The 137,455-nt window shown below is 42.0% G+C and overlaps 1 protein-coding gene and 1 long non-coding RNA gene across 2 annotated transcripts; both read right to left on the bottom strand.

The window, feature by feature from the left end:
• Positions 1-26,456: 26,456 nt before the first annotated feature.
• On the bottom strand, positions 26,457-32,209 carry LOC134393789 (uncharacterized). The gene is made up of 3 exons (XR_010025101.1): positions 32,098-32,209; positions 27,890-27,955; positions 26,457-27,281 (listed from the first exon to the last, which is right to left on the bottom strand). It is a non-coding gene; the product is annotated as an uncharacterized LOC134393789 (long non-coding RNA).
• Positions 32,210-54,753: 22,544 nt separating this feature from the next.
• Positions 54,754-135,303, bottom strand: AQR (aquarius intron-binding spliceosomal factor). The gene is made up of 35 exons (XM_063117758.1): positions 135,184-135,303; positions 132,125-132,181; positions 130,674-130,714; positions 128,593-128,628; positions 126,562-126,682; positions 125,172-125,312; positions 123,390-123,458; positions 122,072-122,172; positions 121,384-121,460; positions 118,393-118,457; positions 112,431-112,547; positions 111,588-111,701; positions 109,709-109,812; positions 108,314-108,416; positions 105,509-105,629; positions 102,525-102,666; positions 101,893-102,071; positions 100,553-100,720; positions 98,222-98,391; positions 88,496-88,737; positions 86,970-87,110; positions 86,019-86,088; positions 84,870-84,980; positions 84,498-84,607; positions 82,656-82,791; positions 79,873-80,082; positions 76,671-76,808; positions 75,711-75,782; positions 73,803-73,990; positions 70,450-70,621; positions 69,547-69,717; positions 67,506-67,591; positions 61,902-62,076; positions 61,593-61,706; positions 54,754-55,243 (listed from the first exon to the last, which is right to left on the bottom strand). Exons 1-35 carry the CDS (start codon positions 135,286-135,288, stop codon positions 54,980-54,982), a joined length of 4,431 nt encoding a protein of 1,476 aa, XP_062973828.1. The 5' UTR covers positions 135,289-135,303; the 3' UTR covers positions 54,754-54,979.
• Between the last annotated feature and the right edge of the window lie 2,152 nt (positions 135,304-137,455).

Raw genomic sequence — 137,455 nt, 5'->3', positions numbered from 1 at the left:
GTCACATGTGATTAATTAAGTGCATGGATTAAGGCATGAATGGATGAAGACAGTGGTGGCTGGTGTGCCAATGTCAGTAGGGCAGTGAATCTGCTCCAGGTTTCAGTCAGAACCAGTCAAAACTCTAAAGGAGCCATTTCCTTTAGAGTTCTAACTGGTTCTGACTGAAACCTGGAGCAGATTCACCGCCCTACTAACATGGGAACTACCAGCCTCCACTGGATGAAAATCATGGGAAATGTTGTCTTGTTATAGCTGAGTTCCATGTAAGAGATTTTGCCATGTGAGAAGGAGGCCTTCAAATCAGGCAGTTAATAAACAAAAGTAATATTCCCCATTGAGACCTTTTCTGCATGTACAATGAATGCATGGAGAAGGGAGAGCAGGACTGTCCCTGCCCCCAGCCTCAGCCCCAAAATTTGTACATAGAGTTAAAGTCCGAAAAGCGATGTGCGCATAGCTGCCCCCTTCCAGACTTTCATATCTATGTGTGAAGGTTGGGGTTGAGCCAATGCGACATGTGAGATTGAGGTGGGGCAAATAGCATAATCCCACTTTCCCTTTTTCCTGTGTTCATTATACATATGGAGAAGATCTGGAGGGGACTATATTTCTAGGCCACCAGCCCCTTAGGAACAAAAGTTTTAGCATTTGGATTTACTCTGAGCCAATGGGATAGAGCCTTCCCCAACCTGATGCCCTTCACCTGTGTTGGACTACAACTCCCAGCATGCCCCAGGCAGTGGAGCATGCTGGGAGTTGAATTCCAACACATCTGGAGTGCACCAACTCAGGGAATACTGATACAGAGTGTTATATACATCTAATAAATGAAGCATTGTATTGCTAAAATTCAGAAATCTGCATATACAGCAGTAGCGCCAATGTCATTTCACAGATCATTGCTTTTTTTAAAAATGAGTATAAATGAATTCATCCCTTCCTTCCCTCCTTCTTTCCTTCCTTCCTCTTTCTTTCCTAGCCAAGCCCTTATTCGGTAACAGCAGGTGAGCAGGTTGATTACTGAGGCTGTCATGAAAAGGAACTTAACTAAGAGAGAAAGCAGCATATGTTTCTGAAGCAGTGCACACTTGAAGTCTCTTTAAACTTTGATGAACATGGCAAGAAAAATGGTTCCCTCCTGCATTTTTGGCAGATAGGCAGGGACAGGGGATAAATTTGTTGGATAACATTAACACATGTCTATTTAAGCATCTAGTTTGTGAACTTTTTACTGCACATTCAGTCAGTAATGCATAGTAGTGCATAGAGGAAAGATGGAACAGCTTGGACCCAAAACAACAACAAAAAGAAAACTTGAGCTCTGCTATTAATGAAATCTGGCAGTTGTTTTCCTGCTCAGTTATTGAAGCATCTACATTCATAATTTGCTCCAGCGGTGGAATCTCCAAGATACATCCCAACAATTCGAGCATTTTCGTTATTCTTTAGTTAAAAATAGAAAGCCAGGAGAGGCAGTTGTTGAGTGGGTTTGGCTTGGTATGCAGTGGCCCAGATTGTCAATGCGTATCCTAGAGGAACTTCATTATATGGCAGAGTACAGTGTCCTTTGGGAATTCAGCTTGTAAGTTATCCAGACATGTGCATGTCTATGCAAGACATTAGAAAAACAAGCTTTGGAAGGAGGGTTGGGTTGGAGGGCTCTGTTAGCTACGTCAAATTAAAGGTGCATGCCACAAGCCAGCAAAACATTTGTTGTGTTTGCTATTTTATCGGCATGTTAGACACAAATAATCTTGTTTATGAATTCAACATACTAGAAGTTGCGAAGTGTTGCATGCTGGCAGATTCCTCCATAACAGGAGATTTTACATTGAACTTATGTTCTTTTGTGCAAATGGTCAATGAGAAAGCGACATCAGGGTGACATCCTGTCTTTGTACTATGCTTAGTAATAACATACACAGTGGTGTAGCAGAGCCAGGGCTCACAGGGTCAAGGCACCAGGATGCTTTTATTAGCAGGGACAATGATGTCACCTTCAAGCTTTCCTGTTCTCTCTGAGCTTAGCTGTAATCCTCAGAATAGTTAGGCGATTATGGGTTTTCCCAGCAGCAATATATTGTTATGAACTATCCATATTGCAATGCAAAGTATTTTAGAGGGGCTTGCTCTTGGAGAAGCAATTAAAACCCATTTGCTTTGCAGAAGACCTGGCCCCTGTCTTTATGGAGCCACTTTGGCACCTTGCACCCACACTTGCCTTCCTTCCCGGCATCTGTACGGGAAGAAAGGCAAATGCGATTTTTCCTGCCCAGAGCCTCTTGAAAAGTTGAAAGAAAGAAATGGGGCTGGGGAGGAGCTGCCTCCGCTGCCAAAAAGGTCAGGGTAAATGCCTGACTTTTTTCGAGAGGAGTTTCCAGGGTTTGCCCCGGATGGCTTCGCATTTGCGGCTACATTATGTGTGCTAAAACACGAAACTGCGCATTTATGGCGGTATAAACAAGCGTATAGACATGCTCCTGCTCCTGGTAGAAATGAAAACTGCTACAAATGGTTCATTGCTATGGATTGACACAACTGTTGCCTGCATATCTGGATTCTCCTTGGCGGGCATGGCTATGAGGACTGTCATGAAGAGCGCCAGCATGTCAAAACGTAGCACAGAACATACACAGTATTAGAGAACGTTGCAACAAAAATCCATGCACATTGAGAAGCTCAGCCATTATAACTTCCGGCCTGTTCACATAGATTTTGTTGCTGTTACCCTAGTGTCTTGTCTAATATGCCTTTTGTTCTGGAAAGGCTGCATGGGCAAGGGACTCATAGCAGCTAGGAACAAAAGGGTCCTGATGGAAAGATACAAGATACTAGCACCTGGTGTATTTAAAATTCATGTCATCTACAATAATGCAGTTAATAGGTGTTGCCCTCATGCAAGTATGCAAACAGTAAGAACTCCAGATACATGCAGAGACTTTCATGACTTCCAGATCACCATTCTAGTCAAGTAACTCATGAGAGCAGTCTCCTGAGCCCTCGGCCTCTGGAATTGCACACTTTCTGGAGGCAGCAGAAAGCACACGTTGCTGTTCCCTCTTCCTGTGCCAACCGGAGTCTTAAAGGCCTTTCTTACGCTAGGCTACCTTGCATTAAGAGGACCTTTAAGGCCCTGATTGGCCGGGTGTGGGTAGCAAAGTATGCTTTCCAGGGTCTCCTGAAAGCATGCAATTCCCCCCTCCAGCCACGCTAATTGTACACTCCCCCCTCCCTTGCCAATCAGAGCCTTAAAGGCCCTCTTAGGCAAGGCTACCCAGGAAGCTGATTGGTGGAAGATTTAGGACAGAAAAAAGGAAGTACTTCTTCACACAGTTAAACTATACAATTCACCACCACAAGATGTAGTGATGGCCACAAATTTAGATGGCTTTAAAAGTGAGTTAGATAAATTTCTGAAGGAGAAAGCAATCAACAGCTTCTAGTCCTGATGCCTTTGTGCTAACTCCAGTATCAGAGGCAGTAAGCCTATGTACACCAGTTGCTGGGGAACACAGGGAGGAGAGTGCTGTTGCACCTGTGTCCTGCTTGTGAGTTCCTGGTCAGCCACTGTGTGAACAGAGTGCTGGACTAGATGGACCCTTGGTCTGATCTAGCATGGCTCTTCTTATGTTCTTATGAGAGCAGAGGACCTTTTTATTTTAGTTCCTCTAATGATGTTTCCATTAATTCCTTTTGTATTTCTGACATATGTAACACCAAGTTTACTTTACTTTACTTTACTTAAAGGATGGCAAAAAATCAAAGCCATACATGTATTATATTCAAACCTTTGGAAGTCTTCCCTTGTTGAAACATGCATAGTAAAGGGTCAAATGAATAGGATGCTGTGTAACATATGTAAATAGAGAATGCCATCTGCCCCCTTAAAGCCATTCCAAATGGACCCATTCCTTTCCTATGCCCCCAAACCCTACTGTTTCCTGCCATAAAGTGACATTACAGATGCTAGCGAATAGAAAAATGACAAAACCCTCACTTGAAGGTTATATAATATGTTGCAGTCAAGATGATAGCGGAGAGGTCAGTGACTTAGAGTGAGGCTTTTTCTTCACAAACATACTTGATTAGCTCTTGTCAAGTCAATACAGCAGGCCGGAGATAACCTGTTAATAAGCAGATGAATCATTAGAGATCAGAGTTGTCTGCAACATCTCCAAAAAAGAGTTGGTAGAGATTTGAGGCTAAACTGTATAGTAAATGTACAGCTTCAGTTCTTCTTATGAGTTCTAAAGTGACAGATATCCACAAAGACAGCTTATTTTATTTATGGAGCCATAGGGCCTCAGGTGCTACTAGAAGCAAATCTTCAGTTCCACGGCAAGCCCCGGAAAGTTGATGACATACATATTCAAACCAAGTCCTTTGACATGTCTGTACTCAAGAATACAAGAAATGGGCATGAGATTTTCTCTCTAAGGAACACTTGTGTGCATTTGCACTTGGATGTAGATACAGGACGGGAGTACAAAATGAATGCTGTGCCATCTAGTAGAAAGGACGCAGTCTTTTTCAGTGTTGTACATTTGAAATCATGCAACTGGGCACTGGTTTGGAATGAGGTTTTGCCTGAATGTAATTTGCAGAGGAACACACACACACACCGGGGAGTGGGGGAGGAGAGAAGTCCATACTAGGTGTGACAAGGAAAGTTCTTATCAACCGCAGCAGTTTTTTGTTTTGCTTTTTAAAAAAGAATCACAGGCATAGAGAGCCCCAGTTTTGATCAGGACCGCAGTGCATAGAGATGAAAGGTTTAACATGATCCTCCCCTGTTGCAATTTGCCTGTTATTAGCTCCAGTAGGAATCTCCGAATGGCACTGTGTAAGTTCTCCATGCAGTTGGGAATTTGAAAGTCACCCAATGAGCTTCGAGTCTGAAGATTTCCAATTGTGTAAATAGAAGCTCAATCCCAAGAAAACAAAGCTGCTGTTGGTTGGTGGTCCTAATTGCCATCCTTGCTCTCAGGAGCATTATTTCAGATTTGAGGGGCAAGGTGAAGATTCGTAGCATGATTTTAAAAAGACCTCCCCTTTCGGTACAATTAAAGACATAATCTTGGCCAGTGTTATAAGACACCCACCTAGGCATGGGCCCCATTTTTATTTTATTTTTTGAGCTGCGCTCCAATATGCTCCAATATGCCATAATCTGGCTTAATGCAAATCTGTTTATTCCCTCTGAACTCCGTAGCCATGTAGTTACTGGGAGACATTAGGACTCACTCTCTTTGCAGACGAATAGGGAGCGTAGCATGAAGGCACCAACCTTTTAAAATAGAAGGGAGATATAGCCGTCTTTCCTTCCGCAGCCTGATCCTTATATTCATTAAGTTCAGAGTCCAAAATTGCTTAACAGAACCGTTTCCACCTGGCTTTCTCAGACTGTGCCTGACTCTGCAGAGACCTGAAGCCTAAGAGCATCGATTAAAGAGCTTCATCACACCGGTGTTATACTGTGCAATCACTGCGAATTACGTGCAAAGGACTCAGAAGTTTTCCATTTTATAATCTGCTTTGACTGTGAAGCACTCCCATGCATCCTGCTTTAATTGTGCTTCTTCGCCAAAAGAACCGTCCTATTTTATTACCCCTTTAAGAGTGAATCTTTTGTTGTTCTCTGAGCAGCCACTGGGGGCGCAGGAGGAGGATCTGATATGTTTAAATTAAAAATTAAACAAATGCTTACATCTGAGTAAGTTTTAAAGATAATGACATCAAAATTGGCACAGTAATAGATATTAAGGAGGGCTTTGAGCATACCAAATTTGAGTAGGATTGGGTAATCCGTTAATTTTTTAATGATTTTTTACATTTCTCCCCCTTAAACCCTTTTCCTGGTATGCAAAGGATCTTAGGAGCGCCTAGGGTGTGATCTAGCTAACAACAACAACAGCTTTACGCTATGGAGATAATTCAAGGGAAATGGGTACGTGGGATGAAGCTCATAGTCTACAATACATTCCCACACTTTTCCATGCCAGTGTGCCATGTTCAGCTTGCAATTAATTAGCTTGCCTTCTATAACATTTAAAGTATAATTATTTCTAATTATTTACATATATTTGCATATGTAAATAGCATATGCAAATTTGAGCTTCCCCCCCCCTCCAGTCTTGAGTCCTTGATCTTTTAGATATGTAGCACTGCCCCAGATATAGTTGAAATGATGGAGGTATTTTAAGAGTTGATTACTATTTTTTATACCCCATAATGACTATCAATACATATCTTGCAGAAAAATCACATATTATCTGTAACACAGGGAACCCCTCCCCACAAATGGTGCCCCTGGAAAACATTCCAAAATCTGGAAAACGATATAACTCTCAATCCAAAATTTAATCCCATAATAGGGAACTCCCAAGAATGATGTCTTTGATATTTACTCTCAGTTTGATATTTGACTTTTGTAACAACTTGTAAGGTTGTCATACAGAGGTGGGCCAGGATCTCTTCTTCATCATCCCAGAGTGCAGGACACAGAATAATGGGCTCAAGTTACAGGAAGCCAGATTCCGGCTGGACATCAGGAAAAGCCTCCTGACTGTTAGAACAGTACAACAATGGAATCAGTTACCTGTGGAGGTTGGGGGCTCTCCCACACTAGAGGCCTTAAAGATGCAGCTGGACAGCCAACTTTCAGGTATGCTGCAATATGGATTCTTTTAATGCAGATCAGGGGGGTTATTCATATTTATTTATATTTATTTATTTTAGCATTTTTATCCCCCTCTACTAGTCTATGATTCTATGACTCTAAAGTTAAATTTTCAGAATTTGAGCCAAAGCTTGCTTTTCTCCCTAAATTATTGAAAGGCAAATTGTTTAATTACAATACCAACAGCCTGTAAACCTATCAAACCTTTTGGATGATGCCGATGCTTGTAAAAATTGTTCAGGGGGCACCTAGGCCTTAAATTGCAGTAATTTATTTATACATTCATGGATTAAAACAGCTTTTTCTATCTTCATGCTTTCTAGATGTTCCCATCAAATCCCATCAGCCCCTGCCAGCATGGCCAATGGTCAGGGATGCTGGGGAAGGCTGGATTAAAGACTAAAATGTAATATAAGGAAACTACTTTTATATTGAAATGAGTACATTTTAATGTAAATGGTTCAAAGAAGAGATACAGATGAGCACTAGTGATATACACATGTATAGGTAGGAGACCTGTAGAGGAACAGAATGATAAATGCCATGAGATCTTTCCTTCAAATCATGGGCCTGCCAGCTCTGACGTTCCGAGCACATTCTCTTCCAATATTCACTGCTTGCAGCATAGAATCACTGATATCATCAAGTCCTATCAGGGAAACCATGGGCGACACAAATCCATAAAGGGCCGCCATAGCTACACTCAAGGGCCAAGCAAAAGCAACCAGCACAGCCAACCAGATGACACTCCACAGAAGACAGCAGGAACTCACTGAACCTGGTGAGCTGACATAATGGAGAAACAAAAAGGGTTGAAGTTAGAAGCATTTTAAGATACATTTCTACTGTGAATTTACAGAGTGATAAATAAATAAAAATCCAGAAAAGAATATGCAAACATGATATTTTACAATTAATCTGTTTTTCAAGTAGAAATTATTTGAAGATTGGATCCCTCCATAGTCCACAATAATTTGATTTATAGGAGCAACAAGGTATCTTTGACAAGATACGAGAATTTGACTTATGCAGATGTCTTCTCATTTTTTACTATATATACAGAGATAGAGAGAGATCCATGCATATAGTCTACCCTTCCTCCAGGTGGCTCAAGGGGCTGAATATGGTTCTTCCTGCTGCCCATTTTATCATCTCAATAATCCTGTGAAATAGGTTAGGTTAAGAGGTAGTGGTAACCCCAGTAGTAGCTAGATATGTGACTCTAGAACAGACTGGCTTAGGAGGAGGCAGACTCTCCTTCACAGGAGGTATTTAAGCAGAGGTTGTACAGCCATCTGACAGAGCTGCAAAATCCTTATACTGAACTGAGCAGGGGGATGGTCTAGATAACCTCCAGCATCCCTTCCAATACTAAAATTGCCTAATGGTTTCACATGACATGTTGAAAGAAGCATGGAGGACTTTGCATGGCTGTGCAGGCTAGCCCCGCCTCTGCACTGCCCCACAGCTCTCTGTCAGTTCACATTCAATGTACTTTGGAATGCGCATACCAATAGATCTTCCATGCAAAGGGGGACCCCAGGGTCGCTTACCCCATTGGTATGTGCATAGAACTCCTTCCAATGCAAATCTAAAATGAAGTTGAGGCAGTGTGGTGTCGGCCCATGGCAGAAGGGGGTGGGCCTGGCCCATGGAGCCAGGTAGCTCCCTCCACATGTTGTTTCTACCTGAGAACAGGCTCGTGTGAACCCCTCACATGATTCTATGACCTTGAGGAATAATCACATGCGGTCTGAAATACACATGAAAAACTTCTCCCATTCCTAAATGATGGCCCCTGGAAAACATAGGAGCTGGCATAACTCATAAAATACCTTTGAGACCATAATAAGTAACTCTCCACTTCAGCAACTTCTAAGAATGATTTCAAGTTGAATTTTTCAAGACTTCAACCAAGGCTGGCCTCTCTCCCTACATCACTAAAAGGGCCCCAAGAAGTATAGCTTTCAATGACCATGTCTTCAATGACCATTTGCCCTTGCAGCCAAGTCCTATCCTGTGAATCACGCCATAAGGAAGGATCCCACCTATGAAAATCCATAGAATGCAGTTTTCCTTCATCTTATGAATTTTGGTGGAGGTGGAGGTGTACTCATGTCAGCAGGAAGCACATTTCAAAGCTCTTTCTAAAGAGAGTATTCTTATCAAGCTTTTATGCCTGTCTGATTTATACATAAGCAAAGCCTGCTAACATTTCATGGCAAACAAATCGGGAAAAGCGCCCTTTTGAATTAGTATCTCTAACAGAACTTGGTCCTATTAAAAAAAAAATCCCCTGAACCCCACTTTCTGCAATCAGTAAATATTTCCACTCTGAAACAGAAGAACATTGTTTATAGTACAGCGACAGAAAATGAGAATATATTGTAATTCACTACACCTTGCTTCATAGCACTGAAGTACACTATAAAACTGGTTAATTGCAAGATCAACAACCAATAAATAAGTCACCGCTCTCTGCTGATTGTGTGTACTTGTGAATTTTTTTCAGTCTTAAGTTGCACTGGCTAGTTTATTTATACACTCAGGTAAAAATATAATGAAACCACTTTTATATTGAAATAAGTACTTTTTAATGTAAATCGTGAAAAGAAGAGCTACAGATGAGCATCGGTGATAAACACATGTAAAAGGACAGAACGCTAAATGCTGTGAAGTCATGCCTTCAAATCATGGGCCTGCCAGTTCTGACGTTCTGAGCACACTGTCTTCCCAGATTTACTGCTTGCAGCATAGAATCACTGAAATCATCAAGTCCTATCAGGGAAACCAAAGGCGACACAAATCCATAAAGAGCTGCCATAGCCACACTCAAGGGCCACGCAAAAGCAACCAGCACAGTCAGCCAGATGAGACTCCACAGAGGACAGCAGCAGTTCAACGAGGTCGATGCGCTACTGACATGATAAAGAAGAAGAAGAAGATTTAAATTAGAAGCATTTTTAAGGGCATTTCTGCTGTGAACTTATGTAGCAATATATGTGTTCCAGCAAATAATACAGGGTTGCACAGCTGAACTGTTTTTTCAAATAGAAATGGTTCAAATTAGTGCTGTGCTAAAAAGTTCTCCTATGAAAGTTTTGACCGTTCTCATTCAGTTTGACAGAAAAGAAATTGCTTTCAAAAATAAATTCAAAGGAGAAGAAATTTCAGAGAAATTCTCATGGGTTTGGGTACAGGCTTCTTGTGCTTACCTTACTTATGAGATGACTGAGGAGTGTGTGTGTGACTGTCCTGTCTTTCATGTACAATCATCTCTCTGACAGCCTGTAGCCTCCTTGGCTTCCTGCACTTCCAACCTGGGGGAAGACGTCATGAATTTTATTCCTCCCACAGGGCCTTTTCAGATCAGGAAGCACAGGCAGCCAGGGAGAGTGCAGAGCAATGGTGGGATGTGTAATAGAAAGGAAAACATAGGCCTCCTCACAGTGATTAATTAAGGTCAAAAACACCACCAACACACATTCAAAATAAATTATGAACTACCCTGAGAATGAGGGGAGGAATGGAAGTCGCTTTCATGGGGAAAGAAAACTTTCAGAAAATTGCTGAGATTTTTCTTTTCTTCTGGAAATAAAAGGACACCTTTCAGAATTTTCTCCACATTTTCTTCATCATTACTTGTTTTGCAATGGTTGCATCCCCCTCAATGCCCTGGAGTGATGCTACGTATATGGGGCATTGTGGAGGATGCAAAACGGAGGGCAGGCTGCTAACACAGTTAATGCTCTTCCCTAGGGTGACCATATGAAAAGGAGGACAGGGCTCCTGTATCTTTAACAGTTGTATTGAAAAAGAAATTTCAGCAGGTGTCATTTGTATATATGGGGAACCTGGTGAAATTCCCTCTTCATCACAACAGTTAAAACTGCAGGTGCCCTGCCTCCTTTTAAATATGGTCACTCTAGTATAGCTCCTGCAGCTTTAACTGTTGTGATGAAGAGGGAATTTCACCAGGTTCCCCATATATACAAATGACACCTGCTGAAATTCCCTTTTCAATACAACTGGTAAAGATACAGGAGCCCTGTCCGCCTTTTCATATGGTCACCCTACTCTTGCCACGTGCAGTGGCAGTGCAAACACAAACACACACAAAACAAAACCTAAAAACCCGTAGGAAAAAGAAGAAGCTGTTACAACCCTTGTCAAAGGTGATGCCTACCTGTGAGAAATTGTTGGAGAATTTCTCCTCCCTCTGGAGGAATTCGATGAAATTGCCCCCCCAAAATTTCTCTACCTGCAAATAGGGTTGAGAATTTTAAGAGGCCACTGGTGCATAGCTCTAGTTCAAATGGATTATCAGTTCATAATAATAAGCTGATTTATAGGAACAGTGTTTTGACCGATAAGAATTTTATTCCACAGATTGTCTTGTTTATCTGCCCCCGAGCCCTCTCACATTTTATTTTAATTACATTTTATCCTATTCTTCCTCCTGCTACCCATTTTATTCTCACAATTGTTCTGTGAGACATGTTAGGCTGGGAGGGAATGGCCCAAGGCCAAAATGTATTTAGGTAATGATACAATATTTATTTATCTATTACATTTATTATTATTATTATTATTATTATTTATTTATTTATTTATTTATATAGCACCATCAATGTACATTTATATACCGCCACACAGCCGAAGCTCTCTGGGCAGTTCACCAAAGTTAAAGCAGTAAACATTAAAAAGTATACAAAATTTAAAACCATCAGAAACATAAAAACAACGGTATAAAAACAAGAGTATCCATTTAAAAAGCAACAGTTCTGAGGTCCCTTAAAAAAACAAACTTAGCATTGTTAAATGCCTGGGAGAAGAGAAAAGTCTTGACCTGGCGCCTGAAAGATAACAACGTTGGCGCCAGGCGAGCCTCATCAGGGAGATCATTCCACAGTTGAGGGGCCATAACTGAAAAGGCCCTCTTCTCCCTTGTTGCCATCCTCCGAGCTTCCCTCGGAGTAGGCACTCATAGGAGGATCTTAGTTGTTGAGCGCAGTGTACGGGGAGGTTCATGTGGGAGTAGCATTCCATCAGGTATTGCGGTCCCAAGCCTTGTAGGGCTTTATAGGTTAAAACCAGCACCTTGAATTGGGCTTGGAAACGTATAGGCAGCCAATGCAAGCAGGCCAGAATCAGTGTTTTACTTTCAGAAATGCTTCATATTCTAATGATTTTTTCTTATTAGTTAGAACTGGTCTTGATATAGAGCTTTCCTACTCGAGGCTGTTAATCGTGGTATCTACTTTTGGTTTTGGTGCAGAATTGGGAGCTTTTCTTTCCTGCTACATAACCTCTAGAATGGAGCTGTGCTAGATGGAGCTGTGCTTTAAATAACTCTTTGTAAACTGCCCCGAGAGCTTTGGCTATGGGGCTGTATATAAATGTAATAAATAATAATAATAGCAAAATAGTGGAAATGCATATGTAGAAACTGTGCTTTCAGAAATAATACCCCATTTTCCTCATTCTTTAAATAAAATGGGAGAACTAGAAAAACTAGAGAATCGAGACTTTGTCTAAAGAACCTGTAAACAACTGTGAGTAAGGAATCACAAGTGCACAATAAATGCCTTAGGTGGATCTTCCATACAATTGGGATCTTATGGTGGATCTTCCATTCAATTGGGAGCCCCTGATCACATGGAGGCATAGTCCTGTTTCCTTCCACAAGTTAGCTCTCCATGTTGATATCGAACATATGGAGGTGGTGTTACATGGTGTTACATTCTGAAAACATTTTTAGACAAAAAGAATTCTTCCCAGATGTCTCAGTTGTTAGCTGCATGTTATACATACTGAACACCCAAAGTATCAAAAAACTTTATCATAATCTAAAGCGGTAAGGTAACTAATATAGGGTAGAGGTATAGCTCAACTACCCAGCCGTATCACAATCTTTATTTCTTCACTCCAGTTGGGTTGAGAAGCTCCTGCAGAGCGGGGACTGCACAAATGTCTTCCTCCCAAAATTTGGGACTGTCACCAGTCTCACCCACCATTCCTTAAATCCTTAAAAATCTCCTTTAGGTTTAAAAAAAACTGTGAAAAAGGCAACCTTTTCCATTTGGTAAGTAGTACCTTCCTGGCAAGTCTATGCTGATTAGATAGAAAATACCAGAGTTACAAGCAGTGAGTGCTGTGTCTCCCATTGAAATCAATGGGAATGACAAAATGTGCAAAATTTCTGATGAAACTAATCCTATCATGATGAATAAAAAATGAAGCCTAATAGAAGAGCATTCCATCAGATTATCTGCTGCAACTTCAGGCTCAGCTTAATGGGAGATGGGGGTAGAGTGGTTACAGTCCATAAGGATTTGTTCTCAATTCAACAGTTAACCAGTTCTGAGTGTCTGTACCTGGTGTTAGGGACCAAAGACAGTCTGCCTTGTTTGCGCTGTCTTGAGGTAGTTTTGATGGTAGTGTTGAAGATCCCAAGGCTTTTGGTCTTGGGGAACTTTAACATCCCTACTGAGGAGCAGTTTGGGATTTCATGACTGCTATGACAACCATGAGCCAGTCTCAAATAATATCTGGCCCAATGCATGTGGCAGGATACACATTGGATCTGGTCTTCTGTTCTTGTTTAGAGGACAATGATCCGATCCATGGATGGGAGAGCTAGACATTGTGTCCTTGTCTTTCATGGATCATTATTTGATCAAATTTGACATTTTGGCTACTTTAGCCCATGGAATGTTGTTGGATCAATTGTTATAGTCCACTCCCTTAGAGACTGATGATTTCAATTTTAGTTTTCAAGTTTGGTAATCTCATTATCCAAGTCTTCTGCCTGGCTTGGTGTTCTGTAGCAGACTACCATAGTGATATCACTATTATTTTCTTCTTTTTTTTATTTTTACCCAAATGCTCTCATCTGACCTTCCATGTTCAGATTTACGGGTTTCCTCACATTTGTATACATATAATGCTGCTTCTCTCCCTCCTTTTCTCTCTATTCCTTTTGAATAAATTATATCCTTCAATCCCTACATTCAAATAATGAGTCCCATTCCACCAGGTTTAGGGCTTGCTGTCTCTGCTACTACCTTCAGTATCAGAGGCAGCAAGTCTATATACACCAGTTGCTGGGGAACATGGGTGGGAGGTTCCTGTTGCACCATGTCCTGCTTGTGGGTTCCTGGTCAACACTGTGTGAACAGAATGCTGGACTAGATGGACTCTTGGTCTGATCCAGCATGGGTCTTCTTATGTTCTTATGTCTTTTAAATCACATTTGCCTTCCTGTATTAAGTTTTCAAGTCTGTCTATTTCCCCCATTCTGTGTATTAGTACAGAGCAGCTTTCTCCAGCTTGGGAAAACATTTCCTAGATGTTTTAGACTCCTGTCATTCCTGGCCATTGGCGAGGCTGCTTCAGGCTGTTAGTTGCTCTAGTCCAGAACATCTGGAGGGACCCAATTTAGAGAAGGATAGTATAGACCAGAGATGGGCAACCTTTTTTCTGCATTCCCTGACGAGTAATCTGTTGGGGGTCTGCATTTTGGCACTGTGAATTGGCCAAAGCCTGAAGTGAGGAGGGCTAGAACCAAAAGTGAGTCTGTTTCTCTTTCTTTCATCTTTTATCTCTCTCTCTCTCCATTGTTCTTCCCATCCACTGGGCTGTCAGAAAAAGGACTGATTGCTCTTGACAGGGCTCTGAACTGATCACAAACAGAGGGCTTTTGAAATTAGGTTGAAGGCCACACGAATTTAGGTTGAGGGTTGCATATGGCCCTGGAACCACAGTTGCCCACCCCAAGTATAAAGTCATCAGAAGCCATGGAATGTATTATTTATTTATTTATTTATTTATTTATTTATTTATTTATTTATTTATTTATATAGCACCATCAATGTACATGGTGCTGTACAGAGTAAAACAGTAAATAGCAAGACCCTGCCGCATAGGCTTACATTCTAATAAAATCATAATAAAACAATAAGGAGGGGAAGAGAATGCACCAAACAGGCACAGGGTAGGGTAAAACTAGCAGTATAAAGTCAGAACAAAATCAAGTTTTAAAAGCTTTAGGAAAAATAAAAGTTTTTAGCTGAGGTTTAAAAGCTGCGATTGAACTTGTAGTTCTCAAATGTTCTGGAAGAGCGTTCCAGGCGTAAGGGGCAACAGACGAAAATGGACGAAGCCGAGCAAGGGAAGTAGAGACCCTTGGGCAGGCGAGAAACATGGCATCAGAGGAGCGAAGAGCACGAGCGGGGCAATAGTGTGAGATGAGAGAGGAGAGATAGGAAGGAGCTAGACAGTGAAAAGCTTTGTAGGTCAACAGGAGAAGTTTATATTGGATTCTGAAGTGAATTGGAAGCCAATGAAGAGATTTCAGAAGTGGAGTAACATGGTTAGAGCGGCGAGCCAAGAAGATGTTCTTAGCAGCAGAGTGGTGAACAGAAACCAACGGACTGATGTGAGAAGAAGGAAGGCCAGTGAGAAGAAGGTTGCAGTAGTCCAACCGAGAAATAACCAATGCATGAACAAGAGTCTTGGCAGAAGAGACAGATAAAAATGATGTACACCCCAACAATTCCCTTACTGTATTTTCTTCTGTAGCAGGTACCCACACAATTGTCCTAGTTTCACTTAAGCTCCTGTCTCCTCGGCATCATGCTGTCTATTGGGATTCCATCACCCTCCCCAGCAAACCTCCTGATCAGGTTTGTAAGACTACTTCCAAATAGATTATTTCTGGGGCTCATGAGGTGCAACCCATCTCCTAACAGATGTCCTTCATCATGGAAGCATAGACCATGGTCCAAGAATCCAAAACTTTCCCAGTGACACCATCTGTGTAACCAGTCATTCACTTCTAGCATTCTTCTCTCTCTTCCCAGACCACAATCTTCAACAGGAAGTAGAGATGAAAACCTGTGCCTCAAGATCCATCAGCTTCCTTCCAAGAGCCTCATAGTCACTTGCAGTACGTTCAACGCTATGTCTGGCACTATCATTTCTTCCCAGATGGATCAGCAGGAAAGGATGATGGTCATCAGTGGGCTTGATGAGTCTTGGCTAGCTTTCTATCACATCCTGAATACATACACCAGGGAGACAGCACACCTCCTTCTCCAAATTGACAGGCTGGCACACTGCTGCTTCCATCCCTCCCAGGAGAGAGTCACCAACTACCATCCATGTCTTTTCCTTCTTCTCAGGTACAGGATTCCTTCTATCCACAGAGGCTTCTAGGGCTTCCTTCATGCTCTGTGGAACCTGGATCATCTGCTCTTGTTCCGGTGATAGTTCCATTTTTAGTTGTGGCAAATTATGGTTTGCACAAATCAGTTTTTTTTCACAAACCAATATTGGAAACCATCCATCTTCCCATCTTCCCCCCCCCCCATTTCTAAATGTAATGCGGCAAGTTATATTTGGGCCCAGGCATATTCCTGATTATTCCACCTGCCACATTACCATAACATTAGGGGGAAAGCAGCTGCATTCAGTAGTGGCAGCTCCTACAGTGGGTCAATTTCCCACTACTGCATTCCTGATGACAGGGAGCCTGCCTTCATGGCACCACTTTGTCCCTGCTCTGCCACTAAACCCCATGATTTTGCTGCTGCAGGGTGGTGGCGCACACTGTTGGAGGGAGCACATGGGATTCCAGCAGACATCCAGATAATGGAGCCCACCCACGCTGCCCTCTTTGGCTTCTGGCAACCAATCCGCTCTCACCATCCACCCAGCTCGACGTTGGAGGGAGGTCACACAGTGGAAAGACCACGCTGACTTCACTCTGAAGAAAAAAGTCGGGGTAAGTTCCCAACTTTTCTAAAGCAAAGCATCATCTCTTTGCCCTACAGTGGCTGTGAATCTGCAGCTGCGTCATATAACCAATTTTCAGCCACCATGGGTCAAAGACAACACCTAGACAGCTCCCTGGTCTCCTTTCCAATTGGGGCAGCTGTTCCATTAGGCAAATCAGCAATGAGCTTAGTGCATTTCTGCAAGGTCAGGCCCTGGACAGCATTACATCTGGATGCTGTGTGTATCCTAAGTTCTTAGAATGTCTAGTTATAAAAGACTCTTCTAGTGAGGACTCTAAGAAATCTCAGAGCTTATACATCAGCATCTGGGGGTTGTACAGACGATTGTTCTAAAGAGAGATCAAGAGTGGGCCTAACCTGTTCCTCTACCCATTTTAAAGAGAGCTCAGTCCACCAACATCAGGGGAGTTCCTGTCAGTCAAATAATCCTGGGATCTCCCAATTCATTTATTTCCTATTCCCTGAAGTGAGGGGAATTTGGAAGGAAAATAGGAGAGGGAGTGTTTGAGTTTGAGGTTGGGATGGGAGAGCCAGCTATTTTTGAGCTCGCCTAAATTCTTTTAAAATTACTTCAAAGCTGTAGTGGAATCGCAGAAGACTGCATCACAATGGTGCTCCTTCACAACTGGGTTTCTCTTTGCTCACATCCATGCCTGGATTTCTTATACAGGCCTATTAGACCTTCTTCATTACACCTCTTCAAGTGTACACATTATCCCAGCTTCTAGCTTCAGATGCCTGGGAAACAGTTAGGGCCTGTTCAGACAACATGCTAAGCCATGGTTAGGTCACTAACCCTTTTGCAGCAAATGGTTAGCGAGCGTGTTTAAACCGTAGTTATGTAGCCACCATGGTTAGGAATGGTTCACACGGCACACTAAGTCATGGTTCACATGTCACACTACGCCATAATGTTTAGTTCAAAATGCTTAACCACCGTAGCTTAGGGTGTTGTCTGAACAGGGTCTTAAGTGTTTATTTTTAGTGAAGAAGCCCAAGATGAAAGTGTCAACTGGTTTGGCTGCCCACCAATGGTTGAGGCTAGTTCTTTCTCCTATGGGGGGCAGGGGGAGAAAGAGCTCCCTCTCTGGGAGAGACGTGAGAGGCAGAACCTCGCCATAAGACAAGTCAGAGAGCTCCTACAGGCCACTGCGGTCCACTTCTTACTATTCTTAACTGATTTGCTGATCTTAAGGTAAGAGAAAAGGTTTTCCAGTTTCTGAAGGAACATATGCTTTATGCTTAACGTGCCTCATATTAGTCTTGCTGCAATTATAATATTTTGCTTACTTTTTCTTCAGTTATTTCTATTTTTTTTCCGTTTAATTTATTACCGTCACAGATCAACTTCAGTTATTTCTGTCATCCTCCTTTCTGTTAATAAACTCTCTTCCTTTCATCTACAAGTGTATTTATTGCCTCTGAATATATATATATATATATATATATATATATATATATATTAAAAGAGCCACTGCCTATTGAAACAAAAATGGTAAAACAGAAGCTCATATCGGCTCATTCTCATTTTTGTTTAAGACCCGTTCTGGGGCTTGTTCAAAAGGGAAAAGTGCACCTTTTTTTTCAATTTTCTGTGTATATTTTTCAAAATTTCACACTGTCCCCATTGATAGAAGTATGAAAATGTGTGGGTTTTTTTTAAAAAAAACTTGATTTCAAAGTACACAATTTAAACACACACGCACACGTTTTTCACTACAATCACAAATTTGGCAATTTGCAAACATTTTTTTTAAAAAAGCACACCTGTTTATATGATTTGCAAACAGCAATGAAATTCTCATATGTCACTAACCTACGGCTCAGTTACAATCTCTCTGAGGATTATACTGTGGGACAGTAACTTCTGAACAGGGACAATGTTAAGAATCCTGAAATTTGACTTCCTTTTGCAAGCATTAGTAGTGTTCTATAACCCATTCGTTTTCTGTGTTCCAAGAATAGAATCCAAATGTGCAAACAATTGAGAGTAATATAGAGCCAGTGTGGTGTAGTGGCTAGAAGTGTTGATCTGGGAGTTGGGAGATCCGGGTCCTAGTCCCCACTCGGCCATGGAAGCCCACTGGGTGACTTTGGGCCAGTCACAGACTCTCAGTCCAACCTACCTCACAGGGTTGTTGTTGTGAGGATAAAATAGAGAGGAAGAGGAGGATTATGTACGCTGCCTTGGGTTCTTGGAGTAAAAAAGGCTGGATATAAATCTAAATAATAATAATGATGATGATGATGATGATGATGATGATGATGATGATGATGACGATGAAAAGGCTAGTTTATGGGCTATCCATTCTTTGATAACAGGACGTTTTTAAAAAACAACAACACCCATACATCCTGATTTCCTTGTATTTTATCAATATTACACAAACGTACATTTTTTCTACCATTTCACAAAGATGTAACAAAAAACCAGATGAGAGTAAATGGTTGTACTATTCTATTCTATTCTATCATTCTATTGTACTACTCTATTGCCTTGGCCATCCTCCAAGTTATGTCTTTTTCAGAACTTTGATGACCGAATTCTCAGCCTACAAGCATCATGTATAATGTTCCAGCTGTAATCTTTTGCATCCGTTTAACACGGAGCAAAGTCCATTGATCCATAAGGCATACCTTAGGGGGGACCCTTTACAGGGAGGGCTGTCACTCAGTGGTAGACCACATGCTTTGCATGCAGAAGGTCCCAGGTTCAATCCCCGCCATCTACAGGAAGGGCTAGAAAAACTCCTGGGATTGCTCCAGGATTTTGTCCCATCTTGCTATGGCCTAAGTCTGGCTCCAACCCACTTTGTTCTGCCTTTTTCTTTAAGGGTGCAATCCTATGCATGTTGAGACAGAAACATTTACGTCTCACCATGCACAGGATTGAGCCCCCAGTTGCTTTTAGTAATTGCACTGGTATCTTAAATATATTGTTGGATTAACAGCCATACATCTTCCCATACACGAATTAAAATCTACAAAACATAGAAATTCTGTACAAAGAAGAAAAACCCATACGGTTTAGCAGGTTCAGAAGGCGGAGGCAGCAGTGTCTCAGCGGTGGATTTTTTTTCAGATGCCTCATCAACATCCTCATATCCTCCTCCTCCTTCATCATCTTCATCACCATAAGCAGACATTGCTTATCAAACACGTTCCTCTGAAATACACTATTTGTGACACCAAAATAAAAATGACTATTGCCAGACATTGGCTTTAAAATGTGCAAATAAGACTTTAGACCATTTTAAAGCATATTATTAATGATAAATAATAATTCCATTGTTTTAAAATAATTCATTATTTATACTTGGTTATACATTGCCCTGAATTCCAAATTGCATGGGGAAAAACCAGTAAAAATGTTTTGAAAATGAAATGAGGCTGTGAATGGACTTTTATCTTATCAATGTTCATACAGTGATGTTTTATACAGGCATGGAAACTATGTTGACCCTGTTCAGATGTCACGCCAAGCCACCGTGGTTAAGCATTTTGAGCTTGGCGTGTTATGTGAACCATGACTTAGCACGTCTTGTAAACCACTTTTAATCATGGTGGCTACATAACCACGGTTTAAACACGCTCACTATCCATTTGCTGCAAAAGGGTTAGTGGCCTAACCATGGCTTAGCATGTTGTCTGAACGGGCCCATTGTTTGCGTCCTTACTGTCCCATTTTCCTACTTAGATTATCTTATGGACAATTGGATATTATTCCTTTTGACTAAATACCCCATATTGAAAATTTAGATTATTGTAGGAGTTCTTCAGTTAAGATGTACAGGGGAATGAAAAGCATGCAGAGAGGAATATGAATGTCAGTAATAGTTCATACTGACAGTGAATTCTCGGAGATGGCAATGCGTTTGGACTTCTGCAATATGTTGTACATGGGCTGCCCTTGAGGATGGTTCAGAAACTTCAGTTCAGAATGTAGCTATTAGGGTACTAAACTGGGGATGCTTTCAAAGGATAGCACCTAGAGCTACCAAAAGACCTTGTGCAGCTATTGTGCAGTCCTTTCCTCCTTAATGATTTTTCGTGCGGAAAGAAATAAGATGGAAAAGCAGTGGGAAAATCATGGAAAGGTTACAAATTGAAGACATTGTCATCTAGATCCCTTGTTAAATTCCATGAATGAGGCAGGGTGATCGCGCAATAACAGTCTTGTCTGGAACCACCCTGGGACCTCTCATTTGGAACACATTTTGCTAATGTTAATTTGTACGTCTGGGGTGGAGTTGTTATGAAGGAGCTCTACATATGCAGGCTCACGTGTATCTATTATACATTGCTCTGACACCTTGGCTCTGGAATCCATTTTGTTCCAGAAGGCAAGGCCTGGAATTTCCCTATCCACCATCACTCCAAAACATGCAAGGAAGTGGATAACTGCGGGGGGGGGGGGGGAGGAAGAAACAGCCACTCTTTTGGACCCACAGTTGCAGGCCTTGGGCCTTGGGCATATATTGCAAAGGCTAACACCAAGCCCTGAAGACAGAAACAAACTTCAAAGTGATCTTGATAGACAACAGAATGAAATTTAATAGGGATAAAGGCCAAGTTCTACATTTAGGAAATAGAAACCAAATGCACAGTTACAAGATGGGGGATACTTGGCTCAGCAATACTACAAACGAGAAGGATCTTGGAATTGTTGTAGATCGCAAGCTGAATATGAGCCAACAGTGCGATATGGCTGCAAGAAAGGCAAATGCTATTTTGGGCTGCATTAATAGAAGTATAGCTTCCAAATCACGTGAGGTACTGGTTCCTCTCTATTCGGCCCTGGTTAGGCCTCATCTAGAGTATTGTGTCCAGTTCTGGGCTCCACAATTCAAAAAGGATGCAGACAAGCTGGAGCGTGTTCAGAAGAGGGCAACCAGGATGATCAGGGGTCTGGAAACAAAGCCCTATGAAGAGAGACTGAAAGAACTGAGCATGTTTAGCCTGGAGAAGAGAAGATTGAGGGGAGACATGATAGCACTCTTCAAATACTTAAAAGGTTGTCACACAGAGGAGGGCCAGGATCTCTTCTCGATCCTCCCAGAGTGCAGGACATGGAATAACGGGCTCAAGTTAAAGGAAGCCAGATTCCAGCTGGACATCAGGAAAAACTTCCTGTTAGAGCAGTTCGACAATGGAACCAGTTACCTAGGGAGGTTGTGGGCTCTCCCACACTAGAGGCCTTCAAGAGGTAGCTGGACAAGCATCTGTCAGGGATGCTTTAGGGTGGATTCCTGCATTGAGAAGGGGGTTGAACTTGATGGCCTTGTAGGCCCCTTCCAACTCTGCTATTCTATGATTCTATGAACTTGTGAGATTTGCTACAAGCGTGGGAATGGACCCTATAAGGGCCTGAGCTGAGTTATTCTGGGGGACATAAAAACATAAGAACAACCATGCTGGATCACACCAAAGGTCCATCTAGTCTTGCATCCTGGTCACACAGTGGCCAACCAGCCAGCTGCCTGTGGGAAGGCCACAAGTAGAGCATGAGTATAAGAGCACCCTCCTGCTTATGTTCCCCAGCAACTGATATACATAGGCATACAGCCTCTGATACTGGAGGTAGCATATAGCCATCAGGACTAGTAACCTTATCCTCCATAAATTTGTCCAATCCCCTTTTAAAGCCATCCAAATTTATTTCCATCACATGTTGTGGTAGTGAATTCCATAATTTTACTCTGCGCTGTTTGAAGAAGTACATCCTTTCATCTGTTCTGAATCTCCCACCGATCGTCTTCAGTTCTAGTACTATGAGAAGGAAAATGTCTCCCTATGCATAATTTCCCACACTGTGCATAATTTTGTACACCTCTATCATGTCTCCCCCATTCGCTGTTTTTGAGGCTGTCTGAGATGTTGTAACCTTTCTGCATAAGAGATTTGTTCTAGCCCCTTTGAGCATTTTGGTTGCTCTTTTCTACATCTTTTCCACCGCTACAATATCCTTTTTTAGGTGCAGTGACCAGAACTGAACACAGAATTCCAAATGTGGTCTCACCATAGATTTGTATAATTTATTTATTGCATTTCTATACCGCCCAACAGCCTCCTTATCTGGTATGAAGGGCTCAGTGGACATGCAAAGTTCTCTGCCACTATCCTTTCTTTTTCTAACTCACCCCTTTAACTCAAGTACGTTTCCCATTCTGAAAGGACAGATACTTAGTGATTCATAAGGAAATGGATTACCTTGTATAGATTCTTGCAATTCTTTTTTTAAATGGCTAATTTAATTTTCAAGTGTTCACAGTAATCTGAAGACATCAGCAGGTGTTTGAAGAGGACTTAGCAAAAAATCCATGTGTATCCTCATAGAAATGGCTTGATGCTTACAGACTACTCAATGCATCATTGTTTCCAAGTAACCAGTATGATGTCATACATAGGGAAATCTAAAAGACTAGATGGAGTACCATTGCTCATGCTTACTGGGGCATCTGTTCATACAAAACAAGGATAATTATATTCCAGAGTCTAAAGCTACTATTATATCAGAGGTATAATATATTGGTCCACTATCGGGGGTGGGGGAGGAATTAAACAGTGTCTAAATGAGGTACGATGTGTGTATAATTGTGTTAACTAAACCTCTTTCTGCCTGAAAGATGTTTGGAAGGACTTGGGATAGTGAGGACTCTGATGAAATCCACAACTTCTCCTGTCCCCTCCCCTTACATTTAGCCAAATTCTGCCCCAGTACATGCCATACACAGTAGCTAAGGAAGACTGCAATACAAGGTGAGACAGGTGAGGCCCCGCTGGCCATCCTTTATTTGAAGCAATGATTTTGGCATTATTTTCTTCGCTTAAATTGGGATACTACGATCATGGCTAGACGAGGGGAGCTGAGGGGGATGATCTCGCAATTTTAGGACTGCGAAATTGTCCCCTTCGTCTATAAGCGGTGCGCTACGTCCAAGTAGGAAGAGGATGTCGCGGCTGCCATTTTGTTTTTGTTTTTAATCGGAGAGGAGCGCAGGAGCTCCTGTGCAAACTAAGTTTTTTTTTAAAAAAAACCTCATGCTACCCTCACCTCACCCCCGATGGGCACGCCCCCGATGGGCACAGAGCACATTTACTCACAAGGAGCTGGGACAAAACCATGATGGTGGGCCACACGTCCCACCATCCTGAGACCACGGGGAAAATCGAAATTGAAGGGTAGGGCAATATCCCAGGGAAAGGGAATCATCCCTCCCTGCTCCCAGGATGCCCTGAGCATCATGTGGACTCACAGGGACGATCCCCAGGATATCACCCTGTCTAGACATGCCCTATGACAGCATCTGAGAACCCCAGGTACACTGGTGAGCTTCACACGAGCAAAATGAGGCTGAGGTTTGCAGGTCCTTTTGAAGACAATGCCAACCTCCTGTATATCTTCCCTGACTTCCCCCAGTAATCCTGTTCTAAAAAATCCCTGAAGATCCTTCTTATTTCTGAATATAAGTACTCAAAGAGTACTTATCAATGGAACCTTCTCAAACTGGGGAGAGGCAACGAGTGGGGTGCCGCAGGGCTCAGTTCTGGGCCCAGTGCTCTTCAACATTTTTATTAATGATTTGAACGAGGAGGTGCAGGGCACGCTGATCAAATTTGCAGATGACACAAAATTGGGTGGGATAGCTAATACCCTGGAAGACAGAAATAAACTTCAAAGTGATCTTGATAGGCTGGAGTGCTGGGCTGAAAACAACAGAATTAAATTTAATAAGGATAAATGCCAAGTTCTACATTTAGGGAATAGAAACCAAATGCACAGTTACAAGATGGGGGATACTTGGCTCAGCAATACTACAAACGAGAAGGATCTTGGAATTGTTGTAGATCACAAGCTGAATATGAGCCAACACTGCGATATGGCTGCAAGAAAGGCAAATGCAATTTGGGCTGCATTAATAGAAGTATAGCTTCCAAATCACGTGAGGTACTGGTTCCTCTCTATTCAGCCCTGGTTAGGCCTCATCTAGAGTACTGCATCCAGTTCTGGGATCCACAATTCAAGAAGGATGCAGACAAGCTGGAGCGTGTTCAGAGGAGGGCAACCAGGATGATCAGGGATCTGGAAACAAAGCCCTATGAAGAGAGACTGAAAGAACTGGGCATGTTTAGCCTGGAGAAGAAAAGATTGAGGGGAGACATGATAGCACTCTTCAAATACTTAAAAGGTTGTCACACAGGGCCAGGAAATCTTCTCGATCCTCCCAGAGTGCAAGACACGGAATAGCGGGCTCAAGTTAAAGGAAGCCAGATTCCAGCTGGACATCAGGAAAAACTTCCTGTTAGAGCAGTACGACAATGGAATCAGTTGCCTGGTGAGGTTGTGGGCTCTCCCACACTAGAGGCCTTCAAGAGGCAGCTGGACAACCATCTGTCAGGGATGCTTTAGGGTGGATTCCTGCATTGAGCAGGGGGTTGGACTTGATGGCCTTGTAGGCCCCTTCCAACTCTGCTATTCTATGATTCTATGATCCTGAATCTTCTGAAATATAGCAGTGTTTCCTACCATGTGCAGTCGAAGTTGTGCTACAAAGCACCCACTAGAGGGCACTGTTCCATTCAATGCTATGAAGTGGGGAATTTTTTAATTATAGATCACACGGTCACCCCTCTCCGCTTGTGTAATGCAACCCATTACAATTGCGCAAGAGAAGCCCCAGTAAGGATATACAATTTCCACTTAATCTAAAGAACCATAGCAGCCAAAATAAAAATCCGTTTTCAGATTTACCTCAAGCCAGAATACGTGTTTCCTTTTCCTCAGAAATGAGACAGAGTAATAATATACAAACAGAATAATAATCTACAAACTACAAACAGAATCAATGTGATTTGCACATTTAGAAAGGTTGTAATTTTCCAGGTAAGTTGCTGTGATTCTGAAGAAATGCTATTGAATGTTTATTAGTTTTGTCATATTTTTCCACTCCCTTGAATGTTTAATTGTACACCACTACCACTTTTCCCTACACTATTTTTCTGTACTTTCAGACACTGCAAAATTGAAAGTGTGATGGAAGCCATGTCCTTCGTCTACCTTCTACCCATTTTTGTAATATCTGAATATCTAATTTTCTTGTCACCCTCTTTCATTTGTTCCTACCTGCATTGCATGCACCTTGAAAAAGATCAGCTGAATTGATCCCTTTATTCTATGCTACCCTTGAGTTTTTGCATTGGACTCTGTGTCTTTTTCACAGGCACATTGTTGATCTGTAATGGAAATTCATGTCTTTTGACTTCTGTGTGCATTAGATTTATACCACCCATTTGTAACAAGAGGCAATTCTGCTTTCTAGTTATTAATTAATAATGATGTGTCTATGCACTTATTTTATAAATGTATTTGATGTTTTTCAGCCACATTTTTCATTTCTTTTGAGTGACTTTGATGGTGACTTTGATTCTGAAGTAGGGTCTTGGAGGCTTTGGTGAAATGGACTATGGTTAACAATCAGGGCAGGATCCTTGCACAAGGACTATTCGGTGGGGGGGGGGATCACCCAGTTTTTAATATACGGGCACAGTCTGTTTCTACGTGCTTTTGGGGAGGGGGTTAATATCCTGTGGATTTATTTTTGATGTGACGTGCTTCTGCAAACCTTTTGAATACCCTTGAACCTGCTGATGTGTCAGAGTTGTACTATTTGGCTACCTAAGCATTGTGACTCAGAGAGTTGAAATCACGATTAGTACATTGGATAAAAGACAATATGAAAACTTTACCCATGATCTGAAGTAGATGATCGCCCCGTACCAGTCATCTTATGTTTAAATGTGTTCTTCTGAGATAAATAGCAGCAGAATTTAGGCATTTCATTTATTTAGGATGGAAATACATAATAACAACAACAACAACAACAACAACGATTTAAAAGGCCTTGAGAGGATTCTACCATAAAGGTGGCCTAAAAATAATTTTAAATAAAAATAAATAGCAAGTTGAAGTAGTTTTATTAGGGGTTTATTATAACTAATGTATTATAGCATACTTGAACAATTATAATATACGAGAACCAACACAACAGTGATGACTTCTAAAGAATATTCACAGCAAAGTTAAATATAATATACAATGAAGTTATTAATACATATAAATTTATATATTAGTAACAGCATATAGCAATGAAACATTAGCTTCAATGAGCAGCTCAGCACTGAATTATAAATAATGCATGAGACAAAGCAAAAGCCAGAAAACCAACTTTTCCCATCAGAAGGATGCAACATATCCAAGTTCTTGGATCTTTAGGAATTGAGAATCTGGCATTCTATTCTAACATCAATCTGACAGAAATCTGAGGTTTTGGTTTAGAATTCAACAGTTCCAGTACATTAACTTGCAGATAAAAGTAATACAAATAGGATTGGAAGCTTCCAATAAAACATGTCGACATTCAGTTATTTACAGAATGCCAATTGTAAATCATATATTCTCTAAACCATGAATAGTTTGTGTATGTTTTGACAGAAATAGGAACATTTTCAATATAACTAAACAGTTGTGAAACCCACTACTGAACACAGAAAAATTCTTGCTGGCTGAGTTTCACTGTTAACAGAGAGGCTTCCCATTGTGGACATTCTTAGCACACTGCCGCCCCAGATTTACCCCCCTCAACAAAATTTCACTGACGTCATCAAGACCTATCAAAGTCGTTAAAGGAGAGAAGAATCCATACAGTCCTCCTAAGAATATGCTTATGGGCCATCCAAGAAAGAAGAGTATGATCAGCCAAATCAGACCCCACATGACACAGGTGCAATCCATCTTGAACCTAGTAATATAATTAAACGAGTTAATTCAGAAATCTCTGATAAAAGCCATTTTATTTTTTTGAATCCTATTAATATTTAGGCATGTCAGATTAATTTTTCTTGTATTACTTTAGTATTTCAACAAAATACATAGAACTACAGAGGAATGCTACATAAATAAAAAATCCAATATTAGAATTTGTAACTTGAATGTGCAAAGATATAGCTTCTGATACATGGAAAGAACTGGCAAGGAAGGATTAGCATCGGAAAAAATATATATTCAGAAATATTATGTATAATAAAATGCTGTGTGTGTGTGCGCGTACACACACACGTGTGTATGGGTTTCCTAAGAGAATAGCATTAATTGTCACAACTTGAGGAGGCCCTATATGATAACTCCTAGGAGTTACAACAATATCTTGACAAGTGATGTGTGTGGGCATGTATAAATAGATGTGCAATTCCATATCCTGGGTTGTGACTTTGTGTGTTCAGTATGAGAATTCTTTGGTATTGTGATACATCTTATTTTTCGTGGCATAGCTGTGATTATAACAGAACCTTAAAAAATCACATACATAGGAAGGCTCAAAAGGCAGTGAGAAAGTAAATAGAACTATACCTTTTCGTAGTTCACTGTAATTGCCTTTTTCTAGAACTAAATCAACGCTTGATGCAGCTCTGATATCTAGTAAGAGAATCAAGGCACTGTTATTTCAGCCAGGGAACAAATTACACTTGAGTAGCTTTGGAATACAGTACACAATCCTGGACAATCGACTGGTAGAAAATTTAACCAAGAGAACACTAAACAGCAGCAATAAAACAATTTAGGTAGTGCAAGCACCCCCAGACAGCATCTGGGAAGGCATAGGATAGTTCAGTTTCCTGGCTCCAAGGATGGAACCGGGAAACCATGCTCCCTGCCCCCGCCCCCATAGCTGGTGCAGAGAGAACTGCATCAGCCTTGTCTCTGCATTCGGAAAACAGAGTGTGGAGATGGGGAAGCTGCGATATCCTATGACCACTCCAGCTTCCTTCTCTCCCCCTCCGAGGTGCCACCCATCAAGCAGAAATGCAAAGTCGCCCATGTAGCAGAAATGCAAGATCACGTCAGCTCTCCTCCCACCCTGCATTGCATACTCTGCAGCCTCTGAATTCGGAGGCTGCCAGGAGTCCACATATAGCTTCATCCCACGTACCTGCTTCCCTCAGATTATCCCCATAGCGCTAAGCTTTTGAGGTTGTTGTTTTTGCTACCGGGCGACAGCGATCCTTTGCATACCAGGAAGTGAGTTTAAGGGGGGAAATGTAAAAAAACCGTAAAAAATCAACGGATGACCCAATTCAATTCAAATTTGGTATGCTTAAAGCTCTCCCTAATATCTATTACTGTGCCAATTTTGGTGTCTTTATCTTTAAAGCCTACGCAGATGTAAGCATTTCTTTAAAATCCTGTTCTTGCGCCCCAGCGGCAGCTCGGAAGATATGCTCAAAATGTAAGGCCTAATATGGCTAATCTTTTTGCTTTATTGCACAATTAAGGCAGGATGCATGGGAGTACTTCACAATCAGAGCAGATTATAAGGTGGAAAACTTCTGAGTCCTCTGCATGCAATTTGCAATGATTGCACAGTATAATGCTGGTGTGATAAAGCTCATAGCATTGTGCCATAAATGACTGTGCTGTAAAACAGTTGGTCATAGAACTGACCAAAGGAAACTCTTTAGAGATTAAGCATTGACCACACCTCTTGCAAGAAAACTTCAACCAGGCCACAACAATTCTTCATAAAAACAGGCATTTTGTGTTTTGCACCTCTCCCCTACCTCTTCTATGTTATGGGCAAGCTCTCCTTGTCTCCTCCTTCCTATAACTTAATTTGTGCCAAGACTGTATCAGAATTCAGTCAAGGATTTTGTTTTCAATACTAGTGTTAAGTTATGGAGAAACAACTTCTGAGCATGGGCTACGTGCCTTTCCCTCACCCCAGAAACTAGAATCCATGCAAAAAAGGCAAAACACAAATGTCAAAACATGCATAGCATAGGGTGAAGGGATAGCCAAGTCAGTAGAGTGGAATCAGATGGGCAGTTTATTAAGCTTGTAATGCCATGCTCACAACAGGACTTATTTCTGAGTAAAAATGTAGAAGATCAGGTTACAAATCTCCGTACAAAAAGCAACTTGGGCTGCAATCCAATGCACAATGGGACTAATATCTGAGAAATCATACACAGGATTGTATAAGTAAGCATAATGAATTTATTTAAACTTATCATTCCACCGATGGATAATGGCAGCTGACAAACAAAATAGGCACAGATTCCTTCCTCTGCAACTCTGGGTGCTTCCAGATGAAGAACTCCTAGTGCTAGCAAGTAAAAGGCATTGCGTGGCTATTCCATTTCTTTCAACTTAATGGATTTTCTGTATTACGCAAACAGATGGAAGAAAAGGTAAGAAAACATGTGAGGGTCATGAATAGAAAATGACGAGGTCTGGACCCCCTATAAACTTTCATGAATGATGCAGAGCAATGGCACCATAAAAGCCTTAGCTGGAAATAGCCCATGTGAACCCACTTTTCCAAAATACTGTGGTGAGGAGAAAAACAAATCCTCTGATTGCATAAAGTCAAATACTGTTCAGAATGTCACTCGCCCACCACCTTCCCTTCTTGAGAATTCCCCAACCTTTTTCTGGGTGAAATAAAGAGGAGAAAGAAAAAACAGGATAGAGGAAGGAAGAAGAGGAAAAGTAGAATGGGTACTGAAAATGGAGGTGGGCGAGAGATAATTTCTCCAAGCCAGGTGACTCCTTTCCAGTTTGGGGAAGTCAAATGAGAAGCTGTGTGAAATACCAGTATGTCACAGGAAGCTCTTCATGCCCTTCTGTTCCTCCTCCTCCTTCAAATGTTCACTGCAAGCAAGTGGGCATGTAACAGTAGAAAGGCAGGGAGAGAGAGAAACAACAAGCAGACTATTGAAAGAATTGTGGCAATGTCTCCTAAATGTAGAAGGCTGTTTCTTTTAAGCTATACCCTCTAGTGGTCTTCTAAGAGGGTGAGTACTAAGGTTTCCTTCTCAATGGAAGGCTACCGAGGCCAGAGGGAAGTGTCATGTCTAGCCCTGCTCCACCTTGGTTGGAAGAAGGCATTTCAAGTGATCAATCAGAATCATAGAGGAGCTGGTGCCAGAAACAGGCCAGCTCGTAACAGTGGGGGTGAAAGCTCTCACAGGCTCTTCACCAGCTTGGAGTGAACTCTCTCCAGAGCTCATCTCGTCAAAAGCAAATAATACAGTCAGTGAGAAGCCAACATACTTCCGAGGGGGGGAGCACAGAGAGGTTAGCCGATCCTAGAGTACGCCACAGACTAAAACAGGTGGAGCTAAAGGATGGCGACAGAAAGTCAGCCCGCCTGGCATGCTGTCAGAAGCTGCATCAGAACTAGTCTGATCTTGGGAAAGGGCTTTCCACTCTTCTTGAAAGGACAATTGTCTCACTTAGTTTGCATAGTTTTGCCTAAGGGAAAGTTCCTAGAGATTAGACTCTCTTCGGGTGAGAAGAGATGTTTATTGCTTGAATAAAGATTTGTGGGTTACTTAGCAAGCCTCGTTATTGTCTCCCAAAAAGGCAGGAGGTTTGAGAAACACAACAGGAAGATGCAGGTCTTAGGTAGACCTAAGGTTTATCCCGGGATCGTCCCTGCCTGCTCCCGGGATATCCTGTGTGTCATTTAGATAAACAGGGATGACCCCGGGACAATCCTGGGATAAAACTTAGGTCTAGCTATGGCTGCAGACTTTTATTAAGGCAGATTATGTCACTGGGGCACCTCAGAAGATTCAGGGCATAACTCAGGAGATTTGGGGCACATGCCTTGGTGTGCCTATGTTTAACAACACCCATGGATGTCCATCAGCTGAGGTGTGGTGGAAGGAATGCAGCAGAGGCCCTTTTTGGTAATGACATTCAGGATATGGAATTCACTGTCCTGGGAACAGCTCCCTCTTTTCTGGGAGTACATTTGTCTCTTGTCTCTTGAAGTGTCTTTATCTGCTCTGGTACTCGATAGTCTTTGTTTGTTATTATTATTATTAGTTTACTTGGAGGATGCAGTTGAGATGGAAAGGGCAGGTATAAATATTAGTATCCATAAAATAAAAATAGTAATTTATAAGCAACTTGCGTAACAAATATTATTAGAAATTTTAAAAAGCAATCCACAGATATATTCATGTGAATGGATCTCTGCAATTAAATATACATCCTGGAAAGTCTCAGTAATTAACTTGCAAAAGCATGGTTGGTCCAAAAGAAAAAATCCAAAGTAGAGTGATATTTTTATTAGGTCCACTAAAATGTCACAATATAGTGAGCAAACTTTCAAGCTTTTCAGAAAGTAGAGATGGGAGGAAGAGCAAAAAAACGAAGTTGAAGCTATGGAGTCTGCATTTATTCAGTCTTAAGATGGAATGTGAGAGGGGGTAGCATACAATAATAGATGAGGCTGTGCTAGGTGCTATGTAAGTTTCAAGTTGCATCTAGGACTGCTGGGTCAAGAAAAGATACAGTGGTTCACCCCCATTTTTCAAAATATAAAATCCAGCCTGTTTTCAGGATCCATCTCAATCCTTAGGCGAAACCCATAGTATAAAATGGGTGTTTTCAGATGTTACGTCCTCCTGACAATGTTTAATTTTTGGTTATATACTGAATATGGGTATATTTCAATGGCTGAATGGCACAATTAAATGGCCTAATAATAAAAGAAAATATCCTGCCTAGCTGTTAATTGCAAGAAAACAGATCAACAACAACCTTACCTTGTGATGTTTGTGGTGGTTGAACAGTCTTTTGAAGGTCTGGCTTATTTTTTCCAGGCACTTACCAAGATGTAAGTAAAGACGCAAGCTTATACAACACCCACAAGCGAAATACCACCACAAGTATCTTACAAACATGTCTTTGTTTCTCCTCATGCAAGTCAGCTGATAATCAACATTTACCAGAAAGGCAGCCACATGCTCAGTAAAATGAGGTCATATACCCAGACAACGGAAAGAAAGACTGGATTCATTAAACACAACAGTTTTTAGTAAAGCACATCTAGTTGTACAAACCACTATGAAAAAATGCTTGTGACTAAGAAAAAATAGATGCACTTAACTAAAACATGGTTTTGTTCTTATTTGAGTTTCTGTCCTGTTTTCATGTGGAAATATTCATTTCTTTTCTCTGTTCCTGCAACATTTGGTGGGCTTCTCTAGTTTTTTTGTTAGTTTGTGCTGTTTGCTTAGATTCATGTATACATGGGTTTTTTTTGCAGACAACTCTCTCCTAGGGCTCTTATTCTGTGTTGTTTTCTTCCTCATCATTAATATTCCTCCTCAAACCCTATTTCCGTAGACAGCTTCTCCTTAATTCTTTCTTCCTGCCCCTAATTCTAAAGTGTAACTGAGAGTTTTCTCATATGTCAAAAGCACCCACTTTCTTTACCTATCCAAGGCTCTTATAAGGTGGACATATCTTAACAAAACAAAAAAGCAATCTGTCTTACTTTCATACTTTTTTAAAAAAAACCCAATTGAACATACAAAACAGTTGATGCAGATACCTTCCCACAGTCCCAAAGCAAATCCCAGCACCCCATTTAACCACTGTCTTGCTTACAAAATGGCTAAATATCAGTGTGGCTGTATGTATGGAAGCAAATGGTGTTAATCTTCTGGATTAATCTATTACAAGTGTGTGACTCAGCATGCACAGGGCTGGAGAGACACTGGAGTAGAATCCCGAGTAATGCCTATTAAACCAAGAAGAGCAACCATTACTACCAGCAGAGGCCTCCACTAATTCAGACAGGGGGAGGAAGCAGAATGGGGGGGGATCTACACTATTGCTTTAAAGCGCTTTAAAGCACTTTGAAAACGTTTTGAAACCTGTATATGCAGTGTGTCCTGGGCCCCAACAGTTGTCAAAACTGTTATAAAGCGCTTTAAAGCAGTATTGTAGATCCCCCCCCCCAGAACTGCAATTGTAATGGATTTAAAACATTTTATACTGCTTACTGTTTAAAAACATCTCAAATAAGTTCACAACATTAAAACATACACTGAAACCATATCCAGAAACACAAATATCAAAAAGAAAAAAATAGGATCCATGGAGTCCATACTAATACAGGCCATAAGTCGGAGTCAAAGCAAGGTTGCTGAACTTACCTTGAAGGAACAACTAGCTGAATGGCGCCGCCTTCTCTTTTCAAAGAGGATAGTATGGAACAGCCCACAAGCCCTGCTTTTCATACTGATCTGAGGGGGTCTACTGGCCTCAGCCAAACTTTCAGCCATTTTAAAGTTCTAGCAGCTTCTCTCTCTCTTTCTCTTCCTAATTACACTGTAAAGCTGTGGAGTTAAGCACACTAATTTAGAAGGAAACCCCATTGAAACTAATGGTGCCTATATCCTGGTAAGTAAGTGTTTCACAGTTTATATAATGTTGGAAGAATTCTCATTTTATTTTAAGAAGCATCTCACTCAGGGATTCCTAGCGTTTCTATGCAACTACAAGAAAATGTATTTTTCAAACAGATGGTCTTGTCACAAAGAACTGAGAGAAGGGGAAATAAATACAAACACAAATAAAGTGATAGTTAAAATAATAACACTTCAAGAAGGAGGGATAAAGCCATGAAGAACCCCCATCTTTCAGACAATTTCTATTTGATGGATGTCCTACTTTAAAGAAAACTGTCCTCTACTGGAATGGCTGTCAAAGGACAGTCCTCTACTTGAAGAGTTGTCCAGTCCAGGTCTAGCTTAAATATTAAGAACCAAAAGAGAGACCAGGGGCCTTGAAGTTGCACAGCAGTAGTTGGCACCTGGACAGCAGACTGAGCAATACACTCAGAGGTCACATAGGCCTCATCTACACCAAGCAGGATATTGCACTACGAAAGTGGTATATAAAAGGCAGGAGCCACACCAAGCAGGATATAGTGGTATGAAAGCAGTCTATGGTATGTGTCAATGGGACCCAACAGTTGTCAGGGCACTTCAGTACAGCTATTGTATAAAGCAGGGGGTCCTGCCTCTTATATACCGCTTTCATACCACTTTCATAGTGCAATATCCTGCTTGGTGTAGATGAGGCCCTAGTTACACTCTGCCCCATTATGTTGAGATGTAGTGTTTTTTTCTTTAAATTATAGCAATTGTTTTGAAATGGGTATCACTGTGCATAAATTAGCATGTGCAATTTTATGCAAATCTGTGGCCTCTATTGTCCTCTTTTTTCATGATGCATTTCGTCTGTTTTGGTGAAATGTAGGTAGCCATCCTAAAACTTGGCAGAGAGTACAAAAGATCATTTAACATCTAGTTTTCCCCCCTTTGGCCAACTCTCAGCAGCTGAACGCTAAAAACAGCATTACTGTGTGCTTACTTGCAGTATCTTCGTAGGAAGTTGTTGAACAGCCAGAGGTCACCTACACTGGGAAAAGAGTCAAGAGACTGTACAGCCACACCAACAATAGATTTGCAAGATGAAGGAGCAAGTTGAAACTTACAGCACCGGTATCCTTCCATTACAGAACAGATAAACGAGGTTTTAGAACTGTGAATTTGGGTCACAATATGCACTGAAGGTGGAATGAAAATGCACTGTAGGATGATATTCTAGCGTTTGCTTGCATGCTTGCTTGCTAGCTTGCTTTCTTACTTACTTTCTTTTTTAAAAAGATCCTAGAATGCTGTTCCTATTTGTCAGCATGGCTGAGTTCCAGGAAGGTTTTACTGCAATGTCATTGACAAAGTCTTGACTCTAGAAGTTCTTCATAAAGGCATGCAAGTGAAAGATGGGGAAATATTTTGCAAAGCACCTCTCTAAAAGCCTTGTGGATGCAGTAAGCAGGGTTGCCATATTTCAGCCCTACAGTTTGGCAGGAAAATTAATTTTGCAAGAATTGGGGACAATGTAACTTATAAATACAATATGCAAATTAAACAAGCTAAATTAGCATGCATTTTATGTTTTTTCTAATAGGGATTTTATCGTTGCACTAGCCCTCACAAGAACATAAGATGCTCCTTATACCAAAAATGTAAGAGGCTGCTTTATACCAAATAATCTAGCTCAGTATTATCTACATCAGGGGTGTCAGTGCACCCCAACACCTTCCTTGGCAGCCACCAAAGTGCCTTACCCCTTCTACTTCTTTTTTTAAAGTAGCACATTTTCTTACTGGCAGTAGGGATTGATGTGAAATAGGTTTCTGTTGGTGCTGAAACCCATGGTTCAAAGGAGCTGTTTAGTGTGCTGGAGCTCAGACCCCCACCTCTGCCTCATACTCAATCTTTTAGGAAGCTTGCTAATCCCTTGCCTTGCCTCCCATTGCAGCCATTTTGTTGTGGTGCCCAGGAAGGTTTTTCAAATTGCCAAATCTGTCTGCGGCCCAAAAGAGATTGTCTATTCGAGGTCTACACTGACTAGTGGTACCTCTACAAAGAAGAGCCTGTTCCCAACCATACATGGAGATACCAGGTATTGAACTCAGACTATGAACAACCACCCTTCTTCAGAGATGTAAGAGAAAGGGCAATGGAGTTGCTTCTCAAAAGTTGTATGAAACTGATGGCCCTCTGCTGACTTTAGAAATTTTGGTCCAGTGGAGGCTTCATCAGTGGAAAGGAGGAGGGGAGCTAATTTTTTTTAGTGATTCCTTCTGCCTTGCGGTTCCCCCTGTCATCACACTCCTCCACTACAAAGGGCCTTCCAAGTCTCCAAGATTTGGGGAGGGGTATCCCAGGAAATCACCTCACCCCACACTCCACTGAAGAGCACCCCCCACTTCCACCAGCCTTCCATCTATGATGGACACCAATTGGATGCAACTCTATCTGTCCGAAAGCAGGGGGAGATCCCATGGGTCTATGTTTATTTATGTTTATTTCAAAATGAAACCAAAACGAACATGATGTGTTTCAAGTTTTCCACAAAAACTATGAAATAAAAATTCCATAGGTTCTCTTCCATTATCCATAGTATTCCCTGATATGATTAATACAGCAATGGCAAAATACAATAATTATTTACTTAACAATTGCTTCCAAAAGCAGAGAACAGTGTAACAAGAAGTTCTTATTAATCCCACTATACAGTTAATTTTTACCATTAGATCATTATCACTGAAACACTTTAACATATGCTTACTTGAATGTGATCAATTACAATGTAGAAAAACGCACACTGAATAAAAACATACATTATTAGAGCTATTAATAGGATTATGCCTATAATGCTGAACCCAATTAGGCTGCTGCTTAAAAATCACACTAGCTGCAACCTGAGGGATCATATTCTTCCTATCAAAAATACATATAGCAACTTTTGTGAAAATGCAACTTTTGTGCAAAAGTTTTAATTTGCTTGGAAACTCCAACACAAAGAGGGTGGGGAAATCATCTACCTTATTCTCACAAGGAAACAAGCAGAAAAAGACAAAAACAAACAACAAACGAAGGAAAACACCATTGCCACACAGAGGACCATGAAATCAAGGTATCTTCAACTACATTAATTGTGTGAAAGCTACATCCTCATATGGCTGATCCAGTGTGTATTCACAGCTGACAAGCAAAGCATGTAACCAATTAACTGAATGACTACTTTGAGAGACCTAGCAAAGGTACCTGAGATTTGCAGGAAAATATCACATTAGAAAATAATCTACCAAGAAACAGAAGAGAATGGAAATTTCTGTTTCTAATTGCCACTTGGAAAACCTAAATTTGGTGGTGTGCACACACAGCATTTTTTGTTACGCTGCCCATAAACCCTTTGGTTAATTTTGCACATCATACTGTAATGGAATAAGAAGCATCATATAATGGAAAATTTGCACACTAAACAGCAAATAGATATCTGAGAACCATACATTCAAAGGAGAAAAATGTCTGGCCAAATTACCACTGACGTCATGTATCAGCACAATAAAAACACCCCAACTCATATAGCCTATTGCATGAACACCTCATTAACACCTTGTGAACCTTAGTGTAAAATTTCAATCTGGCAACATTAGCATAATCCTTCCCTTGTAGGTGCTCACTTTTGTAAAGGGTTACATTCACCTGGTTGTACATCATGAGGGGTGAAATCCCAAGTCACTAGATCTCTTCTCTGTCCTATTGCCCTCATTTCTTCAACAAATTTATACTCTTTCTACCACAAACAGTAGCAAAACAAATTAGGAAATGCTTGAACACTTCTGCTCATTTCACCTCATCCTTATGTTACCCGCATACTATTTTTTTTCCAGATTTTGCTATGGGCTAAAGATGCAGCTCCTGGAATTCCTTTGCACTGAAACAAATACAACAAAGAAAGGTTTTCTCATTCCCCCAGCCTTACTCCTTACAGGCTGAATTTTTCTTTTAAAAGTAGAAACCTTTGCTGAGTACATTCTGCATTAAAAAGTAAATGATGCTTTATAAAAAGATTACTATTTCACAAACTGGGCAACGAGTAAAATAAAACATGAAAAAACACTTATCTCTTTCTCTTCTTTACATCAGAGGTAAGCAACTTCAGGAGGTTCAGGGGTTACTTTCACCCCCAAGATGCCCCCACGGGCTGCACTTCTGCTGCCACTGGCAGTGCCCCATGGAATGCGTCAGCAGCAAAAATAATAATAATTAACAACCTGCTATGGAATGCTACAATGGCCAAATTTAGCTTGTTTTGAACATTGTGTAGTGGATTGCTCCTGAAAATTGCGGTCAGTTAGGTGATGGACTACGTTTTGCCTACCGCTGCTTCACATGGTTCCTACATGTGAAAATCAGAGTAGGCCACTTTGCCTTGGGTTGGAGATAATTTCCTTCTTTAGGTCATATTTGCAGTTTGGATTTTTAGCCATGTAGTGACACAGGACCAGTCCTTATCATTAGGCAAGGTGAGGTACCTGCCTCAGGCAGCAGATGAAGGTTTCTGTAGATAAGTGTGCGTGAGGGTGGAGGTGTCTGTGCCATCTTGTTCTTTGCCTCTAGCAACAAAATCTCTTGGGCTAGCCCTGGTTAGCCATCAGCATGTCTCTGTCCATATGTCCTGAAGGTGACTCATGAAGGACATCTTTCTGCTATTTAACTTTGATTCCACTTATTTTTCACTAGAATTTTTTTCACGGAGAAGGAAATTCCTTATCAAAAATTTAAAAACTAGGGTCCACCATATGTCCTCTGCCAGGTACATATTTGGGAATGACAAAGGCATGTCTTGTCCTGTATGTGTTCCTGGCTGAAATGATGAAACCTAAATTAAAATTTGAAGGTTGGTGTTTGGTATTGTGTAAACCTGAGGGAATAAGCAGAATGTAAAATAAATTGCCAGTCAATGATAAGAAATTTCCACAGCCTCTAGAATTTCCATATGCTCCTAATTCTAGTACGCACATCATAAACTCATGGAACATTGGAAGTGTTCCTTATTCCAAAAGATCTAAATTCCACAGCACTTTATTCATACAACTTTGATCTGGCAATCTGTCTTGTCTTCTTAGTTCCATGTTTTAAGAAACTGCTTTAAAAGGTGGATAGGTGGGTACACACCTTTTCTATGTTTCTCGTGAAGGCATATACAAGTTGAGACAGAAGATTCAACAGATCCCTCTAGGCTCTTAAAAGAAGCAACCAGCTAAATTTCTTTTCCAACAAATTGTGAAGGATCATTTAATGCTGATTTGCTGTTTTCCAATAAACGTTACTACTCTTTTGGCTAAACACTGGTAAATTAGCAGACTAGCGGCCAAACTACACATTGACTGGGTTCAGATGACACACCGCTGCTCATCGTTGGTTACTTAACCCACGATGAGCTGCGGTGCCCATGGACTCCAGGTTGCATACACAACCCTGTTCAGGGGTTGTCCTGTCAGGTGAACCCTCACATAAGCCATATTCATCGGGTTCCTACAAAAACAACAACCCCAGAGAAGGAGTTGCACATTCAAAATGGCTGCCGCATGCACCACAACCTCACTGTGGGTTAACTAACCCATGGTGAGGCTGTGGTGTTTGTGGCAGCTATTTTGAATATGTAACCTCTGGGTTAAATAACCCACGGTGGGCTGTGATGTTGTGTAAGCAGCCCCATTATGTTAACTGTGTAGTTCGGTGATGTTAAATAGGAAGCATGGGAGAGGCAATCCGGATTGGGAGGGTTTCTTTAATCATTCCTCCCCCTACTCTATGGTCCCAATGAAAACTGCTTTCCTGAAACTGCTACCTAGCATGGGAGAGAAGCTGCCATTTATACCAATGCCAAATGCTTCCTTCCCATGCCAAATGGCATATTCAAGAGGGAAGTCTTTGCCAGGACCATGTCATAGGAAGAAAGCTTTTTTTTAAAAAAAAGCCTGGAAGCCCTTGTCCCAAATCCTATAGCGCTGAGTAAAGGAGATGACTATTCAGTGGTAATGGTTGGGAGGGATCTTTACCAAAGCATTATGGTCCAAACCTGACCCACCCAAAGTTCTCAGATGACCTGGTGCCTTTCCCATAACCACCAATTGTTGAATGGTTTCCCAGTTTTGTGCATCTACCCACCCCATTTTAACAGTTTGAAATGCCTCTCATGAAGTTTAGTTACTGGCAGTAATAGCTTTAAGCTACAATATAGTGGGATATCATCATCATCATCATCATTATTCCCACTGATTTTGCCTTTGGCCCTGCCCAGCATGAGAATGCGACTCCCAAGAGCATCTCCAAAATTGAATTTGGGTCTCAGGCTGAAAGGTTCCTCACCTCTGAGGTAGAATACCAAGCAGAACTGTTTACTTTTTCTATACAAGTATTACAAAAATAACTCTACTTGTGAATGCAGATTAGCTAATCAACTAAACCTGTATACAGCAACTTAAAGCTCAGATAAAGCAATCATTTGGATATTTGTAGAAACTGAGAATGTCGACAGATTGTCAACCTGAGTGAAGTGCCCTCCATGACCAATGGAATCTGTACCTATAAAGTGGAAAGTATGTGTGTCACGTATGTCCCTCTATGTTTACCCACTTTCACATATGGTCTTTGTGTACATGGATCAGAAAACATCTAAAAACATTATTTTTAGGGTTTAAAATATTTTAAAATAATTTAATAAAAACTTAAGTTTACGCCTACAACTCCCAGCATGCCTTGTGCAGAACTTCCAGTATGCCTTGGGTAGTGTTTCAAAGATAAGTTTGTTGCAAATGAGGAATGCAGTATTATATAAAAATAAAACTTTTATTGCCTCAAACAAACATAGCTTTTAACTGACTTCTCTCCAGCCCTGACTGACTCCTGAGAGTGCTGAGTCACTGACTGCTGTGTCACCTCCTGATTGGGCGAGTATTCCTTCAATCAAAGTCTGTGTCCCTGACTTCCTCTTCCATCTAACTTCCTGTGTGTCTCACTTAGTTCTACCTATTGATACATCTTTCCTTTTTTTATTTTAACCAACAATACATTACAACTCCCATTTACCCCCCAAAAAAGTTAAACATAGTCTTGTAGATGGTGTGGCTTCTGTACCAGGCGACCTGCTCGAGTTCTTACTTGTTTTGCTATAGGAGATGTAGTTTCTCTGGGGTGATAAGCGGTATCATGGGTATCCCTAGGATGTGAGGACATTTCAACTATCTCCCCAGTCTCTCTGGCAGGGGATTCCGAATGACCTCTTGCCTGGAGGCCAGACTGTGAAGTGGGTGCTCTCTCCTCCTGGAATTGCTGTTCTTGGTTGTGGTTCTGCACACCTGCATTTGATACTAGTTGGCTGCTCCTCCGCAGATGTCTACGGTTTCTTCTGAAGACTTGACCCTCTGGTGTCACCACCTCAAATGACCGTGTGTTCACTTGCCTTTGTACTTCTGCCTTTCGCCATTCCTTGTTCTCTTGCCCTGCTGGCTGAATCCAGACTTGCTCACCACTGTGTAGATCAGGTAGATCTTTGGCCGACTTATTATAATAATGGGCCTGTCTAGATTTTTGTTCTGCTATAGAGTCAGCTCGTCTGTTATGGATTTCTGGCTGCAGCAAATTTCCTCGCATTGGAAGTAAGGTCTTAGTTCTTCGACCCATGAGACTCTGAGCTGGACTCGCATCCAAGCCTTGTGATGGGGTGTTCCTGTGGTCTAAGACAACTAGATATGGATCTGTCCCAGCTTTCTTGGCTTTGACCAAAATACGCTTTGCTGTCTTGACAGCTGACTCAGCTTTCCCATTGCTCTGGGGATAGGCCGGTGACGATGTCTGATGATCAAATTCCCACTGTGCTCTGAAGGCCCTAAATTCTTCAGACACAAACTGAGGGCCATTGTCTGAAAATAAAACATTGGGTATTCCATAACGGGCAAAGTGTCCTTTAAGCGTTCTGATAATTGTTCGAGATCGGGTATCTAGCAAGGAGTCTATCTCCCAGAAATTGGAATAATAGTCCACCGTTATGAGGTAGTCTTTGTCTTGCAACTTGAATAAGTCTACTCCTACCTTTTCCCAAGGCCTCCTTGGAATCTCATGTGGGTGGAGTGTTTCTTTTTGCTGTCTGTCACCTAGAGAATTGCAGATCTCACATTGTGCCATGTAAGTTTTCAGCTGATCATTCATGCCAGGCCAATATACGCATTCTCTCGCTCTCCTCAGACAGCTCTCAATTCCCATATGTGAGGAGTGTATCCTTTTCATTATGTCCAAGCGCATTGCCTCTGGGATGATAGCTCTGTTTGCCCTAAAGAGAATTCCATCTTGCACACTGAGCTCCTCTCTCATTGAGAAATAGGGTGTAGCTTCCACTGGTAGCTGATGTTTGGTCTCTGGCCAACCATCCAGGACAATGCGTTTAACTATCTGTAAGTTGGTATCCTGCTCTGTGCCTTCCTGTATTGCTTGTAGGCGTGGCCGTGAAATGGGTAGATATTGCAGCATATTTATTGACTCTATGTCCTTTTCAACTGAACCATCTTCACTGGGCTCTGAGAGATATGCTCTGCTTAATGTGTCTGCCATTACCAGGTGCTTGCCTGGATGATATTGGATCTGTACATCATACTTTTGCAATCTCATCAACATCCTTTGAAGCCTCTTTGGGGCACTCAATAATGGTTTCCGCACAATGGTTTCCAGTGGCTTGTGGTCAGATTGGACATGTACTGTCTGTCCAAAAGTGAGCTGGTGGAAGCGTTCCATCCCAAAAAGGACAGCTAACAGTTCTTTTTCAATTTGTGCATAACCTCTCTCTGTTTCTGACAGTGCTCTACTGGCAAAAGCAATTGGTTGTTGTTTTTGTAAAAGGGCCGCTCCAAGCCCCTTTTGTGAGGCATCACATTATAGGACTAGCTGTTCTCCTGGGCTGTAGTACTTCAGTACAGGGGTCTTGGATATAGTATCCTTAATTTTATGAAATGCTTGCTGATGACTCTCTGACCATTCCCATTCTACTTCTTTGTGTGTCAACTGTCTGAGTGGCTCACAGTCAGCTGCTAACCCTTTACAAAACTTCACCAGGTAATTTACCATGCCTAAGAATCGTTGCACACCTTTCACATCCTCGGGTCGTGGCATCTCTCGGATTGCCTTAACTTTTCCAGGGTCCACCTTCAACCCATCTGCAGTCGGCAGGTGGCCAATGTAAGGTACTTCTTTCAGTCTTAATCTGGCCTTATCCTGATTCAATTTGATGTTCCTCTCTCTGCACCTCTCCAGAAAATGGCACAACTTTTTGTCATGATCCCTTGTTGCTTCTATTATCGTATCTCCTTCTCCCACAATTAGGATATCATCTGCGATTATCTTCAGGCCTGGGATGTTCTCTAGCTCTTGATTCAACCTGCGTTGAAACACTTCTGGGGCAGGGCTGATGCCCATTGGCATTCGTAAGCAGCGGTATCTGCCAAAAGGGGTTGCAAATGTGGTCAGGTAGCTAGATTCCTTATCCAGTTTTATGTGCCAAAATCCATTTTTCACATCAAACACTGAAAAAAACTTGGCTCGTGATAGGTCACATAGAACATCGTCAATGGTTGGCAGGGGATAATGACTGTGTTTTAATGCCTTATTTAAAGGTTTAGGGTCAATACAAATACGGAGTTTTCCAGAGGGTTTCCGTACAATGACCAAGCTGCTGATCCATTCTGTGCTAGTCTCTACTGGAGCAATTATGCCTTTGCTTTGAAGGCTTGCTAGTTCCTTCTTCAGTGGTTCTGCCAGTGCCATAGGAACTCTCCTTTTAGGGATCTTTACTGGTTCTACTGAAGGATCTACCTCAAGTTTCAATTCCCCTGCCAAATGTCCTTCTCCTTCAAAAACATTCCCAAAATCTTTCAGTATTTTCTCCATAGTCCAAATCCTGGACTGGTTCTGCTCACTGGCTTGTACAGCATTCAGGATGTTCTTATGTTGCACGTGAATCAATTGCATAGCTTGGACTGCTTTGCTTCCTAGCAGTGGTCTGTGGGCATTCCCTTCCACAATGACGAACTCTAAGCGATAGAGTCTATTATTCTTTGGATTGTGAATCTTTAGCCTGCACTTCCCCACAGGTTTCAGGGTACTGCTATTGTACATAATGAGCAATTGGCCACATGGTTCCAGATCTGTTTTCTTGTCTATTAGAGCTAATGGCAGCACATTGCAGGTGGCTCCACAATCCAGTTGGAAACGAACTGGGTGTTTGTTCAACAACATAGTGGCAAACAATGCGGTGGGGTAGGTTACCTTCTTCCCTGTATTCCCCACTATGTGGACATCATGATTCACTGGACCCAAAGTGAGGCTTAAAACATCCTCACAGTTTTCAGACTCATCGCTTTCATTCTGTATTGTTCTCACAGCCAGCCTATTAGGTTTCTTCTCATTCTTGCACTGACTTTGGAAATGGTTGGGTTTGCCACAACCTTTACACTTCTGTCCATATGCTGGGCACCTTTCTTTTCTCTTTTCGTGTTGTTTCCCACAGAACATACACTGTATTTTAGGCAGTCGTCTCTGAGGCTGCCAGCCCTGCTCATTATACGGACTTGACTGGTGTTGGACTGCATGCACCTGCACCTCATGGGTGCCTTCTAATGTCCTAAGCCTCTCTTTAGTAGCTTCAGCTGCCCTAGCAATCTCCAAACGAGTCAGTGTTAAATCTGGCTCCCGCAACAGCCTCTCACGGAGATGTTGGTCTGTGGTCCCACAGACAATTCTGTCTCTGATGAGGGAGTCTGTGATAGCCCCAAAATTACAGGTTGTTGCCAAAGTCCTTAGTGCAGTAACATAAGCATCCAGTCTCTCTTCAGACCCCTGCTGCCTCATAAAGAATTGATATCGTTCCATTGTTTCATTTTGTTTAGGTATGCAGTAATCATCCAGCCCTTTTACTAGCTGTTGCAGAGTAGAAGTTGTACTAAACCCAAGAGTTTTGCATATCTCTCGCCCCTTTTCTCCAATCAGATAATATAATAACTTTACCTTTTGCTTTTCTTCCTCTTTTGTGAAGGCAAGATCCAGGTACAATTCAAACTCCTCTTTCCAGTTCTGCCAAGCTTGAGCCAGATTAGGCCCAGTGAAATCCAGTGATGGGGGGGCTTTCAAACCTCGCTCCATAATCCAAAATCTCAAGCTGTTTTTTCTTGTTGTTGTAAATGGGTCCTGTTAGACTTCTGACACCATGTTTCAAAGATAGGTTTGTTGCAAATGAGGAATGCAGTATTATATAAAAATAAAACTTTTATTGCCTCAAACAAACATAGCTTCTAACGTCTCTCCAGCCCTGACTGACTCCTGAGAGTGCTGAGTCACTGACTGCTGTGTCACCTCCTGATTGGGCGAGTATTCCTTCAATCAAAGTCTGTGTCCCTGACTTCTTCTTCCATCTGACTTCCTGTGTGTTTCACTTTGTTCTATCTATTGATACAGGTAGGAGGCCAGACTTACTGGCCTTTGGCGGCCATTGTGATTCCTAAAGTTATATTGTAAGCCTGTGGACAGGGACTGTCCTAAGAAATATTTTTGTAAGCCGCCTTGAGAGCCTTTTTGGCTAAAGGGCAGGATCAAAGTGCTAAATAAATAAAGTCAGCCAACCCAGTTCCACATAAAAGGAAACAACCCACAAAAATGTGCTGCATCCATTTGTGGTGCCTCCTCCCACTTGCCATGTGTGGTTTTAAAATCATAACCAGATACAATAGTGTGTCTTTGAGAGGCCGAACTCTGGACATGCTCAAAGGCACCCTGTCCTGATATTGCTGTTTTCTCAGAAATTGAGGGAAGCATATGCTCAGCTTTAAGAGGGAGGGTTGAAAGGAAAGCACTCTGCCCATGGCCAGAAAAAAGCTTGACAAAGGGGGCAAGTGCCCAGCCCAGTCCCGGCTCTTCAGCCTTGGGTGGAACTCCCATGAATCTTCTCTTGACACCAAACTATGACTCATGGTCGTGACCAGTACAAATTGCTATTATTCCTTCAGGACATTCCATAAATAAAGTTTCTGCAGCAGGAGATATTGAAAATTATGTTATAAATGCTATTCACGGACCCAAGCAACTCCGGGCATATCAGCTAGTTTAGTATAAAAGATATGCACAACAGTGTCATGAATTTCTAATCCTATCTTTCCCTCAGCAGTACATAAATAAAGTAGCCTATTTTGCTGTTTGAACAATACAGAGATGTTGAAGCACTAGCAGAGCATATTCCATATTGTGCGTGTGAGAGACTTCAGTATCAACTGTAGTAAAAGTATTGGCGTCTTTAAAGTAAGTGGGTGTGTGCACAGTTTAAAAAAATGTCAACACATTTGCATGCTCGTGAGAAGCTACCTCCAGTTTCTTAAGTTTTCTTGTTAATAATTATGCATTAGTAAATGTACTTGCTTCATCTAAAAATTATAGTAACATTCTTTATAGTAAGACTAGGAAAGGAGATGAGTCAGAAGGAGCAGCTGTCCTTAACGCCTCCTTTTATTGCATAGTTTAGGCTGACAGGATGCTAGTGGGTGAATGTTGTATGAGTAGGGAGTAATTTAGGACAAATGGCTCACCAATGAAATCTGACCTGAGTTTATAATTGAGAAGAGATTAAGGCATAGTATACACAGTACTAAAAATAAAAAGGTAAGCTGGAGATAAAACAGGGAACATAAAATCTAAAAAAATTAATCTGTTTAGTTCTATTACTACTCAACTGAATGCCAAGAGTTCAAGAATAATGCAAGTGATTAGATATCAAAGATGAGTATTATAGTTGAAGTCCTAGTAAAAAATTAAAAAAGCAACGGCAGATGTTATTGTCAACCTGGCTGTACTTTTTCAGGTTATAATGCATCATGGCAGCATTTAAAAGGTCAAGTTCTCCCACTGTGACAAATTGACTTCTTTGAAAGGGTTAGGAGGAGAGTGAACGGTGATTAAACCATTTTTTTCAAGCCCTTCTTTTTTTATCCAACTGTAAGTTACACAGGTTTTACCAGAATCATAAATGTAAGACAGCTGATCTGGCTGAAGGTATGGCAGAAGTCCCTTAAGCGGTCTGTCATTATATTGGATGTGAACTATGAGTTCAAATAAGCACCTTAGATATCTATTGTAATTGACAGGAATGAATTCAGCCAAAATATGGCTAACAGGAGGTACGTTTATCATCTATCTAAAGTGTACACAACTTTGATCAAACAAGTGCGATACTATATATTACATTGTTTTAAGACAGGTGTGCAGAACCTTAAGTCTGAGGGCCAAATCTTAGGGCCAAAATGCCTAAATAAAGTTATTACACTATCTGGATTTTAGAATTTTTATGATGGCCAGCACACAGCTGCTTTTGTGTGGGTTTATTGTTTGTATAAAAAAGTCATGTTTATTCCCAACTGCTAATTATATGCCCAAATAAAGTGCTTGTGATACTGAGCCATGAAGGACATTCCAGGAATACCTATTAAGAATGGACATATGAAAATGATATACAGTATATTACACACTGACTATGAATTGAGGTCCACTGGTGTTGTGAAGCTTTCTTGCTCTCCACTGCAGCCCTTTTGCCTCTTCAAAAGCTGTTCTTGAAGGTACTCCCCCCCTCCCAGCTCCCCAGAATGGTGTATGATGCAGCATGGGGTGGGATGAACTGGAAGAAATCAGAGTCCACTTACAAAAATGGAAATATCTGAGTGGGGGAAAAAATGGAAATATCTTCCACTCATAGTAGAAGCTGTTTTGATACAAGCTTTTGAAGGCTTTGCAAGTCAAATCAGCACTTTGAATTGTACCCAGAATTATACTCCCTACAAGACTAGAATGAAGCAGAATCCCCAAGAGTCCCTGCCAGGCCCTGATGCCAAAGTATCAAAGGCCACTGAAAGATCTAGAAGGATCAGCAGGACACATTCTTCCTAATAGTCTTTGACTAAAGCCACACAGCGATTAACTTTTGTAAACCGCCCAGAGAGCTTTGGCTATGGGGCGGTATATAAATGTAAATAATAATAATAATAATAATAATAATAATAATAATAATAATAATAATATATGCTGTCCTTCCCACAGAGGACATGAAGAATTTTACAAAACTACTGCCATGGATCGCCGATCATAGATCACTACGTTATACTTGGTAGTTATCCACTTAAGTAAATAGCTAGACAAGCTACTAGATTTGAAAAAAAATCTTCTAAGTAATGAGTGTTAAATCTAAATATTAGAGCCATATGAGTGTGGCTCCATTGTGTTGATTGATCATATTTATATTAAAATAGGTATGCGATATTAAACATGTTTAGAACTTGGCCAATGGTCAAGAAGCCAAGTACTCATATCAGCGTTATTGACTAGTAAAATGCTCATCATTATGTTGAGCATCAAGGAAATGTGGAGAAGCCAGTGTGGTGAAGTGGTTAGAATGTTGGACAGGGACTCAGAAGACCCAGGTACTAGTCCTCACTCAGCCAGAAAGCTCACTGGGTGACTTTGGTCCAGTCACTGACTCTCAGCCTAAAGTACCTCACAAAGTTGTTGTGAGGATAAAACGGAGAGGAGGAGGAGGATCATGTACACCGCCTTGGGCTCCTTGGAAGAAAGACAGGATATAAAGACAACAAACAAGTAATCCTTGCAAGGGACCCAATCAGAAGGTACAGTATGCATCCCAACCAAGGTCAGGCTGCCCAACCTCAGTGAAACATGTTTCTGCAGCTATTCACTCATGAGGGGAGAAGGTAAAGAAGTGCATTTGGGGACACTGCTGGGGTTGTGTTAAAATTTCTTTCCTACCCAGTAAGAATCAGTGGTGCACTTATCTCTGTAAACCCTGAATCCGTTTCCTGTTTACAATAGTGTTTTGGACAGTTGGGATCTTTTTAACTGGGAGGAGACGTATATCAGACATATATCATTTTAATATATAATTTAGCAATTCTTAACATCTCATACTAACATAGCAATTTCAGTAAGGTTATTAGTTGCTGGACATGAAACCCTTAGAAGTCACACTCCTCCCTATGACCCATTCCTTTCCCGTTACAGTAATTAATAAACATTCCATGCCTCCAGACTATCAACCTAAAAATAGTTCTCCTGACAACAGAGAGATGTCAAATTTAAGCAGGATGTTGAAGCGCCTTGCGATGCATAACAGGACTACTCTAACGCTGCAGCCTGGTAATTCAGGAATTCATCGCTGATAAATGGGCAGGCCCTGTCACATTTATCTTCAGTAAGGATTGAAGTGCCAAGCCTTTTATTATTAGAGAGGTTTGCACCTGGATGTTGTATAGTTCTCCACAATATAAATACCATGGTGAGAGAACATCTAGTCCAGTTGTTTTCAATTTTAGGATCCATCTTTAGGGTCCTATGAGGAAAGGTTACAACAGCTGGGATTGTTAAGCTTGGAAAAAGAAGGCTAAGGAGAGACATGATAGAGGTGTACAAAATTATGAATGGTGGGGGTGTAGATAGAGAGACATTTTTCTCCTTGTCTCATAGTGCTAGAACACAGGGACATCCCATGAAACTGACTGGTGGGAGATTCAGGACAAATAAAAGAAAGTACTTCTTCATACAAGCACATAGTTAAACTATCACAAAATGTAGTGATGGCTGCCAATGTGGATGATTTTAAAAGGGGGGTTAGACAAATTCCTGGAGAAGGCTCTCAGTGGCTACTAGTCCTGATGGCTATGTGCTACCTCCAGTATCAGAGGCAGTGTGTGCTTATGTGCACCAGGTGCTGGGCCAGGAGGGGGCTGTTGCACTTGTGTCCTGCTTGTGGGTTCCCAGTCAACAATTGGTTGGCCTCTGTGTGAACAGAATGCTGGACTAGATGGACCCTTGGTCTGATCTAGCTGGGCTCTTTGTATGTTGTTCCCCGCCTTGATCAAAATGGAGAAGCGGGTAAAAAATAAATGTATTATTATTATTATTATTTATCATCATCATCATCATCATCTTCTTCTTCTTCTTCTTTTAGTAACTTAAGAGCCATGTTGGATCAAACCTAAGGCCTTTCTGCTCCAGCACCCTGTTCCCACAGTCGCCAACGCTGATGTTAATGCCCATTTCCCCAATTTAGAGAGATCCTTTTAGAGCTCTTCATTGTCCCTTTTTGTTTTAACTGTCCCATTTTGTTTTGCTTTAGTGACTTGGTGTCATCTACAACATTGCTCATGTCACTGTTCACCTCTAACTCCAGACCATTTATAGACGTTAAAAAGCATCTGCCCCAGTACAGATTCTCGCGGGACACTGATTACATCCCTCCATTGTGAGAACTGTCCATTTATTCCTACTCTGTGCCTCCTGTTCTTTATCCATTTACCAATCCAAGAAGAGTACCTATCTTCATATCACTTGATTTCTAAGTTTGCTCAGGATTTTTTGTTGAGGGACTTTGTCGAAAGTCCGAGTAAGCAATGTCTACCAGATCACCCTGATCCACATGCTTGATGGTACTCTTGAAGAACTCTAAAAGGTTAATGAGACAAAACTTACCTTAGCAGATGCCATGTTTCTTCCATATATACTGAGTCATTTTTTCTTTAATAACACTTTCTACCAGTTTATCCAGAACAGATGGTAAGGTAATGAACTTGTAATGTCTTGGATCCCACCTGGATCCTTTTAAAAAAAGTTTTACTTTTGTTACAGAGGCCGAGCTTTGGGGAAATATTTCATATTTTTCTTTTAAAACTCTTGGATGAATATCATCTAGAGCTGGTGATTTGTTTTCAGTTTGTAAGGCCTATAATTTCTATCTCTTGTCACCAATTTGCCTTGGGCAGGATCTACACTACTGCTTTAAAGCGCTTTATAACAGTTTTGACCACTGTTGGGGCCCAGGACACACTCCATATACAGTTGTCAAAACTGTTATAAAGCGCTTTAAAGCAGTAGTGTAGATCCAGCCTTGGTTTCTCAGATTTCCTGAAAGTGTCAGTTCAGGCTTGGGTATCTGACCTACTGCAGTGAAGAGAGATGCAAAAATTTCATCTGTGAGGAAATTCGATCTCCCAACAATGTCTGTTCTACAGTGTCTGTTCTACACTATTGGATTCAGTCCATTGTTACTAGTAGTATGTTCCTCAAAATCCTTGTTTGTATTCTTTATTCTCTGCTTGCATTTCTTTTGTGCAGTTCCATTTTGTTCTCATTTTTTTTTTTTACTAATAGCTGCTCATTAACTGGAATAGTGACCCTCTTAGACTTAGTGGTAGCTTTTTTAACCTTCAGTAGATATTCTAGCTTTCTATTTTTGTGTTTTTGAGTAAAGCCAACTTGGAGAGAGTTGGCCCTACTAACTTTTCCTTTCAACTTCTTGTTTGCCAATGCCCTCACTTTAGAGAAATTTCCTATTTTGAAGTCAAATATGATGGTGAACTTTTATTGGCAATTTTCTATTTACATATAAATTAAATTTGATAGCTGAGGCCACTACTTCCAAATTCTATGATCAGCTGATTTGCAACACAGTCATTTAGGGTACAATTCTATGTGGATTGGCAAAAGCCCTCAAACTTGGAGGCTGCCGAAAATCCAATGCAGGGGGGGGGGGGGGAGGACAGTGGAAGCAATCTTCGCCTCTGTGCTCTAGCCGCCATTTCTGGTGGAATACCAAATTCATCCATGTAGCGGCGACACCTCGGAGGGGGAATGAAGGAAGCTGGGGTGGGCATAGTATACGTTGTATCACAACCTGCCCAGTCTCCTCTCCTCCAGGAATGCTCGCTTTCCCCATCTCTGCACTCCAAAGGGATCAGAAAACTGAATTATCCTACGCCCCTCCCCCAGATGCTGTCTGTGCAGGGGGTGGGAGGCACATTGGATCGCTCCCTCCAAATTATCTAGAAATTTTACCTCTTTGTTGTGGCCAGAACATGCATTTATCCCGTCTATGTAATAGTAATTGAAGTCACCCTAGCTACACTTTATCTTTTGGATGTCTCCCAGATTTCATTCTCCATCTCAACATCACGCTGAGCATTTTCATCAGGGGCATGACAGCATACACCCATTGCTAAATTACGTTTGGTTCTGTTTACCGCAGATGATGCACGTAAACATGCCTAAATATATAAAAGACTTAAATTCTCTTGTTTCCAAACCGTACCTAAGGGCACCTGTTTTATATTCCCCACAACTTGTGCCTAGTCTGCCAGCTTGTTAAATGCTAGTACAGATGCTGATTGGCTCAACACTTCCACTCCACTCAATTTAGTGCCCTCAGACTCATTGCTGAACATGTCCAACAACAGAGCTGGACTTTCTAAGAGACACTAAATGGAAAGATATTGTGTAAACTCTCACCAGTTGCTTCTTACACTCATTTGGGCAATGTACTCTTGTTTCTGAGACTTCTATACTGTCTCCATTGTAGAGGTATATGAGCAAAAATATCTCAAGTTGCTTCATTAAATACATTAAATACCAGCAGCTGTTCCTGCCAGTGTTTGGATCTATTAAAAACAAAACAAACAGCAGAAGTAAGTTGTTAGATACTGGAATATTTTTAGAAAATAGGTTAGAAAGCAGACGATCCTTAGCTGAGCTGGTCATATGCTGCCTGAAGGCCTTGTACCATTCATCCCTGATTAAGCATCATGAATGTTAATTTATGAAACTATCACCCAATCTCTAAGCTCTGCACAATTTGACCTCTCTCAGTGACACGTTAAAAAGCTGTAATTCATTTTCTTTCATGATGGAACTTATGGAACCACCTATTTCCAGAACAATACTCTTTTCATTTTGGCACGGCAATTAAAAAATGTACATTCACAGATGGCTAAATTACCAAGTCAGTATACTATGTAATTGACAGAATGAGACAGGCAGAGAATGAGCTCATTCTCATTAACAGAAATCATCTTTATCCTACATTTGAGGCTACAAGGAAAATGTATTTTTCTTCATATTTTTGTATGCCTGTAACATTGTACATAAGAACAGCCATGTTGGATCAGACCAAGGCTCCATCCAGTCCAGCATTCTGTTCACACAGGGGCTTACCAGATGCCCACGGGAAACCCACAAGCAAGAAATGAATGCAATAGCATCTTTCTGCCTATGTTCCCCAGCAACTGGGATACACAGCCAAACTGCCACTGATATAGGAGATAGCATATAGGCATCAGGATTAGTATCCATCCTTCCAAATTGGTGGCCATTTTTATCTCTTGAGGAAGTGAATTCCATAGTTTAACTACGCACTGTATGAAAAAGTATGTCCTTTGTCCTGAATCTCCCATCAGTCTGCTTTATGGAATGACCCCATGTTCTAGTATTATGACAGAGTGAAAAAAAAAATTTCCTATCCACTTTCTCCACATCATGCATAATTTTGTCTCCCTTTACTTGTCTTCTTTCTAAACCAAACAATTCCAGCTGTTGTAACCTTTCCTCAGAGGGGAGTTGCTCCAGCCCCTTCAGCATTTTAGTTACGCATTTTTTCTTCTTCTTCACTTTTTCCAACTCTACAATGTCAGTTTAGGTGCAATGACCAGACAACTGAACATAGTATTCTACACGTAGTCCACCATATTATTATCATTATTTATTACATTTATATCCCACCTTTTTTCCTTCAAGGAACCTAAGGCAGTGTACATAGACCTCCTCCTCTCCATGTTATCCTCACAACAACCCTATGAGGTAGGTTGGGCTGAGAGTCTGTGACTGGCCCAAAGTCACCCAGTGGGCTTCCAGGGCTGAGTGGGGACTAGAACCCGGATCTCCCGACTCCCAGTCTAACACCTTAGCCACTACACCATAAATTTGTACAAGGGCAGTGTGATATTGGCAATTTTATTTTCAATTCTGTTCCTAATTATGTCTAACATGAAGTTTGCCTTTTTTTTTTTTTTACAGAAGGCAAACATTTTCATCTTTCTTGATCAGTCACTGCTAGCTCAGATCCTATTAGCTTATTCTTGAAGTTGGTATTCTTTGCCACAACTTTACACTTGCTTACATCACTGTAGTTTGCTACACAATCACAGGCAAAACTAAGGAAACATAAATAATATAGCTTGAAGACTTAATGTTCTTTTAATGATCTATATTTTGTGCAGAGCAATCCTGTTGTCATCTTTACCAGCAAATCTTGGCAGCAAATATGAAGCTCGGTTGATTGTGGATTTATTGCCATAAAATTATCTGCCAAATTGACTTTTATCAAATGTAAATCTGGTCATTTATAAAAGGTACATTTGAAAGTTAATCTAGAACACCTACTCTCATAATATATCACTGATCTACTTACAATTTTTTAAAAAATTGTAGGCTTATTTGATTGTAGCTTCTGAATCCCCTGAGATCTGAACTAAATGAAAATTTATTTTTTCACATTTATACTAGCTATTCCTAATGGCTACAAGCCAAAGCTTTGTAGAGACCTTATACTCACCAGAGCCCTGAATCACCAGATAGTAGCCTGTTTCGGACATAAGAATAAGTCACGTTTAAGGGGAACTCAGGTTTATCCTCTATGAGCAGCGTGCTCAGGCATGCAAGCTGCCTCATTCACAATATACCAGAATTCTGGCTTATTCTTATGTATGAATGTTGAATTAAGGCAAATGCACTTGATTGTGAGATTTGGGTGTGTGTGTGTTTTTTTAATGTCTTTGGGTATTACATGGCTATCACTTCCTACATAGAAAGGCCAGTATCAAAATGCAAACAGTGCTTTTTTTTAGTTCTGAGTCAGCAAAGCAGTTAACCATGAGCTTTTTTTCCTACAAAAGCTAATGACTCAATTCATATGCCTTCAGTTACAAACAGCAGATCATGTGATAAAACTCTTCCTCGAGTGCACTCCTCCACATCACAGGTGCAGGATAATAGGACTGAATATTTTTCAAAATAAGGAAGAATCCCTGGTTGGTAGAAAAGTAGACATTAGGAACAAATGTTCTAGCCTAGTTTTCTTCCTGATTTGCCAATCTGGAGTGTATATAATATAAAAGAGCACTCAAATACTTTTAAAAAACTTTACTAAATACAGCATATACAAGTAAAAACAGGAAATGTAATTCTGCTAGCAGTCCTTCAGTTACAACCATGACAATGGGTCACTTGCAATGCTTATGCTAGAGAGATATGATACTTCAAGTAATTTGGCCCACTAGAATAGTTAGGGGATGCACACAGCCCTGGTCATATTTCCATAGCTTCTTAACATAGGTTGGCTTTTCAGGCTTGTTCATTTCTCAGCACCTTCCTCAGTTTCACTGTCTTCACTATCGCTATCTCTTCCAGGATGTTCAGGCATCTTGCGATGTTCCTCTTCTTCCTCTACTGCCTTTTGTTTCTCATCCAAAACATTGTCTTCCATAGTTTCCACTGGTGTGCTTTTGACTGCAGTTTCTGTTTCCATTTCATCTTCCTTGCTCTGACCGATTTCACTTTCCTGAGACTGAAGTGTTTCACTTTCTTCAACAAGTGCTGGAGGAGGCAATAAATCTTGCTATTAAAGAAAATGAAATAATTTATTATGAACATGCCTGGTTTTTGTTTATGAATAGACTCACATTTAAAACACATGTCTGGTCGACCTAGGCATACTTAATCAGAAGACTTCAACACAACTCAATACAAAGCATTTGGGATGAAACAGTGTGAATTATCACGTGTTAATTTGGGGGGAATTCATTTATTTACCACAGCACTTTTGAGAATAGAAAGTAGGGCTCTGCATGGACCCCCCGATCTGCTCCAGATCCCAATCTGCAACTTCTGGATCAGGTCCGCTTCGCGTCGATCTGCCTATGGTCTGCTCCGCTCCGCTGTGGAGCTCCGGATCCAGATCGGAGCTCTGTTTTCCCCCCATAGACTTGCATTGAAATTCAAAAGCCTATAACTTTTTTTCTGTTAACGTTAGAAACCTCAAAATCGGCACCATGGGACAATATCCATGTATCCACCTTCATGCCCAGTTTGAAGAAAATCCGAGCCTCCACTGATTTTTGGGGAATTTTTGAAAATCCTACACCCCATTTTCAGAAATGGGATTTACTCCGACATTTTTACAGATACAAACTTGCAAATGGGCACCCTCACAGATGCCACATAGATCCATATTCATGGCAAGTTTCAAGCAAATCCAAGCATGCCCTGATTTTTGGCGATTTTTTGTTTGTTTTAAGCATCACCCCCAACCCCCATTCACACTCCTTTCGAGAACTCCATCAGTTTTCATGTCAGAAGCCTCAAAATCGCCAACCTGAGAGCTTATCCATGTATCCACATTCTTGCCCAGTTTGAAGCAAATCCGAGCCTCCAGTGAGGGGGAAATTTTGAAAATCCCCCACCCCGTTTTCAGAAATGCATTAGAAAGCAAAGGACAGTACTTGCCCATAGGGAAAACAAACTTGCCCATAGGGATCCATTGCAAAGCGCTTGCCCATTGCAATCTATAGGACAATATTTCCGTCATTTTTCTACATACAGATGTATTTATTATTTGGGGAAATGGAAAAAGTGTGTATTGTGCTTTGGCCATACTTTATTTGAATGCTCAAACTTTATTTGCTTTTTGCACTTAACAAGCTGTGCACAGCAAACCCAGTCACAGCCCCAACAAACACTCTCACACACACACACGCACACACAGAGTGAGAGAGAGAAAAAGAGGATAGATTGGGAAGGAAAGGGGTTGTGGGTGGGAAACAACAAACAAACTCTCCAAATGAAGAATTATAAATTTATATTAAGCAATAAGTCAAAACAGAACAAAGGAGAGTTAAGCAAAAAGTCAGAAACAAACACACACACACACCCCAAGCAAACACAGCTATAACTAACCCTCCAGAGAAAGGAAACTGTCTCTGGCTCCCTCTGGCTTAGTCCCACCCCCCTCCAGCATTGGGATTGGAGGGTGCTTCACATTATCATCATGATAGGGACTTGAATTTGTCAATCAAGGGAGAAAACAAGAGCTTCCCTTCTCCCACTTTTAGCCATTCTAAAGAAATTAAAAGCAAGTAAACTCCACAATGAAAAATTCTGAAAATCGACACAAATGACCCCAAATCATCACTCTCTAAGCACAGTAAGTTGTTTTTTAAGTAGCTTAAAAACTAAAGAAGTTATAGGTGTGGTTTTGCCCAATACAATCCTATGGGAAAAAATCCAAGATGGCGGACGGAGCTCCAAAAAGACACGGAGCTCCGTGTAACAGTCAATCTGCTATGTGATGCTCCGCTGCCCCCCTGATCCACCTCCGACTTAAACGGAGGCGAAGCACCCCGATCTGCTACCACTTCTCCGACCCGAAATGGAGCGGAGCAAAGCCCTAATAGAAAGTATGGACTGGGGATTAACCCTACTGAGAATGCTTACTTACTCAATGGGAAGTCAATGGGAATTACTTCCAGTAAGTGCACATAAATTGCAGCCTGAATGATGCTTTCCCTATGGTAAGACCACCAGTGTAAGCCTCTTGATGATATTACTCACAAAAATTGTATAAGCTAAGACTGACATGTCCTGTTCCGTTCCCTGCATTGCATGGAGGAGGAAACATCTGAACCGGGACATTTCACGTAGGTCTCCTACTTTGGATTTATTTATTACATTTATATCCTGCCTTTCCTCTAAGGACCCAAGGTGGCGTTCATGAACTTCCGCCTCTGTATTTTACCCTCACAACAACGTTGTGAGGTAGGTTAGGCTGAGAGACAGTCACTGGCCCAAGTCACTCAGTGAGCTTCATAGCCGAGGGAGGACTAGAATTTGGGTCTCCCAAGTCCCAGTCCAACAACTACACTGGCTCACAATGGTTGTTCCCTCCTATGTCAGACTTCCCCAACTTGGCGCCTTCCTGATTAATTTGGACGACAAACTCCCAACATTCCTGAGCATCTGCCATGGAGGCTGGAGCTGATGGGAGTTGGAAGTCCAACTGGAGGGGCACCAAGTTAGAGAAGGGTTTTCTATGCTAGGAGCAAGGAAAAGGTGGGATTGAAAGCACAGGGACTAATCTCTGATCTCAGGAGAATGTAACATTCAAACATGCCCTTTCGGTACCTGGAAGACGCGACTAGCCATCCCATTAAAAGTTTATTTCGTTTATTGGCATATGCTGAAAACAGGCTAATCCAGTAAACTATTATGATATGCCCTCCTCTGCCCATAATCTTCCTCTTTCCCTTACACTGGAAAAGAGTTGGTCGCACCACTCTTGATATAGGGAAGAAGGCACAGTAATAATCACCACTCTCCCCCAATTCTCCCGCACTATTCTATTAACGGAGCTCTCTTATACCTTAGAATTTAAGTATTTGATTAAACTGAAATGCTTTCTATTAACTGAAGCTGTGGAGAGATTTGATGTTACACTGACCATTGAGAGAAAGACACTGAAACCTTGAAATTACTATATCTGGATCTCACAATATGTGACCAAAAATGATATTTTTGGAAGACTAATTATAGGCATTCAGAAAATCTGAATCTCTCAAATTAGGGATTCCTTTGTTCTTGGCAAAATATATATTTCATGCTGCCGGATACAAACTGGGGCTCCTTCTGTGATGCAGCTGGTGCAATTTTAACCATGCAAGATTACTGTCATTCAAGTCTTTTTGTAAGAATGGACTAATATGATGTTAAAAATAACAACTTAGCAGTACTGTGGAGATCACACACCAGAGTGCTTGCACCATGTTTGTGGGAATTCGCATGAATTACAGCCTCACAAGGCTAGCCAGTCACTGCATTACTGGTAGTCAGTGTTTGAGTATAAAATGCGCTTGCAGTCTGCTTGCATTCACTGGAGTTCCCATTCCTATCAACAACCCTGTTCTAGAAGAGCACTGGAGCCAATTTTCAAGGGGGAAAGAGAAACATTTAAACCAAAAGGAACTACCCAGGTTTTTAAAATTAGCCCCTAATTTTAACTTAATGTTTTGTCTGTTTGGCAGGGTACATGGATGTTGATGGATACCCCTGCACACCATTATTCATGCATACCTTGCCTGTGAGCATGTGCATAAGGTGGTACTTGCCACACAATGACTGTGTTCATTCCCTTATTCCAAACTATGGTTTCCTAAGACGTGAATGAACCTAGCTTAACCCTGGGTGCCTCTGCTCTGCCTCTCTTCTACTCCTCCAATGTGGTCAGGAGAAGTTAGGAATTTTTCGCTTCTACTTTTGATTAGCCGCACCTTGCCAGGATGTCCAAAACCTGGCAAACTGTGGTTAATCTTAACTATGGTTAGTTTCAAACGAGCAAACTTCAACCCATGGTTTACAAAGCTGGCTTCTTTGAAACAAACCATGGTTAAGATTAACAGTTCACCAAGTTTGGACTGGAAGCTGATGCTAATCAAAAGTAGAAGCAAAAGCTTCTGAACTCCTCCTAGCCATGAGGGAGGGGAGGCAAAGCGAGGTTGCCAGCCTGCAGACAGGACAGGCTTATTCACATCTTTTAAAACTATAGTTTAGCATGATGTCCTAACAGTCAATATGCTCCACTCACTCTTATTTCCATATTAAGAACACATGGATGGTTTTATTCACCCAGGCTTTTTAGCCATCAGTTTGTACTTTTTTATGGTCTGCGGTTTGGGAATATTTTAGCTGCTATTTTAACGTTTCCTCTGAGTTTTAACACCTTGCTGTTTAATTATTTTTTCTGTTTATTTGTTTCATTTGATGTTTTAAAGGTATTTATCCATTTATTTAATTCAAAACAATTAAATAAAAACAAACTATTAGCCTCACATGGTGCTTTTGGGATTTCCCATAGGCATCTAGTTTTCCACTGTGGGAGACAGGGCACTGGACTAGATGAGCCTTTTGTGAGTAGGGCTTTTCATTCTTCAACAAGAGCTCCAGAGTATAAGAACACACATTTATTTAGTCCACTGTGGCCAACCAGATGTCTTTAAGAAATCTAGAAGCAGGGTAGGTATGAAGGCAAGTCTTCCAGAACTATCCTACATGAATTTGTCTAATTGTCTTTTAAAAGCCATCTAAGCTGATGACCATTACCACAATTTGTGGCAGTGAATTCCATAATGTATTAATGTACAATATTTATATACTGCTCCCCATTCAAGAATTTTGGGTTGGTGGACAAATAGAATAATAGAATGAAACAGAATAAAAACTCATCAAAATACCTTTTTAAAAGAAAAAAGTGCAAATAAAACTACTGGTGGTCATGAAGGGAAGGCTTCCTGGAACAACAATGTTTTCAGGAGGTGCTGGAAGGAATATAAAGCTGGCGCCTGCCTGACCTCCAGAGGCAGGGCACTGCACAGGAAAGGGGCCACCACACTGAAGGCTCTTCTCCCGGTGGATTCCAATTGGACTATAGGTCCATGTGGAGCCATCAGGAACATGCCCTCAGATGACCTTAGTGACTGGGCAGGTTGATAGGGGAGAAGGCACTCTCTCAGGTATCCTTGTCCCAAGTTGTTTAGGGCTTTATACACTAGTACTAAAGCCTTAAACCTCATCCGGTAGCACAGAATCATAGAATAGCAGAGTTGGAAGGGGCCTACAAGGCCATCAAGTCCAACCCCCTGCTCAATGCAGGAATCCACCCTAAAGCATCCCTGACAGATGGTTGTCCAGCTGCCTCTTGAATGTGTATAGGCAGCCAGTGCAGTTCCCTCAGCAAAGGAGTTGCATGCTGGAAAAATTACACGCTGTGTGAATAAATACTTCCCTTTTACTGTCCTCATTCTACTGACTGGTCACAAAAGAGGGAAAAAAGTTCTCAAGATGCAAAATAAATTTATTGATAAGAAGCCCAGCACATTTTGGCCTGTCCTATATTTTAAGGGGTCGAATTTCTGCAGAATTTCTTCCAGCAAAAAGATTGTCTCCTGTATTAATCTATTTGCATCCTAAGAACTTGTTTCTCTCCTTTGTGACCTGCTTTGGATGCTCTTCTCCCTTTGGTTTCACCTTATTCTACTGACTGCCAATCAATTTCATTGGGACTTAGAGACCCTCCGGAGCAGATCTGGGAAGCACTGGGGGCTACAGGAGGGAGGAGAGGACGGGGAAGTCCCGTCACATGAGTAGTGGCAAAGGTATTGCAGGAGTAGCCAGATAATTGGCTTGTCCTATGTGATTTACTACATACAGATAATACTGAATGGGCCTGGGGTGGAACTATGAGGAAACAGCAGCCACACTGCTCAAGCCATGTAAGAGGCCTAACGAACACTAATTTCTTTTTATGTTACTAGTTGCAAGCATTTTAAAAAAATGTATTTTGAACACATATTTAGGCTATTATTATTTTTTGCCTACAGGGTGGATTTACTGAACTTCACAATCTTTACCAGCTAGAAGACACATATATGTTTTGCTAATAAAAGTGAAAAAGGTAATCAATGGTGACATTATAATCAGTGTAATGTTCAACCATGCTGTCTGAAGTTTCTATTGTTACATTAATTGATTTCAATTGTTTTGTGAATTCACTCTATTTGACAGCTGCTTCAATGCTTTTATACCCCCATCTCCTCTTTATCATAATCCAGTTTTATAAAAATAGGTTTGAAATTATGCTGACATTCGTATGTTATTGCTAAAGGTAGTGAATCAATTATATGATAAACTTCAGAAATATTTCTGTATCTAAGCAAGTTACTAATAGACCAGAAGCTGAGATCAGAAATTTGCTAACTTAAAAGAAAAAGAAATCAACCAAACCCTACCAGCTAGCCACCAAATTTCCTCAACTCTGCATAAATTCATCTATTCCACATAAATTCATTAAGAGTGCTTTAACTCATGGCATTTAAATAAAACAAATGATGTATGTTTTCTCAAATTCCAGTATTCTTTACCTGTCTGTGTTGGCGTGTACTTTGTATCATATGCATGTACATATTGTACACAAAGTTGGCCATTTGAGGCATATTCTTTATAATATGTATTTGATGAGAAGGATGCTGTCCATTCTAGGGAAAGAGAAAACAGGTTACTATTTAGAGAGGTCTGGAACAAAAACCAACATGGCAGCACTTTTGTAGTCAGATATAAAAATCAAATTCCTAATGAAAGTTATGCCCTTAAAGAGGTAAAAGGGGAAAGACTATTTCAGTTCTTACACTACGAACAGCACTATATCTGTAATTCAAGACAGACAGTCATACCTGTCGGACTGTTGGAAAATACTCTGTGGGGATTATATGCAGTTGAAGAGGGCGAGCGGTGAGCTGGCTGAAAGCTGGAGTCAGCTCAAAGCAGTTCTGGAATAGTGATACTCTTGCAAATATATAGAGCCCAAGCCTGGCTCTTGACATAGCAACCACCAAACGCCGAACATCCCTTCAAGAAAATGAAATTAGGATACTGTTAAAATCAATTATAAAGTCATCTGCCACTACAACAATCTTCTGATCACTCGCAATTAAAAAAACTATTTCAACAGTTAAGATATGCAAAGAAATGCATTTCTTCCCTCTGAATGCAAGAATTAGTATTACTCATTAATTAAAAAAAATAAAGGAAACAAACAAAGAAAAAAACATAGGAGGCTGCCTTGTGCTGGCACTGTTTGTATGATGCAACAGCCCACTGTGAGGCATTTATTTATTTATTTATTTTATTACATTTATATACCGCCCCATAGCCGAAGCTCTCTGGGCAGTTTACAAAGGTTAAAAACAGTGAACATTAAAAAGAAATATACAAAATTTTAAAACCATCAAAAGCATAAAAACAACATTTATTTATTTATTTATTACATTTAAAATGGCAGCTGCATGCACAACAGTCTCACATGAGTTATTTAACCCACTATGAGGCTGTGGTATGTGCGGACGCCATTTTGAATATGCAACTCCATCTCAGGGGTTGTCTTGTCATGTGAACTCAGTGAGTTTTGGTTATGTGAGGATTAAGCAATCCTCATATAACCCACACTTCCTGGAATTGCATGACATGACAACTCCTGAGAGGGGGTTGGATGTGCAACCAGGTGCCCATGGGCACCACAACTCATCATGGACTAAATAACTGTTTCATCCGGACCCCGTCACCGAGTTAGAACACTGATCCATTTTGCTCAGTACTATATGTACTAACTGGCAGTGGCTCTCTGGGTTTCAGTCAGGAATCTTTCCCAGGGCTAGCTGGAGGTGTCAGGAATTTAATCTGGCACCTTCTGTATGAAAAGCATATGCTCTATTATTATTAGTATTATTATTATTATTATTATTATTATTATTATTATTATTATTTTATTTATTTATTTATATAGCACCATCAATGTACATGGTGCTGTACAGAGTAAAACAGTAAATAGCAAGACCCTGCCGCATAGGCTTACATTCTAATAAAATCATAATAAAACAATAAGGAGGGGAAGAGAATGCAAACAGGCACAGGGTAGGGTAAACAGGCACTGGATAGGGTAAAACTAACAGTATAAAGTCAGAACAAAATCAAGTTTTAAAAGCTTTAGGAAAAAGAAAAGTTTTTAGCTGAGCTTTAAAAGCTGCGGTTGAACTTAAGGAGGGGACAGGAGCAGGCAGAAGTAACATCGGGGCCTGCTCCTGCTGGACTCTTCCCCCCCCACAGGGCAAACTGCCATCTTGGCCCTGTGGGGAAGAAGAAGGACCGAGGGGACAGGAGCAGGCAGAAGTAACATCGGGGCCTGCTCCTGCTGGACTCTTCCCCCCCCCACAGGGCAAACTGCCATCTTGGCCCTGTGGGGAAGAAGGACCGAGGGGACAGGAGCAGGCAGAAGTAACATCGGGGCCTGCTCCTGCTGGACTCTTCCCCCCCCCCCACAGGGCAAACTGCCATCTTGGCCCTGTGGGGAAGAAGAAGGACTGAGAGGACAGGAGCAGGCAGAAGTAATATCGGGGCCTGCTCCTGCTGGACTCTTCCCCCCCGCCCACAGGGCAAACTGCCATCTTGGCCCTGTGGGGAAGAAGAAGGACCGAGGGGACAGGAGCAGGCAGAAGTAACATCGGGGCCTGCTCCTATTGGACTCTCTCTCTCTCTCTCTCTCTCTTTCTTTCTCTCTCCTCCCTCCCTCCCTCCTTGACTCCTTTTCCTTGTGTGTCATGTCTTTATTAGATTGTAAGCCTGAGGGCAGGGACTGTCTTTTTTGCTAAGTGTAAGCCGCTCTGAGAGCCTTTTTTGGCTGAGGAGCGGGGTATAAGTATGATAAATAAATAAAATAAATAAAAACTTGTAGTTCTCAAATGTTCTGGAAGAGCGTTCCAGGCATAAGGGGCAGCAGAAGAAAATGGACGAAGCCGAGCAAGGGAAGTAGAGACCCTTGGGCAGGTGAGAAACATGGCATCAGAGGAGCGAAGAGCACGAGCGGGGCAATAGTGTGAGATGAGAGAGGAGAGATAGGAAGGAGCTAGACAGTGAAAAGCTTTGTAGGTCAACAGGAGAAGTTTATATTGGATTCTGAAGTGAATTGGAAGCCAATGAAGAGATTTCAGCAGTGGAGTAACATGGTCAGAGCGGCGAGCCAAGAAGATGATCTTAGCAGCAGAGTGGTGAACAGAAACCAACGGACTGATGTGAGAAGATGGAAGGCCAGTGAGAAGAAGGTTGCAGTAGTCCAACCGAGAAATAACCAATACCTGCTCTTCCCAAAGGAGTACTAAGTCACAGGGATAGATTTTAAGCACCGTTAAGAAATTCTAGGACAGCAGATTGCTCTGATGCAAGAAAAACTTTGAAACATTTCCCTTGTGTTGCCTTCAGCTCTTAAAGTTATATAAACCTCTGCCTTCCACCCCACCATTATTTTTGCCAATGAAAGTATATATATATACATTAATTACAATCTCAACGTTTAGATGCCAGAGGCCCAACATTTCATGTTCAAATACTATGGGAATGATAACACTCAGACATAGTAGTAAGTTATCAACATATTTGCCAGGACTAAGGTTCTTTTAAATTTTGTTCCACAATTCAAGGGCCGAGGCCATAAAATATTTATTTCTTTGAAAGAGAGAGCCCTTTAAGTATATTTCCCTGTATAAACCCAGTGGTTATAATTATTCAACAATTTAACACAGCTTTGCAGATTGGTTATTCATTCCATTTACCAGTGGTTTGTGTTTTTTTAACCAAGTCACCAGATCATCAGCATCATTTTGATATCTCATTCTACCTTTTTCATACGACTTTTGAATAGTACCTATGGCCACTGTTTTTTTCTCTAACCACAGAAAATCTCTTAACATCTTTTTGCCAATTTCAGATGTTTACATAGGAATAGAAATTGTTATATTTTTTCAACATATTTAAAAACCTGGGGATATATTAATGTCCAGATTTGAGGCTCTACCAATCCATGTAATTGGTAACATTTCCCAAGTTTTTATATCTTCTTTTTTATCTTCACAATTATTGGAAGAACAAAATACTGCTACTTTGTAACTACCTTGGTGTGTGCTCATTTGTGCACTTCTAGGGGGAAAAACACCCAAGGTATGGCATCACAATTTTTGGTACTTGCTGTGTTCCAATGTTCTGTGAACACTGGAAGCTGCCTTATACCAAGTCCATCTAGCCCAGCCTTCTTAACCTGGGGTGCTCCAGATGTGTTGGACTACAACTCCCAGAATGCCCCAGCCAGCTGGCTGGGGCATTCTGGGAGATGCAGTCCAACACATCTGGAGTGCCCCAGGTTGAGGAAGGCTGGGCTAGCCCAATCTTGTCTACACTGACCAGCAGAGGCCCTCCAAGGTTTCAGGCAGGATTCTTTCCTCGCCCTACCTCGAAATGCCAGGTATTGAACCTGGGACCTTCTGAGCTACAGTCCTCCCCCACTACGGTCCTTGTGCTAATGGACATCACCGCTTTCCAACAGATAATCAGTGAAGGGAGGGAAAGGTGTGCTTGGCTACACCTCTGATAGGATTCTGGTATGGGCCCCCTTCCTCGAGTGTAGCCACCATCAAAAACATGGTTTGATATAAGAGTCTGGACATTCAGTGGCTAACTTGCCTCTGGCTGCTATTAGGCAGCAATGGAAGTGAACAGGCTTGACTTTTGCTCCCACTCATTGATTTTAGCCTGCAAATCCTCCCACCAGTTGCTCTTTCGCCAGCTGAACTCTGTGTAGACACTCCAGCTCAGGGCTGCTATATCTGCAAGTCAACGTTCAGTTTTGATAGCCTTGTATTATGCATTGGAATAGCTCTTTCTCACTGCATTCTTCTTGAGAAGTAGCCAGGCCTAGTCATTAGGTTAGCTACCAAGACACATCTTCTTTCAGATAGGCCATATATCAGAACAAATAAATCCAGGATTTAGTACAAGATGTCATGACATTTATACTATCTCAAAAAACAGATTGAATTCAATTCAATTATACTATGACCTTGGGTAAGTCTCAGTAGGGCTTTCACAAAACAGGAGATTGCCCTTTCACTCACAACTTAAAGGAGAATTTACCATCTATGCAAAAGGCATGAAAAGCTATTCCGTAGCATCAATGCATTTTTAAAAAACAATTGATATATGCAGGTGTTCTGCTTAGCTTTATGCCATAACAGTTTTCATCACGATCAGAGACAGCAGATTAGAAATCTGAAAGTTCCTCCCAACTGAGAATGGGTGGAAGCACTCTAACCCTTATATACTCAGAGATGTGTTTGCACAGCAGTAGTGCACATCATATACAAAATAAAAAGTCCAGTTAGGTGGGAAAGTGTCTTTAAGGACCATTTAAATATTTTGACAATTTCTGAAACTAAGTGATAATATAACACAGCTGGGGACTGCTGTTTAATTGTAAGGATATGGTGGCTACAAAAGATATTACTGAGAAATCCATAGATGGAACCAAGCTTTCAATTTCTTTTAATAAATTTGTTATACATCTTATTTATTTGTAAGAACGTTTTTATCCCACCTTTCTGGTGCTTGTGCATCACTCAAGACAGCTTAACTCACTTAAAATAACAAGCTCACAATAAAACCACAGCATCAATAGAATACAGGAGAAGTAGGTATGAAAAATAAAAAACAGCAACAAACTTTAAATCAAAACATTACCTACCCAGCAAGGCAGAAGACTGCCAGAATATACAAGTGTTCATTAGCTAGTGGAAAGTAGCAAGAGACTGAACCTCATGAAGGAAGGTGTTCCACAATGTGGAAGCTGGTGCGGAGAAGCCCCTCTCTAGGTGAGGCACAGAGAAGGGCCGCTCCAGCAGATTTTAAGCAGCAGGCAGGCTGGTATGGGTGGAAGTGGTCCTTTAGGGGTGGGCAACTGGTACATCTCCAGATCTTTTGGCCTTCAACTCTCAGAAGCCCCTGCTAGTATGGCCAGTGGTCAGGAATGCTGGGAGTTGAAATCCAAAACATCTGGCGATCTATTTTCTGTCTGTCTCTGATTTAAGTATCCTGGACCAAACCATTTAGGGCTTTAAAGGTAATCACCGTCACGTTGAATAGGTGAGGCTTAGAACTGCAGAACATAAGTGCAAAAGGAAAAAGAAGTCATACAATATATTTTAAAGTCTCTGAGCACAATGCAGATCCACTGCATGCAGCACCCATGCATGGACAATTCCCGTAGGCCTGAATAGAGCCCTGGCTCTATTATCAGCAGTGGATGGAAAGGGAAGGCTGGATGGGATATGGTAGACACATGGCCCAATGCTCACAATGGCTCATTGAGGGGTAAACAAGGTTCTATCGAGCTCTGCATGAATCATAAACGCTCTACTTATGGTAGGACTGGATTGTGCCCTGTATACGTTATGACATACCTCAAGTGTCCAACAGCTTTAGTTCGCACAAGTGAAAGGATTATATAATCATTTTGTTGACCTTGAAATCTGTCTACAGTTGTCACCTAGTGGAAAAATGGAGAGTGTTAACTCACCGGCATCTTAATGAGATTTCAAAAGGGCATTTTGGTAAAAGCAAACTGGCCTTTTCGAGCGAAAGGTTTCATCCTGAAATGCTGCTAAACATTTACCCAATTAGGAACAGGAACAGGCAACAGTGAAAATACCATTTTTAGTAACAAAAATCATGCACATACATTCTGTCCACTTAGCTTCAGAACTTGGGGTGTTCAGAAAGGTAATTCTCTTAGATATGCTCTTAAGCCTAATTCATTTCCATGAGACATGCCAGACTAGCTTTTTCTGGCTTTATATCAGAACTGCTTCTCTAAATTAACCTAAACTCATGTGCATCTCTTAACCAGCTACCATTAGAGAAGGAAGAGTTAGAAAGTTCTGCAACAATATTTATGTCTTAACACATGGACCGAGCAACTTCAAAGAGCTGGTGGTGGTGTAGATGCATAGCAGAGGGACCATTCCTTCCTAAGCCCTGGTGGTTTGCCCCGACCAGGACAGAGAGGGGGTGGCCATTTCCCCTCCTTCTGTTCCCCTGGAATTTATTACCCCAGCTTGAGCCTTGATGTAATTTCTTGTTCTATTGGGGTGGGGGGTCAGTTGAATGAGATGGGTCCTCAGCTGTCCCCAGCTTGCCTCTAAACAGCCAATGCAGCAGAACGCCCTGACACTTTCCAAAGGGGATGTCTGTGGGACGACCTCCCTCTACACTTGCTGAAGGTGGGGTCCATGGTATTCTACAGGCCTGGGACACACTCCCACCGACTACATAATGGTACCCTAACTGGCTCACTATTATTAGAACCAACATATCAAAAGCCATGCTTGGATATTATGGTTAAATTATGGAACTCACTACCACAAGATGTAGTGATGGCCACCAATCTGGATGGCTTCAAAAGGGGGTTGGATAAATCCCTGGAGACAAAGGCTATCAATGGCTACTAGCCCTGATGGTTGTGTGCTATCTCCAGTATTCGAGGCAGTAAACCTGTGTGCACCAGTTGCTGGGGAACATGGGTAGGAGGGTGCTATTGCACCACTTCCTGCTTGTTGGTCCCTGGCTGATGGCTGGTTGGCCACTGTGTGAACAGAGTGCTGGGCAAGAAGGAACCTCGGTCTGATCCAGCATCAGGGCACTTCTTATGTTCTTTTGATAACTGGGGTTTTAAGAAGGTAGCAATAGCAGTACCTGAGATATATATTGCGTTGGTGTGCATATGCATCAAATTCTTAAATATGTAAATATTTATACAACAAAATGATGAAATATGCAGCAAGAATAGGAATGTGCTGTCTTAAGGACATGGTCTTCAAAGTATAAAGAAAATGCATAATTAATTTGTTTATTTCAAATTTAATGTCTTCACTAAAAAAAAAAAAAAAATCCGTGCAAAATTTAGGAGGTGCTATAATATCATATTCATCTTCTTAGCTGTATAGTAATTAGATTCCTGAAATGCAACTGCTAATTGTTACAGTTTTTCTAATCTTAATTGATGCTGCTTCTAAATAACTGCTCTGGGGCAAACAGAGGAAGAAACCAGCTAGAAAGCCTAAACAACATAATTAGCCATTATAACTTCTCATGCTCTACTTGAGAGCTTATTTTTTCTTTCGAACAGGTTTTGACAACTTAAAATATTTTCCTTCAATATGCAAAACAATGTATTTTGAGAACGGATGATTCCAAAAGATATTTGCATATATAATTCAACGTACTATCTCCTACAGTTCACCAGCTAGGCTTTCCAAGCCTAATTTAATTTTTAGGCACATTATTCGACAGGGAAAACAATAGATGACTTCCATGGTTCAAAGTATCCAATCCACATCTGACACTCAATACAACCAACAGAGAAACTTAGAATAAGTTATTAGTCATTCAGTGTTTTTGTTGAAATGAAAGAAAAATGCAACTGATTCATATCTGGAACGTTACCTTGTTTGGTCTTCCAATCATTGGGTTATTCCCACAACGTTGATTAATAATATCCCGAATCAGGTGTTTCTGCCCATTATATGTTGTCAAGATACTTATCTTCTCCGCAGGATACCCTAGCAGGCACATGTACATAAACAGCGCGACAACATATTCCGCCTCACCAAGATTCTGCGAATTTATAAAACATGTGTGAATTTGTTTTATTCATCTGATCACAAAGTATTCATATAACTCTACAGGAGCAAAACCAGAACAGCCTGTGAAAGTGAACAGCCAGACGCCGGCCTGTCCAACAATTCCCCGCCCTGATATGACTTCATAAGGCCTTTTACTGCTCCAAAAAAAGAGGACAACTGAAATACCATTGACACCTGTGCAGTCCCATTCAGTTCAACGCACTACACCAGTATAGCTGGTGTCCTCATTTTATATAGATGCACAATTCTTAGCAGTAGTTTGTTGCTTAAACTCTTCAGGAGATGATCAATCATTTTGCAAAAAACCCCAACCGCATAGGTCCTAATTCAGATATTTATCTAAAACTGCCCTAAAGCAATTACATCTCTCTTTCAAGGGCGGAGAAAGCGATTAGGTATTTTATTGGCAAAGCGGGCCTCAGAATTACATCTGTCTCTGGCAGAACGACTGCCAGAAAGGAACATTTCCTTTTCCAGCCAAGTGGCACTAACTGCAAATACTCTCCACCACCTCCAATCTAGAAAATATTTTTTTTCCTATGCACTGGTGTCTGTGTAAGGAAGAACTTCGGCTGCTTACTACTTGTGATTAAATTTAATGCCACAAAATCATAAATTGCTTGGCAAGCTATTTTCACATTTAATGTCCTGAAAAGACTGCCTCAATGTGAATCTAGAAATAAAGATGAATGACTTCTCTTACCTGATAGAAATAAGGATTAGGTTCAGATTCTCCTACGCCATGGAAATCTTCTACATTTATAAGCTGGAAGTCATATAAGAAACCAGCATTTGCGGTTCTGAATTCAGGCAAAAGTTGTACATGTGGCAAGTTACCCAGGTTCTTGTAACGCCAGTTGTAAAGATTACATAAGCTATGTGAGAAATATAATGGGAGGTAGTTATTGATGAGTTAAACTGTATTCCTCTACTATTTCAACATGTCATTTTAAATTAATTTTAAAATATGCCACCAACCTCTAGTAACTCAGATGCTTGAAAAGCAAAAACATTATTACGAAAAAAGCAGTTTGGACCACTGTGAGGTGAACCACTGAAAAACTAAGTATGCACCCTATCTGGATAGTCACCAGCCTGCAAAATCAGAGGTTGCCTGCCATCCTATAAAGGGCAGCTGAAACACGGAGGAGATCCTCTCCTCGATACTCCTGCTGCCCTGAATTTTTGTATAGATGGTCGATTTCCTCCTCTAGGCGTGGCTTTGGAAAGGGGGAGGGAAGGGGCCTGGAGACCCAATAGTAAGCTGTCCTCCCATCCCCACTCCTGGGCCCACCCCTTTTTTGCCCTGTCTGTGTTTTGTTTTCAAGCATGGAGATGTAGCCAGAGTGACAAGAACTATGCCATCTATGAGGGGCTGGGGGCAGGGTGGGTGAGGAGGCTGTTTCTGGGCTCCAAGGTTGGATCCCTGGTTCCAACCTCAGTTCCCAGAAATCAAAGAATCCTATGGCCCTCCAGACAGTGTCTAGTGGCCCTAGGATTGATCCCTAAAAGAGAGGGGAGGGGGAAATCACAAAAAAGCAGCATACAATTGAGAAAAAAACAGAGGTAACAAAATTAACCTTCCTTATCACTGGCCTGTAGGGCTTTGAAACATTTAGACCTCCAAAGATGGTAACAAGCATTTTATATTGTACTGAGAAGCAGACTGAGAGGCAATGCAGATTTCAAAGCACTGGTGTAAATGGGCAGCAACCCACTCATCTTAAGGAACTAGTTCTACGTTCTGCCTCAGCTAAATCGGTAAATTCGTCTCGCAAGCAATTACACACAGTGGACAAAGTAGACTGTTTCTGGGATTACAAAGACACAACTGACAGTTGATCTGAACAAGTCTGAACAAAGATGAAATGGAGACAACTTCCTTACCAGCTAAAACTGGTAAAAGGCACTCCTAACCACTGCCACAACTTGGAGATCCAGGCACAGCTGAGGACATAGTAGAACCCTTAAACTGACCAGGGCAGGCTGAATCCCATCAATGACATAAAACTGCTGATAGTACAGCAGTGGAATATAGTTTTCAAGAGGGTCGTGACCGTCTGTTACTCTCATTAGGATGCTGGTTCAGTGCATCCAACACTAGGATGCCACACAGGGCACATACTGAAGAAACGGGATGCAACAAATGTAGGAGGTGTCAGAGCCAGTGAGGCAATTAGGTGCACGTGAGTATGGAAAGCAGAGGGAGGGAGGGACAAGGAGACTGCATGAACCTTCAAAGACAAGGAAGATAAGAGCAAGTGCTTTGAATGGCAGGTGGCAGTGGTTAGGAGCGGAAGAATGGGACAGAAGCGAAGAGTGGAATTTGCAGGGGCAGTTCTTGACACACGGTGGAATGTGCAAAATGTGAGCAACTCGGAGTTTGAGTGGGCTAGTACAAAATTCCTTGCAATGTTCTGGGGTGCTTTAAAGATTAGAATTTCTTCGACACATGAGCTGAAAAGGCGTATTTGCCTTCTTAAATTACATCCACATCCTCAACATTATGAACTTTCTTAGTGAGCCATCCTAGGGGAGGGCATTCCAGAGACCATAGGATGGTGCAAATTTCTTTCCCGAAAGCTGTAGGCACAGCTATGGCCTCGGAGAGCATGGGTTTCCCCACCCTCACCCACCACTGCTGCCACAGAAAGCTCTGCAGCAGCAACCTCAGAAGAGAGGGGTTTTTTTTGGGGGGGGGGTGTTACTGTGGATCTGCTATAACCCTGAATGTCTCTATTCCTCTCCCCACCCGTGGAGAACTAAGCTAAAAATATTTAAAAGTTCCTCCTGCCCTGCCTGCCAGACCTTAGGAGAGACAGAGGGCTCTGATCTCGGAGCCTTCTCTCTACAGAGCAGCAATCCCTTAGATTTGATCTCTTGCTGAATGAAAAGACTCCTGTAATCTACCACAGTATGCAGCCAATGTAAAGAAGGCAAACTCCATGTTGGGCATTATAAGAAAAGGAACTGAGAATAAAACGGCCAGTATCATACTGCCTTTATACAAATCTATGGTGCGACCACACTTAGAATACTGTGTACAGTTCTGGTCACCACACCTAAAAAAAAGATATTATAGAGTTGGAAAAAGTGCAGAAAAGGGCAACTAAAATGATTAAGGGGCTGGAGCATCTCCCCTATGAGGGAAGGTTACATCAACTGGGATTGTTTAAATTGGGGAAAAAAGGAGGCTACGGGGAGACATGACAGAGGTGTACAAAATTATACATGGTTTGGAGAATGTGGATAGCGAGACGTTTTTCTCCCTCTCTCAAAATACTAGAACCCGGGGTCATCCTATGAAGCTGATTGGTGGGAGATTCAGGACAAATAAAAGGAATTACTTCTTCACACAGTACATAGTTAAATTATGGAATTCACTACTAGAAGATGTAGTGATGGCCACCAGTTTGGATGGCTTTAAAAGAGGGTTGGATAAATTCCTGAAGAAGAAGGCTATCAATGGCTGCTAGCCCTGACAGTTGTGTGCTATTTCCAGTATTCAAGGCAGTAAGCCTGTGTGCACCAGTTGCTGGGGAACATAGGTGAGAGGGTGCTGTTGCAACATGTCCTGCTTTGTTGGTCCCTGGTCGACGGCTGGTTGACCACTGTGTGAACAGAGTGCTGGACTAGATGGACCCTCGGTCCAATCCAGCATGGCATTTCTTATGTTCTTAGTCTGAAAAGCTTCTTACTGTGAATGAATGAATTTTCTACTTTTTAAAATCTTAAAAAGTATTTCAAGTGTTTCCCAATCTGACCATGGTAGCCCTATAAAACAGGAAGGGCAGATTGCAAAATATCAAGAAACGGACAATACAGAGTTTAAGACCATTTCAGGGCTAGGGAAAAACTCAATCTAGTAATCTATAGACCTATTGCATATACGGTATAAAGCAGATTTCAATATTGGTGGGATCTGTGCAGTCGTGATCCATGTTTTCTCCACCCAAGACCTTCTCTCTATTTATTTGGTACTTTTATCACATTTTTATACCGTCCAATAGCTCTCTGGGCATTTCTTTATCATTTAGAGTTATCTTTTTGCCTTACCTTGCTCTTGCTCTTCCTTGAGCATCCAAGTCAACGGTTGGCACTCCCACACGAACAAACCGTGTAAAAAGAGACTGCTCCATGTTGGAATATTTTTGAAAAGCCATGTTTTTAATGACTGGCGGTAACTGATGGTGGTCCCCAATCATAATCCATCGTTTCAGTCGGCTGAACCCATCCTGTGGATTCTATTGAATGGAAACAAGGTTCGAGGATTACAGTGATATAACTACCATTGATCAAAAAATATCCTTGTGCTGTAAATGACTGAACTGATCTATTGCTTTACTTTTTGAGTACTACATTTTAGCTACAGGAAATACATTCTGAAGTCTCAGCTAGAAAAAAGTGACATTCTCTATTATAACATTCTAAATAGTAGTCTTTTCTTCTACAGAATTTGTCTGTCTAGAAACTGGAAACGTTTTTTCTTTTCCTTTGGAAATGACTTATACATAAAGCAGATTCTTGTCAAAAAATCTTACTTTAAACTCAGGTATTTATATCAGATGTACTTCAAGATATACTATTTATTAATATTTATATAACGCCTTAGCTACGAAAAAGTCAACAAGGAAGCACATAACAATTTAAAACAATAAAACCCTGCAACAATTAAAAACAAGGTAATTAAAAACTGCTTGCCCAGGTTGTTCCAAGGAGCCGGGTCTGGTGAGCACTCGAGAGGCTGAGTGAGCTTCCCACACTTTCCAGAGGCACTGAAAAGCGCACTTTGCCTCCCCGCACCCCCCGCGCACCAATCGGGGTCATAAAGGCCCTCTAAATGCAGGGTTAAGAGGGCCCTGATTGGTGTTCAGTGGGGAAAAAGCGATTTCCCCAAGGTTGGGGAAATCGCATATTTTCCCCCTCCACTTGAAAGGCGGTCGTCACCATTAGGGTGGAGGGGGGAAATACATGATTGCCCCAGCCTTGGGTTTCTCTCCTCCCCACCCCCACTTAAAGGCCCTGTTAATAGAGCCTTTAAGGTCCCCATTGGCACAGGGTGAGAGGGGAGAGAGCAATGTAATTTCCCCAAGGCTGGGCAAATTGCGTATTTTCTCCCTCCACACTTGCATTAGAGTAGAGGGAGAAAATACGCTATTTCCCCTAGCCGTGGTGATATTGTGTATTTTCTCATTGCGTTACTAGCATCTGCAATGAAAGGGCGCAAAAAGGGCGCAGGAAAAGGGAGAAAAGGTGTGAAATCCACCCCTGCGTTTGCTGCCCTCTCAAGCCCAGGAAGAATTTTGCCCCAGCACTACTAAAAACAGTAAAAGCTACACACTTTCAAAAGGCTAAATTGAAAACAAGAAAGATTGGCCAAGTGAGTGGAAGGGCGGGAGGGGAAGCAATCATAATCTTTTGAGGGCACACGTTCCATAGTCTGGGGCCAGCGCAGGAAAAAGCCCTTTCACACTTGCCCGACAATTGGGTTTCTGTAAGTAGCGGTGCCCTCAAAAGGGCCTCTCCTGCAGATTTTAGTACTAGTATGAAACAGGCAGGCCCTTAGATAGTGAGGTCCTAAGCCATTTAGGGCTTCAAAAGCTGAAGGCCAACTCCTTGAATCGAGGCCAGAAAGCGCCTGGCAACCAGTGCAAGTCTCTCAGAACAGGTGTAACCTGGTCTCAAATACCATGCACCAGTTAGCAGCCTAGCTGCCGCATTTGTACCAACTGAAGTTTCTGAACACTCTACAGGGAGAGACCCACGTACAGCACACTGCAAAGGCGTAAATGTGATATAAACACAATATTCCTGATATAGTAGATTCATACACTTGTGTTAACTGGAATACTTCTTCCTTTTTTAAAAAAATATGTTTTTTGTTATTCACAGACGCAAGTTGAGGTGCAAATAATACAATAATTAAATTAAAATAAAGGCCATAAAGTGATGATACGTTCTCACCTGTAACAGGAGTGGTATAAAAGTTTCAATCTCCAGGATCTGGGCAGCCTCTTCCATTAAGATATTATCATACTAGGAAATTAAAAAGAAATACATTAGCCTAAGACCAGGAGCGGGTGTGCGCGTGGTGTGTTAATGTGGGAATAATTAGTTCCGGACAGCAGTGACCTGTTTACCAGCATGCATACAGCACCCAATAATTTATTAAATACAGTATTTATGCATAATGCATTTTGCTTATAATAAACTTGTAATATTGGACTTCCTGAGTAGTGCATAAAAAAGGTCTTTGGCTGATAGAACGTCTAGTCGGAGTATGGCTAAGCTCTATCCACCTCAAATTTGACAGGATGCTGATCACATCATGAAGCTTGAGGGGGCAGGGGGGTTGTAGGAGAGGCCAGGAGACAACGCCAGTCATCCACCTCCTTTAGAGGCTGAAATGGCCTAGTGAGATCCTAATGAGGCCTCACAGTGGCTGGGAGGAGCTTCCAGCCATCGTATGGCTTCAGGCGAGGTCTTGTAATGGTTCAGGTGGCTCCTGGCCTTTATGGGATGCAAGAGTGAGGTCTCATGATAGTTGGGGCTTCCCAGCCATGATGAGACATGGAAATGATGGGTGAGATGAGGCTCTCTATAAAGCCCATCCTCTCTCTTAGGCCTCAGCATGGGCAAATAGGAATATGGTCCACCCATCCCTCTGGATGTTGGCTGGTCTCCCCTTCATAGGGTCCAAGGATGTTTTTCATGCCCATAGATGGGCATGTTTTTCACTTTCCCCAGAGGGATCCCTTGCATCTTGATTGGATGCCACTGTTTTGATAGTCCAGTTACTATTTTGTGACAGGGGGGAGTAGATCCATAGGCTGAGTTTTGGAAGGTATCCCAACACTCATCCTAGCCTAGATGATTTACAGGGAACGCAGGGAATTCTTAGCATTTTATCCACTGTGGCATTACCTTGAAACCTAACTCGACTAAGTCATGGCGCTTCAAAGCAGCATGTGTACAAGTCATTGCAATGATCTTTGCTTCTTTCACAAGTAGGTATTTCGATCTGTCCAATCCACTACGCAGCAGTTCAAATGCTCTAAATTCCTACAGAAAATAAAAGATGACATCCACAATTCTGTGAAACAAGAAATACTAATGCTTACAACAAAACTGTGCAACTGTCAACCGGCCACCAGACAGAGCAGCTGCAACCCAGAGGTCTGTGGGTGCTGTGATGCACATATGAAACTCCCACATGTATGCTCCCTCATTCCTTTTAATGACAAACTGAGATGTTTGTGTGCAAAGTTCCTTGCTCCTTTAAAATCAAAAGCAGGTTTCTACAGACTATCTGTGTTCGATATTCCAATCTACCTGCCTTCTGCTTGCTTTTATAAAGAATTAATTTCAAAATTGGTGCTTATAGGAAATTCGGAAATCAAGAGAGAAATGTAGCTATCGCTAATCAATAAAGAAAGCTCCTGTAAGTAGAAGGAGCAACCAGATCAATTATGTTCTTTTTGAAAGACATTTTTTTCTCCTCACATTTTACTATAAATTACCAGTACATTCAAAAACAAAGAGCAGGTTCGCAATACCACCAGAACAGGCTTTTATGATCCCTTATGTAAAATAAGAGCATTAAGGCAATATACGCAAAGCATGCTATTACAGTACATTAACTTTTCACCCCATACAGATGTAAATGCTGCTTAACACGCTTTTTCAACACAGTTTCATACAAATAACCTCAGAAAAGTTATTTATTATTTATTTATTTATTGCATTTTTATACCGCCCAATAGCAGAAGTTAGTTCCTCTTAGCTTTGTCTACTTCGTATTTAGGGGGGAAGACACCTTTACTTTAAGAAGCGTATCGCCAATTAATTATTGATTCAACATTTGCATGTGGTCTTAAATATTTCCAAGTAATATTATGGTACCTAATTAAATGGGCTTAAGAAAGTTGTTAAGTCTTTAAAGGTGCCAAAAGTCTTCTGTTGTTCTTGTTGCAACACAACTAGCATGACTACCGCTCTGTAAATTATTTCAGAATTACACATCATCTCATATCTTCCATTTGTTTAATTATATTGATTGATTTATTTAATTTATTTATTTATTACATTTTTATACCGCCCAATAGCCGAAGCTCTCTGGGTGGTTCACAAAAATTAAAAACCATGAAGAGCATAAAAACAACCAATGACTTTAAAACACACATAAGAAATACAATATAAAAAGCACAGCCAGAATAAAACCACACAGCAAAAATTAATATAGTTTAAAATATGAGATTAAAATGTTAGATCAATGTTCTTTTCACCCAAGGACGAGATCCAAACAGCCCTTAAGCACGACTCCACCATTCCAGCTTGGGGACTCAGCAAAGTTTAAATTTACGTTAAATTAGGTGTTAAAATACTGAGAAAATAAAAAGGTCTTCAGCTGGCGACGGAAAGAAAACAATGTAGGTGCCAAGCGAAACTCTCAGGGGAGCTCGTTCCACAACCGGGGTGCCACAGCGGAGAAAGCCCTCCTCCTAGTAGCCACCTGCCTCACTTCCTTTGGCAGGGCCTCATGGAGAAGGACCCCTGTGGATGATCTTAAGGTCCGGGCAGGCACATATGGGAGGAGGTGTTCCTTCAAATAACCTGTCCCCAAACCGTTTAGGGCTTTAAATGTCAATACCAGCACTTTGAATCGGGCCCGGACCTGGACTGGCAGCCAATGAAGTTGTAGAAGGACTGGCGTGATATGATCTCGCTGGCCAGTCCCTGTTAGTAAACGGGCTGCCCTGTTTTGTACCAGCTGACCGTTTTCAAAGGCAGCCCCACGCATAACGCATTGCAGTAATCCAAACGAGAGGTTATCAGAGCATGGATAACTGTAGCTAGGCTATCTCTGTCCAGATAAGGGCGTAGTTGGTATATCAAACTAAGCTGATAAAAGATGCTCTTTGCCACTGAGTTCACCTGAGTTCATCCTTCAAATAAACCAGGGGTGGGCCACTACGGGAGATCCAGGGACCAATTTGGTCCCCCAGTTTCTACCCAGCCCAGCAGGCCGCACTCTGTAGGACACTGCACAATCCATGGGGCTCCTCAAGAGAAAACAAAAGGGTGGCAAACTTTTGCATAGTACTATGGAGCGCTAAAAGCATTTTTTTTCTTTTAAAAAAGATGGTTTGCTATTAAATCTGTAAGTGTGGCAGAGTGGGGGCACCTGCACGTGGCCTGTGGCCTGCATATTGCCCAACCCTGCAATAAAGTTTAGTTTTAGGGTCATCTCACCAAAGGTGTGTAAGATCGGTTTTAATACTTCTACATTTCCATTAATTTGTATTTCTGTTTTATAAAACTTATCTTTCAGGTGTTAAATGCCACTAACATTTTAAAGTGGTTTCTTCTAAATCTGACATACAAATTCTTTACGTCTGACATGCAGAGATACAGATGGATCTTTTGTGCAATGGGTGAAATCTAAGGGGGCATTTATACCTCCACTAATTCCCTTGTGTCACACCAATTCCTGTCCACCACTTGAAAATGGAAGATTTAGTGCTTCTGGGACTACATTTCTGGAACAGGTCAGGTCAGCAGAGCTAGCATAAGAGAGCTCTGCCAATCGAGAAACAAGCGTTTCTGCTCATGCAGGGCTTCCCTGGGGAGCATTAAATTCCTGTTGCACAAGTGATGCGTCCCGCTTGTGCAACGGAATCTGCGGGACCCACTGCTTGCACAACAAAATCAACTGGGTACAGAAGAATCAGTAAAGGTGTCAGGTCAGCAGAGCTATTGGATTCTGCCCAGTGAACCCAAGGCAGTTTCCCTGCTTACATCGAAGCAAATGCCCAGATTTTTTTTTATTGCTTGGCAAGATTCCATTTGCCAAAACCTATGAACATTCAATATGTATAGTTTATTTTATTTATTTATTTACAGTATTTATGTACCGCTCCCCATTCAGAATATCGGAGCGGTGGACAAAATAAAAGAGAATAAAAACATATCAAAAGTACATGTTAAAAGTACAAAATAAACCATGGCTGGTTGCTAAGGGAACACATGCATCATAATTGTGTCACTCACATGCATCATCAGAACTTTTTGTATCTTTCTCAAACTAAAAATGAATGCCAGGGTAAATCTGATCTATAAGCCTCACCTCGAGCTGAGTGAATATCTTCTTGATATGTCTAAAACATCCCTCGGCGATTTCCATGTCTTCAGTGTAAGATCTGCCTTTAAAAATGGGCTGAGGGGCATTTGCAAAATACTGGTGGAAAGGAAAGAAGCTGCAGATATCAGCAACATCAGGCGGTTTGCTGCCTTTAACTTTCACTTTGCTCATATACTCTTCCCAACGAGACATTACCTGGAAAAAATTAAGCAAATATAATATATTATCATATTTTGCAATCTTCTCTTTACGATGACTATCTAGAATCCAGAGGACCTGCAAGTACCGAAAACTGCAAGTGTGTCACAGCTTTCCACCCTTCACCTGCTGCAGCTGTCACTTGTGCCCCCTTCCCTCTTCTAAAGGTGAGGGGACCCACCAGGATAAAGTTCAACGGGGATGCGGCAAGTAAAGAAAAACAACGACCCCACTCTGCACACATGCATTTTCCACTTGCATATGGGGGGATCTGGACCCCAGCCTACGTGCATACAATGGACCAGGCCCACAATCTCTCTTCTGTGAGAGGAAGGACTCTGCTTGTGGAAGGTCCCTCCACTTGATTTTTAGACATCCCTCATATCTACCACCACCACCACCACCACCATTCAGCAGGCTCTCTCCTGACTCTAGGAGTGGGTTCGGACTACACAATAATCCACGGGTTAAATAAACCACGAAGGTTTATTTAACCCATTGTGTGTTATCGTGTCATCTGTCAGGCAATGTGGGTTAATTTGCTTGCCTATGGAGTCGCACGGCAAGAGTGGTTCAGATCGTGCCCACTGCTCTGCTCTTCATGGGTATTCTCTGTGTAGTGGGAATAGCACTACTGTGATTTTGGGAACAGCTGAAAATGGCAACTGTGGGTTAAATGTGCAACTATGCTTTAGTGAATGAGTGAAAGAGTGCTATTGCAGTACTTTGAACAGCTGAAAACAGATATTGCATTAGGGACTAAGGGTTAAATGCACAACTGCGCTTTAGTGAATGAGTGCTACTGCGGTACTGGGAGCAGCTTCTCCATGTTTTGGTGGGAGGCTTAAATACCACAAGGGAAGATGGGATAACAGCACAGGTAATCCAGCATAAATCCAAATCCAATCTAATGTAGGGTGTCCATATGAAAAGGAGGACAGGGCTCCTGTACCTTTAACAGTTGCATTGAAAAGGGAATTTCAGCAGGTGTCATTTGTATGCATATTGCACCTGGTGAAATTTCCTCTTCATCACAACAGTTAAAGCTACAGGAGCTATACTGCAGTTATACTGTGACCAGATTTAAAAGAGGGCAGGGCACCTGCAGCTTTAACAGTGGTGATGAAGAAGAAATTTCTCCAGGTTCTCCATATATACAAATGACCCCTGCTGAAATTCCCTTTTCAGTACAACTGTTAAAGATACAGGAGCCCTGTCCTCCTTTTCATAGGGTCACCCTAATCTAATGTCCATTTTTAGCTGCCATTGTTAACCCATTTCATAAAAGATTCGCAAACACCTTGGAAAAATCTTTTCCATAAAGAGCCATGAAGCCTTTAACTACAAATAACGAGAAAGCAAAATATGCAGCTTATTTCTTTTCAGAATGTGTCCCTCAACATTCAAGGTGGCTTTCCTGCTCCGAAATGTATAACCATGGAAGAGAACTGGAGAGGATAAGCCAGTTCAGATTCCTCGCCAACCGTCATACAAAAGCAAGAACATCGGCCTTTCTATTTATGACTCATCTCACACAGAGCTGAAACAATAGCAACAAAAAGAAGTAACGGGATAATTATAGCTCCGGTTGCCACTTGTATTTTTAAGTGAAACACAACTGGCTCTTCAGTCGAAATTCTGAGATCGTGCCAATTCCCATACTATGTCCCTTAATATGCCGCATTCACATCTGCACTTTATTATGGGAGCAATTCCTATTATCCCTGGAAGCCTAACCAGGGGGCTGTTGGATGTGGTGGGCCTCCCACTCCACCCATGGAAATCCTCCCTGGATGGCCGCAGAAAGCTCTGCTGCCGTGGCTGTCTGCCTGGTTGGAGGTGCACTGCTCATGGTGGTGCCCAAAACAGGGCCGGGGTGACTTGCTTTGACTTGAGGCAGCGGAGAATCCACGGGATTCTAGGCCTCAACATACCCCCAAATGGAGCTGGAGCCGACATCAGCACAAGAGCTGTTACCTGAAAGACCGTATTCTCCCTTACAAGCCTGCCCTTGCTTTAAGATCTTCAGGGGAAGCCCTTCTCTCAGTCCCACCACCATCACAGGCGCGCCTGGTGGGAACGTGGGAGGGGGCCTTCTCGTTGGCTGCTCCAGTGCTTTGGAACTCTCTTCCCAGGGAAGCTGGACTGGCTCCCTCCTTGATGGGCTTTCGGAGGCAGGCAAAAGCTGAACCTCCATCTGTGCTAAGGACTTTTAAAATTGTCATTTTAAATGTTTAAATGTTTTAACATTGGAACGTATTTAATATATATTTTTAACTTTTGTATATTTCTATTTATAGGTGTTAAATGTATATGTTCTAAGTTTTGTAATGCCGCCTTGAGGCCCAGTATCGGGCCAAGGCAGGACATCATCATCATCATCATCATCATTATTATTGCAAATCCCCTCGTGCTGGAGGCAATGGTGGTGGGAGGGATGGGGGACAAAATGGTCAGCCCATTCTCCCACCCTGGCTACTGGGTGGTGGTGGCAGGGCTCTGGATGCAGTGGTGGCTCCACTGTGGAAATCTCCCACCCGGGACATCAGATTGCTCTGCTAATATCTTACTTGATATAAGAAGAAATGACCAGCTGTTTCACAAGTATAGGAAACATCTCCTGGGACCCCCAAACTCTCCTGCAATCTCCCAACTTCTCGCAGAAGCTCCAGCCTCCGAGCTAAAACATAGTTGACTCTTCCATACCTGCAGATCAGATTAATGCAGTGAATAATAAGTATGTATGAAACCAGTTTTGGTGACTAACAACACCATTTATTATTATGAAAATAGCTGCATGAATTATGACAAAAGATCTGGAGAATGGTATGACTAGTGCCAAGCACTCAAGGAGAATTTAGATTTTTCCCAAGCAACCACCTTCCATACCATGTGGTAAATCTAGTTTTAGCTTTCAAAACTGCACTTCAATTAATTAATTAATTTGTTACATTTATATCCACCTTTTCTCCAAGGAGTCCAAGGTGGCATACACATAATCCTACTCCCTGCATTTTATCCTCACAACAAACCTGTGATGTAGGTTACGCTGAGAATCTGTGACTGGCCCAAAGTCACCTAGTCAGCTTTATGGCTGAGTGGGACATGAACCCGGGTCCCCGAGTCCCAGCCCAACACTCTAGCAACGACACCACACTGGTTCTCACTGAAAACATTTTTCTGAAGTGGTAGACCAGACCCACTTCCTATTTAATGTTTTAAAATACGTATTTTTATTCACTCTGAGGAAATGTCAAAAGCAGTATAGACTGGGCACAGGATTTTCAATGCAAACAAGCTGGGTACGGTCGAAGCCCATGGGGTGCCCAAAATGGCCCTTTAAGAGAAGACTCTATTTTGTGATATTGTATAGGTTTCGTTATAAAAGAGGTATTGAGATAGAAGATTGTAGCCTTCAACAGTACCGTAACAAACAAATCAAATATTACAAAAACGGGAAAGGAAAAATTTATTGATTCATTACATTTCTATCCTGCCCAATAACTGAACGTCGAACTGAAGTTACAAAGGAAGTCTTTAGCATTGCTCTTTCACCTAGTTAGGTTTAAAAAAAACAAAAATCTTTCAATTTACAAATCCTTCCAAGGTAGCTGAAGTAATATTTTAATATTCCATCAAAAGACCCTGTTTCATTTCAGTTCATGCAAAATTCACAATTCCCTCCTTAAAGCAAAGCATTCCTACAGGCATCCCGCTGCTTCCATTACCGCTAGATCTCTGGACAGGAGTTCTCAGAAAGGAAGTCGCCTTAGGGCGGAATCCAAGGGGGATACCCAACAGCCTCCGAACTCAATGTTGACAAGTATCCAATATAAGGCGGGACTCGGTGGCCTTACAGGCCCCTTCCAACTCTACTATTCTATGATTCTAGGAGCGCAGAAGCCATCTTCGCCTTCGCACCCCAGCCACTCTACATTTCTGCTAGATGGGCGATTTTGTCTTTGGAGGGGAGGCAAGTTGGCTGGGGCAGCCATAAAAAAAGGCACAGGAATGCCCCCTTTCCCCATCTGTGCGCGCCATTTTCTGGGCACGGAGAGGTAGCCGGCACGGCTCTCTCTGTGCCAGCAATGAGGAAGAGTGGGAATGGATGGAGAGTGCGGTTTCCTGCCTTCGACTTTGGAGCCAGGAAAGCAAGCTACCCTGCCCCCCCTTCTCCCCCACTGCGATGCTGTCTGAGGGGTGTAGGATTGCTCCTTGAGCTGTGCAAAGAAATCAAGATTTCACCGATCAGAAAATTACTACCATAAAAACAAAGATTAACAGGTCTTCTCTACCAGTATCTTGCTTATGTGGACGGAATGCAGGAGAGGCTTAAGCGTGTACACACACACACACGCTCACACTCACACTTTTAGTGTTTACATGGCTGAGCTTATTAGCTATTACTTCACCTGCTGAAATCTTTCTCTGTCTCCAATTCTTCTTCTCCGTGACCAAGACGCAGGAGGTGACGCTCGTCAATGTCGAGAGCCATGATTTTCTCAAACAGCTGGTTCAAGGCCTAAAGATTGACAAAAGCAACAAAAAGGGTAGAATTTAGAAATTCAGATGTTATTACAGGCAACCTTGATACAGCAAGATGTATCAGACAATGTCTGCTGAGACACTGTTCAGTTACATTAAAACTGAAAGTCTCCCGTCCCCAAACTAGTAAAGAGACAGGAAAAAAAACCCTTTCCATACTGGCTCATCAGCAAACCTCAGTACTTGTTCTGAATCTGAAGTGACACTCATAGGAATAAAGAGGCATAAGGTTTATTTACCTGATTGGAATGTGTAACAATAAGAGTCCTCTGTTCAGGGAAGTTGTGATAGAGATTAGATATTATCTGAACTGCCACGTCGGTTTTACCTGTGCCAGGTGGGCCCACTACCTGTAAAAAGACAAATAATTCATAGCGGGGAAAATAGCTGCGAAAATGTAAATTGGGCAAAAACACAGCAGCCGGAGTGAAAGTAGACCCATATGGAGGGAGATGCTTGCATGAGCGTTTGGGAAAGGGCAGGGCGTGAAGTCACATGTAGGGGCAAGAAGTCACGGGAATCCAGTGGACCTGGATACAGGACTTGAGTAAAGCTCATCTGGACACAGTCTACATACTGTGTCATGGTGGAGCTGCATCTCAAGAATGGTTCTCTTATGAAACTGAATCCCTTAAAAGGTATACTGGCAAAGAGAGCAAAAGAGGAGTAATTTACTGCAATCAAAAATGCTTTTCAGCCCTACAGGTACTACTTGATTGCTGCAGCCTTCCCCAACCTGGCTCCCACCAGGTATATTTGACTACAACTCTCATAATCCCCCAGCTAGCTACTGGGGGGTTATGAGAGAATGCCAGGTTGGGCAAGACTGGATTAATGAAAAATAATTTGGGCTTAATGTTAGAAAATAACTATATATAAAATAAAACAAAGTAAGCTATAAATAGAAATGATGTAACATCCCAGAAAAAGAAATGGGACAATCTATCGAAAACGGGGAGGGAACAGGAGGAGAGAATGGGGAGGGAACGGGATAAAAGATAAAACCTGAATGGAAAATAATTATGTTTATAACTTTGGGTTGTAAAAAAGGTTACTGTATAATGAACGTGTGTGTGTGTGTGTGTGTGTGTGTGTGTGTGTGTGTATGAAATAAAAACAAACAAACAAATAAAGAAATCATTTGGGCTCTGGTATCTGGAACAAAGAGAGAACTCCAACAATGAAAAGGTATCATTTTAGTCAGCTGACCCAGCTCTCTTTTTATTGGAAAAAGTCCAATTCCCACCCCCCACCATTAAGTTCCTAGTGGAAAGTATGAAATTATTTGATATTCAAGACCACACCAGGCATTTGGTAACATTATTACATGCACTTCAGAGATGAGCTAATATTTTTTTAAAAAGTCATGCAGTAATATGCCTTATTACCATAGTCAAACCAGGCTGCATTCCTGCACGTATAGCTTCAATCTGGGTATGTGTAAACTGAATTGTATTGCTGAAAATTGAATAAAAGTACATTGTTAATCTAGAACACGATACAGTAAAGTTACATGAATTTCTTCAAGATGGTTTTCATGAACACTTTCCTCAGTTTTGTACATCCTTTCAGTCAAGGGGGCTTGAACTTGCTTATACTAAATTTGCTTTCTACAGGATCGGTATGAGGAAGGAATTCACAAAAAGCAAGAGAAATCAATCCCTGCCTTATGGGCTGAGATGACACTACAGTACTCCAAGTCATTATACGACCCTTCAGAAATTATTAAGTTACGGTTCATCATTTGTAATTAGGATACCACAAAGCCATTGACCAAACCAGCTAATTTGATCAACGTCAGAAGTCATATTTTATCACCAAGCTTGAAAAGATTGGGTATTTACTGCCAAATGGAATTTTAGCATGCATGAATAAATTCATAACAAAATTACCCCAAGAATATTTACAGGTTTAAAATCCTAATTTATCCCTATAATTTTTTTTTCCTATCTAAATCTTTGATATTTTGGGTCAATAGGTTTTCATAACTTACTACTTAATGATTATCACTCACTAACACTTAAAAATATTTTAGCTACTTTGAATATTTTAACTAAGCAATGTTTCTCCATACATTTAAAGATAACAATCCCAGAACATGTAACCATGACATTGTTTTTACGTTGTTTTACTGACAGACATATCATAATGGACATGCCCTCAGTATCATGATTTGTTTGACTCAACAACCTACAGCCACATATAGGTCCAGTTCGTACAGCGCAACAATCTATGGTTTCTTAAACTGTGGGTTGTTGTGGATTCTTTCTTTAAACCCTGGGTAGGCATGACATGTGAACCAGGACATATTCTTTTGAAGAGAGCTACAGTGATGGTACCGTTTGGGTTGATTGTATGGGTAAGGTCCTCTGTTGAGGATGACATGCGGCTCTACAATCAACGTTTTGGAGTCTTGAGCTTTTTCTTCATCAGTGTCTTTCCGTTTCTTTCCCGCTTCACTTCCGACTGGAAATGTTATCCTATTGGAAGAAAAAAATGTTCTTCAGCTTCAAATATTTCCAACAAACTATTTTCAGTCACTGACTAGCACCCTGTACCCACAAACCTTATGACCTTTATAGCATAATGGTAGAAGACAGCATGATAGAAGAAAGATACAACTGGAGATGACTGAAGACCATGTGAATAGAGTATGATGTATTTATTTTCTAAAGGGTCGATTCTAAGGAGAGTCTGGAATCAGGAGACAGTTCTATACAGAGGACAGCAGTTGCTGGAGGCAAGGGTAACGTAAGACATTAAGATATCAATAAAACAAATTTCTGAAGCACAGAGAAGTAGGGGAAAAATGGAGCAGAGATTATACACTGTAATTTTAAAAATTTAAAGAAGGAAATGTCTGCTAAACAGCATCCTAACAGCCATGGGAGAAGAGACAAAGTACTACTGAAGTCATGTCCTCCCAACATCAATGTGGCACAAAAGCTACTCCCTTGAATCTCCCTGAATGAAAAGTTGGCCCCGTTCAGAAGACATCTTAAACCACGGCTTTAACCATGGTGGTTAAGCCAGAAAGCCGGGATGGGTTCAGAAGACACCGGTGACTAAGGCAAAAAGCTTTATTCACTGTGGTTAAAGCCATGGTTTAAGGTGTCTTCTGAACACGGTCCAGCTTTCTGGCTTAGCCACCATGGTAAAAACTGTGGTTTAAGGTGTTTTCTGAACAGGGCCGCTGTCAAGCAGAGGTGGGGAGCCTCTTTCAGCCCCAGGGCTGAATTCCATTTTGGAAAAGCTCCTGGAAGCCACATTCCAGAGCAAAGCTAAAGGCAAAAAGGGTGAAGCCAAATGTAATAACAACAGCAACAACAACAAAGAACCCAGCACACTATAGCTTAAAGCTCTTCCTGACATTACTAAGCCTTAGAAGAGGCCTATCAACCTTCTAGAATGGGGGGAAACTGCATAAAAACTGGGAAATCACCAAGAAATCAGAGCTCATGGGAAAGGAGATGGGGTCATGCAAAGAGGACATGGCCATCTGGCTGGATTGGGGCCCCAAGATGGCTGGGAGTTTGGCCCGTGGGCCTGACGTTTCCCAACACTGCTGCAAGGTTTCAGTATTCGTATACTGCTTTCATTAATCCAGTCAAAAAGAAGATGACACCTAATCAATGAGCAATGTGAAAGAACCCGTCTGAGGATCACACAGCTCCCTCTGCCAGAAGCGCAACATAAGCACATTATATGCAAGCACAACCTGTCACACAGTCTAACATTAGCATAGTTTTCGATGACAGACAACCCCACACAAGGAAGAAAGACGGCAGGAGGACCTGACAACCAACTAGGGAGTTCTATAATGGAACGAAGATGAGCCGTTTGGGAGATTTTTTGGTTTAATCACCTGAATGGAGGAATCTGCAGTGCAGGGTCCTCAACCGTTACTTTAATGCTGTATTCAGGAAAACTGGCTTGTAAGTGTTCAATGGAGAGGAAGGTATCATTAAAGTCCAGGGAGGCAATCTGATTTGGCATTTTTGAGTAGTGAGCGCTGCTTGGGTCCCCGTAACCAAGGATTATGTCATGCAACCAATCAGGAACCACACAGTCGGTGTTCATCAAATTCCTTATAGTCTCCAGAACAGCCTGCAATAAAACAAAAGATGAATAAGTGATGGATTTACTGCCATGCTTTAAACACACTCAGAAGTAAATTCATTCCCGCATTCCTGTGTGTTTCAGAGCAAACACGTTCTCTTCCATTGACAGGTGTTGGTTTGGCCAGACTGAATCAGTTACTATCTTTTCTGCTGACATCAGCCCACAAAGAGCTTGCTCAGCAAAGACAGCAGTATTTATCGACAGTCTCCAACTACCAAACCAATCCGAAAGCAAGAGCAAATTCAGTTCAGTTGACAAAAATGTGATGTTCTTTATGACGTCTGCAGAGGAACACTACCCAGAAAAGGGATTTTGCAACATACATGCATTAATCAACAAACATGGTACTTGTAGGCAATACTGCAGAGTGGATACTTTGTAACAGAGGGACAAACTAGAATCATAGAATCATAGAATAGCAGAGTTGGAAGGGGCCTACAAGGCCATCGAGTCCAACCCCCTGCTCAATGCAGGAATCCACCCTAAAGCATCCCTGACAGATGGTTGGTTGTCCAGCTGCCTCTTGAAGGCCTCTAGTGTGGGAGAGCCCACAACCTCCCTAGGTAACTGATTCCATTGTCGTACTGCTCTAACAGTCAGGAAGTTTTTCCTGATGTCCAGCTGGAATCTGGCTTCCTTTAACTTGAGCCGGTTATTCTGTGTCCTGCACTCTGGGAGGATCGAGAAGAGATCCTGGCCCTCCTCTGTGTGACAACCTTTTAAGTATTTGAAGAGTGCTATCATGTCTTCCCTCAATCTTCTCTTCTCCAGGCTAAACATGCCCAGTTCTTTCAGTCTCTCTTCATAGGGCTTTGTTTCTAGACTCTGATCATCCTCGTTGCCCTCTTCTGAACACGCTCCAGCTTGTCTGCATCCTTCTTGAATTGTGGAGCCCAGAACCGGACAGCAATACTCTAGATGAGGCCTAACCAGGGCCGAATAGAGAGGAACCAGTACCTCACGTGATTTGGAAGCTATACTTCTATTAATGCAGCCCAAAATAGCATTGGCCTTTCTTGCAGCCATATCACACTGTTGGCTCATATTCAGCTTGCGATCTACAACAATTCCAAGATCCTACTCGTTTGTAGTATTGCTGAGCCAAGTATCCCCCATCTTGTAACTGTGCCTTTGGTTTCTATTTCCTAAATGTAGAACTTGGCATTTATCCCTATTAAATTTCATTCTGTTGTTTTCAGCCCAGCACTCCAGCCTATCAAGATCACTTTGAAGTTTATTTCTGTCTTCCAGGGTATTAGCTATCCCACCCAATTTTGTGTCATCTGCAAATTTGATCAGCGTTCCCTGCACCTCCTCGTCCAAATCATTAATAAAAATGTTGAAGAGCACTGGGCCCAGGACTGAGCCCTGCGGCACCCCACTCGTTGCTTCTCCCCAGTTTGAGAAGGTTCCATTGATAAGTACTCTTTGAGTCCGATTCTGTAGCCAACTGTGAATCCACCTAATAGTTGTTCCATCTAGCCCACTTTTAGCTAGATTGTTAATCAGAATATCATGGGGCACTTTGTCAAAAGCTTTGCTGAAGTCAAGATATATGACGTCCACAGCATTCCCACAGTCCACAAGGGAGGTTGCCCGATCAAAAAATGAGATCAAATTAGTCTGACAGGATTTGTTTCTGACAAATCCATGTTGGCTTCTAGTGATCACCGCATTGATTTCAAAGTGTTTACAGATTGACTTCTTTATAATCTGCTCCAGAATTTTCCCAGGGATGGCTGTCGGACTGACCGGTCTGTAGTTCCCAGGTTCCTCCTTTTTGCCCCTTTTGAAGATAGGGACAACGTTAGCCCTCCTCCAGTCATCCAGCACCTCACCCGTCTTCCATGATTTTGCAAAGATAATAGACAAAAGTTCTGAGAGTTCTTCCGCTAGCTCCTTCATTACTCTAGGATGCAGTTCATCGGGCCCTGGAGATTTGAACTCATTCAAGGAAATTAGGTGTTCTTTGACCATTTGTTTATCAATCTCAAACTGCAATCCTGCCCCCTCAGCTTCTGTTTCACTTTTTCCAGGGGGGTCGTAGACCCGCTTTTGGGAGAAGACTGAAGCAAAGTAGGAATTGAGCACTTCAGCCTTTTCTTTGTCATCTGTTATCAATTTGCCATCCTCATTAAGCAGTTGAACCACCATTTCTTTCCTCTGTTTTTTACTACTCACGTATCTGAAGAAAGCTTTTTTATTGCATTTAGCATCCCTCGCTAATCTCAGCTCATTCACAGCTTTAGCCTTCCTGACGCCATTTCGGCACTTCTGTGCCACCTGTCTGTACTCTTCTTTCGTAGCCTGGCCTTCCTTCCACTTCCTATATGTATCCTGTTTTGTTTTCAGGTCATCTCTAAGCTTTTTGTGGAGCCACATTGGTTTCCTCTGTTGTCTTCTATCTTTTCTCCTTGTTGGAATTGTTTGTAACTGTGCCTTTAAAATTTCCTTTTTTAAATACTCCTACCCATCCTGCACTCCTTTTCTCATTAGGCTCATTTGCCATGGGACCTTACTTATCATAGTTCTGAATTTCCTAAAATCCAGAGTACGTGTATGGCTACACTCAATTTTTGTCTCCTTCATAATCAAGAATTCAAGTATGACGCGGTCACTTTCCCCTAGAGTTCCCATAACTGCCACTTTATCCACTAAGTCATCCCTATTGGTCAATATCAAGTCAAGGATTGCCGATCCTCTAGTTCCTTCCTCCACTTTTCACCCATACATGTCAGGAATTTCTTGGAAGGGCCGCTTTTGGCAGTATTTGTCTCCCAACAGATATCAGGGTAATTGAAGTCCCCCATCACTACTACATCACACTTCCTTGAAACACTGGCAATTTGTTTCTCAAAAAGTTTCATCGTCGTCTTCTCCTTGATTGGGTGGTCGGTAGTAGACTCCGATTATCATGTTCTTTTTATTCCTTGCCCCATTTATTTTAATCCAGATGCTCTCGATGGGGCTCCCAGTCTGATCCGCCTGTATTTCTGTGCAGGGATAGGTATTTTTAACATATAGTGCAATTCCACCTCCCTTTCTATTTCTTCTGTTCTTTTTGAACAAGTTATATCCTTCAATTGCTATATTCCAGTCATGGGAGTCATCCCACCAAGTTTCAGTTACACCTATCAAGTCATATTTGCTTTCATGTAATAAGAGTTCAAGTTCATTCTGTTTGTTTCCCATGCTCTGGGCATTAGTATACAGACATCGAAAACCATGTGTTTTATAGTCTGGCTTTGTTCCTACATTGTTGCGGACACTATTTTGGGGCTCTATTGGAGCTGTTCTCTGTACTGTGGTGCATTGGCCTTCATCCATTGTTGCCTCAAAGTTTACGTCTCCCGCCCCCGTAAGATTCAGTTGAAAGCCCTCCTGATGAAGTTCTTCATACTGTGGCCGAACACATTCTTTCCAGCCCTTGTGAGGTGCAACCCATCCCTTGCCAGCAGTCCATGTTTCAAGTAGCGTAGTCCGTGGTCCCAGAATCCAAAATTCTCACGTCGGCACCACCTTCGTAGCCAGTCGTTCATCCAGAGTATTTTTCTTTCCCTTTCTAATCCTCTTCCAAGAACTGGGAGGATGGATGAGAAAACTACCTGGGCCCCCAAATTCTTCAGTTTCCTTCCCAGAGCTTCAAAGTCTGAAATGATTTCTTCGTAGCTCTGCTTGGCGACATCATTTGTTCCCACATGGATGAGAAGTTCCCACATGGATGAGAGTACAACTAGACTGTATTCAACGCACCCTCCACCCTGCACCACCATCATGTGCAGTATCGATAGCTTAATTTTTCTGGACATTTTAGGCGAGAGAATATAAAAACAGCAAGAAGACACAGGGGCAGGAGAGAGACTACAATGGAGGCAGAGGCTTAAGCCTGTCTTTTTCGGGATCACTTGCAGAGCAGCCCCTGAAATTAAATTCAATGTCTTATCAAATTAAGCTACGGTTTCTTGTTAATTGAATGCTTTGAGCCTTGGGCTCACCTCCTCGTCCCCTTCCTCGTCTCCCATCTACTTCTCTGGTGTAGCAGTGAGGAAATCAGAAGCTTTCTGTTTTTGACGAACCAGAGTTAATGAACTACGCCAAAGGCAAACAGTAGCGCAGCTACCCATGGACCACTGGGTGAAGGTCCAGGTCCCGCCACAAGAGGGCAACCTAAAGGGCCCCCAAGAGATGGCAGCACAGAGGCAATGCAGGGCGGCAGCAAATACACTGTGGAAGCAAACCAACGCCTACACTAGGAGCCAAGGCTGCAGCTGCGCACCCTTTTAATTTCAATAATTTCTCCCCAAAGTGAGAGTGGCAGCTGGTTTATTCAATCCGGCACCACTGAGCCCCTGGGCACTCTGGTGCCCTCATTGGCGACATGTTCCCAAAGACCGGCTGAGCTAGCTACCACACTTGCGCTGGATAAATGACCTCAATTAAAATGGCGCAGAACTGCATCTTTTGGAGTCAGGCCGTTCAGCGCTTTGTTTTCTAGTGTGCACCGGCTAGCGGCAGCTGCCTGTCTCCTTATCTGCTGTGCCAGCCAGGGAAGGGAAGCAGAGCCAAGGGAAGCCCTCAACAAGTAACCAACCCACCAACCCCCAACGTGTAAGTAAAAAAGCAAAAAGTGGGGCAGTGGCAAGAGGGAGGGAGATGCGTGGCCCCACTTGTCAACAAAGGCTTTCTGAAAATGGAATGGCCAGGATACAGGGGAGGGAGCAGAAGGGACTTTTCTCAGAGGATCCTCAAGCCTGGCAGTGCCTCTGATTACAAACCTTGGTTTATGAAGCTGGCTTGTTTCAATAAACCACAGTTAAGGCTAAACACAGTTTAGGGTTTAGATGCGTACTAAACTATGGTTAATCAGAAATGAAATTTCTAATCTTCCCATGGCTGAACCAGCGGAGGAGAAAGGAGTGGTGGAGCATGTGAGTCCAAGGCTTGCCTAGGTTTGTTCCCATAACAATAAACCATAGTTTATTCTTACATCCAAAAAAAGCCATAAAGAGCAAAACAATTGCAGCTTTGACTTTTGCCAAAATCAAGAGGCTCCAACGCTTATATAAAGTTCTTGCGTTAATAGTAAAACAATGTTTGTGATATCAAGGTACAAAACATAGCCAAGTCAGTATCACTTTCCTTCAATATAGAGCAGAAGGCTGACAAATTAAAACCTTATCTAAACAGACTAAGACGCTTCCACTGGGATCTGGTTCAGGCAAATATAAATTGTTCCAGGTAAGAGCAGCCTGAGCAGCCTCAGGGTGCAACTAGGCAAAGGAAGTAATTTCTGAGCAAGATGCCCACAAAATACAGCTGCTGCTCCGTGCCAAAGATCTGTAGGAGTGCAATGACTGAATTATGTGTTATTATAATTGCACTAATCTCCATCAAAAACATTGGTCAGACACCAGCATCACTCAACATTCCCTGTGATGAAATATACAAACCTAGCCTGCAATATTACAGTGTTGTGAAGTACTTAAAACATACATACAGTAGTGGCCAAAATTGTGGACGGTTTTTAAATTTTTCATGTTCTGCAAGTTTGCAGGCTTATAGAAAATGTTCTGTTTCACAAAATTCAAATATCAATTGTAAGACCTCATTCACGTAATACAACAATCCTTTTCCCCCCCTGGGTATCCAATCTACTCTTTTCTTTGGTGGCATTGCTCTTATGTGTGTACGTACACTTTTAATTTAAGAAATACTTCAAATATTCACACAATCTCCAATTGCGCTTCAGATACAGAACAAACAGCAAAACTGACATTCCACAACTTGAAACATGATGTCTCGCAGCTACTGTCATGTGATTGGTCCCCAGAACAAGGACTGTGATTGGCCAGTAGGGTTTGCAATTCCAATCCGCTTCTTCACTCAATCACACCTGTGTTTGTTTTCAGACTAAAGTAAGCATAACGTTTTTTGTACTGCAGATATTTGCATTCTGTTTTTTGTATTGAATCCAGCATTAAATTCTCTTTCTATTGATATATACACATTTGAATTCCGTGAAACAGAACATTTTCTATAAGCATGCAAACTTGCAAAACACGAATATTTCAAAAACTGTCCACAATTTTAGCCACCACTGCACCTGCACATATTTTTTTGAAAAACAAAACAACAACAGAAAATCCCCAGTCCTCCCAGTGAAGTTCCCCCACTCAGCATGAGAAACGACTCCGAGGATGGGATCTCTCCTCTCATCTCATGCTTACTTATTCATGTAAACATGAGATTCAGTTACAAGATGGGGGATACTTGGCTCAGCAATACTACAAACGAGAAGGATCTTGGAATTGTTGTAGATCGCAAGCTGAATATGAGCCAACAATATGGCTGCAAGAAAGGCAAATGCTATTTTGGGTTCCATTAATAGAAGTATAGCTTCCAAATCACGTGAGGTACTGGTTCCTCTTTATTCGGCCCTGGTTAGGCCTCATCTAGAGTATTGCGTCCAGTTCTGGGCTCCACAATTCAAGAAGGACACAGACAAGCTGGAGCGTGTTCAGGGGAGGGCAACCAGGATGATCAGGGGTCTGGAAACAAAGCCCTATGAAGAGAGACTGAAACAACTGGGCATGTTTAGCCTGGAGAAGAGAAGATTGAGGGGAGACATGATAGCACTCTTCAAATTCTTAAAAGGTTGTCACACAGAGGAGGGCCAGGATCTCTTCTCGATCCTCCCAGAGTGCAGGACACGGAATAACGGGCTCAAATTAAAGGAAGCCAGATTCCAGCTGGACATCAGGAAAAACTTCCTGACTGTTAGAGCAGTACGTCAATGGAATCAGTTACCTAGGGAGGTGGTGGGCTCTCCCACACTAAAGGCATTCAAGAGGCAGCTGGACAAGCATCTGTCAGGGATGCTTTAGGGTGGATTCCTGCATTGAGCAGGGGGTTGGACTCGATGGCCTTGCAGGCCCCTTCCAACTCTGCTATTCTATGATTCTATGTGCATTAGTACAGTTCAAGAATATAATACATGACCAGCAGGGCATGAGAAGTAATGTAGTGGTCCAATCAGCCAAAACCTCTGTTTTGTTCATCCAATCCCTTGCTGATCAACAAATTTATAAGTGTGCGTCAGAAGTCAGGGCTGGTGTCTGGTGTGGCAGAGCCCTCACGCGGACTTCCTCCCTCCCCTTCTTTTGGCAGTGGCTGGGGTACAGATGGAGTGACAGGGATTTGTTGTTGTTTTCACCACTGCTGCAGTGGTGGCAGTGGCAAGCAGGAAAAGGCTGGTGTGGCTGACGAGAACTGCCACTCACGCCTACGATATTAATTCCCCCCAAATGCCTCTAGGGCTCTGGCATGCTGTCGCTCCATAGCAATGCTATGTTGGGGGTCCAGGAGCATTGTGTTGGATAGATCACAGCTGTCCCACTATGAAAGCAATTCTGCCAGCAGAATATTTATTTATTAATTAATTATTGCATTTATATCCTGCCTTTTTTCCTCCAAGGAACCCAAGGAAGCGTACATAATCCTCCTTCTCTCCATTTTATCCTTGCAACAACAACCCTGTGATGTGGGTTGGGCTGAGAGTGTGTGACTGGCCCAAAGTCACCCAGTGGGTTTCCATGGCTGAGTAGGGACTAGAATCCGGATCTCCTGACTACCAGTCCAACACTTTAGCCACTACACCACACTGGGAGGGGCACTGGCAGAAGAAGGCCCTCCTGAGGGCCTTTGGAAACTGCCCAGTAGTACAAACCCCGGATACCAGGCCTCTCTGTAGCAGTAAGACCCCTGAAATTAAAACCTCTATTGTTGTGAAGACACTTAAAATAACCACTTGTGCTGCTCTATAAATCAACTTAAACTTAGCCACCCTCGTGAAAACCTTAGTGGTATTTGAAACCATCCTGGTTCTTCCATGTACAGATCCAATGATATAATCACCTTATCTATTATGTGGTTTAATTCAACTGCCACCAATAACAATAAATTAATTCGTGACTTTTGAGTGCACATAAACACATTCAGTTCATGAGCACAAAGAGGCTACAGGAAAGCCAAAGCAGCTGAGATCCTTGAAATTGCATCTGGAATCGCAAAGGACTCGTATTTTGTCATGCACGTGCAACTCAACCACAAAACGCGCCAGGCAAATGTAACTGTCGTTTCACTGATTTAGGACAACGGACAACTATACAATCAAAACAAACTATCTGCTTAGCTTGTCAGCGTGCTCATAACTCTAAATGCTGCATCAGACAGAGACCACCTCACGAACGGGAAGGAAAAGTCGTTTTGCGTAAAATTGCAAAACATCTGATCTCAACCAGTGGATACAGAAAGAGCTGTAATTACCTGCGACGCAAACGGTTAAAAATGGCAACATTCTGTTTTTCAAAAATACATTCATTCAACAGATGACTAGAATAAAAGGAAACAAACACCACAAGACTAACGTTGTGGCCGCAAGCAAGGAAAGGCAAGAGGGCTGACCTACCATAGAGAAGTGCCGACTGTCATATTTAGCTATCACATTATGTTTGGGCTCCTACAGCTGTCACGTTTATTTAATTTCGGAGACTACATGGGATTTTCACATCTTCCTCCCTACAGGCCCAGCAAAGAAATCAAGCTGTCTGCTCTCTGTTTGACACACTACCAACATTTATCATTAGTGAGAATGACTTACCTTATATACTATCATGTGAATAAGAAGGCACAGAGCAGCTAGGGATAACTATCCTCCAGGATAGAGTGATCCGAAAAGTAGGCCGAGTCTAATCAATTGGTTTAGCTTTTAACATGAGAAAAATGTGAAATTAAAGAGACAGTGCCAAATCATTTCTGTATTATCTGGTTGTCTGACTGTACTTTGCTTGTGAATAACCTTTTAAAACTTCAAAGACAAAACTTTAGCCTTCCGTAAGCCACTGGGAAATCTTTTGAGCATATGATGCAGCTTAAAACCGTTTCGCTGAGGAAAAGCAGATACCAAAATACCAACAACAAAAAAAGAAAAGGGGGGTTAAAAAAGCAAATTTGTTTGATTACTACAATGCTAGCAGGAGAAGCAGAAGTTCTCATAGCATATACTTAATTTAACCATGACTATCTTATCATTTATAGAACAGAACTGCCCAGCTTGCATTCCTGGGAGCCCTGACGCACGGACTACTTGTTGCCCAGAATTAAAGCTGCTTTGCTAAGGTGCCCTAAGCAGTTGCTCTGTTTTTCATCAGCACTTATTATTCTACTATCAAAATACTCAATATATTTATTTGGAAGTGAATACCTTCAGGAGCACAATATTATGTTTTCACCATGAGTTGTATCAACAATTTAGCAAAGACAACTTAAGCAGCGCAAAGAAATAATTTTGACCACTAATATTTTTAAATGGCCCCTTGGCCCCTACTCACACAAAGGTCTAAAAAAATCTTCCGGTTGGGAAAGCGTTTTCAAAAACTATTTACGAAAAGAGAATGGTACCATAGCTTACTTTAAAGTTGTTTTCTTTTGGCTTTCTCCTCATTATTATATTAAATGTCTCATAGACATCTTCTTTTCCATTTTGGATGGTGTTCGTCATGTCCTGTTGATACTGGTTTGGATCCAAGAACACTCTAAATGTTCTCGAGTCCCCTCTAAGTCTTGGTTTGGGTTCTGGTCCTGCTTGCATTGAAGGACAAAGAAAAATATACAGAAAAATTATTCGCGAAAAACTGCATTTGAGATTATTAGTTCACGCTATGACTAATCCTCTTCAACTTATTCCACCTCTCCCTACCGCTTCCCTCTCTGGCCACGTTTGGACAACATAATGCTCAATGGTTGACTATTTAAGCAACGGTTGACTATTGTGTCATCCAAACCCAGTCTCTCTCTCTCTCTCTCTCTCTCTCTCTCTGCCCCTTCTCTTGTCACATACAATGATCCATGCTTCCAAGAACAGGCTTCCATCAGTAGGAATAACAACTCTATGTACTGGCCTGTATCCCTTGATGCATCCAGGTAGAAGCTCACTAGTCAGGGGATGTGACAGAGCTTGAGAGAGAGAAAGAGGTCCAATTTGCATGTCACAACAACCCAGGGTTATTTAAGATCCTGGGTTGTTGTGAATGAGTAAGCGAGTGTGCTGCCTGACTGAGCAAAACAATTCAGGGACACTCTGACCCAGGGTTCCAATTCTGGCTTGCCTCTCCCCAAGCAAGTCAGAGTTGATGCTAGACAACCCAAAGTCAGAGTGCCCATCATTGTTTAGCCACTCCTTGCAGGGGGAGTGTTCAGACAGCACATACGTACATTGATGGTGCTATATAAATAAATAATAATAATAATAATAATAATAATGTTGTTGCATTCATACAACCCATTCTGGGTTGGCATTCTGTGCGAACCAGGCCAGAGAGAGAGGGAGGGGGCAGAGAAGAGAAAGAATAAGCAAATCCCTGTTCCTCCCCTTGCTCGTCACATCACCCACACTCTACCAGTTTCCTTTCCCCCACGTGCGGAAGTGATAAACTGAAGCCTTACTTTGAGGCAACATTATTTTATTTATTTATTTAAAATATGTATATCCCGCCCTATTTCACTAAGATCTCAGGGCGGCGTACAGATAAAAACATACAGTATAAAACAATAAATATACACAGTTAAAAACAAATTAAACCATGATCCAAGTTAAAACAATATATAATTTAAAAGCAATAGATACAGTTAAAACAATGTGCCAGTGAGTTTAACCATCAAAGGCTTTGTTAAAAAGCCATGTTTTTACTTGGGAGTTGAAATGAAATCAATGTTGGCGCCAATCAGGCCTCCAAGGGGAGGGCATTCCACAGTCGGGGTGCCACCACAGAGAAAGCCCTCATCAAGCATTTGAAGTCTACTGACGTCTGTGGCAATCAATGCCTTTCTATGAACTAGGGATTATAGTGCTAAAGAACAATGTATGACCATTTATACTGAATCATAGTTCTTTAAAACAAACAAACAAAAAGATATAACATTTCCAAAAGCGTAGAACTCCTATTCTTATGATATATATGAGAGATGTTCTGACTGTTCCTCTTTCCCATGGGCCCAGATAGTCAGTCTGGAATTTTACTTTCAGTGACTCAACTTCCTTGAAGAGTTGAGTGGTACTTTAAAGACTAAGTGACGTATTCTTCATTGGACTGGACCACCAAAAGTGAGTAGGAGAGAAGATTCCATCTGCAACCTGCACCCAGACAAATCACCACTTCAGGAAAGTGTCTTGGGGAAGACACCTTCTACAGTCTTCAGTGATTCCTCCTTCTTACATCTGGTGCAAGTGCACAACAGCGATCTACTCAGTGCCCCGCACCCGCCAATGACTACCGCAATTCAGAACAGACCGGGCAGAGGTGTGTATCACTGCATGGGCACGTCAAACCACACTATGGTAAGAGCGGGAACACCGCTCCTCCCTATGGAGGGAGTTCGTTGTCCAGCCGAGAGTCAATTTTGAGATGGACAAGCGGGTAAGAATTCCAACAACACGTTTATTGATGCAATTGCTTCAGACTCACACCGAAGAGTAAATTTCCCACAATACAGTTCAGTTCTCCCACTCTACAATCAGCACTTCCCCATTCTGCCTGGGTTTTGCACATTCAGGGCTTTTGTGTTTGCCCTTCCCAGGCATTCTGCTACAGGAACGGGGGGAGGTGAGGGGGGCACCCGTGCTAAACCTCACCACCCAGCAGCCACAGTCACACATATGCTGTCTTTAGCGGTGACATTTCATTGGCATGAATACAACACAGGCGGCACTTGCATACTTCAGCCACAGATCTGAGCATCGTACCCTCTTCAATGACGCGTCCCTTATCATCCAACATGCCCTGGATTTCGCATCCCCTGACGTAAACCAGGCCGGTCTGTTCAACAAATAGTTGCCTTCTGTCAAACCTTGTACCATAAGGCTGTGTGGGTCGGACAGTAATTAAAAAGCAAACATCGTGTTTGCGCAGACCTAAATGGAAAAAAAATATCAATTCATTTGGCTTATTTGCTAACATGGTTCTTTTATAAAGGTTGATTCAAAGGGTAAGTAATTTAGGTTGGTGAAAGCACAGTCAGATTGTACTGAAACGGATTGCAAAAGACATTTATGTAATTACTAAGTAAAACTTATTTCTGTCCTGTGGGCTATCATTAATGTGTATGAATTTTATTCATAGAGATCTATAAACCACTTCCCAAACAAAGATCTCAGACAGCAATATCGCATTAAAAAGGGGTCTATAAATTTTTGTCCAGTCGTCGTAGCCAATCCATTATTTGTGACCGCCAGTTTCCCCCAACCCCCTGTTCCCTGTTAAGTTTTCTGTCAAACACAGGGGAAGAGAGGAGGTTACACTGCACCTCTCAGTGTGTTGTAAGGTGAGAGGTTGAAGCCTATGCGGCAGGGTTTTGCTATTTTATTGTTTTACTCTGTACAGCACCATGTACATTGATGGTGCTATATAAATAAATAAATAATTAATAATAATAATAATAAGAAGAAGAAGAAGAAGAGAGGCACAACCATCTACCTCACTCCAGGCTGCGACACACTCAGAAGCAGAGCAAAAATTTCTTGCCACATGGAATGCCCCCCAGCCCAGCTTAAGGTGAGTAAATGACCTCAAGCACTCCAGAGGACCAAGAGAGGGAAAGGGTCAGCCTCACACCAAAGCAGGAGGCAATAAAACCAGCAAAAATCTCTCACTACACTTGCTTCTATGAAGTTTGCCAATAAGGGCAATTCCAGTATAATTCCCCAAGCAGCAAAGTGACACCTACACCAGGGAGTGGGCAGAAGGCAGATTGGGATCTACTGGTAGATCTCTGGGTGATCTGAAGTAGATCGGCAAGGATTGCTGAATCCCAGTTGTTTTAAAAATATTGGAAACAAAAGATCTCTCCACCAACACCCCAAATTATACCACTGAAATAAAGTTTGAGGTAGCCAGGAGTTGATCTTTTGAAGGAGGACTGTTTGGCTCTGTTCAGTTCTAATAATCATCATCATCATCATCATCATCATCATCATCATCATCTCCTGTGCTCAAAGTTTTTTAATTCTATGGTTTTTTGCATCTGGTTGTAGTTGGCAGATCTCAGGATGTGACATTACACAAATATAGCGAAACACACACGTACCTTCCCATTCATCTTTGATGTTGTCTCTAACGTTCAAGTTGATTGTAACATCTGCTCGGACTCTCATGGGCCAGTTTTCTCCGATGTTCGGCTTTGCCACCTCTATGACTGTGAAAGAGACAATGGGCTGTGCCATTCGAGCCCACCCACCAAAGATCACACCTCCATATTCAGATTGCCTGAAGTCCAAGAGCAAAAATGAGAGACTGTAATTTTTTGCATTCAGTTTTTTTCAAAAGGGAAAGGAGCACCCCTCGTTACAAACTTGCTAACAAACTCATTTGAAACTACAGACAGAATCAGAAGGGACCACCTGGCCTCCAATCCTACAGAAAGGCAGGAATAACCAAGCCACAAAGTTGAGGAATGGCACCTCTTCCCACAAGTTCTCTGGGCAATTTGGCACAGGGAGAATTCCTCACTGACAGCAAAGGAGCTTTCCAGGCCTTGCTTAAGAATGAAAAGCAAGCTAAAGAGAACTCCATTCCACCCAATGTCCTTCTAATTGTGGTAGTTTCCAATAGCTCAGGAAAACGGGAAGGTGGGGAAGGGAGTGGAGAGGAGAGGAGACCAACAAGAAGAAAGTTATGTAGGGGGCCCCACACTTTCAATATAACGTTGGCATTAGTTACCATGGCTTCATCCTACTGACACTATCCTCAATGTCCTGCCTTATTTCATAGGTAGACTCTAGACGAAAGAGGTTGAAATTTCTCAGGAGGTAGTCATGGAGAGTCAGAAACTGTAAATTCAATTTTGGGAGGGCAAGGCAGCCTAAGAAAAGAGGGAAAAAAGAAAACAGGGAAGGGGAGGATGGAATTTATCACTCTAGTTTATTCTAGGAATTGCATTTTTCCTATAAACACTAGGGCGGCAATCCTATTTGGTTTAACAAGGCTCAAACCCTCAATGAACTCCAAGGAACATACTGCTGAGCAGACTAGGATAGGGGTGTGCTGTTAGGCTCGGATCCAGCCAACGGAAGGGCTCCTCCCATTCACGAAAGGGTCAAGCAGAGGCGCTTGCTGGAGGAAGAGGCAGCGGCAATCTCGGCCAATGCCCTCCTCCTTCCAGGGCCACCTCCCATGGTGTTCTGGAGGGTCCCCTGGCTCCTCAGAGCAGCTTTTCAGGGGGCTGCAGAGGGAGACAGCAAGTACGGTCTCCCCCCACCTCCCCTCTGCCCACGGAAGCATTCCGCTAGCGGAACTTTGCTCACAGCAAGTCTGGATCCAACCCCATACCTGTGTGGCTGTATTGACATGAACACCGAAGCCCTATTTGGTTCATGCACTAACAACCACATCAAGAGGATCGGTGCCCACTGGCCGCACCCCATGGTTCTCTAGAACCCTGAATCTTGACAGCACAGCTTCTAGGGAAGACTCACCTGATGATGGGGCGAGTGGGCACACACACACACACTCACAATCCCCTGCAGTCCCTTAAAGTGCAATCGTATGAAAGTTTAGACAGGAAAAAGTCCACAGTTCCCAGCATTCCTCAGCCAGCCATGGGGAATGCTGGGAGAAGTAGGCATTTTTATCCCTATCTAAACACACATAGGATTGTGCCCCTTAGTGATATTTTTTAGTAGGCACACACAGAGGTCAGAGTTAATTTTCTGTTGTTTACATTTGCCACAATACAAAACAAGCCCAAAATCACAGCCAGTGAACAATATGGCCACCCCTTCCTATTTTTGTAGAGCCATTCCTCATTCCTTTGCTATGAAGCCTTGGTGCAGTCCCCTTGTCTCCGTACCCTACTGTAACTAAGCCTAAGCATTGCAATTACAAGCATCCTTATGAGGGCAATATGACTCATGGATACATTTGATTTTATTACAGTGAACCACTTTGAGGACCATCATAGTTGGACAGCAATAAACAAACCCTATAAAATAAATGAGAGCATATTTTTCTTCCATTTATTCTTTTCCCACCCCTTCCTCTGTTGTCTGCCTCGGGTGTTTTCAAGATTGTAAGCCCCTTGGAGCAGAGACCTACCCTTTCATTCTTTGTAAAGTGCTGTAGTAGCAATAATAGAGCGCCACAACATCTTGCGCCAATATTAAAACACCAGTATTGCAATCGTGTGTGTGTGTTTGCGTGTGTGTGTGTGTGTGTGCATGCACACATGTGTGTCATGTCAATTTTTGGATTATTGCACTGCATTATACACGGGGCTGCCTTTGAAACTGGTCCAGAAATTCAGTTAGTCCAAAACAGGGCATCTCAGTTGTTAATAGGAACTGACCAATACCTCATATTATGCCAGTACTTTGTCAGCTGCATTTGCTGCCAGGTTTATGGGCCCAATTCATTTCTGGGCCCAATTCAAAGTGCTGGCTTAAACCTTTAAATCCCTAACATCTTGGGGACAGATTAGCTGAGGGAGTGTCTCTTTCCATATATACATACCCAGACCCATTGCAAAATCAATTAAAATAAATATAAGCTAGGTAAGACTGCTTTAAATTATGCAACCTTTTTTAAAACCAGAAATACAGAGAAAGATCTCTCTTTCATAATAGGTTTTCTTACTGACTGGATTCATACAACATGACAACTCAGAGTATTTTGTGTTGTACAAACCCAGTACAATTAGATTCATACAACAACCCAAGATTCAATAACAATCCATACTCTGGGTTGTTGTGTTGCATGAACAAGCTCCATCTCTCTCTAAAATACACCAGGAGGCACATGAGATGCAACACACTCCAGAACAGATTGAACATTACTTAGCAGAGCAGAAAACCACCCACTAACAGTACCTCTGTCCTGTCTGGATTGAGTCTGTTTATTGGCCTTTATCCAGTCCATTACCACATCCAGGCACTGGTTCAAAACACCAACTGCCTCAGCTGGTTTTGATGAAAAGGAGAGACAGAGATGGGTGTCATCCATATATTGATGGTACCTCAGTCCATATCTCCAGATAACCTCCCCCAGTGATTTCACATAGATGTTGAACAGCATCAGGGATAAAATATAGCCCTGGGGCACCCATGGCATAATTGCCAAGGGATAGAGCAATAATATCCCAACAACACCTTCTGGAATTGGCCATCCAAGTAGGAATGTAACCATTGCCATGCAGTACAACTCCCAGCTCATATAGACTATCCAGAAAGATATCAAAAGCCACTGAGAGGACCAAGAGAATCATCAGTGTCACACTCATCATACAGGGCGACCAAGGTAGTTTCCGTTCCAAAACTAGGCCTGATGCCCAATTGAAATGGATCTGGATAATCTGTTTCATTCAAGAGTGCATGGAATTGGCTGGCAACCATCTGCTCAAGCACTTTGCCCAGGAAGGGGATATTAGCAACCAGTCTATAGAAGTTAACATCTTCTGGGTCCATATTAGGCTTTTCAAGAACAGACTAATAACTATCTCCTTTAAAGTGGCTGGCACCACTCCCTCTCTCAAAGATGAGTTGATAACCTTCTGGACCCAGCTGGACATCCCCTCCCTTATTAGGTGTAATAAGCCATGATAGGCAAGGGTCAAGTACACAGGTGGTCAACTGGACTTGGCCAAACACATGGGTTTCCCCATTGGCACACTAGAAGTATTTAAAAATCTAAATATCTTTCAGAAAATATACCTTCTCCAGAATAATATTCAGTTGGGACAATGTTTTCATCCCAAATAATCTTCTCCGTAGGATACAGAGGCATCTGATTAAGCTGCTGAATTTGAGAAATTCGACGCTCATGACGGGACACCTAAAAACAAAAGGATTATTTTTGGTTAGGTGCTCATGTTGTTTCATGTGTGATAAGTGCAAGAAAAGGAAATTTAAAGATAAAATGTAAAACAATGCCTGACTAGATTCATGCAAACATTCCCCCCTTCCTTTTAATTTTAGTCATCAATGGTTACTACAGTTTGTGAAAATGCCAGAGCACAGGCAGCACTAATTATATTTACATTTGAAATTGAAAGTGGGGGAGGAATGACCATGTGAGAGAGAAATGGGGGAAGACCATGGAAGCTTGCAAGATACTCCCAATCGTCCAACTACGTTTACATCTGCATCAGGCTGCACACTCACTCCAGAACAACTGACCAAAACTTGGTAAACATCCAAAACTCAGAAACACCAGTTATTGCTGCCAGTCACTTAAAAGTGTGATTGCCAGCATTCACTTGTTCATATCCAAATAGTGATGATAGGTATATCTTACTGTAACCGTTTTAGCTGCTTAAGGGCACAATCCTCTATATGTTTAGATAGGGAAAAGTCCTACAGTTCCTTGGCTGGGGGGGTGGGATGCTGGGAGTTGTAAGATTTTTTTTCTGTCTAACCAGGCATAGGATGGCACCTTAAAATGTTTTTAAATTGTATATGTTAAAGATTTTATATTCTTTTTTTATTATCTTGTATTTGCAGTTCGTAATTTTTGTGAACTGCCCAGAGAGTTAGTTATTGGGCAGTATAGAAATTAAATAAGTCGTCATCATCAATTTTGGGACACTGACAAATTAAGAATATAAACTGAGCCCAATGGGATCAAACCAAACACCTATCTAGTCTAGCATCCTGTTTTCCCGAGGCATGAACCAGATGCCTCGTAGGAAGCCCAGGTGCAGGGTGGGACAGCAATAACCCTCCCCCATTGCTGCTCCCTGCAGCTGCTATTCTCTCATACACAGCCTCTGAACCTGGAGTCATAATATACCCATTATGACTAACAGGCCCTGTTCAGAAGACACCTTAAGTCATGGCTTTAACCACGTTGGTTAAGCCAGAAAACTGAGCTGTGTTCAGAAGACAGCTTAAACCACGGCTTTAACTATGGTGAATAAAGCAAACCGCCTTATTCACCCTGGTTAAAGCTATGGTTTAAGATGTCTTCTGAATGGGCCCACAGTCACTGCTAAAATGTATACTTTTGGAATCTGTCTAATCCCCTTTTAAAGCCATCTAATTTGGTGGCCATCACTATATCCATAATTCATTATGTGTTATGTGAGGAACTATGCATTGCATGAAGACGTTCATCTGGCATTGTCAACATCAAGATTCAATGCATTTTAGATATTCAGTGTAACACTTTTACATACACCCCAACCTCAGACGTGCACATGCTCAGAAGTGTACTGCAGATACCTAAACACCCAGGAAATCGCTGTTGTTGGTTATGACTATGTATTGCATACTACAAGGAGAGGGGGAAGGCCTCGATTTTTTAAAGAACGTGTTTCTCAGCAGTCTACTGACATTAGCTGAAAGACTACACTGCTTTGAATAGGTTTTGAGCAGGGCCTCAGAGAACATGGCATGTGTCCAGTGACGCATTAGCAACATTGCAGAGAGTTTCAACTGCCACCAAATACAAGTAAATCTTCATGGTGACACTGTCGCACAATAGTTAGCATGACATCCTAGTAACCCAACATGTGGAAGTTTAAAAATGGCAGGCTGGCAATTTGCCTACACCAATTTGGATGGCCTTAAGAATGTAAGGGCGGCTATGGTGCATCTGACTGAAGACCTATTTAGTCCAGCATCTTCTTTCCCATAGTGGCTAACCAGATGCCCACGAGCAAAACACATAAGCAACAACCCTCTATCATCGTTTCCCAACAACCGGTACATATAGGCCTACTGCCTCTGATCCTAACAGCCATTATGACTAGCAGCCATTGATAGCCTTGTCATCCACGATTTTGTCTAATCCCCTTTTAAAGCCATCACCTCATCCTGTGGAAACAGATTCTCTAGTTAACGCTGTGTGAAGAAGTAGTTCTTTTCGTCTGTCATGAACCTCCCACCATTCAGCTCTGATTATTCTCGGAGAAACACTTGGCTAAATAAAGATAATGGTAAACTGAAGCTTAGAAGTGTTAGCCGAGTGGACAGCTAACGTAGAAATTAATGAGCTGAAAATACAAGTTTTCACGGAGACCAGTATTTACACAATTTTCAGAATTTCAAACTTAAGTATGACTGCATTAAATAAATTCAAGTGAAAATCATGGAGTCTTTTTACTAAACAAATGTTTGCAAGATAAAGGCACGTCCAACATGTAAGATGCTTAATTAGGTTATTATAATAATTAGGACACCTTTCCACTGAAAATATTCTTTATGAGCATTTGATTTATAAAATGGCGTAAACACCTATGTTCTAAGCAGCAGACGTTTATGTGCTCTGTTGCAAACATGAAGCTCCTATGTGAAAAGGGCTGGTGCCCCATTTACCCCAACACAGGTGAATGTGCATCATCCTTTCACGGTGCAGATATACCCCCTTCTATTGAAATCAAAGTAAACCCCTTGTGAGTGGGACAAATCTAAGGAATAAGTTTAAAAAAAACCCTGATGCTGGTATGTAGGAATTTAGATCTTCAGATTTAGAACTTGCCCAAACAAACAGAAATATAAGAACTTGTTAACATTTACCAGTAGTTCAAGCAGAAACTCTTTTCCATAGCTTGTATCTTCTCCTTCAGGTAGGGCTGGCAATAAGCAGAGGTATGATGCCACCTGGTGGAGTGTGCTTGGACTGAACAATGCAACAAAATTAAGAGTCATATAGCCCTTGCAAAAAAGAAACAGTGCTGTTTGTTTTTAATTTTAAAAAAATATTCCCTGAAAAGGTCAGAAGAAAAGGACCCATGAACCATCTGCTTGACCTGTTGACCAAGATTTTGATATAGACCAATGGTGGACGGATTTGTAGGGCTCCAGGGGTTTTGACCTACAGCCCCATCATCCCTCACCATTGGCTATGCTGGCTAGGGCTGATGGGAATTGTAGGCCAAAATATCTGGAAGGCCACAAACGGCCCACCCCTGATCTTGACAAATTCATATTCTAGCCAACAACTCTGCTTTTATGCATGGAACTCAACACTGTAAGCATTCTTAACAGAGCGGCATGGTTCATGACACTGAGTTATGATTTAGCAGTGTATGCATGAACTGGAATAACTTGAGCAAAACCTCAGGCTTGTGTGCTCCCCATTCCCATCTCCTGCTCCTGTGTGGCCAGGGGAGGATTCCCTCAGAGTTCGGTTGCACTTTCCACAAAAGCTGGCTTACCATTATGTTCAAACCAGAGATCGTGATTTAAACCAAACTCTGTTTAAACAAACTAGCAAAGCAACCCAGGATTTGAAGTTGGTTTGTTCTGAAACAGACCAAAGTTTATTTTAAGCCGCCACCACCTCTAGTTCCATAGTAAGGACTACCCAGTTCTATGTAAAGTGAACTTGGCAGAAGTCCTCCTCTCAGCCATGTGGGTGCTGGGTTATCTGTGCAAGCCCAGGGCTTTGCTTGGGCTCTTTCCATCTCATGCATGCACTGCTAAATCATAGCTTAGAATTCTATGCAAATAAGGCCAATATCACCCAGTTTCTTTTTAAAATCGTACAATCAAACAAATTACACAATTTCTTATACATATAAAATCCCCAAGCACTGAGGTTATAGGCTGCAAATCAGTTGTTTACATATATATCAAGATGCTTTGCTTCTTAGACACTGCATGTAAGCGCTCCCCTGTCCCCATTTAAAAATTTATTGAGGAGTTGCTGCTTGGGAAGAATAAACAAGTGATTCCCCACCCCATGGTTTTCTGGCTCATGGGCTATTAATTTATCTATAGCCTGGTAACCCTGGGTGACAGAATAATCAAGCTTTAGCTTAAAAAACAACATAGTTTCAACTGTTTCTCAAAGAATTTTGAACACCATGGAAGTTGCAGGATTTCCCACTACCCAAATGAAAACACACACACACACACACACACACACACACACACAAGCAAAAGATGTGAATAAAAAAACCAACTTACCTTAAAGGCCCAAAAAGCTTCACCAGAGAGTCACGAGTGTCTACAGCAGATACATTTGAGAGGGCAAAATTGTAGAGTTCTGGGAAATGTGCAAAAGCGGCTCTCTGGAAAACAACCAAGAACAAGGAGGAGAATCAACAGCTATCTTTACCTACCAACTCAACGTATGCAATACTCTGCAATTTAACAGGCCAAATGCAGACCTCAAAGAATTGTGTGAGGAAATTGGCTAATACAGAATGAAGACTACCAGATGAAGAAAAAAGCATTGCAACCCCAGCGGTTTCCCCCGCCCCTTGGTGCATTCCAGATGTTTTCGATTGCCAACATTCCTGACCATTGTGTATGCTTGCTGGGGCTTATGGGAGTTGAAGTCCAAAACACCTGGAGGGCATCGGGCTGGGGAAGGGTGATCTACTGTAACTTAGCCTGTACAAATATCAAGCATGTGCAACTAATACCACCATATTTTACTGCTTCCCTGCTTAACCCTGCCTCCACTTCCCACTTCTTCCTCTTCCCTCTGTGAAATTTTACACTGTAAGCTCCTTGGGGCAGGAAATATGACCTCTTATACTCTGCAAAGCACCAAGCCCACCAATGCTTCTATATAAATAACAATTCATTCACCAAGCTACACTGAAATTGAAGAGAAACAAATGCTGCCGTTCCCAACTGTAATTCAAAGATAATCAGATATGTCACAAATATCTGATCAATTGCTTTCTGAAATATGAGGGAGAGAATTCCTCTCCCACGTTTTGGCAACCATGGAAAAGATAGAAACTCCCAAATTAGTGTAGCACTCCCAATTTTCCCCAACACAAGCAGTGGTCAAAAGTAAAAATGGTGAACCACAAAAGCAGACTGCTTAAAGCACTGATGCCCACAATAAATCTATGAGTGAGAGGAAATTCAGAATTTTGGACAAAGCCTTTCACTTCTAGTGGTCAAGATCTGGGCCCTTGCAATTCTTCTGAGAACAGAAATGCACTTTGCAACCCAGGAGACCTGTGCCGACATTCAATTAATATTTGCCGTGCAGGATAGGATTAAGCCAGTCTTCTCCATGGGGCACTTAACCCATATCCCACCTGAAATTTACATAGAATTTCAGCGTTGGAATGTACCTTGAACGTCATTATTATTATTATTATTATTATTATTATTATTATTATTATTATTTATTTATATAGCACCATCAATGTACATGGTGCTGTACAGAGTACAGAGTACAGAGTCATCTCATCCCACCTCTGACTCAATGCAGGAATCAGCAGCTTCAGGATCCCTGACAGATGGCTGACTTGACTGAGCTTAATAGCTTGCATAGGCCTCATTCACATTATGCATGCTTCAAATTTGTGGTGTACAAATCAGAGTGAGCCTACAGACATTTGTACTGGATGCTGCGCAAACATGAAGCTTAAATGCACAAATGTCAGGAGGGAGCAGGTGCACCATGGAAGGCGGAGGGCACTGGCGTGATTCCAATTCCCCACTGCCTGTGTGAACTGGAATAGGGATATAGAAGCTGGTCTCCAGTACCACCTACTCAATAAACTAAGGCCATTCCAAAAACATTCAAGGTTTCCTGGGTGATTGTACTATATGTATACGGACATTACTGCATTATGTTTAGGCTTACAAATGAAGTGACGGCCTTCTTCTAGTTTGTCATCACCTCTTATCCCTTATCTGAGCATTCAAGATTAAACCGATGTGAGGCCCTCAATGATGTGCAGCAAAATTAAAACAGAATCTGTGCCCGGTAGTAGGGGGGGAAATGCTTGGCCATTGCTGCAAAAGAGCTGTAATAAAAGGCACACCAGCAAATCTGGGCAAATTTTTAAGTCTTGAAATGAAGGGCATTAAATACCTGGAGGGAAGTAATTCTGTCATAGTGAATTGTTGTCATCTCATTCTCTGTCAATGCATTTCCAGTCTGATCATTAATTTCAAAGCCAGTGTAGAATTTGAGCATGTCTAAAAGCTGAAACAGATTAGGTAAACAGAAAATTAGGATCTGCAACCACCATGTGAGCCCCAACAAAACCCAGTATGACAAGGGACATTAAATTCCAGTAGCAGTGCACAAGTTATTTATTGATGATTAAATAATTCAGATTTAAGAAGAAATATTTTGATATATTGGGTTGGATCTAATTGTGCTGTTCCACGGATGAAAACAGTTCCATCAGCTGAACCGAGAGGGGGCAATTCCCACCCTCCTCCACACAGCACCCCATCTGCCCTCAATATCTGCTCCAAAAGGCCAGGAAACACTCCACAGTGGGTCTTTAGGGAGGAGGGAGAAAACTGGATTTAAGTTCATATTTGACCAAGACTGCTTTCTAATTAGTTCCACAATACATTTAGAGACATTCTTACGTTACACTTTGATGGGACATAGGTGCAGTTCCAGAAAGGATACCGACTCTTGATGTTAGCATGAAAAATCCAAAAACCCAAGCAAGGCAAAAGGCCAGACTTCCTCTCTTTACAGGATCAGCAGCAGGGAGAGGTAGGCAACCGTAATTGTCCTACGCTGCCACTCCAGTTTCGGATGCTCCTCATTCAGCACCAAATCACCCATCAGGGGCGACAGCAACTGTTGGTCAGTCACCAGCTATCACTTTCCAATTGCAATACTGTGGTCATAACAATAGCATTACAGAGGCTGGTGAGTAGGTTGAGGTGCTAAAATAAAAGCAGGTCTTACCTGGCAGAAAAGGTGGCCTTCCTTGTCCCTTTCAGCTAAGCTGGATAAATAACAATGCACAACCAGATGGGCATCATCTAGTATTGTATTAAACCAACGTCGTGTTGGAAGCAGGGCCTAGAATAGATAATATCACATATAATAAGGACCTTATATAGGACAAAGTTTGGCAATTCGGTTGCATTTACAACTAGAAGGCTGGCTAGAATGCAGTGTTTGTAAAAAGTTGGTGATCATTAGTTATCGTGATGGACTAATGATAAACACTCTCAATAGCAATATTTGTTAACTGCCTACAGGACTATAAAAAAACCCATCTTGTTTAGATGAAGAATAAAATACCAGAAATAAAATAAAACTAAAAACTAAGGAGGCCAAAAACAAGCTGAAATAAATGAGAGGCTTGAGGCTTTTTTATTTATTTAAAGAGAAGAAGAGATACAACTGAGTGATTGTTAGTTGATAAAGAGTCAATCTAGGGAAGGAATATGTTTGAAAGTAACATAAACTGAAAAAAGGAACCAGTCGAAAAATAAAAAGCACAGAAACATAATCCTATTTGCATGCAGAAAAATAACAAGCTGCAGAGTGCAAAACAAGACCAATTAAGGTTGCAATCCAATACACACTTTCCCATGAGTCAGTCTCATTGAACTCAATAGTGCTTACTTCTAAGCAGACAGACATAAATGAACATTTCAATAGTCCAAACCAGAAACAACAGGCGGAGGACAACATTAGCAATATTTTACAACTGGAAACCACTGAAAATAATCAATGAGAAAAATTATAAACAACAGCAATAGTTAGTAACCTGGTTCACACATAACACTAACCATTTATTTATTTAACCCATGGTTTGTTGCCCTACTCATGGTTTGCCTGACAGACAATCAAACAAACCATTGTTTTTTTTCAATTCCTGGGTTGTTTCCCTCTTCCTTTGCCTGCTCCCTCCATGTATCCCAAATGCCTTTGCAGCACAGTAGTACTGGAATGCAGAAAAACCAGTTTTACCACTCTTGCCCACTGCTTCTGTAGTCTGGCAAAAAAAGCCATGAACAACTGAAGGTTCTGGGTTCATATGTAACAGCCACCCATGTTTTAAACATCCCAAACTTCACAACCCAACAAGAAAGCACAACCCAGTTCACAAGGGAAGGTGGCAATTCCTGGGCTGTTTAAGCCAGAAATTGCTGAGACGAGCAAAGCGCACGAGCCCATGGCTTGATGCTGAATTTCCAGGCTCCCACATCATGAAAATTCAGGAATGGGGGTGTTCCTAACTTGTTAATTAAAGGCTGAAGCAATGAGCACACTGCTTACATGCTACTCTCCTCCTCCCTGCAATTCCTGGATTAAACAACCCAGAAACTGCTGCCATGAAGCATGAGCATTGGTTCCCTTTCTGGGTTGTTTGAAGTTAACCAACCACGATTTGTTAGCGGAGTTGGGATCACACATCACAACAACTCAGAATTCAACAAAGCATGGATTAAATGCATGTTCTCTTTTTGGCTGAAGGATTTCCTGCTTGGCCATGCATAATCCTATATCATGTTATATCCAGATTTGGTCATCCCGTATCAAATTACGGGGATCTAAAGGTTGACTTACTATCAACAGCAAATACCTTTATGGCACAAGCCTATGCATGTTTAGGCAGAAATAAGTAATACAACTCCCAGCATCCTCGCCAGCAATGCTGGCTGGGACATGCTGGGAATTGTAGGACTTTATTCTATCTAAACGTGTATAGAATGCACCTTAAGACTACAATCCTATAACACTTATCCGGGAGCAAGTCCCACTGAACACAATGGGACTTACTTCCACATAAACATGTATAAAATTCACTTGAAAACTATAGGAGGCCCATTTCCTTTTTTCCCCTCTCCTTTTAATAAGGACCATTTCAGAATATTACTAAAATGTCCTACAATTATTTTTACAATGACTTCTTAAGTATCTTCGTGACAGATTTCATAAAACCATGAGGTAAGCCTCACCTTTGAGAAACTGAGATTCAAACCAATTATGTTACTACAGCCATATAATATTGTAGCTTTTATTGCTACATGCTACAGAAACACTGGGAACAAGAAATGTTAAAAATGACATACTTTACCACAACAGTCAAAAGGTTCTGGATAGACAGTATAGTTACTAGTACTAAACAACTAGAACTTATTTTTTAAAAGGTGAGGAGACTGCATTTATAACAAATAAAAATGAACCGGTCAGAGCACATGGATTGCTTTTGCCCAAGTCACATCACTGCTAAGCGGTGAAATGTTCAAGTAGTTTAGCCTCAATCATAATATAGATGTAACCGAATACGAAACACTGAAACGCCCTGGGGAAGAAAAGGGATCTTAAGTATATGTAAAGGCACTCTGCTCAGATGGGACAAGCTACAGAAGAACAAATGTGATGGCTTTTTATAGCCTATTTCTGGTTTGCCAGTTCCAATCAGCACAACAGGCTTCAGAAACTATCTGAACTCTTTTAACTCTCCTGTAATGCCCTCAGCGTAGAGAGAACCAACATGAAATGTTCTTCTGCTTGGCGTTCTGGCTAAGATCCAGCAGTGTCCCAGCTGAATACCTAACATACCCTCTCTCTGGGGACAGAATCTTGCAGTTCAATGTGGCTCGGCTCAATGATACCAACTGTGATGCTCCTTGGAAATGTAGGCTTTTGAGCAGAGCCAAGAAACATACAAAAGATTGACACTCCCATGCTTTGTAGTCAACAGCTGCCACAATGGGTGCTTAGTCCCCTCCTTTTTTTTTTTAACAGAGGTTCTGAAGTTGAAATAATTTAAATATTTTAAACAAAAACAGGGTATTCATACATGAAAAAATTCCTGGGAATTACGCATGCATGAACTCGGTTGGCATTCAAAACAGCAACTTTTGGGAAATCCAGAAGAATGCTGCTACTATCAGCGTTTGCACAAATTACATCCTAAGTACAAATGCTTGGGCTGCTTCTTGCGATGCAGAGGCCATAGGGAGGCCGCTTAAAATGGACAGCTGTTTTTGTTATGGTCATATTCTGTTCACAAAAGCAAAAGCAAGAAGGAGGAGGGAGCCCTCAAGGAAGAGAAAAGCAAGAAGGTGAAGCGCCCTCAAGGAAAAATATTTTTTTAAATGACATCTTAAGTATCTTCCTGACAGATTGCATAAAACCATGAAGGAAGCCTCTCCTTTGAGAAACTGGGATTCAACACAGAATATGTTATTCTGGCCACATAATGTTGCAGCTACCAAAAAACGTGGAACAAGAAATGTTAAAAGTGACATACTTGACCACAACAGTCAAAAGGATTTGGATCGACAGAATATAGTTACTAGTACTAAACAACCAGAACTGATTTTTTTCAAATGGTGAGATTGTATTTAGTGCAAATAAAAATGAACCGGTCAGAGCACTGCTAAGCAGTGAAATGTTCAAGTCGTTTAGCCTAAACCATAATATAGATGTAACCGAATACGAAGCACTGAAAGGCCCTGTGAATGTTCTGTTCACAGCCATATCCCCTTGCTGTGCCCACCCACGCCTCGCTTTAGGAGTACAGACACAGTTTTGGTTGCTGCATGTCAAAAAGGATATTGTAGAGCTGGATGGGGGCAGAAAAGGGCAACCAAAATGATCAATAATCTTTACAGCATTGGAGGTTAGAAAAAAGGGAATTAACGGGGGGGACACGATAAGTGGTTTATAAAATTACGCACAGTGCATAATAAATAGTTAAAGTTGCCTTCCCTCTTTCACAATACTAGAACCTGAGGGGGAGCACATTCAGGACAAACAAAAAGAAACCATTCTTCACACCACACAAAACTAAAGTATGAAATTCACTGCCACAAGATGTGGTATTGGTAATGGCAATCCATTTACATGGGTTTAAAAGGGGATTAGACAAATTCACAGGAGGATAAGGCTATCATTGGCTACTAATCTGGTGGGCCACTGTGGAAAATAGGATGCTGAATTAAATAGGCCAGCGTTCCCCACCCTGGTGCCATCCAGATTACAACTCCCATCAACCCTAGCCAGCATGGACAATGGTCATAGTTGAAGTCCAAAACATCTGGAGGGCCAAAACATCTGGAGGGCACCAGATTGGGGAAGGCTGAGGGAGGACTTTGGTCTGATCCAGCAGGGCGCTTCTTACGTTCAATGCTACAACCCTGGCAGCAACATGGAGGCAATGTCTGTCTGTATGTGGAAGAATAAGCCACGGGACAAGAACGAGTATAAGATGGAACAGCCATCATAAGGAAGCAGTTTTGAGCAGCTTTGATGCGGCACATTGTGAGAAACATGCCTTACTGTATGCACTGATCTCACAGGACAGGAAGAGGCATCATTTTATTACTTGCAGAGAGTGTTTGCACAATCACAGTTGGGGAAAATAACCAACAGTGGCTTATTTCCCCCACTGTGCAAGCCGGTTGCGTGCCTGGAAGATTAGTATAATTACCACAGCAGTGTGGCTTCCCTACAACAGCCCATGGGATCTGAATGGCTGAATTAACCACGGCAACAAGTCACCCTGGCCAGATTCGCATGATACAGGAAGCTACAATTATGCGAATACCCTTGGCATGTGACCAGCATGTGTGGGTGGTTAAGAAGTCGCTGCAGCTTATTAACCACCCTGTATTCATGCAAACCAGGTCTCACTGACAGATCTTCTTTTTAATGATCTCCAATTCTACAGCCCTTCCTCATAGCTCATTTCATGATGATATTAAGAGATACATTTCTTTTTAAAAAAATTATCACTCTTCTTACACATTATTGTTCAAGACAGCTCATAATTAAGTCACCACACACACACAAAAAGATGCATAAAAACATTGAACAGTCATCTCTTGGGGCAGTGATCTTCACTATTTTTCAAGCAGGAGCCACTGAGGCCTTTTGGGAAACGTTCCTGAGCCATAAGGCGCATTGTTGTGGTGAAGAATCAGGAGACAAGCGGTAGGTCTCCTGACTCCTCACCTCGAAGCTTCTTCTGGTAGCCCAGATCACAGGAGCCAGCCCACCATTAAATCAAAGAAGGCCAAAGCTAGAGAGCCCCTGCTGAGCGTGAGCAGCTAATGCAAAAAGAGAGACGTGTGTGTGCATGTGTGAATGAATGACTGACACAGTCGGAAAGCTGCACTTGAGGTGATTAAGAGCAGCCACTGGCCCTCGGGCCTTCCAGTGAAGAACACTGTCATAGGGTCTAAATCAAAGAAAGCCACATCTATTTGAGTTGTAACTTAATGCTTAGTAAGATTCTGCGAATCCAATTCTCTACATAAGAATGGCAACTGCAGGCGTCTGGGCAAATCCAGCCTCCCTACCCAGATGACTGACAACTGGCCCTCTAGTTCCTAGGCCAGAGACAAAAGAGATGTGGAGAAAATGAACTGTAGTGGTTGAGAGATGAAGTTTTGGATCATCACCGTTCACTTGTTTTTCAAAATGGCGCCCAAGGAAACTGATCAGAGCTTTAAACCCCATTTCTGAATAATCTCCACTCATTTCCACAAACCTTGCCAAGGGTTCCTGTAAAAGTCAACCCTAACTCTGAGTTAGAGACTGCATTTCAATGCCAAGAAATATAGTTTTGTTTACACAAAGGACCGTAGCTCAGTGGTTAAGCGTAAAGGACTCCATGTTTGATCCCCAGGACACGCAGGGAAAGCTGGGGCGAGGAGGGGGGGAATCCTGTCTAAAACCCTGGAGAGCCACTGCTGTTCAATGTGCAGACAACGCTGAGCTAGATACGCCAATGGTCTGACTCAGCAGTGTAAAGCAGCTGCCAATCTTCAAACACTGTGGGTTAATCATGTCTCCATCAGGAGCTTCAAGACCAGGAGACAAGCAGCACACAGTCTGTTTATAAAGCAGCCTAGATGATACTGTAGTTGACTGTATATGGGCCTTACAATTGACATACCTCTAGATCTATCATGAGTTCAATGAATCTTTCACAATAGTGCACTTTATCCATAGAGAGGGGACCTAGAAGAAAACACAGACAATTACAAACTAACCCTGGAAAGGGTGAATAATGCTTCTTTGTAAATCACCCAGAGAGCTTCAGTTATGGGGCGGTATATAAATGTAATAAATAAATAAAATCTTGGACCTAACAGTTGATGCTTAATAGTTATTTCAAGACTTTGGGTCCCTGGCAGAGATTAATTCAGTATGGCAGAAGTTCTTGTCATTTCTATTTTGGTACCTCAAAAGGTTTACTGGCAGAAAAGGGAATGTCAAAAGTTTAGCAAAGCACAGTTTTAACATTTTTTATAAGTTTAAGGCATATGCACTAATGGTAAAATCATTATAAAACCAGAGTAACATTATGTTTGTGATCATATGCAGGCATAAGGATCATTATGATCCCCAATGTGTTGGCAAGGAAAGCTTGTGCAACCTATTAAAATATCTATGCTCTATAATATAATCATCCCACTGGTCTTCATGTCGAAGTGCAGTGTTTTGCTTTAGTATAAAACTGCCCATTATTAGATCTTAATTTCGCCTGTTTAAGGAAGCTAAACGATGTTGAAAATGTGAATTAGTTAAAAAGGTGGGGAACACAAAGATTATTATTAACATGTGTAATTTAACATTGCGTCTTTTTGACAGAATACTGGATGCGTTGTGAGAGGGAAATGGGACCTCTTCAAGAGAGCCAATTACCCAATGGTACTTAAGTATCCATGGAGTTCAAGTAACAACAATGCATGACCGTCCGCCACCCCCAGTGCGCTACGAGTCGTACAATGTCAAGATGGGTGCGGTCATACCCCTGAGGTAAGTGGGCATGGCCATGCCCCCTTGACGTCATTTGCTCCCTGGCCCAAATGCCGGGTGGATCTTCCACCTGGTGCTTGAGCCAAGGACCAGGCGTCGCTGTGCATGGGCTTTCCCAATAAGGGAAACCCCACGTGCAGCCAAGCCAAACCACTTCTCCTTAACCTGCCCTTAACCCGCTGAGGGAAGGAGGTAAGACAGACAAAGCAGAAGCGGCTTTCCTGGCAGAGGGGACACAGCCAGCTTCGTCCAACCCGCTTCCTTTCCTCATTGCAGGAAGGAGGCAGGTCGTACAAAGCTAGCTGAATCTCCTCTACCACTTCGTCAGAGAAGCTAAGGGGACTCGGCTATCCCAGCTCCTTCCGTGATCTCTCGCCCAAGCCCCTCAGATATAGGAAAACCATTATTACCACCTACTTCTCCATCCAAATATTTTTCTTTTAGAAAAGAAAATCAAAACATCAAAATAAAATGACCTGATAAGTAGGGAGAAAGCAGAAAAGAGGTGGAGTGAGGTTATTTTAATTCCAGGACAAGTGTGGCCATTCTAAAAATACATTCGTTGAGAGATATCCTAAAGGTGTTGGGGTTTTGTTTCAGCTGGCAGATATAAATCCTGGCAGATATTTAAAAATAATGTCCCAATAATATTTAATGTGAAGTCAAGTCTGTTTAACATAAGGAACTAATTTCCATTTGGGCTCTCACGAACTCTTAAGTTATGTATGAATATTACTTGCTGTTACTTCAAACTTACAGCAACTTGATGCTGAGCTTAAATGGGAGGGTTTTTTGAGAATTTATAAGTGACTGAATCATTTTAACTTTTGTAAACCACCCAGAGAGCTTCGGCTATGGGGCGATATAAAAATGTAATAAATAAATAAATAAAATAAATAAAAACAGAGCTTCCTTTGGATATTTAACAATTGTCACATTTCAATTTGACTTGGATCCATTTAATAGCAAAATCTTATCTCTACCTCAGGATGGCAAATCCCACACAATGCAGAGGGAGGCACGCAGGGGGTAGGTGGGGATAGAAATCTACAGAAGGGTCACAAATGGCCCTTTATTGGGGGAAATTGGACAAGGATTGTATAGGCCTGCTCTCTTCACATTCTGCCCCTGGCAGGATAACTCTGGAGAAGTTACTCGAGCATCTCAAGGGTTTTCGAGCCACAGCACTAGTTTCCCTAGCACGACAACCCCTACAGCAGTTCCCTAGAGCCACCAGGCAAGAGGACTCCCAAGAACTTCCAGGCTGCTACACTGGACTAATTAGAGTTTGTTGCCAGGCAGAAGGACTCTGGGGAGCTGAAACCACATCACCAGAGCTTTGGGGGTTCTATCAAACGGGGTGGTTCTGCCAGCAGGAGGGAACCGCTGGTGGAACAAAATCCTCCGTCCCTGCTGAAGTCCCATCCCCCCTCTGGACGCTTGAATTGCCCTCTGGAATAGATTTGGGGGGGGTTGTACAGGGGGCTGCAGAAGGGAGAAGAGGGTGAGGGAGACCCACCACAGGAGGGGAAATCCCGTTGCAGGAGTGGATGTTCACTTGCCTGAGGGTTGGATCAAACCTTGACTCTGTGGCAGCCTCCTAAGGCCCTGTTACTTGCTAGCTTGTTGCCAGGTGGGAGAATTCTGGGGTGGGATACACTGCACTCAGGCTACAGCAATTCCTCTTGCCCTCCTTTCCTCCACCTCCCCACCCCTTTACTTCAAGAAGCAACTACAGGAAGGTAGAAGATAGAGGATCTCAGAAAAAAGCAAGCCCTTTGGTGTACTTCCTCTGAGCCAAACTAACTCTTGTCCTCTGCATTTCGGGATGCCTCCCTTAACCACTGAAGCAACCATGGGGGCAGGGACTGAACCCAGAAGGTTTCTCTCATCCCAACGGAATGAAAATAACCCTTGGCCCTTTCCTTTTCCTTCTCTCAGCAATTTCGTCAAATCAGCATGTTATTTTCTGCACAAGGCCAAATTCCTGTAATGTTAATAGTTTCAAACACTATATTTACTTACATCTTGAGTGCTAAATTTAGGGGGACAAGAGGACAAGGTAGGAGAGGAGGGGGTCTCCCCCCCCACAACACAACACACGCACACACGTCACGCTACTTACCTGAAACAGGTATCGCTTTTAATACAGAGATGAATTTCTGGATCAATTGTGAAAGAAACCTTCTTTCTTGATATGCCCTAAAAAATCGATAACAGCTTGAGCCACCGATAGTCAATAGAGATAGCATTTTAAATAAATTATCCTTCTATTATATATGAATGTAGTTTATATGTACAGGGTGAGAGGGGATTATTTGACATATTCCCTGGCAACAGTTTGACCGTGGCACTTGTACATTTAGCTCTCTAATGCAATTTTGTAAAAAAAAACAAAAAAACCCGGCAGATGGAACAAGATGTTGTTGTTAACCAACAAAAATTCCCACTGCATATCGAAGGAATTCTTCCATTAATAGTCAAGTTCTGTACAAACTGCCACGTGATACCAGAAACAACTGAAACAAGGCAGTAGGTGTGGACTGCTGTTTTTAGCTCATCAGCATGAAGGGGAGAGAAGCCTTACATAGGAGACTTCCATGGGCCTACATTGCTGCATGACACCAGCCCAAGGAGCACAGCATGACCAGCCCCGTCAGACATGGGGGTATTGCAGCCAGCCCAGATCCTGCTTTCCCCAAGCAGTGTGGAGCTCAGCAAATTGCTCTTACTCAATAACGGCAATCAGATTACAAGCCCTACCCCACAGACCCCGGATTTTCAATGCAAGACATGGTTACTGTGAAGCTTACTGAGTCCGTGTATTTTCATCCATTTTGTCATCGTTCTTCTTGATCAAATTCCAAAATTTCCTAAGCTTTGGCGTCTTTTTCAATTCAAGTTCTAGACGAGCCTAAAATGGCAAGATGACACTGAATTTTCCAGCATGCACGAACCTCTCACATTTTCATTCACCTAACTTGAATGTTCCCATAGCCATCAAAAGAAAAAAGCCAAAGAATAAGAACTCATGCTTGTCTGTTGTGATTATTAGTAAAGGCAGCAACAGAATAGAACTTCTTTGTCCAGAAATAGTAGAAAAGAAATGGGCACTTCCTTTGACCTTTGCAGAGTTCATATTCCACACATATTTAAAGCTCTGTGTCCTAGTTAAACTCGAATTGCTAGCTATAAGATGTTTTAGGCAACAGTAGACAACCTGATGCCCTGCAGATGTTTTAGACTACAACTCCCATCATCCCCACCCAGCATGGCCAGTGTTTGGGGATTTTCATTTTATTTATTTATTTATTTATTTATTTACCGTATTTCTTCGATTGTAAGACGCCATCGATTGTAAGGCGCACACTAACTTCAGTACCACCAACAGAAAAAAAAATACCTAAGACACACCTGCGATTCTAAGACGCACCCCATTTTTAGAGATGTTTATATGGGGGGAAAAGTGCATCTTAGAATCAAAGAAATAGGGTATTACATATTTATACTGCCCAACAGCCAAGGCTCTCTGGGCAGTTTACAATTAAAACCACAGTATACAAAAATCAAGATTTAAACTTTAAAACTTTAAAAATGTCATATAAAACCAGAAGAAGTTACAGTCCAGGGAAAGCTTGTCTAAAAAGATATGTTTTCAGGAGGTGTTTGAAGGATATTACATTTTCCGCCTCCCGAAGTACGCAAGGGAGGATTTTCCAGAGGGTGGGCGACTACTCTTCCTTTAGGACAGAGGTGGTACTAATGGAACAGACAGTAGTTTCTAGCGCTCCTAGAAAGAGGCAGGAGCGCCTCTAGGCCTAGCGATGACACAGAATGAGACCTGCACTTCTACCTGCCTCTTCTGTGCTGTGCTGCCACTGGTTGACCAACTAACTTCGCAGACGAGAGGCAAAGCCACAAGGGCTATGGGGAAAGCACATCACATAACGAACACTGGTGGCGCACCCTCGTACCCTTTGGATTTGCTGGATTTGCAGTACACTTGCCGAAAAACATCCCACATATACTGGCCTACTGATTTAGGAGAGCCTAAACAAAAGATGTTTTGTTCATATGCAACAATTATGTTTCGGTAATCATGGATCTGAATCTACATATCAAAACACTTACAGGTTGGAGGCCCATCCACATTGGTAAGGAGATAAGTTGCTGGACTTGCCCTCTGATCAAATCCACTTCCTGTCACAAGAAGTTAAATAAGCAATTAGGATAATTTTCTAGGCTTGGAGCCAAAGATGCCACTGAGTGAACACCAGGCCCTTCTGCTCACACAAAGCAGAAGGAATTCCTTTTGCCAATGAAACCTCCACATGCCACATCCCATGCTCTTCTAGAAGATTCTTCAATCCTCAGGAACGGCTTTGGGGCATGAACGTGTGGGGAACTGGGGGGGTGGGGGTGGAGGAAAGCTCCGTTCCGTGGACAGAAGTCTGCTCATGGAAGCAATAATCGGTAGCAGGTCTACACAACTGGTGCCCCACCAAGCCAAATGCACCGCACCGACCATGAATTGCTGCTTGCCAGCTGAACAATAATAATAATAACAACAACAAAATATTTCTTACCCGCCTCTCCATTTTGATCGAGCCAGGGAACAACAGTAAGTATAAAATACATAAAATACTGCTTAAAAACATAGTATACGTTGCTAAAACATCCTAAAAAACATACTAAAAGCATCCTAAAAGCTTTAACAAGCTAGAAACAGTGGTAGGCAACTTGGTGCCCTCCAGATTTGTTAGACTACAACTCCCATAATGCCTGACCACTGGCCATGCTAACTAGGACTTATGGGAGTTGCAGTCCAAATCATCTGGAAGGCACCAGTTGCCTACATTTAGGCTAGAAGCACGGTGGAGGGGGGAATCAACTGTTTATTAATGCCTTGTTGGACCCCCATGAATAGTTAATACACTGTTTGGCTTGGTGGGTCACAAGTTGTATAGGTCAGATCTAAACAGATTACCTTTCTGATTTATTTATACGGAGAGTCTCCTGTGCAAGGTGATTCTTCAGGAGCTATTTGTTTATATTTATAATCCATCTTTTCTGGAGAAGCCAAGGATGGGTATCACCTTTATATGAATAAATGCTACTGAAAATAAAACATACACACACATTTAGGAACAATCGTATGCATAGTTAGACAGGCTACAGAATGCTAGAAGTTGTAGGACTTTTTTCTGTATAAACATGCATAGGATTGCACCATTAAAGTCTCATATATAATGATGTATACAGTAACAGCTAACTCAGGTTCTGAGCAATGGTGGCTATGTAGCTCAAATGAGGTTGCCAAGATGCAAAAGAGAGCATTGCTCTGGGGGGAATCCCAAGGTTTATAGCAGTAGAAAAAGAATATTTTGGGGGGGGGAACTATGTGGCAAAAACAAACCAGCCTGATGAGCACTGAGCATGCTCAGTAGCCAGAGAAAATGGGGGTGGGGGTGAAAGAAGAGGTGGAATGGAATGGAGTATCCAGAAAGCAGGTATGGCTGGCCGGAACACTGCAACACTTCATTGCAGATCCCAGTGCAATTTTCTACTAAATCCTGTGGCCGACCACTGAGCACTTGCCCAATGAAGGAAGGCTTACAACACCTCCAAAACATGCTCAATCCCAGGCTCTGATACATGCAAAAGGCAAGGTAATCACTAGTTGAGAGGCAGCCACTGAGAATGCTTATCTATAGATCTTTGCAAGACAGTTAAGACAGTTCCTTGAGCAGAAAGAGCTGCAATGGCTTAGTATGAAGAGGCACAACATCATGCTGTAGAAGCTGACAAGGCTAAATTGGACTGCTGAGAGTAGACAGCACTACAGGCACTACTACACTGTGTGCCAATGGCCCATAAAATGAAACCATGAGACCTCGTAGAAAATAAGCTTACCAAACTGTTGAAGCAGTGATCAAGGAAAAGCAGGAGTATTGTCTGCTCTTGCAGGGAGAATTCACAGTCGTTCTCAGCCAAGGACGCATCCAGCACACGCTTGAAAAAGAACGGGAAGTGCTCGGGCTTCTTTTTGAATGTCTAAACGGGAAATAAGATGGTCTGTAATCTCAGGTGGAACATCTTCTTGGAAAAGTAGGGAGAGATACAAGCCCTGCTCTCACCTTGACATCCATGTATTGAGTGAAAAATTAAAAACTTTTCTTTTTCCTAAAGCTTTTAAAACTTGATGCTGTTTGGACTTTATACTGTTAGTTTTACCCTACCCTGTGCCTGTTTACCCTACCCAGTGCCTGTTTGCATTCTCTTCCCCTCCTTATCGCTTTACTATGATTTTAATAGAATGTAAGCCTATGCGGCAGGGTCTCGCTATTTACTGTTTTACTCTGTACAGCACCATGTACATAGATGGTGCTATATAAATAAATAAATAATAATAATAATAATAATAATAATAATAATAATAATAATGATCAGATAGATGGACCGGGGTGGGTGGGTGGGGGCTGTGCCTGCTGCTAGCCCCATCTCTGACCTCCAAGTGGCCAGTGAAAGGTGAGACTGTGCTCCACACACATAGAACTATGTTGTGTTCATAGGGTCTGTACCTGAAATCAGGAACCTGTGCAATCAGTGTCCCCGACTGCACATAAAGGCTCCACATGTGTGCAGTGTATGTGCATAGAGCATGTCCTCAACCTCTGCTGAACGCACAGAGGTCAAGGGCAGCAGACACACAGGCCAGCTCAGTGTAAAAATACTCCAAATAAATAAGTAATAGACAGCTTGGGTCCAAGTAGAAACCCGGGGTCCATTCTTATACTACTGTGAGGGTGGCTTCCTTTCCCCGCCTCTTGTCATGGTCCATGCTCCCTGCCCGTCATGTGTCTCAGCACAGAGTGGTGCCACGGGGAGTGAAAACTGTGGCCACGTCCATAATGTAAAAATGGCCCTAAGGTGAAGGTGCTTGCCAATTTCTGTAAGTCTTCTTGCCAAAATGAAAGTGTCTCTTTAGACAGCATAAATACCCCAATATTAAATGCCAGACTTTGTCGAGCATCCAATAGAGAGGAATCGCCTCCAATCCCTGGAACGATTCCTGACACGTTGCTCCTGCTTCCACTGCGAAGGCTTTCAACTGTCCACTGCTATTCTCTAACTGCTACTCTCTAACAGGAGTAGGCTGTTGCTTAAAAGGCTGTGGCAGACGACGAGGCACAAGGACAGCCGGCATTGTATGTTCTGACATCCGACGACACTTTAAGTGGGCAATGTGAAAGTGGCAAATTGTGAGTCAAAGTTACTGCTGGCTATAATTGAAGTCCATTACCTCCCACGCCGGAACATTCTCCCTGAACTTTTCATTCACCATACAACAGATCGACATCAGATAAGCCTTGCTGGACACCTCAGGAGAATAATTCATCCACAAGTAATTTTCGAGGTACTGGCTGTGAACATTGAAAAGACAGGAGAGTTACCACCCACCTAATCTGACACTAGTCAGGGGATAAGAAGTACAATTATCTATCATTTATAAAAGTCCCACCTATGTGATCTGTGAGGAGCTTCAAATGTTACCTCTAACACAGGTCACTGCAGTGAAACTTTCTGGGGCCATTTAAATTAGTCTGAATGGACGGAGCAGATGAATTAGCCCTCCAGAAGGCTCTGTTCATTAACGGGTTCTTTACTTGGCAGTACAAGCACTATATTAGGATGAAAATTAATCCATGGTGATTGTGCAGGGGGGCAGGAATAAGCAGGCATCTTACTTGTGAGACACATTGCAACAGACACTTGCTTGAGTACACCAAAAAAAATGCCCACTGCCTCCTGAGACAAAGCGAGCATTCTAACATAGAAAGGCTTTGTATAAAAGCTATTATTATGTATTCAAATATACATAATATATTTAGGCTTTTAGATTGTAAGCCTGTGGGCAGGGACTGTCAAGAAATACTTTTGTAAGCCGCCGTGAGAGCCTTTTTAGGCTGAATGGCGGCATAAAAATCCTTAAATACATAAATAAATAAATAAATAAATAAATAAAATATATCTCTCAGCTTGATTCTGTTGTGTGTTTGTGATGACCAACGGTTTTTAGCACATAAATCCGACTGGTGGTTGTGCGTAAATAATGTTACTTACATTTCCTATAGAGCAGCCTTCCCCAATCTGGGGGTCATGCTGGCTGGGGATGATGGGAGTCATAGTCTAACACATCTGGAGGACATCAGAGTGGGGAAAGCTGCTATAGAGTCAACTGTACAGCTCAGGCTCTGAGGTACAGCCAGGTGGATGAATGAATTACAATACTTTGCAAAGCTTAGTTACTGTATTTCATTCTTGACATAACAATCATACAAATTATGTCAGAATCTTCAAAGCGCTTCGTACAAAGTATCACAGCAATCCTTACAACCACCTTGCAAAATGTGGCCTGTATTAGGGAAATACAGCTTTTGTTAAATCCATGGCAACTGTGTTTCAGGAATTGTCAGGTGTCTTCCATTCCATCGTTGACTCATTGATGGAATCTGATTCCTTTCAGGGATGTATGAGAATGTTGGTCCTGTTTGTATGTACAAATACCACCTCCAAAAAAGTAAAAAAGCAGCCCGCAAGTCTGCAGGACTCAGAAAAAGACAGTCCACTGCAGAATTCGTAGGTTGGATTCACAGAAATCTGAACTCATTTGAATATGTTGCGGATTCCCCCAACACCCTACTGAGTATTTACACCTCCACATTGAAGATGAAGGGTAGGGAGGGCCAGGCTCCAGTGGCTTGCCAAAAGCCTCCCCTTAGAATGAAGCCTCCAGCATCTGGGAGGCTTCAGAGTATCCAATGCCCTGCTTGGCTACTGCCAGCAGAGCAGGAAGAGTGACGGAGATGATATTCACCTCTCCATTGTACTTCTATGAAATCTTATTTACAAGGGCCTCTGAGCCAGTCTAGAGACGGCAGGCTGCCAGGGACTGGGCCAGGGCTGAACAGGCTATAGGATTCCTTGTATCCCAGCCTCTCCTCTCCCCGCCCACCAGAATGCTCTCTTTTCTCTCCCTCCAAAGCTACATTTGAGACTTCGGGAAGCAGCCAGTGTGGTTCTTTCCATGCTGGCTGTGTGGGGAGAGGGGACAGAGACTGGAACTTAAGGCTCCTCCTCCGTGGCCTCAGGAGGGGGGACTCCCAGCAAGCCTATATTCCCTGGGATACTCTCCAGGGCCCATAAGATTACTCTCTCTGCAAGTTCATGACTACGGCAATTTTTGAACCAGGGATGTCCCTGCCCACACTGAACCACTACACCATGCCAGTTTTTAATTTTAAAATGGACTTCTTGCTCCAAAAACACTTACCTAAATTCCAAAAGCATTATTTTTCTAATAGCAAATCTGAAATCAAAGACAGAGGGGAAGAAATGGATTAGCCTTTGATTGGCCTGCCCTTCCACCCTAAACTTTTGCAATGCCATGTATCTCCCCTTGCAGCACTGACATATCATCTTGTACACCATACTGGCAGTGGTCGATACACCTCCATCCTACAGGTAAAGAAGCAGCAGGTTTCAAGTCTGTCCTGTATGTAAGGTCTACATCATGATCTAAATCCAACGTTATGCAAGCAGACTTCCTCCCAAGTTTCCTCTTCCCTCCTGCCCCTGGAAACTCAACCCCCACCCCCAATCTGTTTTGATGAATCCCTCAGGCATCAGAAGCAAAACTGGGATGTACAGAAATTCAATCCGCCAGTGGATACTGTGGGAGAAGGACACCAACGGCTACAAACCCATGTTTCCAGATGATCATAAAACCACAGCATTCCAGAGTCACTGTGTGCCTTCCCTTCGACTCACTCATAGCAATTTCATTACACTTGATAAGCTTAAGTTCTTTGGCTTTCCTTTAAGTACAGAAGGCTGCTCACCCTGACTCACACCATTAAATTACAGCCTGAAAGTGTGAGAAATAAATTGCTGAATGACTGCAACACAGCTTCTTGCTGCTTCTGCTGGGATGAGACCGAGTCATTGAATTGCGAGGATGGTGACAAGGTACTTTGAGAGGTGCTGTCAGCCTTGCTTGAGTCTCGCACCTCTTGGCTAATAAGGTTGGATTGAAAGGGAGCAACCCATCGGTTCCAGGAGGCTGTGAATGCCTTATTAAGAGAAGGGATAGACCCAGCTGTTTTGAAGGAGATGGTCATGACACCACTCCTGAAGAAACTCTCCCTGAATCCAGATGATCACACCAACCATCAAGTAGCCACAAATACAGGCTTTTCTAGGCAAGGTGCTTGAATAAGAGGTGGTGTCAGCTAAACTCCAGGCATTATTGGATGACAACGATTATTTAAGCCCATTTTAATTTGGCTTCAAGACCAGTTTTGGCACTGAAACTTCTTTTCCACTCTGGTGGATGACCTATGCCAGGAGAATGAAGGTGTAATGTGAACCTGTTGATTCTCTTGGACGTGTCAGAGGTTTTGATAGTATCACTCATGTTATCCTTCTGGATTTTTTGTCCATGTTGGGAATTTTAGGCACTCTGCTTCAGTAGTTATGATTCTACCTAGCAAGCAAATTTCAGAATATGCTGTTGTTGGACTCTTGTCTGCTCCAAGACCCTTGTGCTATAGAGTCCTGTAGAATGCTATAATGTTCCCCGTGCTATTTAACATCTACATGAAACTGCTGAGACAGTTGTTGTCAGTATGCTAACAACTCCCAGGTCTATTTTTGTTTTTCACATAGTCTAAATCAGTGGTCTTCAACCAGTGGATCACAACCCAAAAGTGGATCACAAAATCAGTCCAGATGGGTGACGGCAAAGCTGTTGCTGCCATGTTGGGCAATTGTAAAATTATGAAAGTGGGTCCCATGTTGCAGGTTAGGAGTCTGAGGTGGGCCTCAGATCTGGACCAGTTGAAGACCACTGGTCTAGATGGCATAGTGGATATGCTGGGTAGGTGGCCTGAGGCAGTGGTAAGTAGATGGGAGCCAGAATTGATCTGTGCACTGAATGTCTTACAGTGGTTAACAAAAATTGTCCATGCAAGTTAATTTATACAAGACAAACTCATGCAGCCCCCAATTCAGATGATGATTTTATGAAGCATTCATTATCAGAAAATTTTAAAATGTATCTATGAAGATACTCATATTAAGTAGTTTGATAGTACATATGACAAGGGTTAAGGTCACTACCATGCTTTAGATAGTTCAGAGCAGTAGTCTTCAACCGGGCGGGGTGCGTGGGCAGATGCGTCGTGGCAAAGCTGTTGCTGCCATGTTGAGCAATTGTGAAAGTGGGCCCCATGTTACAGGTTGGGAGTCCAAGGTGCATCAAGACCAGTTGAAGACCACTGGTTTAGAACATGCAGTTTAGTCTGGATATGTCTTTTAAATCCAACTATAATACAGGAAATGCAGTGTACATACTTTGATCTAACAATTTCTTTTCCATATACATCTTCAATAACCTACAAAGAGAGAGAGAGATTTCTGTTTTTAAGTTCTGCACTAAAATTCATGCTTCAGCAATATTAATTCCCATGCTTTCTAGTAATATGCATTTGCAATGAAAAACTCTGGTAAATGGTTAACAACAGCAGCATACTCATAAAACAATAATAATGCTTCATATTAACATTTTCTCCAATTGAAATCAGGAAAATTTAGAAGGGTTTGCTAGGAAGAAATAAGAACTATATATTGAAAAATCAAAGAGTGATTTAAAAAAACAAACTCACTCACTCCCAGGAACCTAGTGGTTTTACCCAGTATTCATACTCAAAAGCAATAATGAAAAAACAGAGTTTAATGACTGAAATTAAACTTGCTTAAAACTGCATAAACAAGCCATGGAAAGCTGGCATCAAATCAATATTCTTATTGCTCTGTAACCCAAAGTTCTAAAGTAAAAATAACGAGAAAAGTATTCTCACTAATGTTTACTACTTAATACCAAATCAGTTTCCCATATGCTCCTCAGAGCCAGGGAGAAGCCACCGCCCTTCTCAAGCAATAGGTCATAAATTGCTGAGGTCACGCCTTTATCTTTCCCTTTGGATCTACATATACAGATTGAAGATATAAAATGGAAACAAATTTGGATAAATCCCCCCCTCCGAACAATATCGTCCCGCATACAGGAGTCAGCCCTCAAGGTTATATTAAGATGGTATATAACTCCAATTCAACTCTCGCATGCAACGACTTCAATCTCCCCACTGTGTTGGAGAGGATGCGATGAAAAGGGCTTTTACTTACATATGTGGTGGGAGTGTAAGGCCCTGAAGCAGTTCTGGGAAACTATCTTCAATATAATTTCTAAGGCCACTGATCAGATAATCTTCCCAGAACCAAGCCTGGCGCTGCTGTCCCTGCCCAATGCTCTAAACCCCTCCCTTACCCATAAAGAATTGGTATTTATCCTCCTTACGGCAGCTCGTTTAGAAATAGCCGAACACTGGAAGGATCCGAAGGGCCCTACACTCACTGGATGGAAAGGGAAAGTGTGGGATATAGCCTGCTCTGAAAAATTAACCTACCACCGCAGAGTCTCGTCGGGCCAACTTAGCTATGACCCATTCAATGAAATATGGTCTCCTTTTCTCAATTACATCAATGGTATAGATGTGGCATCCAACTCTGGTTTAACAGATCTTCCTCTGACCACAGTAAATTGAAGGAAACAAGCTCGGTTCGGCAACTACAGAAATCGTGTTTGTGTATTTATTAGAAACGCTGTCTGACTTGTAAGTTTTTATATATATTTTTAACTTTTTTAAAAACTGCTTTGTTAAATGGAGTTTAATAAATATTTTTTTAAAAAAAACTACTTAATACCAAATTAAGATAGAACTACTGAACATGTATTAAACAATTACCTTTGACTCAAAAGGTAGCTTTTTCTTGACACGTGGTGCCCAGTACTTATTAGCCAACTGTAAGATAAAATACCATTTAATTAAAATATAGAAACAGAAAGCTGAGCCTGCTGTAACCGTATGCCTCCATTGCATATGACAACCTGAGAATATTTCTGTACTTACAATCCCCACTGTATAGAATAATGTGAGGATGCAGTGCTGTAATCAAAATGAATACATAATAGGAATATGCACCAACCACAGTTTTAACCCTGTCTGGGTGCTTTGGAAAATAGCCCATTTCAGTTTGGATTGATTCATAGGCCACCCATTTCAACTCAGATCCTAATCTCGAGTCAGAAATCCAAACCTTCATACTTCCCATTGACTATCATCAGAAAACAACAAATGGCAGTAACTTTTTTTCCCGTTAGTCAGAATTAGATGAAATTTGCAAGCACAGTGGTCCCTTATGAGGGGATCAAGTCTGCCAAATTTCAGACAACTAGATGCAGATTTATTTTGCATGCTATGTGCCTTTAAACTTTGATTTTAAAAAAAGCAAGGTAAGGAAAGATAACTGTTTTTTAATTCTTGGTGCAGAATTGGAAGATATTTGCACAGAATGCTAGGCCTGAGCCATGAGTCAATTTAAAGGGAACACTTACTCCGCTTAAATAGGAGTAACAAGCTATAGCAAATCAAGATATCCAGAGTACACTGGTATGCATTTTGCCACACACACCAAGGACGTTATCAAGACTTTGAAGTGATCGATGCCAAGAGAAGGAGATGGCGAGAAGGAGAATGTCATCCTTTTAATCTGTTGAATCATAGGCCAGCCAGCCATTAATTTGATCAATGGGAAAAAACAAAGATGCCACCCAGAGTGTTTATTGCAGCCATATGCAACAATGATCCACTGTTTATTATCAGGATATTTGGGGTTAATATTCGCCTCTGAGTCTTTAGAAACATTGTTTTAATTATTAAATGCTGAGAAGGAAAAACAAACCACACATATACCTAATGGCCAGTACACCCAAAAATACACATACTTTTGATGCTGAAGACAGAAAGGCCTGGAATTCAATTGGACATATGATGCTTGCCTTTGGAGGAAGCATGATCAAACATCCTGCTTTAGCATGAATGCAACCAACAGTTATTACAAACAACAGCAGAGTACCATCGCTACTATGCTTTATTTCAGGCTTTCTGGAAGCATCTGACTGGTCTCTGTGGAAAACAGGATCATGGATTAGAGCATGACGTGTTGGTCTGATCCACCCAGAATTTTATCAGAAAAATGATAATGAAAACCCTTTTAGTATCTTTTTTGTATTTTACTTCTTTGTATTGTAAAGTTTTTGTGTGCTTACCTATGCATTTGTAAAGTTTATATGACCATAATGGTTGAAACAAGAGCTCATAGTCCAGCTGCCTGTTTCTTGCAGCAGCAATCCAGATGTCCATGGGAAGCCCACAACAGGAAAGGAAAGCAACAAGCCTTTCTCACTGAATCAGTGTAATCTTCTTTTAAAGCTGTCTAAGTTGGTGGCCCTCACAGTGGTGCGGTTGGGGCCAGATCCCGGGGCCAAAGGCCAGGTGCTGCCAAAGGAGAGTGGCCAATGATGGGTGCAGAAGCAAACAGGCCCAACATCAATACCTGGCTCACTGAAGGCGATACTGCTCATTGCAGCCATCTTTTCTTTTGTCATTTTATAGGCAGGGGACAACCAACTTGTCCTGTACATGATTACGGATGCTTTTATTATTATTATTTTTAAAATATGTTATCTTTTCTCCCACAAAAGGGTACTTCTGACCAAGTAATTGTGTTTAGTATCAGGTTAACAGAAGTAGTCAGGTTGGTATTATGATTTAAGTGAGTTTAAAATAAGAAACTGCACAGACTCAGAGTATTTCATTATCATCTTCATCCTCAGGGTTGGTAACCAGTTAAAGCAACCTTCCCCAAGCTGGTGCCCTCCAGATGTGTTGGCGTGCAACTCCTGTCTTTCCCAGCTAGGGATGAAGGAGTTGCAGTTCAACACATCTGGAAGGCACTACGTTGCAGATGGCAGAGTTAAAGCATATGTTTACTTATTTACAACATTTATATACCTCTCCACATCTAAACAGAACCAAGAGCAGTGAATAATAAAAGAAAAAGAATAAAACACCATATTAAAAGTTCTCTTTTCTTTTTAACATAATACCAATAAAAATATGGCTGGTCAACTAAGGAAGGCTTCTTGAAATGAAGATGCTTTCAGGAGGCACTAGAAACCGTTGCAATGTTGGTGCCTGCCTGACCTCCAAAGGCAGAGAGTTCCATAGAAAGGGGGCCACCACACTGAAGGCTCTACTCTGGGTGGACTCCAGTCAGGCCATAGGTTCATCCAGAACCACCAAGAACATGACTCTGATGACTTTAGTGACCTGGGAGAAGGCACTCCATCAGTTATCCTGATCCCATTGTTTACGGCTTTGTACACTACTACTAAATCCTTAAACTTGATCTGGTAGCGAACAGCCAGCCAGTGCAGTTCCCTCAGCAAAGGAGTTGCATACTGAAAAGGGGCAGCTCTTGACAAGAGCCGAGCAGCTACGTTTTGCTCCAGCTTCCGGAGCATCCTTAAGGGCAGCCCACATGGAGTGCATTGCAATAACCCAGTCTTGAGGTTGCTAACGCCTGTACCGCTGTGACCAAGCATGCGTTACTCGTGAGCTTCACAACTGAAGTAATACACATGGCCGCCCAAAGGGGTGAGTGTAGGAGTTTTAAGGCCGCAATCCTATATTACCTTCCTTGGGAGTAAGTCCCATTGAACTCAACAGGCCTTACTTCTGAGGAGACGTGTATAGGATCTGAAACTACATCTTGCAGGGACGAATTCCCATAGCCGAACGGCAGACTGCGTGAAGAGGCGCTTCCTTGTCGCCCGCCCTGAACTTCCCCTCCCTCCGACCCTGACGAGCCGGCCAAGTCGGAAAGGGCCCCTCCGCAGAAGCGGCGAGAAGCCACAACCCCGGAGCTCCTTCGCGGGGCCTGACTGCGGCCCGCTCCTAACCTGCGTCACGAACTCCGCGTTGATCTGCGACACGGTGGGAGCCACGATCTTCTTGGGCGGAGGCGCAGGCGACGGCTGCGGCGAAGAAGCCACCGGCGCTGCCATGTCGCCACGGCCGCGCAAGAGCCCTCGCTTCGCTCAGCCGGCCTCTTCCACGAGGGTTCCGCTAAGCCCTCCCGGGACTACGCTTAGTCTCGCCCGCTCTCCCCTCCGCGAATGGGTTGGCCCGCCCAGACCCCAGCCGCCGAGCGCAACACTTCGGCTCCTTACAGGTCCATTGCCACTGAGCTCCCGCCCTCCGGAAAACCTGAGTACATAGAGATAGAAGTGGTAGCATGACACGTGCTTCCGGGTCTATCTGCACTTCTATTGTGGTTCTCTCATTTTACACATGGAGGGGTAAAAGCACCACGTGCCTGCAAACAACATTTATCAAATGTTGTAATATAGGAGGGGTCTTATTAACTGTTAGTCATATATAATATATCATATGCGAACTGAATATTGTTTAAAAAATCTAAATCATAAATTTTAAGTAATGTCTGTTTGTTCTTAATGATTACGTGATTTTTTGAAATGGTCAGAAGACTTATTCAATGAAGGTATTCATTCAATCACATGAAGGGGTGCCGAGGGGGAAGTTAACTAGATTTACCTTTTCTGCAAATTGACGAGGGTGGCAGGTTTTGTTTTATTGTCTGTTTTCAACATGGCTGGTGTGGTGATACCAGCTTTTAGAAGAACGGCCGTGTTACTATTTAAAAAAACCGGGTGGGTGTGGGTGTGTTCCGCAATCCTAAATACATTGACAGGGGAAAATGCCATTTCATTCAGTAGGATTACTATTGAGCAGCAGTGGTTTTAATTGTATGTGCATCTTACACGTTTTTGTGGTTTTTAATTTTTGTATATTGTTGTTTTTAAATGTTTTATCTTATGTGAACTGCCCAGAGAACTTCGGCTATGGGGCAGTATGCAAATGCAATAAATAAATAAATCCATAGAGTAGACCTGGCAGCTGCAAGCCTGTGCACATTTGCGTGGGAATAAACGCCTAACGTAACAGAATTAATAGTGATATCTTGGTTAAGCCTACCCAGATATAAATCCCATTTTGTTTAATAGGACATTCCTAAGTAAGTGGGTACAGGATTGCATTCTTAGTTCTGAATGAATATGCATACATTTCTTTTGTAACAGATTTAGGAAGCAATCCTATGCATGTTTAGACAGAAAAAGTCCCAGCATGTTATCCTATCCTGGCTGGGACATGCTGGGAGTTGTAGGACTTTTTTTCTGTCTAAACACACACAGAATTTCATCCTTATTATGGCAGATTTCATGGATAAGGCTCCCCCAACCTGGTGCTTTTGAGATATTTGGGACTACAACTCCCAGCATTCCCTACCATTGGCCATGCTAGCTAGGGCTGATGGGAGTTGAAGCATAAACATCTGGGAAGCACCCATTTGGGGAAGTATTGTCTTCATTTGGCAGGGTGTGTAACATGGATATATAGAGAAAAATGTAAACAATTAGATCATTAGACACATAATCCTTTGCTTTAACAGGTCATGAAATATCTGTATCCCCAATGCAATTAGTTGTCTTCACCTACGCAACACAAGTGCACCTTGATAGCTTGTAGTACTGCAGTTGAGAACTTTATGATGCATTTCACCCATCAAGATTGAATGGATGGCAGCTCTCAAAGCTTTCATTAGCAGCTTTTAAACAATATTCTACCAACCTCAGCTCCCATCTGAAATGTGGATATGATTGATGGTTACCCTGATCAGCATAACAACACTTAGGTGCAATCCAATGCATATTTTGATGGGAAAAGTCCTACAACTCCCAGCACTCCCCTACCAGCCACGCTGGTTGGAGAATACTTGGGAGTTTTAGGCCTTCCCCCGCCCATCTGAACATGCATAGGATTGTGCCCTTAGACTGCACTCCAGGATGATCAGAAACCATCCTCTGTCTGCCCTCTGACCCTTGAGATATGATCACTGCATGGTTGTTGTAAACCGCTCTTGACCTGTAATCCTGTGTCTACTTCATGGGACATGCATAGGATTGCACTGTTAGCCACAACACCTACACCTGTGGGCTATATTTACATTTGCAGCACAGTTCTTTAAAAAGGTCTTCACAGCTAAGAAAACCTTAACTTCGGAACTCATATTTAAGAGTAGACCCGTTGAAATGAATGGGACTGACGTTGGGTACAATTCAGCGTGATTTCCTGTGTTTGCTTCTAACTTTT

This window comes from Elgaria multicarinata, chromosome 2 (genome assembly GCF_023053635.1).
Source record: "Elgaria multicarinata webbii isolate HBS135686 ecotype San Diego chromosome 2, rElgMul1.1.pri, whole genome shotgun sequence".
Taxonomy (NCBI): Eukaryota; Metazoa; Chordata; class Lepidosauria; order Squamata; family Anguidae; genus Elgaria; species Elgaria multicarinata.
The sequence above is the reverse complement of the archived record's forward strand: the minus strand, read 5'-3'. Positions and strand labels throughout refer to the sequence as shown.

Excerpts from the sequence above, each read along its gene's own strand:
- AQR (XM_063117758.1), bottom strand. The coding sequence starts at position 135,288 with ATGGCAGCGCCGGTGGCTTCTTCGCCGCAGCCGTCGCCTGCGCCTCCG. Across the intron at positions 98,392-100,552 it reads GGGACGCGTCATTGAAGAGG|GACCAGAACCCAAACCAAGA; the intron begins GTACGATGCTCA and ends CAATGCAAGCAG. Across the intron at positions 84,608-84,869 it reads TTGTTACACATTCCAATCAG|GCCTTGAACCAGCTGTTTGA; the intron begins GTAAATAAACCT and ends GTCAATCTTTAG.